Source organism: Dunckerocampus dactyliophorus, chromosome 3, assembly GCF_027744805.1.
Source record: "Dunckerocampus dactyliophorus isolate RoL2022-P2 chromosome 3, RoL_Ddac_1.1, whole genome shotgun sequence".
Taxonomy (NCBI): domain Eukaryota; kingdom Metazoa; phylum Chordata; class Actinopteri; order Syngnathiformes; family Syngnathidae; genus Dunckerocampus; species Dunckerocampus dactyliophorus.
In genome coordinates, this window is record NC_072821.1 from 1860001 (window position 1) to 1985000 (window position 125000).

The 125000-nt window shown below is 43.8% G+C and overlaps 4 protein-coding genes and 1 long non-coding RNA gene across 7 annotated transcripts; 3 read left to right on the top strand and 2 right to left on the bottom strand.

Annotated features, from left to right (window-relative positions):
* The first annotated feature begins 18233 nt into the window (after nt 1-18233).
* LOC129178874 (cytochrome P450 1A1) lies at nt 18234-22019 on the top strand. The gene is made up of 7 exons (XM_054771521.1): nt 18234-18377; nt 18924-19785; nt 20500-20626; nt 20700-20789; nt 20873-20996; nt 21077-21163; nt 21240-22019. The coding sequence occupies exons 2-7, from the start codon at nt 18946-18948 to the stop codon at nt 21532-21534; spliced, it is 1563 nt and encodes a 520-aa protein (XP_054627496.1). The 5' UTR covers nt 18234-18377; nt 18924-18945; the 3' UTR covers nt 21535-22019.
* A 404-nt stretch (nt 22020-22423) lies between these two features.
* LOC129178710 (uncharacterized) lies at nt 22424-27882 on the top strand. 2 transcript variants are annotated; one of them, XR_008569830.1, is made up of 3 exons: nt 22424-22511; nt 25036-25114; nt 27295-27882. It is a non-coding gene; the product is annotated as an uncharacterized LOC129178710 (long non-coding RNA). The 2 variants fall into 2 exon arrangements; XR_008569831.1 differs by having other exon boundaries at nt 22428-22511; nt 24971-25114.
* Nucleotides 27883-54274: 26392 nt separating this feature from the next.
* LOC129178722 (C-type isolectin Sp-CL4-like) lies at nt 54275-55295 on the bottom strand. Of its 2 annotated transcripts, XM_054771213.1 has the most exons (6): nt 55270-55295; nt 55120-55208; nt 54906-55045; nt 54699-54830; nt 54510-54627; nt 54275-54435 (listed from the first exon to the last, which is right to left on the bottom strand). In XM_054771213.1, exons 2-6 carry the CDS (start codon nt 55187-55189, stop codon nt 54368-54370), a joined length of 528 nt encoding a protein of 175 aa, XP_054627188.1. In that variant the 5' UTR covers nt 55190-55208; nt 55270-55295; the 3' UTR covers nt 54275-54367. The 2 variants fall into 2 exon arrangements, with proteins under 2 accessions (XP_054627188.1, XP_054627189.1); XM_054771214.1 differs by lacking the exon at nt 55270-55295 and having other exon boundaries at nt 55120-55261.
* Nucleotides 55296-59469: 4174 nt separating this feature from the next.
* On the bottom strand, nt 59470-60490 carry LOC129178739 (C-type isolectin Sp-CL4-like). The gene is made up of 6 exons (XM_054771256.1): nt 60465-60490; nt 60315-60403; nt 60101-60240; nt 59894-60025; nt 59705-59822; nt 59470-59630 (listed from the first exon to the last, which is right to left on the bottom strand). The coding sequence occupies exons 2-6, from the start codon at nt 60382-60384 to the stop codon at nt 59563-59565; spliced, it is 528 nt and encodes a 175-aa protein (XP_054627231.1). The 5' UTR covers nt 60385-60403; nt 60465-60490; the 3' UTR covers nt 59470-59562.
* An 8656-nt stretch (nt 60491-69146) lies between these two features.
* Nucleotides 69147-109154, top strand: csk (C-terminal Src kinase). Its single transcript, XM_054769793.1, has 13 exons — nt 69147-69415; nt 95586-95669; nt 97821-97934; nt 98017-98129; nt 99885-100104; nt 104245-104338; nt 104663-104728; nt 104798-104897; nt 105006-105096; nt 105194-105267; nt 105347-105542; nt 105627-105713; nt 107968-109154. Exons 2-13 carry the CDS (start codon nt 95655-95657, stop codon nt 108148-108150), a joined length of 1353 nt encoding a protein of 450 aa, XP_054625768.1. The 5' UTR covers nt 69147-69415; nt 95586-95654; the 3' UTR covers nt 108151-109154.
* Nucleotides 109155-125000: the final 15846 nt, after the last annotated feature.

Sequence of the window (125000 nt, forward strand, 5' to 3'; positions counted from 1 at the left end):
TTAGCGTGCGTGCTAAAATGAAAGGTTGTCATTTCCATAGCGTGAGCCTGGTATGTTGTTGCGTGCGTGCAAGCAAACATGCGAGCGCGGGGGGGGGCGTTCACCAGGTGTGGAGTGTGTCTTCAGTGCAGGGTGGGCGGGGAATCCGGCAGGAAACTTTGTTTGGTTTTTTCCTTCCCCTCCTTATAAAAGTCTTTGACGGACAGTTGAAAGGCTTTTTTTGATTTATGATCATCCGTCGACGTCAGTCCGCCGTTTTCATCTTGCGCGCGTTTCCTCGCCGGCTTGGGCCGTAAAAGCCTGGAGGGGGAAAGCCTGCTCAAGGATGCGGACGCTGGCAGACCACCAGGCGATAACGCTTATTTGCTGAAGAAATGACCACACACAGACACACACACACACACACTCACACACACACTCACACACACACACACACACACACACACACACACTCACACGCACACACACGCACCCACACACTCACACACACACACACACACGCACGCACACTTCGTAGAAGTCAAAGTATTAGGAAAAGATGGCGTGCTTTTGTACCTGCAAACCACATCAATATCATTCATCAAAGAAATGTCATTAGGTTGCAAGTGTAGCTACAAAAGTGGTTCATCAGCTCCGGTGTTGCATTCAGGTGCATCAAACGGTGTTGGGTATTATGCCTCAAATAAACGCTCAGCTTTGGGTTGGTGAGACCAAAAGAAGAGTGTTTTAAGCGTCTTATTTGACAGATTTGATCACACTGACCCGAATATAAGACAACCCTGAATTTAAGACGCCCCAAGACTTTTGCAAAAATGGTCTTATCGTCATATCATATCATATCATATCATGTCATGTCATATGTCATATCATGTCATATCATGTCATATCATGTCATGTCATATCATGTCATATCATGTCATGTCATATGTCATATCATGTCATATCATGTCATATCATGTCATGTCATATCATGTCATATCATAGCATATCATATCATGTCATATCATGTCATATCATATCATACCATATCATGTCATGTCATATCATGTCATGTCATATCATGTCATATCATATCATGTCATATCATGTCATATCATGTCATGTCATGTCATGTCATATATCATGTCATATCATGTCATGTCATATCATTTCATGTCATGTCATGTCATGTCATATGTCATATCTTATCTTATCATATCATGTCATATCATATCATGTCATGTCATATCATGTCATATCTTATCTTATCATATCATGTCATGTCATGTCATATCATGTCATGTCATGTCATATCATGTCATATCATGTCATGTCATATATCATATCATGTCATGTCATATATCATGTCATATCATGTCATATCATGTCATGCCATATCATGTCATATCATGTCATATCATGTCATGTCATATCATATCATATCATGTCATGTCATATATCATGTCATATCATGTCATATCATGTCATGTCATATCATGTCATATCATGTCATATCATAGCATATCATATCATGTCATATCATGTCATATCATATCATACCATATCATGTCATGTCATATCATGTCATGTCATATCATGTCATATCATATCATGTCATATCATGTCATATCATGTCATGTCATGTCATGTCATATATCATGTCATATCATGTCATGTCATATCATTTCATGTCATGTCATGTCATGTCATATGTCATATCTTATCTTATCATGTCATGTCATATCATATCATGTCATGTCATATCATGTCATATCTTATCTTATCATATCATATCATGTCATGTCATGTCATATCATGTCATGTCATGTCATATATCATGTCATATCATGTCATGTCATATATCATATCATGTCATGTCATATATCATGTCATATCATGTCATATCATGTCATGCCATATCATGTCATATCATGTCATATCATGTCATGTCATATGTCATATCATGTCATATCATGTCATATCATGTCATGTCATATCATGTCATATCATGTCATATCATAGCATATCATATCATGTCATATCATGTCATATCATATCATACCATATCATGTCATGTCATATCATGTCATGTCATATCATGTCATATCATATCATGTCATATAATGTCATATCATGTCATGTCATGTCATATATCATATCATACCATATCATGTCATATCATGTCATATCATGTCATGTCATGTCATATATCATGTCATATCATGTCATGTCATATCATATCATGTCATGTCATATCATGTCATATCTTATCTTATCATATCATATCATGTCATGTCATGTCATATCCTTTCATGTCATGTCATATCATGTCATATCATGTCATATCATGTCATGTCATATCATGTCATATCATGTCATATCATGTCATATCATGTCATGTCATATCATTTCATGTCATGTCATGTCATATCATGTCATATCTTATCATATCATATCATGTCATATCTTATCTTATCATATCATATCATATCATGTCATGTCATATCATATCATGTCATGTCATATCATGTCATATCTTATCATATCATATCATGTCATGTCATATCCTTTCATGTCATGTCATATCATGTCATGTCATGTCATGCCATATCATGTCATATCATGTCATATCATGTCATGTCATATGTCATATCATGTCATATCATGTCATATCATGTCATATCATGTCATGTCATGTCATATATCATATCATGTCATGTCATATCATATCATATCATGTCATGTCATATATCATGTCATATCATGTCATATCATGTCATGCCATATCATGTCATATCATGTCATATGTCATATCATGTCATATCATGTCATATCATGTCATGTCATATCATGTCATATCTTATCTTATCATATCATATCATGTCATATCATATATCAGATTATATCATATCATGTCATATCATATCAGATCAGATCATATCATATCATGTCATATTATATCATATATCATGTCATGTCATATCATTTCATGTCATGTCATGTCATATCATGTCATATCTTATCTTATCATATCATATCATATCATGTCATATCATATCATGTCATGTCATATCATGTCATATCTTATCTTATTATATCATATCATGTCATGTCATGTCATATCCTTTCATGTCATGTCATATCATGTCATATCATGTCATATCATGTCATGTCATATCATGTCATATCATGTCATATCATGTCATGTCATATCATTTCATGTCATGTCATGTCATGTCATATCATGTCATATCTTATCATATCATATCATGTCATGTCATATCATATCATGTCATGTCATATCATGTCATATCTTATCATATCATATCATGTCATGTCATATCCTTTCATGTCATGTCATATCATGTCATATCATGTCATATCATGTCATGTCATGTCATGCCATATCATGTCATATCATGTCATATCATGTCATGTCATATATCATGTCATATCATGTCATGTCATATCATATCATATCATGTCATGTCATATATCATGTCATATCATGTCATATCATGTCATGCCATATCATGTCATATCATGTCATATCATGTCATGTCATATCATATCATATCATGTCATGTCATATATCATGTCATATCATGTCATATCATGTCATGCCATATCATGTCATATCATGTCATATCATGTCATGTCATATGTCATATCATGTCATATCATGTCATGTCATATGTCATATCATGTCATATCATGTCATGTCATATCATGTCATATCTTATCATATCATATCATATCATGTCATATTATATCATATCATATCATGTCATATCATATCATATCATGTCATATTATATCATATCACATCAGATCATATCATATCATGTCATACCTTATCATATCATGTCATGTCATATCATATCAGATCAGATCAGATCATATAATATCATATATCATATCATGTCATATCAGATCATATCATCATATCACGTCACGTCACGTCACGTCACGTCACGTCACGTCACGTCATGTCAGTTGTCGGATGACTCTGCTTCATGTCACCGGTGTGTGAGTGACGGGAGGAAAAGCTCCGAGTCGCTCGAGGATACGTCACGTGGTGCCCCCTGCTGGTTTGCGTTTATAAATCTCTAAATCCTGAAAATAAGACGAGCTGTCTTTGTTTGAGTCGATACGGTAGCTTCCCAAGCACTATTGCAGCATTTTAAACGGCTTTCAAACGTGCAACTGGAAAGGACTCAGTCAGAGTAACACACATCATAGAACACATGTAGTCTAAAACCACACGGACCATTTTGCCCAAACCGGCAGGGAGGGAAGATAAGCGGCGCAGGCCCGTCACCTTACCCTCACGTGACCGTGCAAACGCAAAAATGGGAGCATTTGACATCCTTGTTGCTGCCAGCGGTGTCAGCCTCGCTCATCCAATCAATGACGTAAGTTTGTCTCACGGGTGCTCTTATTCACAAAAAGAGCCTTTTCGTTCATGCGGCACGTGCGAAGCTCGGTGCGTCTGTCAGCGACTGCAGGCGGGAGACCTTACAGGCACTTAGCAGAGCTGTCAGGACGGTGGCGCTGCAATGTTTATTACTAAGTACTAACTTGCTGCGTACGGTGCTTTCTCCTTTGCATACTTTGGAATTTGAAAAACACCCCAAACGACGTCTGCAGCGGCGCCGTAGCCAGTGACTTTCCGTGCGCGACAAAGCACCAGCCCCTCTTCTAACACGCGTGAACGACGTGGAATCTGATGGCCGACGCATCGAGTAGCCGATGACATCACCTTTCTTTCGTTTCGCTTTCGCCGTCTTCGTCAACAGTGTTTGCGCCAGCTACAGAATGAAGAAGGCGGGAAGTTCACGTCTTGACCCGCTGGGCTAGCGATGATCCAATTTCATCCCGTTTGACAGTGTGACTGGAAGGACAGTCATCGCATGGACGGATTCAACACATGCCAACTCCACACACAAACGCCCAGCGGAGGCTCCAACTCAGATGCCTGCATGGCAGACACGCTAACCTCAGTTGCCACCCAGTTTTACAAACTTGTCCCTTCCAAAGTTAGATTTTTGTCACTTTTGGCCCATTTTCGACAGCCCTGATGTCCGGCATTTGCAGGTGTACCTAATGTTGTGCCTCGTGAGTGTGTGAGCACCTCTAGAGGATGGGCGTGGTATCACAGGACTAAACGTGCACCGGGGGGTCACATGGAGGCTGCGTACACTCAGCGTGCGTCGTTAGCGGCTCTGCAGAGACGAGGTGTTCACGGTAGCACGCTGAGCTTGTCTGTCAGTTTCAAAACTCCCTTCAAATTCAAAGGCGCAGCGCCGAGTCCCGAGGCCAAGTTGCGGCACATAAGCATTTTTTGGCGCAGAGATGGCACGATGGGGATTGCGCTTCAATTATACCTGGAATGTCAGAACTGGCAGGGGGTCAAATCACAGCAACGGCAGAACGTGGACGTTGTTGTGCGAGGCGATGGAGAGAAACGTTACTAACAAGCGGTGAACGTTGTGTGGACTCCTTGTTAGATGAGGGGTGTCGGTGTCGGTGGACGATGCCCGACAGCAATCACAGTTTATCTCCGGCTGGCTACGCCCTTCATCATCAAACACACACACGAGTTTACACCTGCGGCACACACACACACACACACACACACACACATGCACGCCAGCAAGTATTGCGACATAGTGTGAAGTGTATTTTTGCCAGTCATGGCCACCATGTTTCATCTCCTGCAGGCGAACAAGCTGCTGGATTAGCACGCATGCAAACACCTCACACACACACACACACACACACACACACAGCATGTAATGATTGTAGGCCGACCAATCGTTGACGTTCCGGGTCAGGTGTTTTGGCACAAGCGCATACGTCAGTCATCTGGAGAAAAACCCTCTAAAAAGCTGGGAGCTTCAGTCTCTCTTCTTCTGGTCAGGAGGCCACAGGAAGATGTTTCATACCAGCATCCTGTCATGGGATTCTACGCCATCCACTGGTGTGTAAGTCTTATTCCTTCTCGTAAGTGGAGATGAAGAAACGCGTAAGGGGAGCTGAAGTCTCATTAACAAAGTGCTCTTTGAGACCTCTGCTAGCTTGCGGGAAATTTCATCTCCAACAAATGCCAAAGATGTATTTATAGTTTTTTTTTAAAACCCGAACTCAATCACAAGAAGCAAAACGAGGTGATGGCGCTCAATAAAAGAGGTCACTTTTCAAGCAGGTTTAATCCATAAAAACGGCCACGAGGTGGCAGAAGTGCAATTGATAAGGCCTCGGCATGCATCCTTTGCACGTGTCAACACGCTCGACAGCAAGGAGGAAGTGTGAGAACGCGGAGGAGTGTCGTGTTCAGAAGGTTACGCGTTGAAGGGAAATTTTAACCCATGCACACACGCGCATGCACATGCACGCGTGCACACACACACGTTTTAGTTCCAAATGTGAAACTTGTAAATAGTTCAGGGTGAGGTTTGTTTGTAAATAAATTGTTATTTTGATGTAAAACAAGCTTTTTCTTGTGTTGTTTATTTTGTGGTGTAGTTGTTTGCATAGTTGAGCTCTCACAAAAGCAAAAGATATTAGCGTCAAAGTGAAAGTCATGCTTGAAATGTATCTTTTCACTAAAAGCTGTTCTTTCCCTTTTTAGTTGGGAACTGATATTTTCGTGAAACTTACCTTTGTTCTACTGCTGATTACTAAAGAACGGAAAAAGGTAGAAAGAATGTTGTTTCTTCTGATGAAAGACAAGAGTGTGATCTTTCCTTGGGTAGGTTCCACGCTTACACAGCCACAGGACACCATATGCCGTGTGCCTTGGAAAATCAGTCAAAATGGTCCAAAATGGCCGCCACTGAAAAATGTCAGGGATTGAATGAGTTCATGACAAGCGATTGACATGTGGAGTGACCGACCACCGGCACTGAGTGTCATCATTAAGACGTAAACCGTGTTTGTAGACGCTGATCGCTTGGAGACGGAGTCACATGATTGGCGGCTCACATCCTGATTGATACGTGGTATCGACGGCAGGTAGACTGACCAGTTTTTGCCTGAAGATGGAGCCACATGACCGAGCACTGGTGACATAATTGGCATGTAGATGAGATAGAGTCACATGATTGCTAGCGTACATCGCTACATAAAGTATGCTATACACCGCTCCCTCGCTACATCGCTACATAAAGTATGCTATACAGAGCCTTAGCCTTATTGGCTAAGGGAGACGTAGCCCATTGGCAATCAATCCTCTTAGTGCCGTTTCCTGTTGTGGTTAATAGTCTGGCAAACTAGCTAACTCCGTGAGCTGCTTGCTAACAACAATTGCCAATAAACAATAGAAGAAGAAGAAGCTAACCGGCTAAATGACTCTTCGGTTCAAGGAGGAGGAGGAGGAGGAGGACAATCTATATGTTTTAAAAGGATGCAAAAAGGATGCAGCCGAAGGGCGCCAGGATGAGGCACGGTCGGAGGAGTGAAATACGCCGGAGTGACTTAATAATTCCTTGTGTCCAACCTAGCAGGCGGATCATTAAAATTCAAAGGAAATTTGAACTTTGAGAGTGTTTGAACACGAGAGAAATGTGCTAAAACGTTAGAAGTGTATAAAGTGAGGGCTTTCACAGCCTGAAAACATAAAGAATCAGGTTGGCTACTTTGCGGATTTCACTTATTGCGGGCTTTTTGGGAAACGAGGGAAGACTGTTTAAGGAGACCCGTCAGTGAAATGGCAAAGAAGGTTCATTTGTCTTTCTTTGATTGTCGACAGACAAAAGAGGGTCGCGTCCCCGTTGATCCAAGCTCAAAGCCTCGCATGACTTTTCTCTTTTTTTTCCCGCCCAACTTGGCGTGCTGTCTAAAAAAACGAGCGCTGATTGTTTTGATAGAAAAGGGTGACCGATACGTCCCTTTGCTCTTTCTGTACACAACCTCCCGACCCTTGGCTCTGTCAGAGCAAACACAGTCTGCACGCAATGCACAATGATTAACACAGATTCTCTATTCAGGGAGGGATCACCAGCCCACAAAGACGGCGCACAAGACTTGACAACGGACGCTCGGGTCTGTCTTTTTTGTGCGTGTGTGTTTTGCCTCCCTGCTGTGTCAACATGAGAGTCGCATGAACGACACGTTCTTGTTCTAGAATGCGACGTCTGTGAACGTGTGACCACAACGTGGACAATAACGTCTGATTCGCCTTCCTCTCAAGGTCGTTGTCTCGCGCCGGAGCACCAAACTACACTAAAGTGATCCAGCAAATGATTTGTCAGCTGGTTTGTATTCATGTTTGTTTTCATTCACGAGTAGGAAGTTGTGTTGCGTTGGCAGGCAAATAAATCATTGATGATGAAATTAGACTTTGAGATGTTTGGGATTATGTGAATAAAGCATATTTGAGTTGTCAATCCAAAACAAATAGAAATCTAAATCAATATTGTGGCGCATTACTTGTTTTTAAACTTCAGCGCTTATTTATTTATTTATTTCAGTATATTCTCATTTGGAATGATAGTAATAGAGTAATTGAGTATTTAACTACGATTACAATGGCATTCATCATTCACAGGAAAGAATTGTGAACAGAAGCTGTTTATTTTCATTTGCATGTTTTTCTTTTCTTTTATTGTGTGTTCCTCCTCCAGTGACTCCTGGGAAATTGGAGCAGAGTGAGACCTCTCGGCAGAGGTCATTCTGTGGGCAAATCCACAGACTATAGGCGTGTGTGCGTGTGTATGTGTGCGTGTGTGTGTGTGTGTGTGTGTGTGTGTGCGTGTGTGTGTGTGTGCGTGTGTATGCAGGGGGGGCAGAAGAGGTTGATTTGTGTCACGCATGACTAAAAGTGCATGCGGTAGATCATCACACGGTAGAACGCGCTGGTGTACGCTCAATAGAAAGACAAGTCCTGTGATTGGATGGGATATCCCAAAGCTTTTAAGGAATGACGACGCTGCCCCAATGACTGCAAATGAGCGCTAGCGTCTATCAAATGTTGCCTTTTCCGTGCATCCGGTGGAGAAAAGCAGCAAAGCATGATGGGAGAGGCCTATTTTCATTCATGGCATCTTCTGGCAGACGCAGCTCACTCAACATTTCTTAAGTCACGTCGCCGTTGAGAAGTTGCACGACCCCCCCCAAAATAGGGACGATTTCTCTTTTTACACCTTTTCATGGGCAAAATGTCTTTTTGCAATCAGTTCAATGTTTGTTTTCCTTGGTAGCGTTGCTGCTGCTGGTTCTGTGCAAGATCGATGAATGAGGCTGCAAGTATTCCGCTTGGAGACGACTGTGTTGTTTTTGTCAGGGTGGCGCCAGACGCATAATTAGGGTCGCGACCCCCTTCCCGCAATGGTCCCTGACGCGTCCTCCGGGCTTTTAATGCATCCTTGCATAGTAAGCGTGAAAAAAGTCTCGTTTTAACGTCGGTGTTGTTGATTACGTCTTCTTTGCTCAACTGCAAGCAGAAATGCGACCGCTGAGCTCCTGCGTGAGTATTTCATGCGGCGCTTCGTGGGACCGACGAGCAGCAACTAAAGAAACAAAACCTCGAGAAACACAGAGCGGCATGACCTTCAGATGACCTCCCTCCCCCATACATGTGAACAATAGCAGGAAGTAGCAGCCTCTAATGAATGTCATTGCTGTGTGTGTGTGTGTGTGTGTGTGTGTGTGTGTGTGTGTGTGTGTGTGCGTGTGTGTGTTTACTCTTTGACTGTGCTAACATGACTGCTGTGAAACATGACGTGAGCAACTTCATCATGCGCTTTCTAGTAGAGTCGTCCCTCATTTATCACAGGTAGTTGGCTCCAGACGTGGCCGCGAGACAGGAATCAATGTTAATAAACGGAGTATTTCCATAGAAAACCTGTTTGTGGCACGTTGTGAGCCCTACAGGCGAGAAATAACAAGCCTAGCGTCTCCTTTACGCTGGTATTGTTCTTTGTTCACGCCACATTGCGCAACTCTTCCGCTGCAGGGACTCCAGACAGCTGCTAAAAGCAGTGAGCTAACGAGCTAACCAGCTAGCCTCAAATTTATTTCTCCTAAACTTAAGAAGCCGAAAAGTTACCACGGGCACACGGAATGTATTCATCTGTTCTTGTCCCGGGCTAAGCAGCAAATTTCGTGCTTCTGCCCTCGCGAGCCCCTCAGTTGTACATGTCTTTTGTATTAAATGGGGGTGTCACAACACACCCGGTTCAGGAGGCGAGATGAGACACGAGATTGGGTGTACGAGAGCGTTAGGCCGCACGTGTACGTTTGACAAGGTCAGATGCTGCGTGAGACGTGCTGTCTTAGTGGCTTGGGTGTCAAAAATGGACATTTTTCCAGGCGTGTCCATTGCGACTGGGATTTACTGTACTGTAATGTAATGTAATGTACTGTAATCTTCTGTAATATAATGTAATGTACTGTAATGTACTGTACTGTAATGTAATGTACTGTAATGTAATATAATGTAATGTACTGTAATGTACTGTAATGTAATGTAATGTACTGTAATGTAATATAATGTAATGTACTGTAATGTACTGTAATGTAATGTAATGTACTGTAATGTACTGTAATGTACTGTAATGTAATATAATGTAATGTAATGTACTGTAATGTAATGTAATGTACTGTAATGTACTGTAATGTAATATAATGTAATGTAATGTAATGTACTGTAATGTAATATAATGTAATGTACTGTACTGTAATGTACTGTAATGTACTGTAATGTAATGTAATGTACTGTAATCTTCTGTAATATAATGTAATGTAATGTAATGTACTGTAATGTACTGTAATGTAATGTAATGTAGTGTAATGTACTGTACTGTAATGTAATGTAATGTACTGTAATCTTCTGTAATATAATGTAATGTAATGTAATGTACTGTAATGTAATGTAATGTAATGTAATGTAGTGTAATGTACTGTACTGTAATGTAATGTAATGTACTGTAATCTTCTGTAATATAATGTAATGTAATGTAATGTACTGTAATGTAATGTAATGTAATGTAATGTAGTGTAATGTACTGTAATGTAATATAATGTAATGTACTGTAATGTAATGTAATGTACTGTAATGTAATATAATGTAATGTACTGTAATGTAATGTAATGTAATGTACTGTACTGTAATGTACTGTAATGTAATATAATGTAATTTACTGTACTGTAATGTACTGTAATGTACTGTAATGTAATATAATGTAATGTACTGTAATGTAATATAATGTAATGTACTGTAATGTAATGTAATGTACTGTAATGTAATGTAATGTAATGTAATGTAGTGTAATGTACTGTAATGTAATGTAATGTAATGTAGTGTAATGTACTGTACTGTAATGTAATGTAATGTACTGTAATCTTCTGTAATATAATGTAATGTAATGTAATGTACTGTAATGTACTGTAATGTAATGTAATGTAGTGTAATGTACTGTACTGTAATGTAATGTAATGTACTGTAATCTTCTGTAATATAATGTAATGTAATGTAATGTACTGTAATGTAATGTAATGTAATGTAATGTAGTGTAATGTACTGTACTGTAATGTAATGTAATGTACTGTAATCTTCTGTAATATAATGTAATGTAATGTAATGTACTGTAATGTAATGTAATGTAATGTAATGTAGTGTAATGTACTGTAATGTAATATAATGTAATGTACTGTAATGTAATGTAATGTACTGTAATGTAATATAATGTAATGTACTGTAATGTAATGTAATGTAATGTACTGTACTGTAATGTACTGTAATGTAATATAATGTAATTTACTGTACTGTAATGTACTGTAATGTACTGTAATGTACTGTAATGTAATATAATGTAATGTACTGTAATGTAATATAATGTAATGTACTGTACTGTAATGTAATGTAATGTACTGTAATGTAATATAATGTAATGTACTGTACTGTAATGTAATGTAATGTACTGTAATGTACTGTAATGTACTGTAATGTAATGTAATGTACTGTAATGTAATATAATGTAATGTACTGTACTGTAATGTAATGTAATGTACTGTAATGTACTGTAATGTACTGTAATGTAATGTAATGTACTGTAATGTAATATAATGTAATGTACTGTACTGTAATGTACTGTAATGTACTGTAATGTACTGTAATGTAATGTAATGTACTGTAATGTAATATAATGTAATGTACTGTACTGTAATGTACTGTAATGTACTGTAATGTAATATAATGTAATGTACTGTAGGCCACCTGAAACACGAGCGCTGTTAAACGTTTGCGCTGTCAAAGGAACATCGACGCTGCAACGCTGTTGCTGTCGCGGTTATCAGTTCGTGATAACAACAACAAACAAGCGCTGAACGACGCCTCCCAAAGCCGGCATGAATGAGTACCTGATCGTAAAAGAGTTTATAAAAATATCCTGGTATTTTTTATGCTTTGCTCCTTCCCGCCCTCCTCGCCTTCTTCCACCCACTCAGGTGGCAGAAGGATGGATGACATCCTTCCCTCACGCAACAACCTGAGCGCCACGCAAACACCAGCTTGTGTGAATGAGAAGAAGGGAGGTGTGTGTGTGTGGGAGGGGGGGCCATTAGCTCAGTTACTAATCTGCTATTTGTGCCTGGTCAGGAAGGGAAGGTGATCCAGTAGCCGCAGCCCCCCCAGTGACACAAGTACGTTCCCAGTGGTGTTTGTGTTGCGTTCAGGGTTGCGTGTGAAGCGAGCTGCTCGCATGTGACCCCTGCTGACCCCTGGTTGCCGCTCCTGTCGTGACCCCACCCGGAAGAAAAGGCCCATGCAATTATATTACAAATACATACTTTTAAAATGTATTATATTACAAATAAATACTTTTAAAATGTATTATATTATAAATATATACTTTTAAAATGTATTATATTACAAATAAATACTTTTAAAATGTATTATATTACAAATACATACTTTTAAAATGTATTATATTACAAATAGATACTATTTAAAATGTATTATATTACAAATACATACTTTTTTTTTCAATGTATTTTTAATAAATGGAATAACTAAATGATGTAAAAGTAAATGATGCACAAGTCTATTATTAGTACTTGGTACTTTCGTAAAAGCAGTAAGATGTACTGTGTTCATTGTAAGCGTTTGTGTAGTTGTGTTTTTGAGTATGCATTAAAAAAGCATTTACATTTTTCATTCATCAGAAACATATCAGGATCTTTCCTTCAAAATAAAGGGTATTTTTTTCCAGAAAGAAACTCGTTTTTAAAAGATATGTTTTTGAAAGAACCTTCATATGTTCTTTGAAAAAACTCAAGCATTTCTGAGAGAACAAAGTTGTGTATTTTCAAGAAATACATAATATATGTGCAGTACATGCAGTACACGCAGTACATGCAGTATACATTGAAGGAAAAAGTCTCAGCCTTTATTCTTGATAGTGTACTACTTTATTCCCTTCGTACGATTACTATTTTCAAACCAGCACATTCGCTCTCGGTACTTCTCGTCTTTTGACAAACCTTCTCGGCGTGGGAGACGTTCCCAAGCGAGCGAGACTGAATGACGTTCCCGATGAGCTGCTGATGCGATGAAAGCGTCTCAAAAAGAAACCACGTCGGTGTTGTTTCTCGCCATCTTCCTTCCTGGTGCCGTCATGTGACTCAGGAAGTCGCTCCAGGCCTGAGTGCATTCCAGCGCTTCATCCTGTGTGTCCTGATGCTAACCTCTGCTAACCTACAGCAGCACGGTCGCCGCTCCACTCACTTCCTGGACGATCATGTGATCTAACAAGCTTCCTGCACTCGAGCCTTCTGGCGTAGAGCCGCAACAATGCAGGAATACACTGTTTCTCTCCGTGGGGGCAACTAGCACGGGTTCTCCCTTGGCCAATCGTATGCTGTAAAAAAAAATAATTAAAAAAAGCATGCGAAATTGCACAAAAAAAAATCATCAAAACAGCGAGGCCGCAAAAGGAGAACCGCGATGTAGCGAGGGAGCACTGTACCGCTTTTCTACATTGCCTTTACAATTCTATGGTTATCGTCGCATTTCCCCTTTATTGCGGTGGCGGCGGCATCAGCCAAGTGCTGCAAAAGTGGCCCAAGCGCTTTTCTCGTAACGGGACTTTTGACCTCGCAGCGTTCATACTTTTTACGATACGTGGATTACGTAGCATAACAGTTGTCTAGCGATATTACGAGGATGTGATACGTTACGTAATAGTCATCATTGTCGGAAGAGTCTGACCCTAGCGCCTCGCAACGTTCCTGCTTCTTTCTCCCGTAAAGTTACGCAACGTATATGACGTAGTATCGCAGTTTTCTGGCGATATTACGACGGTGCACCACTTTTCTACGTCACATTGAGCTCTATGGTTATCGTCGCATTTTGTCTATTTTGCAGTGCCGGCATCACAAAAAAAGCCAAAAAAACATGCGACAGAAGTAATCTAAGCTTTTTTTCTCCAACTTGTTTTTCCGTAACATGACTTCCTACTTCATCCTCCTTTTTCTCGGAACGCTACGATACGATGCCTACTTTATATTACGCAGCGATGTTTTTATGTCCCATTTCCAGTTCTATGGTTATCGTGGCATTTTCCCTATTTTGCTGCGGTGGCCTCACAAATAAAGCGAAAGCAAAAGTTGCCGACGACTTCATGCGCGGCTACGGTTCAAGCGACAAAGTCTTGTGCGTCTTTAGAGACAAAGTTTGCCCCAAAATGGTGTTCGAACTGTGAATTGAGTGCCGGACTTTTTCGAGGCGTGTGTGGCTGCTGCTCCCAACCCTGCAGCTTCTTGACGCTGCGAGTCCAGCATAGACAGCACTTTGTTATTGCGTCTTTATTTCAGGCTTTCCTTTGTTGGCTTTGTTCAGATGGACGCGAGATGAGAGAAAGTGACAGCTTGACGAGGAGAACTAATCCTAATTTCGCACTGCGCAGGTCTTGCAGGCACGGTGCGTGACTGGCGGAGGCAGAGGACGACCAGTTCGACTTGTTTTTTTTTTTTAAGTCCACTTTTCGTAACTTGTTTTTGCGCTGTGCCGCTGCAGGATTGTGCTCGCCTGCCACGCTCGGCTCCTGCAAGAGTGGCACATTGCATGACTCCAAAGCCGCCAGATCCTCGCCTGTGTGCGGGCAGCTGCTAATAAGTGACGCCTTCGTGCAGGAACAAACACAAGACGTGGTGCCCTCCTTTGTTCTGCAACTTTAAGACCCTTGTGTCTTTTCCAGCGGCTGCCGCCTTCGCGTGACTTGACCAAGCAGATTTAGGATTGTCCGCAAGTCCGAGACCCTCCCCTCCTCTGGACCCAGCCTCCGCTTCTCACGCAAGCTGCTCGCACCCGCAGACGCACCGAGCCTCCACTGACACGACCAGTGGGCCAGCCAGGACCACCGCCAACTGTTGACCACAGTAGAACATGCTGATATTGTTAATTATGGTGATATCACATGATATAAAGTATTATACAGCTCCCCATCGACATCAGTATCCATTTGTAGACAACATGAATCAATATCACAGCACATTCGATGGCGGTACAATTAGTCCCACGTGATATACTGCACCTGTACTCACGTCCTCACTACAGGATCTTTGCAATTCATCCCAAAAACAGCAGAGTGATCCTGTCATATCAAGGATCTTTGACAAGCGTTTTTTGCCACAGGTCACCAAAAACAGCACATTGCGCCTGTCGTATAGAGGATCTTTGACGATGATAAAACTACTGCTTGTGTTTCCAGTATGTACAGTATAAGCTGCTGTGTATCGTGTGTATACGTTTACTTAGTGTGGCGCTAAAGTAACACAGTTTGGCTCACGTATGAGGCAGCAGTATTATGCTGGTACAAAAACAAGACCGAATGTGATGAAAATGCGTCGTGATAATGTGGGACTGACACACAGTAAGCCTGTACGAAAGCTACGCTGTCCTGTACGGAAGGGTACTCGAGGAGATTCCCGTGTTTTTATGTACTGTCCCAATCGTGGCACCAAATGAGCCAGCAAGAGTTTGTTCACTCTGTGCACCTTTTAAACACGAGCATTAATCATTAACAACGTCATCAAAGCGATACGTTTCTCTCTCACGCGCATCTCAGCAGGGGTCAACCTGACCAAGACGTCGTTTCTTCTCTTCGCTGGACCACTTCGAGCATCATTCTTCTGGCAATACACATTTCCAGCTTTCTCCTCCTGACGTGACCACTTGAATGTCATAAGATCAGGTTTTCACCCAAACACACGTTCCCCTTTTATTCCCCCAGCATGATGACCATCATCCTGCCCGTCACGTTGGCGCTTTATCTCATCACGTTACACGTTAATCTTGTAATACTATCAGTTATCTCTCCTAACAGTGTTTTGCTAGTAGCGTTACAACTTTTTTCTTCTGACATCTCAATTTGTTGGCCTAACTCATTTTGTCTTGTAGCATCACGACTGTAATCTGGCAACATTCCGGCTTCATGTGTCATATTCCAACCCTTCCTGGAACATGATGACCACCACTTCCGGACCTTACGAATTCAAGCTCGTAGCGTGGCAGCTTTTGTTTCGTAACCTCACAACTTTTTTCTTGTAACATTGCAACCTTTTTCTTGTAACCTTCCGACCTTTTTCTCCTAACATGACAACTTTTTTCTTGTAACATTATAACTTTTTTCTCATAATATTACAAGATTTTTCTCGCAACGTGACAAACTTTTTCTCGTAACAATATAACTTTTTTCTCATAAACTTCCGACCTTTTTCTCATAACATGACAACTTTTTTCTCGTAGCATTACAACTTTTTTCTCGTACATTATAATATTTTTCCTGTAACATTACAACTTTTTTCTTGTAACATGACAACATTTTTTGCGTGACATTGCAACTTTTTTCATGTGACATGACAACTTTTCTTTCCGTAAAAGTGCAACTTTTTTGACGTGACACGATATCTTTTTTTCTTGTAGCATTGTGACTTTAATCTGGTAACGTTCCGATTTACTACGTGTAATATTCCAACCCGTCTTGTACCAGTGTACCACAGTTTGAATTGTGAATGAAATCTCATAACATTACAAATGAAATCTCATAATATCGTAACGTGACAAATTAAATCCGAACATGACAACTTTTTTAGAACCTGCTAACCTCACGACTTGAGATGTGTGACACGTCTTGTAACATCATCGCCACCATCCTGTAACATAAGGAATTCCATCTCGGAACATTACAAATTAAATGTCTTTTTTCATAAAACATTTTTCTCGTCATTGTGACTTTGTGTGCGTCACGTTACACCTCTTTTTTGGGAACATCATGACATGACCCTGGTAGTAATCTGACGTAATGTAATGTACAGGATGTAACGTGACCATCATTTTGCAACACTTTTTTCTTGCAACATTACAACTTCATCTTGTAACTTTAACCTTGGGTTTAGGTTGATACTTTTTTGCTTCTGAGGATTTTTATTATCGCCTCTTAACTTTACAACTTTTTGTATGTTTGGGGAAAATACACTGACATGTCATATGAAATCAAAAGAATAAAAATAGTATTCTTATTAGTAGTAGTACATCAGATAGCACGGCGGTTACTGTGAATGTTTCCCTAAGGAAAGAGGGGAAAAAAAGTTGTATTGAACTCGTCTACCCTTACAGTTGCATGCTCACAGCCCCCACCCCCGCCCGCCCCCAGCATGGTTACCTCAAAGGGGAAGTGAGGGTTTGATCACTGCGCTCTCACGCAACTGGTCAATGTTTAACTCCCGCTAACAGGTACAAGCACGCAATGGCATTCGACTGCTTTATCAGGACTTAAAGCTGCCTGGGTGGTAGATGTTGTCACCCAGATTCCTCCGGTGGACTCCACGTGCATGATTGGACCGTGGACACCCCCTGCCCAAAGCCAAAATTGCCGTCAAAAGATATTGGGGTTATTTTTGCATGAAGAAACACAAGTTGGCAGTGAAAATAGCCGAGTCGGTCATTGGTGATGTGCACATTTACCGTTTGAAGCACGTCCACTTAAGAGCGTAATAATGTAATCATAGCGGCCCTCGCGCTGCACACATCAAAGTGCGTCAAGCACACTTACAAGGTGTTATCACAGCGGCTGGAAATGAGACCCGGCCAACGACTGGCCATTACGGCTTTATCAACAGCATAAAACGCCCTTAAAGGCCATAAAAACTTTGTGGCAGACCGCTTCTGCGTACTGTTAGTGAGTGTTTCAAAACGCACACACACCTTTTCAGTGCACGAGGCTTCATTCATGGCAAACAGAGAAGGTGGGGGGAGGGAGGGAGGGCGATTACATCATGGGCTCCAGCCAATCAAGTTGAGGAGCACGCTATAAAGCAAGAGCCCTTTCTCTCTTTTGGGGACACAAGGAGCGTAAAGTTGCACTCAGCTTGGCGAAATTTTGACGTCTTTGCAGGTAAGCGCACTTTCTACACAGAAGGCTGGTTTTTATTATTACTTTTTAACTATCATAGCTTCTCCGTCTTGATACGTTTTGCACAAGGCATCACTTTGCATACAAGGTATCGCCATGTGACACCCCGTGGAGTTGTCAGCTCACTCTCACTCTCCTGCTGCACAGAAAAAAGGGAACATTTGTCAAAACGTGCACCCCTGCTGTGATGCGTGTGCTGTTATTTTTCTGACAAATACAACAAACGGTGGCATCGTTATTAAACCCTAAAGTTTAGTAGTTGTATGCATCTTCACGGGACGGACAAGCACATGTCTGTAAAACCCCAGCAAGATTGGTTGAAAAGCACGGCCGGCATCCAGCAAAGCGTCTTTGCAGGGCACCTCCGGGACTTAGCAGCTAATTTCCCATAAGTCATCGGCCATTTGTCATTTTGCACAATGCATCGGTTTGCACGCCTGAAAGCAACGGAAGTCGCTGCTTTACACTCCGCAGCAGCTCGCCAGCATGTTGCGCAACCGTCTCATGTTCCGCCTCTTTCATTCCCAGGTGCTGCGGAAGCCAGGAAATCATGGTGCTAATGACGATGCCCTTTTTCGGACCCGTGTCCGTATCGGAGAGCTTAGTGGCGGTGACGACGCTATGCCTGGTCTACCTGATGCTCAAGTCTTTCCGCAACGTCATTCCTGAGGGCCTCATGCGTCTCCCCGGTCCCAGGCCCCTTCCCATCATCGGGAACATGCTGGAGATGGGCAGCAGGCCCTACCTGAGTCTCACCGCCATGAGCAAACGATACGGACCCGTGTTCCAGATCCAGATCGGCATGCGTCCCGTGGTGGTGCTGAGCGGCAGCGAAACGGTCCGACAGGCTCTCGTCAAGCAGGGCGAGGACTTCGCCGGCAGGCCCGACCTGTACAGCTTCCGCTTCATCAACGACGGCAAGAGTCTCTCCTTCAGCACAGACCAGGCTGGCGTCTGGCGGGCTCGCCGGAAGCTGGCCTACAGCGCCCTCCGCTCCTTCGCCACGCTGGACGGCACCACGCCGGAGTACTCGTGCATGCTGGAGGAGCACATCTGCAAAGAGGGCGAGTATCTGATCAAACGACTCAACAGCGTCATGAAGACCGACGGCGGCTTCGACCCCTTCCGCCACATCGTGGTCTCGGTGGCCAACGTCATCTGCGGCATGTGCTTCGGCCGCCGCTACGACCACGACGACCAGGAGCTCGTCAGCCTGGTGTACCTCAGCGACGAGTTCGGCAAAGTGGTGGGCAGCGGCAACCCCGCCGACTTCATCCCGGCGCTCCAGTTCCTGCCGAGCGCGACGATGAGGAAGTTTGTCAGCCTCAACAACCGCTTCAACGACTTCGTGCAGAAGATTGTCAGCGACCACTATACCACCTTTAACAAGGTACGGTCATATGATTCTTCTCCTGACCCGCTGCACAAAAATGGGTGAAAATGAGTCAAAGCATGCACCCCTACTGTGTTTCCTGTGCTATTATTTTTCTGACAAATGCACCACATGGTGGCGCTGATATTAAACCCCAACCTTTGATTAACTGCTATTAAATACTCTCTATAACCCCCCCGATCCGTAACGTTAGGATGTTTTGCCGAATCACTGCAAAATTTGGTACACAACTTTAGAAGTCGGGCAAGAACATGTGAGCAAAATTTGAGCACACTGGTTGAAAAACATGGCCGCCATCAAACAAAACGTCCGACCTCCGGGACTTAGCAACTACTTGGCTGTAAGTCATTGACCATTTGTCTAATGATGAATAACTTTCGGGTGTTTTGCGGAATCACTGCAAAATTCGGTACGCACCTTTAGATGACGGACAAGCATGTGTGAGAAAAATTTGAGCAACATTGGTTGAAAAACATGGCCGCCATCAAGCAAAACGTTCGACCTCAAGGACTTGGCAAGAAATTGGCCGTGAGTTATTGACCATTTGTCTAATGATGATCAAATTTGGAGGATATCTGTTTTACACGTATCCTAGCATGTTTTCCGAACCATTTTGACCACAAATGTCATTGACAGTCATATGAGAAAACCGGATTGCCTTCTGCTCCTTTTCAACCATCCATTTTGTCGTGTTTATCGATCCTCGTTCAGGACAACATCCGAGACATCACCGACTCCCTCATCGATCACTGCGAGGACAGGAAGCTGGACGAGAACTCCAACATCCAGGTGTCGGATGGGAAGATCGTCGGGATCGTCAACGACCTCTTCGGAGCAGGTGAGTTGTAATTTGTGGAAAACCTCCTGGAGATGACTTGTGACTGAACAAAGCATGCTGGATTCTCTTTCAGGCTTTGACACCGTCTCAACCGCCCTGTCCTGGGCAGTCATGTACTTGGTGGCTTATCCAGAGCTCCAGGAACGACTTCATCAGGAACTCAGTGAGTACCGGTCAGGATTCAGTTGAGGAATTCCCCGCCGCACCCCCACCCGCCTTCTACTCACATCACCTTGTCATTTCCAGAGAACAAAGTGGGACTTCACCGCACTCCTCTTTTATCCGACAAAAGCAGCCTGCCCCTCCTGGAGGCCTTCATCCTGGAGATCTTTCGTCACTCTTCATTTGTGCCCTTCACCATCCCCCACTGGTGAGCTTCATGCGGCTGCAGGTGTGTGATGCTATCACGAGGGTTGGACGTGTGATTAATGACCTTCAATGTCCGTCCAGCACCACAAAGGATACATCTTTGAACGGCTTCTTCATTCCTAAAGACACCTGTGTCTTCATCAATCAGTGGCAGATCAACCACGACCTGTAAGTAAAGTTGTGCTTATTTTACCAAAGAGCTTATTTGCGATATGAACCATGACCGTGTCTTCTCTCCATTCAGCGACCTATGGAAGGATCCGTCGTCCTTCGACCCGGACCGCTTCCTGAGCGCCGATGGCACGGAGCTCAACAAGGTGGACGGGGAGAAGGTGATGATCTTCAGTTTGGGCAAGCGCCGCTGCATCGGCCAGGTCATCGCGCAGCAGGAGGTCTTCCTCTTCTTGGCCATCTTGGTGCAGAAGCTGCAGTTCCACGCCGTACCCGGGGAAGCTGTGGACATGACGCCCGAGTACGGCCTCACCATGAAGCACAAGCGCTGTCAAGTGAGGGCCGCCATGCGACAACACGACGAGTGAAGATGAAGTTTTTAAACGTGTAACGCTGTAAGGCTGCATAGGTCAGGGTCAAGGCGATGCACTCAGAATGTAAGGCCAGGGACGCTGAATTTAAGCCACGACGTTGTCTCCCATTTGTGGTTTTGGGTCCTTGAGATCCTCTGTCGGAGATGCCTTTGCATCCCAGAATGTGCAAACCACAAGGAGATGACTTCTTTGGCTTTGCGTTTAATTAAGCCTCTGCCACCTGCATCTTCTCCTGTGAATGCAATAGATATGGACTTTTATGTATCTGAAACCCATGTCATGTCAACCATGTCACACGGAAGCTATGTTTGTATCCCAAAATGTGATTTGTATCAAGCTGTTTGTCATTTTTTTAAGTAATTGTATGTGCCTAATATTTGTACATAGTTGAGGGGAAATTGCTGCTGTGTGTGTGTGTGTGTGTGTGTGTGTGTGTGTGTGTGTGTGTGTGTGTGTGTGTGTTGCGTGTGTGCTTGTTTTTCCAGGATACCAAAACAGTGATTTTTGTTGTTGTTGTTTATTTGTAACCCAACAGTAAGCTAGACAATTTTACATTTCTTTTTGTAATAATGTATCTATGATGGTGTGTGTAAAACACACAAATACAATAAAATCTGCTATAATATCAAATGAAATGTTTCTTCATTTAAAAATAATAATATAATGAGTAATATTTATTCATACATAATCTAAATATAGAAACATATAATATAAATATATATATATATATAAAATAATAAAACTCATATTATGTATGTTTGATGTGTAAATATAATGGCTAATAATGATAAAATAAACGAAAGTCGCCTTACACGAGTGACGTCACGGAACCTGCGATCATAACAAACGCACGTGGCACTCGTGGAGGAAGTGACGTCGTGAACCAACCCGGACATACCAACACATGCGGAAACATGGCTGGTTGCGACTTCATTACCGGCAATTCATAAATGTCACATAAAAACGTCAAGGTAACAGTTCGTATAATTACATTTGAATGAAGTCGGTCTCAGACAAGCTATTAAATCATTTTAAACGGCAGCTTGGACATCCAAAAAACATGAGTAGCGACAGCGGAGCTAACTAGGCTAATCTACGCTAAGCTAGGTCGCATACGTTTCATCCATGAGTGGCCACTCCTACTCATGATGCTGTGCACGGTATTTTGTTGCTTTCTTAAGGAATGTTTTTACCCCTGATGGCTTCTGTAGTATCATATGTACTGCATGCTGCATATTGAGTCTCACAATAACGAAAATTACATATTTTTATTTTGAACACTGTACAAACCGCATACTGACATTTAAAAAGATGTCAACAACTTCTCTATTTTCCTTCCTTCACCGCTGCTTAAGCTATATCCACCATTTATTTATGAACTGTCAAAGTGTTTACTCCAGTGTCTACTTTTTACTCATTCATCCTTAATATCTTTACCCTTTCTAAATGGTACATATTACTCATTACTCATTACTCATATTACATTTTAACGTATTTCCTCGTGTTCCTGCACATTGCACAAAATGCTGTGTACTATCAGTTTTTTTTTATTTTTATGCTAATATTTGCTTATTAGTGTTTAATTATTTCAACATCTTTTCTTTATTTTGCTTCATCACTGCATCTATGCATTGCCACTCATTCTCTATGACATGGAGAGGACTAAATAATATCTGCTTCTTCCCTCGCCTTTTAGGACATGTTGAGTTGTGAAAATGTCACCGCTTAAGTAACTAGAAAGCACTCGGAGAGCGCAGACCTCCACCAAGCGCTGTCGTTCCGCCCATATTGTGATTTACACCATAAATATCAGTCCTACATTTGTTTATCCACATATTTGGATCCCTTGACCGTGAAAACATACCATTAGCAATTGGAGTCGTAATGATATCAATATTAGTTCAGTAGTTATTCACAAAATTAAGACTAAAGAGATGATCATCGACCCAAGAACAAGGGAAAAGGAGCCGCATAGACCCCTGTTTATTGATGAGACTGAGGTGGAGAGGGTGAAAACCTTCAAGTTCCTTGGCACACACATCAGCGAGGACCTCACCTGGTCTCACAACACCCAACAAATTCTGAAGAAGTCCCAAAGGAGACTGTACTTCCTGAGAAGACTGAGGAAATTTGGCATGTCCACCACAATCCTGAGTTGCTTCTACAGATGCACTATGGAAAGTGTCCTTACCGCCTCCATCACTGTTTGGTACGGTAACTGTACAACACGTGATAGGAAGGCACCCCAGCGGGTGATCAAGACCTCACAGAACATTGTTGGGGCAGCCCTCCCCTCACTGCAAGACATTTATACATCTAGAGTCCTACGCAGAACACACAACCTCATCAAGGACAGCACACATCCACAACACTCATTATTCACACTCCTACCGTCAGGCAGACGCTACAGGAGTTTGAAGTCCAGGACCACAAGGCTGGCAAACAGCTTTTACCCACAGGCCATCAGGCTTATCAACGAAGCACTCGCACACGCCGCACGCAACACACGCACACACTCATAGCACTTTATTTCTTTATTTCTTTATTTATTTGTATTATTTGCTTGTATTAATGTCTCTTCTGTTGTTGTTGCTTAATTTATTGGTATTTATGTTTATGTGTTTATGTTTCTTATGTTCTTATTCTTTCTTGTGTTTCCTTTCTTTTCGTGGGAGAATGAACAGAATAAGATTTTCATTGCATGGTATAACTGCTGTTTTACCATGCACATGACAATAAAACTCTTGAATCTTGAATCTTGAAAAATGGCATTTTCCGTAATGGCGGTTTTCTTGTGGGTCTAGCGCCATAGCTGTCTAAGATCCAACAAATCCAGATTCCACAGTGTCCTGGCGATATCTAATGGTGTTTGTTGCGCATTTATAGCTTCATGTGTTGTCTTCCTAGGATGAAAATTCCAAAAGGTCCCCTATTTTTTCATATTCTGGATCACAGTATCTGCAATTATTCCATTATCTGGATCAGTCTTTGATATTTTGTATACAACCTGTTGGAAACTTGACCTCTATTTTTTCCCCAAGTGCTCTGACCATTTTTTGTTTTTTGTGGAGTTATATGCACAAATGGCGAAAATGGTCCTATCTCGCAATGTTAAAGAATCCTTGAAAAAAAATTCCTGGCTCCAGACTGTCATCTGGATCGCCCCCAAAATGTAATCAGTTCTACCATATCCCATTTTCGACAGTTCCTAAAAATTTCATCCACAAACATAACATATCTTTTGCTTTGTTTAGCTCTTGTGTAGGTTTTGTTTTTCACAACATCCATTGAAAATAGACATGTTGCATACGTTTGTCAACGTCTTTCGGTGTAACCTGCATACGTGCTAACTGAGTGTCCCTTTCTGCGACGTGCACGCTCGTTTCCAAAAACAGATGTGTGGTGATTAATGTTGTGTCTTGTGCTGCAGCGATAGGAAGCAGGGAGCAGCAGGGGCCGCACACTGTTTGGCCAATGTTGTGTCTATCATCGCAGGGCTGCTGAGGTTATCCGGGACGTCGTCCGGTGGTCGGCACGTGGGGGTCAGCGGCTCACCTCGTGAGGTTGCGTGCAGGTAAGAAAGTGTGGGGATGTTTCTTCTCGCAGGTTGTCTCACAAGACGTTTCGCCTCCATTCAGTGCCCTGAGATTATAACTGCAATATTTAGAGAAAATGCAGCCAAGATTTTTTTTAGACGACTACATAGATGACTAGATACGACAGTATTAGGGCCACTTTGGAAAAGAATCAGAGATTTCAAGAATGAAGTCATAAATTACGAGAAATAAGTTGAAAATGTAGGAGAAAAAAAGTCGTAATATTATGAGAGTTGTAAATTTACGAGAAAAACAGTCGTACATTTACGGAGAATAAAGTCATAAATGTACGACAAAAAAGTCACAAATTTACGAGAATAAGGTTGTAAATGTACGCAAAAAAGTAATAAATTTCAAAGAAAAAAAGTCATATTATTACGAGAATAAAGTCGTACAGTTAGGAGAAAAAAGGTCTTAAATTTATGAGAAAAAAATCATAAATTTACAAGAATAAAGTTGTAAATTTACGAGAAAAAGTCATACATTTTTCAAGAATAAGGTTGTGAATGTACGAGACAAAAGTTGTACATTTATAAGAAAAAAAGTCGTAAATTTCTGTGAAAGAAGTCATAAATTTATGAGAATAAAGTCGGAAATTGACGATAAAAAAGTCATAAGTTTACAAGAATAAAGTTGTAAATGTGCAAGAAAAAAGTCTTAATTTTTTGTTGTAAATGCACGAGAAAAAGTCATAAATTTACGAGAATAAAGTTGTAAATGTAGGAGAAAAAAAGTCATAACTTTACGAGAAAAATGTTGTAATATAATGAGAATAAAGTCGTAAATTTACAAGAGAAAAGTCGTAAATTTACGAGAATAAAGTTGTAAATGTGAATATCGTAATATTACGAAAAAATTGTAAATGTTAATAACGTAATATTAATACTTTTTTTCTAAAATGTATGATTTTTTCTCGTACATTTCCGAAAAAAAGTCGTATACAAAGTGGTAATGTGAGGTGTGACGGTGTCATCCGTGTCAGAGGGAAAAAAGAGCACAGCTCTTCAGGAAGGAAGGAAACTTTCCTCTTGCTTCAGGCAAGCTTTTATTTATAACCTGGCAGCTTTTAAGACTTTTTAAGACTTTTTGTTCTGGTAAATTTACGACTTTATTCTCGAAATCCCAGATTATTTTAATGCTCCGTGGTGACAGGCACGTAATGACAAACGGATGTGCCAGATGCGTCGTCGTGCTGCAGGTGTAAGTAAATCCATTGTGAAAATGACGTGCACGTGCTCCATGGCCCAGTATGCAAATTAGACGAGGACGTCGGGTGTTATATGATGTTAGATGTTACACATGATGCAAAGCTTGGAGCTGTAAATCAATGAAGACGTCGTCGGAGGGCCCGGCGTAGCGTGGTTGTCCATTATCTGGTACGTCCGTCCGCGTTCATCCGTCATAGAGCTAGCTTGCAGCACCACATTTGTTTTCCCGCAACAGCAGACTCTGTTGTGTTTTTTGCCGATTCATTGTGAAACTGGATTTCACCAACCAGCACGGGAACTTATCGACAGGGATTTATTTTTAGGCCTGGTTGAGCTCATCCTGCAGATGATGTACGTAATAGAAGGAAACGTGACACGTCGTCATTTCTTACATTACACAATGACTCGGCACGGCGCTTTTTGACGGAGAAGCGAGCGCGAAAATAGCATTTCCATAGCGTGCGCGGTGTTCCCGGCCAAGGACGTAACTGAAGTTGTTCTTGTAGCCGAAGGGAAAGAACAAAGTGGCTGGAAAGCTGCCAGTGTCAAACAATGTAAAGCCAATTCATTCTACCAGTTTGACTCGCTATTATTTTTCTTTCTGTTTTCACTGCAAAAACACCTGATGACAGACTTAAGGGCAGACGTGTCTGAAGCTTGTATAAAACATTTCATGACCTGATGAAGAAGATTAAGCCGGCTCAGACCTTACTTTTAAGGACCGGTAAGCCACTTGTGCAGGACGAGCAGTAATAATAACTGCCTTACAAGTAGGCCTGCCACCATAATCAATAAATCAACTAGAAAAGCACTCGGAGAGCGCAGACCTCCGCCAGGCGCCATTGTTGCCCCCCTATTATTGTGATTGACACCATAAATAAACAGAGGACCACCCATGTTGTTGTTTCACACGAAGACATGATGAGTTTTGTTTTTGCTCTTGTCTTTAGGGGGTGTCTGACATTGGGCTTGAATACAGGAATTACCATCGCCAGCTAGCGGCCCAGCATGCACGCGACGGCGCTTTCGGTCAACATGTTGCTCGGCCTTCCCCGAGTAGATAAGCATTTCCAAGAGTCAGCAGGAAGTGTGTGGTGCACATCTCATCGGTTAAACGCAGTTCACTTTCACACGCAAGATCTGCAAACAATGGAGGGTTGGGGGTCGAAGGTCACGAGAGTTGCCCGCTAATATTTTAAGGGATGCTCTTGTTGTTGCTAAAAATGACCTGCAGGATTTTCATGCACATAGTAGGATTGTCCATTTGTCCGCGCCATTGCTTTGAAGGGATTCTGTAGGGCAGGGGTGTACAAACGTTTTCCAGCGAGGGTTGCATGCGCAAGTATTGAAGGGTGGGGGGAGCACTTTGCTACATTTTATACATTAAAGATGTAATGTAATGTAACGAATGTAATGTATATGTAATATGCTAAGCTATCTGAAGAAAACAGCTTCGTTTTGTGCTTCTAGGTGACAACGCTACTGAGTGCAATATCGACTGATATACTGGACAATATGCCGAGGGCCAATAAAAACAGGCTGCAGGACACAAATGGTCAGGTCAAATGCCCCTGAAGTAGTTCAGTTCAGAATTTGACCATTTCCTGGAGAAAATATGCATTTTGTGTACCAAATGGTCCATTCTGGATTTGTGTTTTGCTTTTTTTTTTTTTAATTTTGGCCTTATATGCATCACCGTCATCTGACCTCACCAAACCTTCCCTTTTTGCTTTTTCTTTGGCTTTTTTAAAACGGCATTTACAGTGGTGCCTCGGTTAACGTTGTTAATCCATTCCAGAAGGGCGACTCAAACCAAAACGGACTCTGACCAAAGCAAATTTTCCCAATAGAAAATCATGTAAATCCAGCTCATCCGTTTCAGACACCCAAAAATGTTAACACAAAACACATTTTAAAGACAATAGTTATATTTTGGACGCTAAACATGCGGGCGAGCGCAAGCCAAGGCAAAATTTTACCACAAATTTTAGATGTTAACCGGAAAACGTGCTAACCGGGGCGGATGTTAACCAAGGTACTACTGTATTCCAGAAGAAGGAAGCGCCTTAACAAGGTTTGTTGAAGTGTAGCATACAGGAAGCTTGTAGCATCTTGTAGCATCGGACGCAACCTTGAATATTCATCATTAAACCTGTATTATTTTTGTACTTCTTAATATTAACGGGGGTTAACTTATTTTTACACTTAGTATTAATGCAGTATTAATCCTGCATTTCAAAATGTATGATATATATGAAAATAAAGTCTGAATTTTCCATATTTAGGGAAAACAAACCTAGATTTCAAGGCTTAAGTTGTAAATATATGAAAATAATTCCTAATTTTAAATTCTAGATTTTGAGATCAAAAGTAAAAATATATGAGAATAAAGTCGTAATTTTGCCATATTTCGGGGGAACAAAGTCCAAGGTGTCTGGATTAAAGTCGTACATTTGTGAGAATGAAGTTGTAATTTTGCTCCCAAAGATTTCAAAATTAAGAGTCCCAAATCTCAGAGAATGAAGTCGGAATTTTGCCACATTTTGGGGAAAAGAAAATCCTAGACATTGAGATGAAAGTTGTAAATCCAAGAGAATGAAATCGTAATTGTGAAACATTTGGGAATAAGGAGGTAATGGCATTTGTCCAACGTGCCAATACCACTCAGCTCTTTGGACACCCTTGCTGCACGTAGGCTAAGTCTTTATTTTGCGTCCTGTTGCTGTGTGTCGGTTTAGATGCTCCGGCATGACACCAAAAGGCACCCGCCCCCTGAAAATTCCCATAGCGTGCTAGCGACTCGTACCAAAGTTCCCCTTGACAATACGTGTGTGACTAAGATCAATAAACATTCCCCCTCCTCTCTCTGCTCCTCAAGAGAAGGTTACGCCGAGCTCGTGTCCTCCTCCTCTCCTAATATACATTCCCTCCTGCCCAGCACAGGAAACCAGACCCCCCCACCCCTCCACCCTCCCAAGACAGGAAGCCGTGTGGTCCCAGAGTGCTCGGAAAAGGCCGGCGTGATATCAATTGTGGAAGCAATGTTTATCCTCTTGAGTTTTTTTATTTTAATCTCCAGCTCTCAGGCGTGTGGCCGGGGGGCCGGGGGGCCAACGTGCCGAGTGGCCCGGGCGGGGCGGTCGCCTTCACACGCGATGCCATGCTCTCGACAAGACCCCCGCCTGCCTTGCCCGCCCCTCCTTCGGGCCACAAACGAGGGAAATTAGGGTGGGCCCTCTCCAGCTGCTGGACTTGAGGAATGTTCTTGAATGATATCTGCCATTGATCTGTGTGGGAGAACGGGATGGCAATTCTCCAGAGGTCAAGCGAGGGACTGGCCTCCAAACGGTGATGTGAATTCCATGAGGGCCAACCCCCCCGCAAGTAGGGCCCTTTCCCCGTTAACGGAATGGCGTAATTGGCCAATAAAAACGGAATTCACTGTAAAACGCGGAATCTTGCAGAAAGTGACATAATGTGAATGAAATGATGTCATCGTGAGGATAAGGAACGTTCGCGGTGTGGGGAAGTATTTCCCTGGCGGACCGCTCACCCAGACACTAACCCGCACCCTCCCGAACTAAACACACCCAAACAGCGGCTGAAAAACACCGGCGAGAGTTGGCGAAAAACCTCGGAGCGTGCATGGAAGCTACAACAACGCGTTCATGCCTCTTTCACGTTTTCTTGCACTAGCGGCAAAAACAGGGGATGATGCAACTCTCCACTAATGCATTTCACTTCAGAGCAACCTTAAGCCGTAAAAACGGCCACAAGGTGGCAGAAGTGCCTTTGATGAGAGCCCGGCAGGGATCACGTGGACGCACAAATCACACATGACAGGAAGGAGGAAGTGAGAGAGCGTGGAGGCGTGCAGCCTGCAGAAGGTTACGCCTTGTACGGAAATAGGCACGCACACACACGCACACAGATTACAGTTCCAAATGTAATAACTGGAAATAATAATATAATATATAAAATATTATAATATAATAATAAAATAATCATGGTGTTGTAAAAACTACAGTATTTTGTGTTGTGGTATAGTTGTTTAGATATTTCAGCAGTCACAAAAGCAAAAAAAAAATGGTGTCCACGTGAACGTTATGCTTGAGATGTATCTTTTCACAAAAAGATGGTTTTCTTCCTTTTTTAGTCAGGAACTGAAATTTTCCTGAAACTTACCTATGTTCTACTGCTGATTACTAAAGAACGGACAAAGATAGACACAAACTCTATGTAGGGCTGGGCGATGTATTGATATTTTTAAAATATTGATATTTATTTGCAGCAAAAAGAAGCATATCCTTCATATCGATATAGACTGGATTTGATGCGAGGTCTCATGTTTTAAAATGGCGCCGCCCAAGTGGCAGTTAGTTACAGCAGCTCTGTATTTTGCTTGGTGTTTTTAGTGTTTGAAAGTGCTTTATTCGTACTTTCTTATTGTTTTTGTGCCATACCGACCCCTTAGGCTGTTCGTCTCGTTACGTCTGTAGCTTGCCTCTTGCTTGTTGCGGGAGACGCATTCATTCACGGCTCCATTGTTTACACGCGGGGGCAGCTGTTAGCTGTGAGCCACCGGGGATCCCCGCCGAGATACGGAGGAGTAGAGCGCCGACAGCGGAAAAGACATAAACCAGCATAAACCCCGGCGCTAACCCGGCTGCTGAGGGGCTACCGTGAGTGCAGCCTGGCTACAATTGAAGATTATATTTCACCTTTTCTACATTTATTTTTAAGAGAAAGGACTACTTTATTTCAGCGGCTATTTTTCCATACCATTTTTGACATTTGAATAAAAGAAGTTGGTACGCATATTTGGATTTGACTTTGTCTAACGTCACCTTGTGGAAAAAATACGGGGGTATCAAGCGTATATCAATATTCCACCTAAATATACGGGGATATGTCCGCATCGCCGGCCCTAGCCGGTACTCAGGGGTTGTCTTTTGAAATATGGCTGGGGTTGAAGGAGTTCATGAATGTACACTGCTCAAAAAAATGAGAGGAACACTTGGAAAACACATCAGATCTAAACTGGGGGAAAAATGATGTTGAATATGTTTCCTGATAATAAGTGGGTGATGTATTAGTAACAAAATGATGCCACATCATTTGATAGAAATGAAAATGATCACCCTATAGAGGGGGGAAATCAAAGACACCCCAAAAATGAAAGGGAAAAAATGATGCAGCACACTGGTCCATTTAGCTAAAATGTCATTGTAGCAACTCAAAATGATTCTCAGTAGTTTGTGTGGCCCCCACGTGCTTGTACGCATGCCTGACAACGTGGGGGCATGCTCCTAATGACACTACGGATGGTGTCCTGGGGGATCTCCTCCCAGATCTGGACCAGGGCATCACTGCGGTACCTGGACGCATGGAGGAGATTCCAGGAGACAGGTAGTTACTCCAGGAGAGCTGAATGTCTGGAGATGCCGTGGAGAACGTTATGCTGCCTGCAACATCATTCAGCATGACCGCTTTGGTGGTGGGTCAGTGATGGTCTGGGGAGGCATATCCCTGGAAGGACGCACAGACCTCTACAGGTTAGATAACGGCACCCTGACTGCTATTAGGTATCGGGATGAAATCCTTGGACCCATTGTCAGAACCTACGCTGGTGCAGTGGGACCTGGGTTCCTCCTGGTCCACGACAATGCCCGACCTCATGTGGCTAGTGTATGCAGGTAGTTCCTGGAGGATGAAGGAATTGATACCATTGACTGGCCCCCACGTTCACGGTCCATCCGGCGCCGCCAGGTAGCTCCTCAGATTGTCCAGGAGCTCATTGATGCCCCGGTCCAGATCTGGGAGGAGATCCCCCAGGACACCATCCGTAGTCTCATTAGGAGCATGCCCCCACGTTGTCAGGCATGCGTACAAGCACGTGGGGGCCACACAAACTACTGAGAATCATTTTGAGTTGCTACAATGACATTTTAGCAAAATGGACCAGTGTGCTGCATCATTTTTTCACTTTCATTTTTGGGGTGTCTTTGATTTCCCCCCTCTATAGGGTGATCATTTTCATTTCTATCAAATGATGTGGCATCATTTTGTTACTAATACATCACCCACTTATTATCAGGAAACATATTCAACATCATTTTTCCCTAGTTTAGATCTGATGTGTTTTCCAAGTGTTCCTCTCATTTTTTTGAGCAGTGTATTTAGGGAAAAAAAAGGTGATAGAGTGAAGCCGTGAAATTGGAAGCGCTACGTGGCGAGAGACGACCGTGTCATGAGAGCCACGTATGCCAAAATCCATTTTTTTATGCCAAAAGTCACCTTTTTTTCGAATTTCGGATACAAATCTAAACGTTAAATATGTGATTATTGTTTCATTTTCATGACGTTTAAAGAGGAAAAGAGGCATCTGTTTTGGTAACGTTCCAGTGCGCAGCGCGGGCCATGTGTGAAGGGTGTTTAGGATTGTCATTGTGTCGCGCGTGTTTGTTTGGGCTTTGTCTAAACTTCATCAGGCTGTTTGACTTGGACGGCCGCCCGCTTCCTTCACGTGTGTCGATCCCCAGCGTGACAAAACATTTCCGAGCTAATAATGACATTGTTGCTGGCGGTAATAAAGACGCTCGCCGCTCTGTTCACACAGGTGAGTGTGCCAACTCGCCACCCAAGCCCTTCCTTCCCACACTCGTCTGAGTTTACAGGCAGATCTGGGTCACCAATAAATAAACACATCAATAAATAAAATCACTGCTTACGACACAAAGAACACCTGTAGTGGTTTTTAGTTTTGCTGGTAGTTTTTGCCTTTGCGTGAGCCTCCAGCGTCTCGCGTGAGAGTCCAGACGTTTTTAGCTGTCACAGTGACAGGAGCGTGCGACTTTACCTCCCCGAGCCCTGGTTAGCGTGAGAGCTACGGGCTGAAGGCCAGGTTTTTCCAGTTTTTCTTTTTTTTCTTCTCACTCTATTTTGTGTTTTTTTGTTTTGTTTTGTTTGTGTGCTTACATTTATGTAAACTTTACTGAGCTGGCCACTAAAAAGAAGTGAATGAACTCCCGTGGAACATTGAAAACAAGTTGGGATGAATGTTTGGATATCATTTATTTCATCGAGTACCGTAGTTACCCTGCAATTTATTTACTGAATACTACATATGCCTTTGTCTTTCCCTTTTTTTTTTTTTTTTACTAATAATAATGAGTAGTAGGGCCACAAAAAAATAAGAATCGTAAATTTCGAGAATAAAGTCATAAATTTACGAGAATAAAGTTGTTTATTTACAAGAGAATAAAGTCCTACATTCACAAGAAGAAAAGTCTGAATATTACCCGAATAAAGTCGTAAATTTACAAGAAGGGTCGTAAATGTACGAGAATAATGTCGGAAACTTGTGAGAATTGTTGTACATTTATAAGAATAAAGTCGTAAATGTACGAGAACAGTCGTAAATTTCCGAGAATTAAGTTGGAAATTTATGAGGAAAAAAAAGTCCTAAATTTATGAGAATAAAGTCGTACATTTACAAGAAAAAAAGTCGGAGTATTACCAGAATAAAGTCGTAAGTTTACAAGAAAAAATGGTCGTAAATTTACGTGAATAATGCCATAAATTTCTGAGAACTGTCGTACATTTAAGAGAAAAAAGTCTTACATTTACGTGCATAAAGTCATAAATGTACAAGAGAAAGGGTCATAAATTTACAAGAATAATGTTGTAAGCTTATGAGAATAGTCGTACATTTATGAGAATAAAGTCATAAATGTAGGAGAATTAAGTTGTAAATTTATGAGGAAAAAAAGTCCTAAATTTACGAGAATGATGTCGTACATTTACGAGAATGAAGTTGTACATTTACAAGACTAATGTTGTAAATTTACGTGAATAAAGTCCTACATTGACAAGAAAAAAGTCATACATTTACGTGAATTCGTAAGTATTACGGGAGTCGTAAATTTACAAGAAAAAGGGTCGTAAATTTACGAGAATAATGTCTTAAACTGATGAGAATAGTCATACATTGGTGAGAATAAAGTCGTAAATGTACGAGAATAAAGTCGTACATTTCCGAGAATGAAGTTGTACATTTATGAGGAAAAAAAGTCCTAAATTTACGAGAATGCTGTTGCAAATTTACGAGAATAAAGCTGTAGATTTACAAGAAAAAAGCTTGTAAATTTCCGAGAATAATGTTGTAAACTTATGAGAATAAAGTCGTACATTTACGAGAATGAAGTGTTAATATTACGTGCCAGAGGGAAAATAGAGCACAGCTCTTCAGGAAGGAAGGAAACTCTTCTCTTGCTTCAGGCAAGCTTTTATTTATAACGTGGCAGCAAAACAGAGTGGTTGCATGGCTAGCCCTTCTCACTTCCACCTTCCTTAACCCGCCCCCTCCACATGCCCAAGGCCAACGGTCACACACTGTAAGTCCCCCCTTTTCATAGCTGTCTCAGACAATGCCTGTAACATAAAGTTACAATTTTTTTCTCGTACATTTCCAACTTTATTCTCGTAATATTAGGATTTTTTTTTCCTCGAGCGAGGGAGCCATAATGGAAGCGTGATATTGCGAGGGACGAGTGCACCACGAGTGCAATGAGCTGGGTGTAGTCTTTATGTGAAGAGCATGTGCATTAATCTTCCCTCGCGCTGCGTCCGGTACTTCACATCAGAGCACTTGCATGGCAGGTGAGAATGTTCAAATGTGATGATTAAAATTGGGATGAAATTGTCATCCTTGAGCGGTTCTGCTGTATGTGTTGCTGTAGCCAAATGCTGACGCTCTGTATTCCACACCATGACAGCACCAACATGGGCTATGACGGTGGGCCAGGCGTGTTACTCTTTAGCACAGCGGGCGGACTTTTGACTCCCACAGCTTTAAGAAGCCGCGCCGTTACGTAAGCAGCCAATGCAGACACACGATAAGTAGCTGGCACGTCGCAGGTCCAAGGTTTGCATGGTGCTTTGTCGTCGGGAGGCCAAGAGGTGGCAAGTGGGCGATGGAACGCTGTTGTGTAACCTGCCATTTTTTTTTTTGCCGCCACCACGAGGTGTTTTTTTTTTTTGCACTATTGAACTTTTTTTATGCTTGGAGGTGTCTTTGGGGGTCCTTATCACGTTGGAAAACTGCCATGCGGCCCATTTTGTGCCTCACAATGTGACAGTACGTGATGAAAGCCATCTGTCTCCCCAACTCAGTCAATCCCAGGCGTTTTTCAAAAGGCAACCCGTTCACTACCGGCCGTTCTAGACCATTTGGACTGATCTTCCAAGGCACACAGAATAATGCGTTCTATGGCTGTCAGCATGGAACCTACCAAAAGAAAGGTTAGACTGGCGTCTTTCATCAGAAAGACTACTACCTTTTTCATTTCTTTAGTAATCAGCAGCAGAGCATGCAGTAGGTACGTTTCAGGAAAATATCACAAAAGCAGCTTTTTGTGAAAACATACATTTCAAGCATTACTTTCACTTTTTTCACCAATATTTTCTGCTTTTGTGACAGCCGAAATAGCTAGACAACTACACCGCAACATAAACAACACAAAAAAGGGGTTGTTTTACAGCCAAATATTCATTAATTGACAAATATGAACCATGAGCTGTTTACAGTTTTCACATTTGGAACTGAACTGTGCGTGTGCGTGTGTGTGTGCGTGTGCATGTGCGTGCAAGCATGTGCATGCGGCACAATTTCCCTACAGCGCGTGACCTTCTGCACGCCACACTCCTCCACGTTCTTCCGCTTCCTCCTTGCTGCCACGCATGTTTTTTCCATTCAAATTCACATGCCGAGCTCTTATGCAACGCACTCCTGCCACCTTGTGGCTTAAAACCGCTGTGAGAGTGACATCCACTAGTGCTCGCTTTCTCATCTTTGGTATTGAAAGACTTAATGAACCGCAGCTCCCCCAGAGCCGGCAGCACTCGTGCGGTACCGGCCCATGACGCTGCTACCACCGACGCGCTTGACTGTGAAAACACTGGAAAAGAAAGTCTCTGGTTTTGTGGCGATTGAAAAGTGAAGTGGCCGAGCTCGAGGAACAAGTTGCTCAGGAAGATAGTGCATGAAATGCTGCATGCGGCTGCGCCTCATTCAGCTCAAGGATGGAAAGGAAGGGGGTTGCATTACATGTTGGATTGTTTCCCCTCAACGGACCGCAGCTCCCGGGTGCCAGCAGCACTCATGCACTATCTTGCTACTCACTGGTGTTGCCAGCTAGTTTGACCAGAAAGTCTGTGTGTTGTTGATCCATCGCTGCTCTCAGGTACATCCAAGCTTACTTTCGACAGTATCGTCCCTTGACAAGCTATACTGTGACACGGGGGTGTCCCACGTACTGGAAAATGTAAGGATGCAATGGCCGCTTGAATATTTTGCAAAGCAATGCTAAAAAGTAACAAAAAAAAAAACAGCGTCTCAGGTTTGTGATATACAGTCGTGGAAAAAGAAGATGCACGTTATTGAGAACGGAAGAGGACATATGTCGAGAAAAATGGGCGAAAACCAAGGAAAAGACTTTTAAACTGTGACGTTTTGTTTGGATTGGAAATTGTGAAATCCAGCGCCCCTTCGTGTTTCGAGTGTTAAAACGTTGAAAAAGGAACAATTAAGGCTGATTTTTCCATTTTTTCTGCTGTTTTGTTTATTTTTTTCAGTTGACTTGTTAAATATATTTTTACAATGTGCTGCGGGCCAATAAAAAAGGCTAATGGCCCCCGGGACACGCCTGCTGTGGTGGAATGATTGCTGAAATGTTTGGCGACTTTTGCGAGATGCTCGTCACGTTCAGAGCATCCATGACGCGTTTCAGGCACAATGTTCAGGCTTTTACACTGAAAAGAAAACGCAGGGCTTTTTCTATTCGTGTGCTGCGTCTGCTGTCTGATTATGCGGCGCTCCTCATGGCTGGCGCCTTCTTCCTCGCGTCTCGCACTCTGTAGTTAGCACGCCACCTTGCATAAACAGCCCTCGGACGCAGCAACTCGCCACGCTCACGTCCAGCCGGGATCTCTGCCAGTAAACGCGTACACGGACCAAAAGAGTCTCTGTGAGGGTTTGCTCGTGCAGCTTGTTTCTACACCCCGCCCAAGTTCGGTATCAAGCTCGCAGCCTGCTGGTTGGCTTATTTCCTGTTTGTGTTCCCGCCACCAAGCTGCCAAGAAGCTGGATGGAGCCAAGCATGTTCATCATGTGTTTGTTTGTGGCTTGCTTTCAGTTGGGCTTTTGCACCCGTGGATGACGTCACAAAGTAAAGCAAACAACAAAATAACAACAACAAGCATTTGTCATGTGAATGAATTGAAAGATGTGCGGCTGCCACATTGGAAGGAAAAAAGACACTCTTGATCAATATTATGAGAAAAATCACCAGAAAAAAAATAAATAAAACAAAATAAAATATATAATTTGCATCAAAAATGTGTTTAAAAAAGTACATTTTATGTGCGGGTATCAGAGGTGTCAGGAGATGTAAATAAATGAATAAATGAAGTCATGAGTTAAACACACAATGCACGGCAGTGAAGCGTTGCCATGTGCGTGCTCGTCTGTCGGAAGAGGGTTCACTCTGTGCATGAGAGCTGTTCCACGAAAGGAGTGAGCCCTTTTGTCGGTCTCGGTGGGTGGAGGCGGGGCCGGCAGCGCACACATACAGAGTGCAGAAGAGTGCAACGTAGTAGAAGTTAAATGAGTAGATTGCAATTTATATCCTCACGTGTTTCTTTCGTTATGCTTTATTAACACTAATTCAAGATTCAAGATTCAAGAGTTTTATTGTCATGTACATAGTAAAACAGCAGTTATACCATGCAATGAAAATCTTATTCTGTTCATTCTCCCAAGAAAAGAAAGGAAACACAAGAAAGAATAAGAACATAAGAAACATAAACACATAAACATAAATACCAATAAATTAAGCAACAACAACAGAAGAGACATGAATACAAGCAAATAATACAAATAAATAAATAAATAAAGTGCTATGAGTGTGTGCGTGTGTTGCGTGCGGCGTGTGTGAGTGCTTCGTTGAGAAGCCTGATGGCCTGTGGGTAAAAGCTGTTTGCCAGCCTTGTGGTCCTGGACTTCAAACTCCTGTAGCGTCTGCCTGACGGTAGGAGTGTGAATAATGAGTGTTGTGGATGTGTGCTGTCCTTGATGAGGTTGTGTGTTCTGCGTAGGACTCTAGTTTTATAAATGTCTTGCAGTGAGGGGAGGACTGCCCCAACAATGTTCTGTGAGGTCTTGATCACCCGCTGGAGTGCCTTCCTAATGTGTGTTGTACAGTTACCGTACCAAACAGTGATGGAGGCGGTAAGGACACTTTCCATAGTGCATCTGTAGAAGCAACTCAGGATTGTGGTGGACATGCCAAATTTCCTCAGTCTTCTCAGGAAGTACAGTCTCCTTTGGGACTTCTTCATAATTTGTTGGGTGTTGTGAGACCAGGTGAGGTCCTCGCTGATGTGTGTGCCAAGGAACTTGAAGGTTTTCACCCTCTCCACCTCAGTCTCATCAATAAACAGGGGTCTATGCGGCTCCTTTTCCCTTGTTCTTGGGTCAATGATCATCTCTTTAGTCTTATCTGTATTGAGAAGGAGATTGTTATCACGACACCAAGCTATGAGGTCCGCCACCTCTCTTCTGTATGATGTTTCAACACCACCAGTGATCAGGCCGATGACTGTAGTGTCATCCGCAAATTTAATGATGCTGGTGTTGTTCTGGGAGGCCACGCAATCGTAGGTGAAGAGCGTGTAGAGGAGTGGACTCAGCACACACCCCTGTGGGGTCCCAGTGCTCACCATTCTTGAGCTGGATGTGCGATTGTGGACTCTGACTGACTGGGGTCTGCCTGTTAGAAAGTTAAACACCCAGTTACAGAGGGAGGGAGACAGGCCAAGTGTGAGGAGCTTATTTGTGAGTTTGTGGGGGCTGACTGTATTAAAAGCAGAGCTATAGTCTATAAATAGCATTCTGACGTATGTGTCCTGGCCCTGTAGGTGAGAAAGGGCTGTGTGGATGGCAGTGTTGACTGCATCATCCGTGGACCGGTTCTGGCGATATGCAAACTGTAGAGGGTCCACAGTTGCCGCCGCGATGCTCTTTTTGATGTGGGTCATGACTATTCTTTCAAAGCACTTCATAACAATAGGAGTGAGTGCTATAGGGCGATAGTCATTCAAGCAGGTCACGTTGCTCTTCTTGGGTACGGGCACTATGGTGGTGGACTTAGAGCAGGTCGGTACAGATGCTTGTGCAAGCGACAGGTTAAATATGTCAGCAAGCACATCAGCTAGCTCTGATGAGCAAACCCGAAGTGCACGTCCTGAGATGTTGTCTGGGCCTGCTGCTTTTCGTGGGTTTGTTTTGTTCAGAACCCTGCGCACATCAGCTGATGTCACCATGAGAGGTGCGTCCTGTGTGCTCCCCAAGTCCAGCCACCCTCTCTGCTCATCAGGAGTTTGGGTGTCAAAGCGGGCATAGAACTCATTTAGCTCATCAGGAAGTGTGGTATGGCTGGACGTGGCTACGCTACTCCGCTGTCGATAGTCTGTGATGTCCTGGAGCCCCGCCCACATGCGCCGGGGGTCTGAGGTGGAATAGTAGCCCTCCAGCTTCTGTCTGTACTGTCTTTTGGCCTCTCGTATGGACCTCCTCAGGTCATATCTGGCCTTTTTGTAGTCATCAGCGGTGCCCATGACAAATGCAGTCGAACGAGCACGTAGCTTAGCCCTTACATCACAGTTCATCCACTGTTTTTGGTTAGGGTATTTTCTGTAATACTTGGTGGTGGTAACAGTCTCTATACATGTGCTAATGTAGCCAGTAACAGCAGAAGCATATTCATCCAAATCAACAGTACAATCTTCCCTCCCCGCTGCAGTTTTAAACACATCCCAGTTTGTGCAGCCAAAGCAGTCCTGAAGTACTTGATCAGTTTCTTCATTCCACACTTTAACTGCTGTACTTACAGGGGGAGCTTGTTTAAGAAGTTGTCTGTATGTTGGATAAAGGAATATGGAGATGTGGTCAGCCTTTCCAAAGTGGGGTCTTGGAACAGCCTTCAAAGCACCTTTCATGTTGCAGTAGACTTGGTCCAGGATGTTATTTTCCCTCGTGGGAAAGCTCACATGCTGGTAATATTTAGGGAGGACAGTCCTGAGGTTACAGTGGTTGAAATCGCCAGATATCATGAATACAGCGTCTGGGTGTTTGGTCTCGTGTTTATCAATGATGTCATGCAGGAGGCCTAGTGCATTAGCAGTGTTAGCTCGTGGTGGGATGTAAACAGCAGTTAAATACACAGCGCTAAACTCACGAGGCAAATAAAAAGGTCTGCATTTCACCATCAGCAGCTCAATGTCCTGCGAGCAGTGCTTTTCCATCGTCTGTACGTCTGTGCACCACCGTTTGTTTACGTAAACACAGACGCCGCCACCTCTGTGTTTACCAGACGCTAAAGTCCGATCTCCCCGGTAAGCAGCAAATGATTCCAACTGGATCGCCGAGTCCGGTATATCCTCCGTCAGCCAGGTTTCTGTGAAGGTGAGCACACAGCATTCCCTGATCTCACGTTGAGCTGTAATCCTTGCTCGTAGTTCGTCCATCTTGTTTTCAAGAGAGCGGACGTTGGCTAGCAGCAAGCTTGGTAGCGGTGGCCTCGTCGCTCTAGCTTTTAGCCTAGCATGCAGGCCGGCTCGCTTGCCTCGTTTACGCCTCGGATGCTTTGCTCGCCGGGTATTCAGTTCACCAGGCCCGCAGGCTAAATGAGAGTTCATGGTGAACCCTGCCGATGTTCAAAAGTGTCTCTCTGTTGTAATGTACTGCGTGAGTGTGTTGAATGTCCAAAATGAACAATAAAATAGCAAAAAATAGAAAAACACGGGAGAGTGTCACAGAGACGTCTGCCACGGAGGGCGCCATCTCATGTTAAAATCTCGACTCCTTCTCGTGCATCGTCCCGTGACCCTCCTGGCAGGTACACATTTTTCATGGGAATGTTGATTTGTTATTGATTGTTGTTGATTGTTATATAGTGTTGTTGTTTTAGTTTCCGTGTTAAATGACATTTTTAGACTGTGCTGCGGGCCGATAAAATCATAGCCGTGGGCCGCAAATGGCTCCCGGGCCGCACTTTGGACACCCCTGCCGTAAGGCAACGGGGTCAAGCCCTGGACGAGTACCAGCGCCCTGCGTGATGTTGACGCGATTGTCTCGTGTCGCGTGATCACGTGCGCGCCCGTCGGGGGGCCCCGCGTCAGGGTGACTGGTGGGGGAGGGTGCGCATGCTGCACGAGTGTGATGTGTGCACGGCAAGGCGAGGCCGTCAGGGTCCGTAGGGGGCCATTAAGGACTTAACTGGCTCCCGGCGGCTTTATTTATCAAAGAGATCCCGAGCCGTGCGGTTAGCGCAGCTTGACTTTCATTAGCCTGCTGGTGTGCTACTGGCAGGAGAGCACAGGGGATTAGCGCGGCCTCCGCTTCGCACACAGGCGCAGTGCTGTCATTCATGGGACACGCAGGGGCGCGCAGGGGCCCCCACAAACCAAAGAAGTCTTCCTCAAACTCACAATAGCATGGAGCTTTTGAGGAAACACTCGATGAGAACGCACGTCCAAACAACGTCCTGTACGTCTTGTAATGAGGGCATCGTCCTTCTACGCCAGCAGCGGGTGTACATCGTTCCCACTGGGCCGCGCCTCGCTAGGTAGCAGGGTTACACATAACCTTGCAAAAGTTCACTGGGGGGCATTTAGTTGGCTAGTGGCGATGATTACGCAAGAGCATGACGACTATCAAGCCACAAACGTTGCTGGGTTAGTTAGCGGGATGACACAACAATACATCGCTCATATTGGGAAAGCCCTCGGAGGGCGCAGACCTGTGCCCGTATTGGGATTTACAGCATAAATATTAGTTGTGCGTTTATTTTATCCACAAATTTAGATTCCCTGACCGTGAAAACACCCCATTAGCAACGGGAGTCGTAATGATATCAATATTAGTTCAGTGGTGATTCACAAAAATAGCATTTCCGTAATGGTGGTTTTCTTGTGGGTCTAGCGCCAGAGCTGTTGAAGATCCAACCAATCCACATTCCACCGTGTCTTGGCGATATCTAATGGTGTTTGTTGCTATCTGTTGTCTTGCTATCATGAACATTCCAACGGCACCCTGCTGTTTGGCATATTCTGGATCACAGTATCCGCAATCATTCCATTTTCTTGGATCAATCTTTGAATTTTTGTACAACCTTGTTGGAAACGTGTTTGGTATTTATTTTTCACCAAGTGCTCTGACCATTTTTTGTGGCGTTATGTGCACAAATGCCGAAAACGGTTCTATCTCAGTGTTAAAGAATTCTTGAAAAAAAGAATCCTGGATCCAGACGGTGATTCGGATCTGCCCCAAAATGTACGCAGGTCTTCCATATCCCGTATCCGACAATTCCTGAGCATTTCATCCAAATCCATTCAGAACTCTTCAAGTTGTTGGGAACACAAAGAAACAAACTAAAACATAACCTCCTTGGCAGAGGTCATGAGAATAAAATATCTAAGTACGCCACTACAGTACATAAAATGCATGTTAGGATGGAAATCGTCACACTTATTAGCGCAAGTACACCAAAGCTGCAGCAGAGACACTTCGTAAAAGTTGTGGTTTTAGCGTTAGTTAGCAGGACTGCGCAAAAATGACTCTAAAACTCTAAAACTGGATGAAAGTTGTGGTTTCATGGTTTGGTACCAAGATTATGCAAAACTTCATCAAAGTTATCGGAAGTTAGTAGAGCTATGCAGCAATTGTGCAAAAACTACAGCAATAAAACTGCAAAAGTTGTGTTTTTATTGTTCGTGGGACGACACAAAAACAACTTCAATAAAACTTCATAAACATGTTTTTGCTGTTAGCAAGATTACGCAATAAATACAATGCTAAAACTTCATAAAAGTTGTGTTTTTATTGTAAATTAGCAAGATTAAGCAAAAACTACAGTAATAGAACTTCATACAAGTTGTGTTTGTATTATTAGGTCGATTATGCAAAAACTGCAGCGATAAAATGTTACAAAGGTGTGTTTTTACCGCAAAAGCTATAGCAAAAAAACATAATAAAAGTGGTGTTTTTATTGTGAGCAAGATTACACAAAAAATACAGTGATAAAAGTTCACTCAAGTTGTGTTTTTATTGTTACTTAGCAGGATTACGCTAAATGACGTCATAAAAGTTGCATTTATCATCACCAGTTAGCAGCGCTACGCAAAAACTACAGCAATAACCTTTTACAAAGTTGTTTTTGTTACCATTAGTTAGCAGGACTACACAACTACAGCGCTAAAACTTCGTGAAAGTTGTCTTTTTATTGTTTGTTAGCGGGATTAAGCAACAACTGCAGCAGTAAAACAGGCATGTACAAAAGGCGCAAGTATAAAACGTAAAGTTGTGTTGTGAGTTACCTGGCTAGCTAGCTACTTAGTTAGATAACTTTTGCAAAAATGCTGCCATAAAATGGAATAAAAAGTATTCTGATTGCCGTTAGTTAGCAGGCCTACCCAAAACTTCCGTAACTCTAAAACGACATGAACTTAATTTGACAGCTAGTTAGTTTAGTTTGTTAGCATGTCTGTAAAAAACAACGTTCCTATAAAACTACAGTACATAAAAGACCCGTTCAGCTAACAATGTGGTGGCGATGGGGCCAAGTGGGGCAGCGACCCAGCATTTCCAGCAGATGGAGCCAGAGAGGTGGCGGTTGCTACTTTCCTTGTCGTGCACATGGGGGTGATTTTTCCATGACTGGGATTGTTTGACCCTGGCGGAGGTCTCGCTGCCTTATCGCGTCTCCATGAAAGAATGCCAGACTAAAGAGAACCAAATTGGGGTCAGTATCGTGAGGCGGTTCTCTCATCAAATCCCTGAAGTGCTGCTTGGACCTTTGGGGGGGACCGGGTTGATCCCTCCCTGTTTTGGCAGCTGGGGTCGGGGATCTACCGTAAGTCATGTATGAGCTGCTTAGCTCTCTGACACGCGAGCGTTAGCAAACAAGCCTTATTTGGCTATTTGTGGCGGTACAAGATGAGTCGTGTTGGGGCAGCGCAGGTTAGCATCTTAGCATCCTGGCCGTGCCGTGACCGAGCAGACGGATCAGCGGCGGACGCTCGGAACTCGACCGTGATCCGTTCCAGCGGGCTGACTGACCTTTGATCCGATGTTGATTTCTACCCCAACGTCAACGTCCACGGTAAATTGAAGAGCAGAGCACCGCTGTCATATAAAGGATCTTTGACCAGCGTTTGGGCAGTAGGTCCTTTCTGACTGCACAGCTCTTCCTGTGTGGAGGATCTTTGACTAGCATTTTTGCAGTCGATCCTTAACAACAGCAGGGCGCTCCTGTCACCTGAAGGGGATTTAGTTTGTGTTTTTGCAGCAGGTCCTTAAAAACTGCAGAGCTTTCCTGTCACACAGAGGATCTTCAACTTGTGGTTTTACCATCCATCCTTAAACGTTTCTTCATAAAAACCCACTTCCCACTTGGGAACGGGCGTCTCAAGCGGCCTGCCTGGTGTTTGGCACGTTTTGCAGACCTGCTGATGTCCCATCGTTGAGCAGACGGCACAGACCAACGGGGGGGAGTGCAGGGTGTCCTCCGGGACGGGAACAAGAGGAGGAAAGGGCTTTCCAAATAGGACCCTTGCAGGTGGAGGTGTGTGCCACCTTCTCATGTCGGAGGTCAGGTTTCCATGCAAGGAGCGCAGCGTGAAGGTCATGATGGCGTCTTTGCTCTCGTCTGCACTTTCACTCTCGTTCTGGAACTTTCAGCCGCCCAAAGATGGACCACACACCCACTCAACAAAGCTGTAGCGTTCAGTAAGACTTGCCAACCTTAATGCCGCAGTTATTCCCAACAAGTGTACTGCACAATGCAGTAGCCACACAACCAATATTGTAATAGTGGGAAGGAGGAAACTGCTCAGCCTGCTTGATGAGTTCATTGTAAACAACAGTGCAGCAAGTGTAACACGCATGGCTTTCACCCCCAAGAGCTGAGAAGCAACGTTTTAAAGCGCACACAGAGGTAGATAGAGCTACTCGATGCTGACCGCTCATGATACTTCAAATGTAGCTTCTGCCGTCTTCTGAAGTTAATTTGAAAAACTACATCAGGAAGTTGCCTACAACGACAACTGTTAAGTATTTTGCACAGCACAGCAGCCTCACAACCGATGTTGTAATAGCGATAAGGAGCAAACTCCTCAGCCCGCATTAACAGCGCTGGTGAGTTCATTGTAAACAACAGCAGAGCAAGTGTAACACGCACGACTTTCGCACCAACAGCTGAGAAGCCACATTTGAAAGCACATGCAGAGGTAGATAAAGCTGCTGGATGCTGACCGCTCATGAAACTCACACACATCTTGTCATCTTGTGGTGTTCATTTGTGGTGTAAAAAAAACAACTACATCAGGAAGTTGCCTACAGCTACAGCTGTTCACAGCTATAATGCAAAACACAGCAGCTACACAACCAATGTTGTAAAGAGCAAACTGCTCAGCCAGCATGAATAGTGCTGCTGAGTTCATTGTAAACAACAGTACGGCGAGTGGAACATGCATGACTTTCACACCAACATCTGAGTAGTGCTGCCAACATATTAAAGCGCATGCAGAGCTAGATAAAGCTGCTGGATGCCGACCGCCCATGATGCGTCAAATACAAGCGTGCTTTGTCGCGGCTGAATAAAGTCTGTTTTTTTACACATTTTCGCGCACTTTCTCACACAAGTGCATCGCAAACAAACACCAAAAAAAACCTGCACTGCAACTTGCATTGGATTTTGGGGGGAACACCAGCGAAAAAGGGCGGCGAGATGCTGGTGGGACTGCTTCATTGCCGACAATGTCCGAAAATGTGCTCTGCATGTGAGTTTAGTGTGCAAATGAAGCGCAGCAGCCACAAACTTAACGGCAGCCAATGTCCTGGAGGGACAGGTGTGCGTGGTTTTAGGTCATCGTGTCGTCCCCCGGTTAACCCCCCCACCAGGAGACCTCACCCACAGCGCACACCGTGCGCCATGACGTGAAGGCGTTTTCCTTCTTCCTCCCTCCAAGGTGATGTCAACCTTCACGCCAGCAAGTGGACAATGTCCACAGGCAGACCACATCAGCAAACATGAGGACACACGTGCGGCTTCATAAAAGCACAAATGTTCACTGTGGAACTGATCTGAGCGCCTGATGGACCCACGTGATCGTGTCAGAGCATCATAGGCTAATGTTGCCCTCTAGTGGATAAACCTTGCAATAAACCCTTCAGGCAGACCTCACGCCATCCACGGGATCTGCGAGGGACCTCCTAAAAGCGATGCTTCCACTGCTTTGAGATGGTGCGTATGGAGGGTGTGACCTCCCTAACTTTACACTGGTATCACATTCAACACACATTCAACCGAGATCCAAAACTGGATCGTCTCTCGCCTAATAGAACATCCATCCTGCGCCAGCGGGGGCCAAATCTTCCACATGGATGAGATCAGGTCAAAGCTTTGGAGTGACTAACATTTTTGCAGCAGATGCCTAAAACTAGCAGGGCGCTCTTGTCACACGGAGGATCTTTGACTTGCGTTTTTGTGGGAGGTTCTTAGAAATGGCGGCGCCCTCTTGCCACATAGTGCGCAGGGGTCAAACTCCAGGGTTCGGCCGCCATGTCACTTTATGCAAAGCATTTTATGAAAGCCTCGAAATAATGCAAGTCAAAAGCACACTTACTTGCATATTATGTAAAACAATATTTCTATATATATACAGGTATATATATTGTCGTTTTCGTACTAATATTCATTTTGTCTTTACCTTTTTAAGCTTTATTTTTCATGATTTTACTTTTATACTCTTGTAAAGTTATGTTTATATTTTTCTATGTATGCTGTATGCTGTCATTTTATATATCTTTTTACTTAAAATAAATCTATTTAAATAAGTACAAATCGTAATATTTAAAACATATTCTTACAATAATTTAATAAACATTTACAATCGATAATAAAATAATATATTCAAGTAAAAGCTAAATTAATATTACTAACGAAATCATATATTTTTTAAACCAAAAAGACAACCTTTCTTGCTAAATGTGTTTGTCGTCAATATTGACAGAAAACCTTTTATTGTTTTTCTTGTCAAATCCAATTTAAAATGACTGTTTTGTATTAGTTATTCATGAAAACGACTTTCTCAAATAGAATTATAAAAAGTGGCCCTCCGAGGACAACCATAACTGCGATGTGTTTGACGCCCTTTGACTGGCGTGTTTGCAGCAGGTCCTTAAAAACTGAGTGCCACTGTCACTATAGAGGATCTTTGACTAGCGATTCTTCAGGAGGTCCTTAAAAACAACACAGCGCTCCTGTAACGTAGAGGATCCGACTCACCATTTAGCAGCGGGTCCTTAAAAACAGAACAGTGCTTTGATCATATTGAGGATCTTTGACTATCAAATTTTGCAGCGAGTCCTTAAAAACAACACAGCGCTACTCTAAAATAGAGGATCTTTGACGAGCGATTTTGCAGCAGGTCCTTAAAGACGGAACACTTCTGTCATATAAAGGATCTTTGACCAGCCTTTTGGCAACAGCTCCTTCAAAACACAGGAGCGCTCTCGTCACGAGCATGATTGTTACCTATCGTTATCGTAGTTCTAACGTGTTATTGGTCTCCTGGTACTACGTTAGCTATTACGCACCCAGTTCCCGGATGTTGACTAGCCCTGCCCTGCAACCACCAATCAGCCAATTCAATCACAACCATCGCACAAAGATCGATCATAGCACTGCAGCCATTTGGAATGTCTTCCGGTGGACGGAAGAAGAGACGAGCGACGAGGAAGACCTCTGGTGTTGACAGAAACATTGTGAGAGCTGTCATGAAAGACCCTAAAAGCAACATCAGCAACAACCTGCGTAGAAGACTTCATGAAGAAAAGTACAAAGGCTGCACCGGAAGACACAAACCAGGCTGGGATTTGCCAAAAAGTACAAAGGAAACCTTCAAAAAGTCATCAGTCCATAAAACATTTGTCTCCCGATTGTTTGTGTGATGCGTGTCAAACATAAAATAAATGTCAACTTTATAGATTATTATTTGCAGCGACATTGATTTGATTCATTTTATGAACGTATGCGTTGGGTGCCCTTTTGTCTGGTTTGAGCACCTGCCACCCAAAATGCGCGTGCACGTGCCGGAACAACGTATGAACTGTAATCCAGACCTGACCGTTCATTTACGTGACGGGTATTGGCCGTGGATGATCGTATCGGAATTGGCAGCATGAAACCCTGCCCGCAGCATCCCTAGCAAAGACGCTATTTAGAAGGTCGTGGACAGCTTCTCTATGAAAATGTTGCATTCATGAACATTGTTACCGCGGTCGAAACAAATGAAACGCAATAAACGATAGATGACTATGTGCCGCATAGCTCCATGCTCATTTCCACCGGAGGTCCCGTGAACGTACTTATTTAACGCAGGGTTTCCCTGAGGATTTTCTGAAGCGGTGGTGGTGGGCTGCATGACTGTGTTGTGCCGCTGCTCCGTCTGACAAAAGCATTTTTTTAATGACATATTTATTGATGAACGTAAATTAACCGTCTTCCGGCAACCGGCAGAACATGAACATGAACATGAACATGAACGGAGTGTGCAAAACTGTCCGTTTCATGGCAAAGTCGCTGAGAGCACTTAAAGTGAGAGTGTCAAATGTTGAGCCTCTTTTTGTGACCGGACCTGTTTAGCCCAACAGTACTATGTTGTACAAAAGTACAACATTTTGTACTATTTGACACAAAGCTACATTGAATTGGATGCCTGTTTTAGAGTACAACGAATACATGGGAAAAGAATTGTTCAATATTTTGTTCAAAATAACACAATTAGCAAAATAACCATTTCAGTATTTTTGTTCTAGAAATCTATCCTGTATAAAAAGTATCAATTGAGAGTCCAGGCTTATGCTAGCACAGGTGGATCCTACTGTACTTGCAGCACTATTAAGACTATTATTTGTATTTTATGTGACTGCCAACATTTAAATTGCACGTTATTTACAAAGCACATCTCCACTCAGGGGGTGTGCAGCAAACGTGGCTCAACAAACCCAGGCTTTGTGCTCCAGATGCACCTCGACAAAACCAAACATCTGTTGCCGCCAATGGAGCGAGGCGGCACCGCTGACAGAATCATGCTGAGTGTGTAACAGGCAAGTTAACACTGGTTTATCATACTAACTATACCCGACTAGTAGCGGCTAGCGTGCCGCCCACACTGGATGTGAATGTTTCTATTTTTGTGGCGTTGTTTAGGTTGTTTACAAACTAAAGAATAGATTCAACATTCAAGAGTTTTACGATCATGTGCACAGTAAAACTGGTAGTTCTGCTATGCAAAGAAATTCTTATTCTCTTCATTCTCCCAGAAAAGAAAGAAAATGTAATGATGCTGGTGTTGTTCTGGGAGGCCACGCAATCGTAGGTGAAGAGCGTGTAGAGGAGTGGACTCAGCACACACCCCTGTGGGGTCCCAGTGCTCACCATTCTTGAGCTGGATGTGCGATTGTGGACTCTGACTGACTGGGGTCTGCCTGTTAGAAAGTTAAACACCCAGTTACAGAGGGAGGGAGACAGGCCAAGTGTGAGGAGCTTATTTGTGAGTTTGTGGGGGCTGACTGTATTAAAAGCAGAGCTATAGTCTATAAATAGCATTCTGACGTATGTGTCCTGGCCCTGTAGGTGAGAAAGGGCTGTGTGGATGGCAGTGTTGACTGCATCATCCGTGGACCGGTTCTGGCGATATGCAAACTGTAGAGGGTCCACAGTTGCCGCCGGGATGCTCTTTTTGATGTGGGTCATGACTATTCTTTTTTTTTTTTTTTTTTTTTTTTTTTTTCCCCCCTGTCCTGTCCAGCCTTTAAAGCAGATAGAATTGTATACCTAAATGCCGTCAAGTGCTCAACAGATTTACTCTGCCAGAGAGAAGTGTGATATACACTTCCCCTGTCATACAAAATTTATTCGACCTTGATGCTTGTTATAAAGCAAATTTGGAGCGCCCGGACCGGAGCAGGAGGGGACAGAGAAGAAGAGAAAAGGAAAGGGGGGGGGGGGTGGGGGGGGGGGGGGCGAGAGGGGACAAAAACAAAAAAAAGAGAGACAAGAGACAAGGACAACAGCAGCAACAACAACAATTGTGACAGAACAACAGAAACATACCGAACGACATCAGCAAATAAATGTCCGTGACAACTATAAAGACGAACAAGGATAAAGGACAAATCAATATCAACAACCACAATGACAAAGCTGTCAATGACAATCAGACATAATAGCAGTCATGAAATGATGACCTATGACAGTGGTCATGACTATTCTTACAAAGCACTTCATAACAATAGGAGTGAGTGCTATAGGGCGATAGTCATTCAAGCAGGTCACGTTGCTCTTCTTGGGTACGGGCACTATGGTGGTGGACTTAGAGCAGGTCGGTACAGATGCTTGTGCAAGCGACAGGTTAAATATGTCAGCAAGCACATCAGCTAGCTCTGATGAGCAAACCCGAAGTGCACGTCCTGAGATGTTGTCTGGGCCTGCTGCTTTTCGTGGGTTTGTTTTGTTCAGAACCCTGCGCACATCAGCTGATGTCACCATGAGAGGTGAGTCCTGTGTGCTCCCCAGGTTCAGCCACCCTCTCTGCTCATCAGGAGTTTGGGTGTCAAAGCGGGCATAGAACTCGTTCAGCTCATCTGGAAGTGTGGTTTGGCTGGACGTGGCTACGCTACTCTGCTGTCGATAGTCTGTGATGTCCTGGAGCCCCGCCCACATGCGCCGGGGGTCTGAGGTGGAATAGTAGCCCTCCAGCTTCTGTCTGTACTGTCTTTTGGCCTCTCGTATGGACCTCCTCAGGTCATATCTGGCCTTTTTGTAGTCATCAGCGGTGCCCATGACAAATGCAGTCGAACGAGCACGTAGCTTAGCCCTTACATCACAGTTCATCCACTGTTTTTGGTTAGGGTATTTTCTGTAATACTTGGTGGTGGTAACAGTCTCTATGCATGTGCTAATGTAGCCAGTAACAGCAAATGCATATTCATCCAAATCAACAGTACAATCTTCCCTCCCCGCTGCAGTTTTAAACACATCCCAGTTTGTGCAGCCAAAGCAGTCCTGAAGTACTTGATCAGTTTCTTCATTCCACACTTTAACTGCTGTACGTACAGGGGGAGCTTTTTTAAGAAGTTGTCTGTATGTTGGATAAAGGAATATGGAGATGTGGTCGGCCTTTCCAAAGTGGGGTCTTGGAACAGCCTTCAAAGCACCTTTCATGTTGCAGTAGACTTGGTCCAGGATGTTATTTTCCCTTGTGGGAAAGCTCACATGCTGGTAATATTTGGGGAGGACAGTCCTGAGGTTACAGTGGTTGAAATCGCCAGATATAATAAATACAGCGTCTGGGTGTTTGGTCTCGTGTTTATCAATGATGTCATGCAGGAGGCCTAGTGCATTAGCAGTGTTAGCTCGTGGTGGGATGTAAACAGCAGTTAAATACACAGCGCTAAACTCACGAGGCAAATAAAAAGGTCTGCATTTCACCATCAGCAGCTCAATGTCCTGCGAGCAGTGCTTTTCCATCGTCTGTACGTCTGTGCACCACCGTTTGTTTACGTAAACACAGACGCCGCCACTTCTGTGTTTACCAGACGCTAAAGTCCGATCTCCCCGGTAAGCAGCAAATGATTCCAACTGGATCGCCGAGTCCGGTATATCCTCCGTCAGCCAGGTTTCTGTGAAGGTGAGCACACAGCATTCCCTGATCTCACGTTGAGCTGTAATCCTTGCTCGTAGTTCGTCCATCTTGTTTTCGAGGGAGCGGACGTTGGCGAGCAGCAGGCTTGGTCGCGGTGGCCTAGTCGCTCTAGCTTTTAGCCTAGCATGCAGGCCGGCTCGCTTGCCTCGTTTACGCCTCGGATGCTTTGCTTGCCGGGTATTCAGCTCACCGGACCCGCAGGCTGCTGCGTTCTCCCGGCGCAGAAGAAAGGCAAAGTCTGAGAGGCTAAATGAAAGTTCATGGTGAACCCTGCCGATGTTCAAAAGTGTCTCTCTGTTGTAATGTACTGCGTGAGTGTGTTGAATGTCCAAAATGAACAATAAAATAGCAAAAAATAGAAAAACACGGAAGAGTGTCACAGAGACGTCTGCCACGGAGGGCGCCATCTTCCCGGAGCTTCCTGGTATCGGAGGTATGATTATTTTGGTATCGATCTGCGCGTCACTAGCTGTCACTCTAGCTCGACTTGCCGCCAACTACACTGTCACTACATGATCAGTACCGGAAACACGATCGGTTCTGCACATGCGCGAGACCTACGTCACTTCCTCTATTTGCAAATATTTCTCACAGCGCTTCTGCGACGTCACATGCTGTGGTATATCTGATTATTTTTTACTTTTATGAACAGAAATGGTCCTTGAAGTTCAAATCAAAAAATAAAAACAATTGTATCACACCAATAACAGAGGTCGATTTTGCCAGCCCTGCCACCTGGGTGTCCCTTGTTTACTTTTCAGGGAGTTGGCAACCCTGTGCCCTGCCATTGGCTGGCGACCAGTCCGCCCGAAGTCAGCTGGGATAGGCTCCAGCATGCCCCCGCGGCCCTGGTAAGGATAAGCGGCATAGAAAACGGAAGGATGGATGGAGTTGACAACCCAAGATGGGTTCCAGTATTGTTCGATTCCTAGTGTGTATGGAATGGTTCAAAACAGACCCATGTATTGTTGCACTCCTCGTATACACCGAATGTCTGTACTTTCCATAGCTACAGGTTGCCGCCTTTACCGGAGATGTGTTGTTTTCAATCTGCCACCACCGTCTTCAGCCTCACCTCAAGCTTTCGAGACGCTTACAGGACAGCATTTGCATTTTGCTCGCATTAACATGGCGGAACTTTTTTTTTCATTGATAAATTTGATCAGGCAAACTACTGTCTGATTTGTCCACCTGCGGCCATCAGGTGTGTCCTAATGCATTGCTTATTCAATCAGTAAACAGCACTGAATGTCTACATTCAGTATCAAATTGGTTAGGATAGGTTTTGCCTGTGCAGACTGCATTTAGAGGTGAAAACAACATGAAAACCAGAGAGCTAGCTATGAGTCTAAACAAGCAATTGTGACTCTGAGAGAAAGATTCAGCATGACAGAGTCTGTCAACCACTGACGAATTTTGATGATTAACGCCACGGTGCTTTTACACAGTCGGACGCTGAGCGTCTCCTGACGTCATTGGGGAAGCGTAGAGTGGATTGTTCCACTGTGCGAAACTGGACGGTCATTGGATAAATGCTGGGCTATGTCCTGCCCATCGGACACTCAGCGTCTCTGGGGGGTTTATGGGGCAGTGGGCTGGCCCGGACGCTCAGCTTCTGCATGACGATTGGATGATGTGTCGGAGGAGGAATCAATTTTTGATTGACAGGGAAATGATCTTGAATCAGCGATCTTGAAGTATAAACCTTCACCGGAGCATTTTCCAAGTTTTTCCTTCCGTTTTTCACCCCTCCTTGAATGACCAGCACCTGCCACTGTGCTCTACTGAGCTTCTGCACCCGTAAACGTTTTTCTCATTTTCCAGCGTGTCTGTGAGCATCGTGCATGGAATGGTCGCGTAATCAGATGGCGCTGTGGGTGGGACGATGCTGGAGACCGAGAACAGCAGACAGAGATGCTCGGCTGCATCAGAGCCACAATAACCCCGTTTTAAATTGATCTCTTATTGGCTGTCGGATAAAATACATTTTAAAAAAAAAACAGATGACGGTATGTGTCAGAATCTTATAATCGGCGGATCACCAGTTGAGGTGGATGCACGATAAACAAATAAAACCAGAAGCAGGAACAAATTGATGCTTGAAGTTTATTGCAATGACTGTAAAAGCCTGTTTGTGCTCACGAGGAGACAAACTGAGCGGCCGCTCTTGTTGACTCTTGGAGATGCAAACAATCACACTCTAACCTGACACGCCACACCAGCTGTTTCAGTACAGCGGACGTCATCCCACAGGCCCCAGGCTGGACAAGGACAGGAGACAACATTCAGTGTCAGGCTGAGACAGACGTCCAGCGAGATGTTTAGTTGAACTTACTGTCACTGTTTATCCACACGCAGCCCTCTTGGCCGTTAGCGTTGTTGGGCTGACCTTCGGCCCATGCAGCATAGGTCACTTCTTTACCTTCATCAATCCGGTAGTATTTTTTACCATCCTGAAACAAAGACATCCATTGTGATCTCTTCATCCGCTTACCACCATCATCGTCATTGGCTGCTTACTTACTCTTAAAACACCCAACCAGTAGTGGATTCGCTGCGGGGACGCCTGTTTCATCATACACAGCAGCTTCTTTTGCTCCTCGGCATTTTTCAGTACTACCAAATAACTGCGAAAGCGCCAACTCCCACACTCCGCCTGATAGGTGGACAATGAAGAAGTTTACAACTAGAAGGCGTTAATGGCTGCTGATTGTGTTTGCTGATGTTTCACCAGTGCGCCTTGAAAATCCTTTTCCGTGGTTGATATCTTGACACAGGTGTAGTCATTCAGTTGGTAAGCGCCAGGTATACTTAAACGACATGGTTCCGGCACGTTGTTGGCACACATGGTTGTCAACTCTTCATCGGTGTCTGTGACACACAAACACTGTCAGTCTTTGTCTGCCGCTCGTCAGAATCAGTATCGCTGACGTTTTGCTTCTTACAAGATTGAGCAATGGCAGACGCGACCATCAGCGCCCCCATCAGGAGGACAGTCGTCACAGCAGAAGGCATGGCTCAGGATGAGTCTGACCTGGGAACAGCACATCACTCATTTTTCTGATCAACCTCTGCCATGTTTCTCTTCTACTCACCGGAGATGTGTCCTGTTCAATCTGGCTCCACCGTCTTCAGCCTCACCTCAAGATCTGGGCTCTTAAATACCTTCAATGACGCCTGCAGGCCAGCATTTGCAGACTGGTCACATTAACGTGGCGGCACCTTTTTTTCTGTGGTAAATTTGATCAGGCAAATACCTGTCTGATTTGTCTGCTTGGAAAATAACATATCCTACCTGCGGCCATCTGGTGTGTCCTATCGCATTGCTTATTCACTCAGTAAATAGCACTGAATGTCTACACTCAGTATCAAATTGGTTAGGATAGTTTTTGCGGATTGCATTTCGAGGTGAAAACAACGTGAAAACCTTGTGAATCTGACAGAAGAAGATTCAGCACGAGGAAGTCAATCACTGACCAGCCATTGGCTGTCTCAGTTGGAATACTTTTGTCAGTACGCTTTGATAAGTATACTGTGTTCACTGCGCACTTAGTTGCTGAGGGTGTGAATTTTGACAGTGTAGTGCTGTCCCACATCCATTACTGTTAGTGCACACTTACCAGAAATGCCGATTGCAATATTTACCTTGTTTTTTATTGTATTGTATTGTATTTTGTATTTGTATTTGTACTTTATTTATCCCACAGCGGGGAAATTCACTTGTTACAGCAGCAAGCAAGATACGCAAGTAAAGAATACATAGTGACTACAACATGGTTCAGGTGGTGCAGGTGTTGTAGAGCCTGACAGCGGTCGGTATGAAGGACCTGCGGAACCTCTCCTTCTTACACCGTGGGTGTAACAGTCTGCTGCTGAAGGAGCTGCTAAGGGAAACCACAGTGTCATGTAGCGGGTGAGAGGTGTTGTCCATGATGGATGTCAGCTTAGCCAACATCCTTCTCTCCCCCACTTCCTCCACGGAGTCCAGAGGACCGTCCAGGACAGAGCTCGCTCTCCTGATCAGTCTATTGATCCTGCTCCTGTCCCTGTCCGTGCTGCCCCCTCTCCAGCAGCCCACAGCATAGAAGATGGCTGAGGCCACCACAGAGTCATAAAAGGTCCGTAAAAGAGTCCTGCACACACCAAAGGACCTCAGTCTCCTCAGCAGGTGGAGGCGACTCTGGTTCTTCTTGTCGAGGGCCTTATCCTCTCCTTTTTAATTGTGAATTGCAACCACTTGAGTTCGGCTCTCCTCTTCTGTGACGTCTGAGGTCTCAATCTCGCAGGACCATATTTTGTGGCCCCCTTTCCAGTGTAGACATTTACACTCCTGATCAAAATCTTAAAACCAGTTGAAAAATTGCGAGAATTTGCATTTTGCACATTTGAACCTTAATGAGGTTTTAAGTAGAGCTACAACATGCAAAAGCAAGAAGGGGGAGTGAGACAAAAAACATTTGGAATTTGTAATTTAAAGAAAACAAACAAAAAAATGCAATAGGTTGTTTATCAGCTGATCAAAAGTTTAAGACCACAGGTGATAAAAGCCAAAATCTGCTCCAAATGTTGATTTAGTGTCAGGCATTCACACTGTCATGCCCTCGTGATGGTAAAGCTAAGAAGCTTTCTCTTTTCCAACGTGGTGGGATTGTGGAGCTGCATAAGCTGCAGCGTGCCATGGCTGCTGAGGTTGGGAGCAGTAAATCGGTCATTCTACATTGTTTGGAAGATCCTGAGCATTATGGAACAAAAAAGTCAAGTGGTAGACCCAAAAAAATCACACCTGCGCTGAGCCGGAGGATCCGATTGGCTGTCATCAAGACACAGGGCGGTCTTCCACCCACATGAAGGTCCTTACTGGTGCAGACTGCAGGGCAATAACCATCAGACGGTATCTGCGGGAAAAGGCTTTAAAAACAAAAAAAGAAATTCAAAGACCTGGTCTCCTTCAACGCCACAAAAGTGCCCGTTTAGACTTTGCCAGGGAGCATCAAACATGGGACATTGAAAGGTGGAAAAAGTTTTATTCTCTGATGAGAAAAAATGTAACCTTGACGGTCCAGATGGCTTCCAACGTTACTGGCATGACAAGGAGATCCCACCTGAGATGTTTGTAAAAACGTCCATCAGTTCCAGACAGTTGATGCCGTTGGTGAAGCCATCTTCACCACTTGGAGCAATGTTCCCACGAGCCTCCTGGAAACACTGGCATCAAGCATGCCCAAAGCCATCTATGAAGTGATGAACAAGAACGGTGGAGCTCCTCATTACTGAGTCCTACTGACAACATTTTTTGTTCTGGTTTGGAGAGTCTTTTTGTTATTTTTTGAGCGATGGTCTTAAACATTTCATCAGCTGATAAACAACCTATTTCAGTTTAATTGTTGTTTTCGGTAAATTACTTTTTCTAAGTGCTTTTTGTCTCACCCCCCCTTCTTGCTTTTGCATGTTGTAGCTCTACTTAAAACCTCATTAAGATCCAAATGTGCAAAATGCAAATTCTAGCAATTTTTCAACTGGTCTTAAGATTTGGATCAGGAGTGTACATGACCTCAAATGACTGAAGTATCAAAGTATTGATAGTTTCATTTGACAATCAATCTTAGAGCATAAAGCTCTGGTATCGGAGGTATGATTATTTTGGTATCGATCTGCGCGTCACTAGCTGTCACTCTAGCTCGACTTGCCGCCAACTACACTGTCACTACACGATCAGTACCGGAAACACGATCGGTTCTGCACATGCGCGAGACCTACGTCACTTCCTCTATTTGCAAATATTTCTCACAGCGCTTCTGCGACGTCACATGCTGTGGTATATCTGATTATTTTTTACTTTTATGAACAGAAATGGTCCTTGAAGTTCAAATCAAAAAATAAAAACAATTGTATCACACCAATAACAGAGGTCGATTTTGCCAGCCCTGCCACCTGGGTGTCCCTTGTTTACTTTTCAGGGAGTTGGCAACCCTGTGCCCTGCCATTGGCTGGCGACCAGTCCGCCCGAAGTCAGCTGGGATAGGCTCCAGCATGCCCCCGCGCCCCTGGTAAGGATAAGCGGCATAGAAAAAGGAAGGATGGATGGAGTTGACAACTTAAGATGGGTTCCAGTATTGTTCGATTCCTAGTGTGTATGGAATGGTTCAAAACAGACCCATGTATTGTTGCACTCCTCGTATACACCGAATGTCTGTACTTTCCATAGCTACAGGTTGCCGCCTTTACCGGAGATGTGTTGTTTTCAATCTGCCACCACCGTCTTCAGCCTCACCTCAAGCTTTCGAGACGCTTACAGGACAGCATTTGCATTTTGCTCACATTAACATGGCGGAACTTTTTTTTTCATTGATAAATTTGATCAGGCAAACTACTGTCTGATTTGTCCACCTGCGGCCATCAGGTGTGTCCTAATGCATTGCTTATTCAATCAGTAAACAGCACTGAATGTCTACATTCAGTATCAAATTGGTTAGGATAGGTTTTGCCTGTGCAGACTGCATTTAGAGGTGAAAACAACATGAAAACCAGAGAGCTAGCTATGAGTCTAAACAAGCAATTGTGACTCTGAGAGAAAGATTCAGCATGACAGAGTCTGTCAACCACTGACGAATTTTGATGATTAACGCCACGGTGCTTTTACACAGTCGGACGCTGAGCGTCTCCTGACGTCATTGGGGAAGCGTAGAGTGGATTGTTCCACTGTGCGAAACTGGACGGTCATTGGATAAATGCTGGGCTATGTCCTGCCCATCGGACACTCAGCGTCTCTGGGGGGTTTATGGGGCAGTGGGCTGGCCCGGACGCTCAGCTTCTGCATGACGATTGGATGATGTGTCGGAGGAGGAATCAATTTTTGATTGACAGGGAAATGATCTTGAATCAGCGATCTTGAAGTATAAACCTTCACCGGAGCATTTTCCAAGTTTTTCCTTCCGTTTTTCACCCCTCCTTGAATGACCAGCACCTGCCACTGTGCTCTACTGAGCTTCTGCACCCGTAAACGTTTTTCTCATTTTCCAGCGTGTCTGTGAGCATCGTGCATGGAATGGTCGCGTAATCAGATGGCGCTGTGGGTGGGACGATGCTGGAGACCGAGAACAGCAGACAGAGATGCTCGGCTGCATCAGAGCCACAATAACCCCGTTTTAAATTGATCTCTTATTGGCTGTCGGATAAAATACATTTAAAAAAAAAACAGATGACGGTATGTGTCAGAATCTTATAATCGGCGGATCACCAGTTGAGATGGATGCACGATAAACAAATAAAACCAGAAGCAGGAACAAATTGATGCTTGAAGTTTATTGCAATGACTGTAAAAGCCTGTTTGTGCTCACGAGGAGACAAACTGAGCGGCCGCTCTTGTTGACTCTTGGAGATGCAAACAATCACACTCGAACTTGACACGCCACACCAGCTGTTTCAGTACAGCGGACGTCATCCCACAGGCCCCAGGCTGGACAAGGACAGGAGACAACATTCAGTGTCAGGCTGAGACAGACGTCCAGCGAGATGTTTAGTTGAACTTACTGTCACTGTTTATCCACACGCAGCCCTCTTGGCCGTTAGCGTTGTTGGGCTGACCTTCGGCCCATACAGCATAGGTCACTTCTCCACTTGCATCAGTCCAGAAGAATCTGTTACCATCCTGAAACAAAGACATCCATTGTGATCTCTTCATCCGCTTACCACCATCATCGTCATTGGCTGCTTACTTACTCTTCTAACACCCAACCAGTAGTGGATTCGCTGCGGGGACGCCTGTTTCATCATACACAGCAGCTTCTTTTGCTCCTCGTCATTTTTCACTACTACAAATTGACCGCGAAAGCGCCAACTCTTACACTCCGCCTGATAGGTGGACAATGAAGAAGTTTACAACTAGAAGGCGTTAATGGCTGCTGATTGTGTTTGCTGATGTTTCACCCGTGCGCCTTCAAAATCCTTTTCCGTGGTTGATATCTTGACACAGGTGTTTCGATTCAGGTGGTAAGCGCCAGGTATCCTTAAACGACATGGTTCCAGCACGATGTTGGCACACATGGTTGTCAACTCTTCATCGGTGTCTGTGACACACAAACACTGTCAGTCTTTGTCTGCCGCTCGTCAGAATCAGTATCGCTGACGTTTTGCTTCTTACAAGATTGAGCAATGGCAGACGCGACCATCAGCGCCCCCATCAGGAGGACAGTCGTCACAGCAGAAGGCATAGCTCAGGATGAGTCTGACCTGGGAACAGCACATCACTCATTTTTCTGATCAACCTCTGCCATGTTTCTCTTCTACTCACCAGAGATGTGTCCTTTTCAATCTGGCTCCACCGTCTTCAGCCTCACCTCAAGATCTGGGCTCTTAAATACCTTCAATGACGCCTGCAGGCCAGCATTTGCAGACTGGTCACATTAATGTGGCGGCACCTTTTTTTCTGTGGTAAATTTGATCAGGCAAATACCTGTCTGATTTGTCTGCTTGGAAAATAACATATCCTACCTGCGGCCATCTGGTGTGTCCTATTGCATTGCTTATTCACTCAGTAAATAGCACTGAATGTCTACACTCAGTATCAAATTGGTTAGGATAGTTTTTGCGGATTGCATTTCGAGGTGAAAACAACATGAAAACCTTCTGAATCTGACAGAAGAAGATTCAGCACGAGGAAGTCCGTCAATCACTGACCAGCCATTGGCTGTCTCAGTTGGAATACTTTTGTCAGTATGCTTTGATAAGTATACTGTGTTCACTGCGCACTTAGTTGCTGAGGGTGTGAATTTTGACAGTGTAGTGCTGTCCCACATCCATTACTGTTAGTGCACACTTACCAGAAATGCCGATTGCAATATTTACCTTCTTCTTTATTGTATTGTATTGTATTTTGTATTTGTATTTGTACTTTATTTATCCCACAGCGGGGAAATTCACTTGTTACAGCAGCAAGCAAGATACGCAAGTAAAGAATACATAGTGACTACAACATGGTTCAGGTGGTACAGGTGTTGTAGAGCCTGACAGCGGTCGGTATGAAGGACCTGCGGAACCTCTCCTTCTTACACCGTGGGTGTAACAGTCTGCTGCTGAAGGAGCTGCTAAGGGAACCCACAGTGTCATGTAGGGGGTGAGAGGTGTTGTCCATGATGGATGTCAGCTTAGCCAACATCCTTCTCTCCCCCACTTCCTCCACGGAGTCCAGAGGACCGTCCAGGACAGAGCTCGCTCTCCTGATCAGTCTATTGATCCTGCTCCTGTCCCTGTCCGTGCTGCCCCCTCTCCAGCAGCAGACAGCATAGAAGATGGCTGAGGCCACCACAGAGTCATAAAAGGTCCGTAAAAGAGTCCTGCACACACCAAAGGACCTCAGTCTCCTCAGCAGGTGGAGGCGACTCTGGTTCTTCTTGTCGAGGGCCTTATCCTCTCCTTTTTAATTGTGAATTGCAACCACTTGAGTTCGGCTCTCCTCTTCTGTGACGTCTGAGGTCTCAGTCTCGCAGGACCATATTTTGTGGCCCCCTTTCCAGTGTAGACATTTACACTCCTGATCAAAATCTTAAAACCAGTTGAAAAATTGCGAGAATTTGCATTTTGCACATTTGAACCTTAATGAGGTTTTAAGTAGAGCTACAACATGCAAAAGCAAGAAGGGGGAGTGAGACAAAAAACATTTGGAATTTGTAATTTAAAGAAAACAAACAAAAAAATGCAATAGGTTGTTTATCAGCTGATCAAAAGTTTAAGACCACAGGTGATAAAAGCCAAAATGTGCTCCAAATGTTGATTTAGTGTCAGGCATTCACACTGTCATGCCCTCGTGATGGTAAAGCTAAGAAGCTTTCTCTTTTTCAACGTGGTGGGATTGTGGAGCTGCATAAGCAAGGCCTCTCGCAGCGTGCCATGGCTGCTGAGGTTGGGAGCAGTAAATCGGTCATTCTACATTGTTTGGAAGATCCTGAGCATTATGGAACAAAAAAGTCAAGTGGTAGACCCAAAAAAATCACACCTGCGCTGAGCCGGAGGATCCGATTGGCTGTCCATCAAGACACAGGGCGGTCTTCCACCCACATGAAGGTCCTTACTGGTGCAGACTGCAGGGCAATAACCATCAGACGGTATCTGCGGGAAAAGGCTTTAAAAAACAAAAAAGAAATTCAAAGACCTGGTCTCCTTCAACGCCACAAAAGTGCCCGTTTAGATTTTGCCAGGGAGCATCAAACATGGGACATTGAAAGGTGGAAAAAGTTTGATTCTCTGATGAGAAAAAATGTAACCTTGACGGTCCAGATGGCTTCCAACGTTACTGGCATGACAAGGAGATACCACCTGAGATGTTTCTACCCGGCACAGTGGAGGGGGGGTCCATCATCTGGGGTGCTTTTTCATTCAGTGGAGCACCGGAGGCTGGATTACCGGGGAGATCGGACTTTAGCGTCTGGTAAACACAGAGGTGGCGGCGTCTGTGTTTACGTAAACAAACGGTGGTGCACAGACGTACAGACGATGGAAAAGCACTGCTCGCAGGACATTGAGCTGTTGATGGTGAAATGCAGACCTTTTTATTTGCCTCGTGAGTTTAGCGCTGTGTATTTAACTGCTGTTTACATCCCACCACGAGCTAACACTGCTAATGCACTAGGCCTCCTGCATGACATCATTGATAAACACGAGACCAAACACCCAGACGCTGTATTTATTATATCTGGCGATTTCAACCACTGTAACCTCAGGACTGTCCTCCCCAAATATTACCAGCATGTGAGCTTTCCCACAAGGGAAAATAACATCCTGGACCAAGTCTACAGCAACATGAAAGGTGCTTTGAAGGCTGTTCCAAGACCCCATTTTCGAAAGGCCGACCACATCTCCATATTCCTTTATCCAACATACAGACAACTTCTTAAAAAAGCTCCCCCTGTAAGTACAGCAGTTAAAGTGTGGAATGAAGAAACTGATCAAGTACTTCAGGACTGCTTTGGCTGCACAAACTGGGATGTGTTTAGAACTGCAGCGGTCAACGTGAGCTGAACGAGTTCTATGCCCGCTTTGACACAGAACTCGTTCAGCTCATCTGGAAGTGTGGTTTGGCTTCTCAAAGATGGCGCCCTCCGTGGCAGACGTCTCTGTGACACTCTCCCGTGTTTTTCTATTTTTTGCTATTTTATTGTTCATTTTGGACATTCAACACACTCACGCAGTACATTACAACAGAGAGACACTTTTGAACATCGGCAGGGTTCACCATGAACTTTCATTTAGCCTCTCAGACTTTGCCTTTCTTCTGCGCCGGGAGAACGCAGCAGCCTGCGGGTCCGGTGAGCTGAATACCCGGCGAGCAAAGCATCCGAGGCGTAAACTAGAGCGACTAGGCCACCTCCATCACTGTTTGGTACGGTAACTGTACAACACGTGATAGGAAGGCACTCCAGCGGGTGATCAAGACCTCACAGAACATTGTTGGGGCAGCCCTCCCCTCACTGCAAGACATTTATAAATCTAGAGTCCTACGAAGAACACACAACCTCATCAAGGACAGCACACATCCACAACACTCATTATTCACACTCCTACCGTCAGGCAGACGCTACAGGAGTTTGAAGTCCAGGACCACAAGGCTGGCAAACAGCTTTTACCCACAGGCCATCAGGCAGGTATAACTGCTGTTTTACTATGCACATGACAATAAAACTCTCTTGAATCTTGAATCTTGAATCTTGAATCTTGAATCTTGAATCTTGAGCTTCAGGTGGTGCGGGGTCGTCAAACGGCGGACGCTTACGTGCAGATGTTGCAGCGGGCATCCCTCATGACCGAGGGCCCTCGTCTGTGTGGTAACAGCTGGGTTCTTCAACAGGACAACGCTGCAGGTCACAATGCTGGCTTGACCAAGGACTTCTTCAGGGAGAATAACATCACCCTTTAGGACCATCCTGCATGTTCCCCTCATATAAATCCCATAGAGAACATTTGGGGATGGATGGCAAGGGAAGTTTGTAAAAATGTCCATCAGTTCCAGACAGTTGATGCCCTTGGTGAAGCCATCTTCACCACTTGGAGCAATGTTCCCACTAGCCTCCTGGAAACACTGGCATCAAGCATGCCCAAAGCCATTTTGGAAGTGATGAACAAGAATGCTGGAGCTCCTCATTATTGAGTCCTCCTGAGAGCATTTTTTGTTATTTTTTGAGCGATGGTCTTCAACTTTTGATCAGCTGATAAACAGCCTATTTCAGTTTAATTGTTGTTTTCGGTAAATTACTTTTTCTAAGTGCTTTTTGTCTCACCCCCCCCCCTTCTTGCTTTTGCATGTTGTAGCTCTACTTAAAACCTCATTAAGATCCAAATGTGCAAAATGCAAATTCTAGCAATTTTTCAACTGGTCTTAAGATTTTGATCAGGAGTGTACATGACCTCAAATGACTGAAGTATCAAAGTATTGATAGTTTCATTTGACAATCAATCTTAGAGCATAAAGCTCTGGTTCAAGATCCAAGATTCAAGAGAGTTTTACTGTCATGTGCATGGTAAAACAGCAGTTATACCATGCAATGAAAATCTTATTCTGTTCATTCTCCCAAGAAAAGAAAGGAAACACAAGAAAAAGAATAAGAACATAAGAAACATAAACACATAAACATAAATACCAATAAATCAAGCAACAACAACAGAAGAGACATGAATACAAATAAATAAATAAATAAATAAATAAATAAATAAATAAAGTGCTATGAGTTTGTGCGTGTGTTGCGTGCGGTGTGTGTGAGTGCTTCATTGAGAAGCCTGATGGCCTGTGGGTAAAAGCTGTTTGCCAGCCCTGTAGCGTCTGCCTGACGGTAGGAGTGTGAATAATGAGTGTTGTGGATGTGTGCTGTCCTGGATGAGGTTGTGTGTTCTGCGTAGGACTCTAGATTTATAAATGTCTTGCAGTGAGGGGAGGGCTGCCCCAACAATGTTCTGTGAGGTCTTGATCACCCGCTGGAGTGCCTTCCTATCACGTGTTGTACAGTTACCGTACCAAACAGTGATGGAGGCGGTAAGGACACTTTCCATAGTGCATCTGTAGAAGCAACTCAGGATTGTGGTGGACATGCCAGATTTCCTCAGTCTTCTCAGGAAGTACAGTCTCCTTTGGGACTTCTTCATAATTTGTTGGGTGTTGTGAGACAAGGTGAGGTCCTCGCTGATGTGTGTGCCAAGGAACTTGAAGGTTTTCACCCTCTCCACCTCAGTCTCATCAATAAACAGGGGTCTATGCGGCTCCTTTTCCCTTGTTCTTGGGTCGATGATCATCTCTTTAGTCTTATCTGTATTGAGAAGGAGATTGTTATCACGACACCAAGCTATGAGGTCCGCCACCTCTCTTCTGTATGATGTTTCAACACCACCAGTGATCAGTCCGATGACTGTAGTGTCATCCGCAAATTTAATGATGCTGGTGTTGTTCTGGGAGGCCACGCAATCGTAGGTGAAGAGCGTGTAGAGGAGCGGACTCAGCACACACCCCTGTGGGGTCCCAGTGCTCACAATTCTTGAGCTGGATGTGCGGTTGTGGACTCTGACTGACTGGGGCCTGCCTGTGAGAAAGTTAAACACCCAGTTACAGAGGGAGGGTGACAGGCCAAGTGTGAGGAGCTTATCTGTGAGTTTGTGGGGGCTGACTGTATTAAAAGCAGAGCTATAGTCTATAAATAGCATTCTGACATATGTGTCCTGGCCCTGTAGGTGAGAAAGGGAATAAAGCTGCCATGTTTGGAAAATTAGCTTGTGGGCAAAAAAAAAGTTTGAATTGTGGGAAAGAAAGACAGAAGAAATGAAATCAAACTAATTTAATGAGAATGAAGTCAAAGTAGGGAGAGCAAAAAGTTGCATTCTAATGAGAAAGGAGCTGCAATTTCAGAAAAAAATGAGGAAAGATGTTATTTTAGTAGAACAGAAAAAATGATTTTTTTTTAAGTCGTAATATGAAAAACCACAAAACATTTGTGAGTGGAAACGTAGGTTGGATAATACTGCAGTAAGAACCTTTACAAAGATAATTTAAGACTATTAGGAAAGTGGCAAAAGAGGAAAGAGCAAAGGCCTGTGTTCCTCCTGATAGTAGACTTTTTCACCTACTCTACATCCCAAAGCTTTTCCTTGAAATACACCGCTCCAAAAAATAAAGGCAACACTAAAATAACACATCCTAGATCTGAATTCATGAAATATTCTTATTGTCTTTACATAATTGAATGTGCTGGCAACAAAATCACACAAAAATAATCAAAGGAATTTGGATGTATTAACCCACGGAGGTCTGGGGTTGGGGTCACGCTCGAAACGGAAGTGGAAAAACACACCACCTGTTGTCTCTTCCATTTGCTCAACACGTCGTGAAAATGAGTGTCCATCTGTGTTGCTTCCCAAGTGGACAGCTTGAATAATGCCGCAGCACTTTTGACTGCGTGTGAAATGAGTGTTCTTTTCTTTTTTTTTTTGAGCAGTGTACATCACCTCTTTCTAAGTGGCCCTTGCATTTTCACCGTTTTGGTTCGCTGTGTAATATTCAACTGGCCGGATGTATCGAATATTTTCCCAGAATGTTTTGCTGCATGTAACGTTACTTTGGGTCAAAAATAAGAAAAGGTTGTTTGCTGTTTATTGATATTCTAACTGCACACTACAGCTTCTGTCTTTCTGAATGCTGTTGTACTCGCACGTTTACTCATACTCAAAGAAAAAAGCTGCATTTTGACATGAAGAACCGAGTGCAGGGTTTGTCTATATACAGTATACAGTGTGTATATACACTAGGTCCCCAACTTACGAACACACGACTAGCGAACATTCGCGGATACGAACACAAGCTGATGGTCTATATTTTATTTTATTTTATTTTGCCTTGTAGTCGCTCCATCAGTATTTATACTGCTACTGTACATGCTTGACCAGTAGAGGGCACTGTGACACTGCTAATGGGACCAACAGCTGCTGGGGAGAGAAAGCTAAATGGAAAGCTACATTGTAGCTGTATGATACAACCTGGACAGAGCGTGTGATTAAAGTTTATGAAGAGTTAATAGGCCTGCTTATATCTACACCACCCACAGAACACTACCTCTTTTGGAAGAGTCTAACCACCACCACCATTTGTCCTTCTTTTCAATAACTCCTCCTCCAACTCCTCCACAACGACGTATGCTCGACCACTCCTCTTCAAAGGTAAATAACATTTATCATTACGTATTATTATATCACTTTTATTATTGTTTTTTTCATGAATTATCCTGGTTTAATATTACTACTGCATCCGAACTCATATTTACATACATACACATATACTGTATCTGTATACACATACATGTAGTACCTATATTATTGGTAATACTACCTTTTCCCCACTTAAGAACAATTCAACGTAAGAACGGTCGTCTGGAACCAATTGTGTTCGTTAGTTGGGGACCTAGTGTATACTGTAGCTCCCTGTGTGAGGTGTGGGGGTCAGTGCAGGGTTTGTCTATATATACTGTGTGGTGTGTGTGTGTGTGGCTCCCTGTCTGAGGTGTGTGGGTCAAAAGGTTGCAGCTCTAGACCGGAACCAGTACCTCGATTGTGGTGAACAATGCCAGTTGAAGAACGGGGAGTTCTGCAGCTGAATCTAATACAACAGTCACATTTATTGCAAATGTTGATCCGAAATCAGAAGACAGGAACTCGATGTCAAGCTAGCGGGAGGGTATGCAAGCTGTGTGCCAACAATAGACATTTTTATGGGTGTCCCAAATACTTGCAGATGTTCACCATTTGCTGGTAGCCTTTGCACGTACGTCAGCCATTATGCACACAATTGAATAGCCCCGCCCGACAAGCAACATGGGAGCAATGCTGGTAGCCTCATTGGGCGTTCTTTAGCTTTTAGCCAAGAGCAGGTCATCCTTTGGGCTGATCGTCCAGGAAATGAAATCAGCACTCCTCTCCACTTTCCACTTTCCACACTTCCGTCCTCACAGTTCCACGCCTCTTGACAAATGTTTTGTTTACAGAGGTGTGTATTGATGGGGCCTTTTCGTGACAAAAATCAGTGACCTCTGACCCCCTGTGACCCCACTTTCGGACTGCATTTGTTAAATAACATTTTTTGTTTTTACCAGAGGACAGAAATAGCACACTTTTGCATTAAAACATTAACCAAAAGTCAGCCTTGTGTGCTTTTCAGGAACTGTTTGGCTTCTCTTGCAGTAAAGATTTTTAAAAAAATATGCAACTATCAAGGAAAAAACAGATTAATTGGCTGTAAAAGCTAGAAATTCTGTAGAAATAAAGATTGTAATGTGTAAAAGACCACTGAATAGCACATTTCATAGTGCCCCTGTTCAAGAACGCTATCAAAAAACAATGTCAAAGCCCATTTTTCATTGATACTGTCAGAGACGTATTCATTTTACATTTTTCACTGCCTATGTAAACTGTCACCAAAATGCTAATTAATCATAGTTTGGGGAAGAAAGACAATGAATTTCATCATGCGGTTGTGTAAGTATATAATTATTGTTCTGTCATAGACTTTCTACAGTATCTGAAGAGTTCGAGTGTTTTAATGTGCTTAAATGTGATTTATCTGAAAATATCAAGTGTTATAATTACTTATTAAACTTAATTTCTGTGTGAAGACAGGTTATGATGGCAGTTACAGGCAATACCATTTTTGTCCACAACATGCAAGAGGTGTGGCGTTTGGCGCTGTTCCAACAACGGCAAAAAAGGTTGACAGTTTTGATAGGCGAGAAGAAAACAATGGCGAGGTGGATTTAGCTAAACAGTAACCCTAATAAGTAAACGTAATTTGTCCATTCGTACGTGTTAGGTTGATGTTAACGTCATAAGACATAAGACATAAGCAAAAAGCAAGTAACAAGTCCACCATCAGTTGATTGTGTCACCTGTTGGCCGCCATGTTGGCCGCTGGGTTGTGCTCGCAGACCGTTAAGTAGGCTCCCGCTAGTCTTTATGCGCATGCGCCTTGTAGGACGGCGCGGAGACCATTTCCTCTAAAGCGACAGAGGCCTCTTCGCCGCACAAACAAACACTCGTAGTATGATAGCCAGGGACATAGACTAGCGTGTGAAGTCAAAGAAGTAAGCCGTGTTTTGGGATTGTCGAGGAAATCATCAAACGCCAAACCCGGATGCCGCCCGCAGGAGTCACCCCAATGGGCAGCCATCGCTAATTTGTCGCAGCCTCTGGTCAACACCGCAGCGGGATCCTTTTTCTGGGAGGGTGAGTTACTGGTTTTGTTTCTTGGTGTCGTCCTAGCATTGAAGGCTACATTATAGAACCGCGCTTTATATTCTGCTTCCATTTGACTTGCATTTCACTGCAAGTGTGATTAAAGTGCATTATTTTGTACTAGCTGCATGTTGCTAGCCAGTGGGTAGAGCGTTACCGTTAGCCGCTAGCCAACACACAATACAAACGCATTAGCGGACACTATTACACTCTACACAACATGGGTAGTTTTGTAACACAAAGCCACGTAAAACTCTAGAAAAACTTGGACAGTTAATGCTGACCAATGTTACTGCTAGTTTGAACGCCAAAACATCCAGCCAGCTGCCCCCTGATTCCATAATCGGACACATTGCTAGCGGAAAAGGCTTTGTAGTCCTGACCCTGCATTCTGACAGGACATTTGTTGCTAGGGTTTGCTTCATTTCACAAAAGCCATGCGGTTAAGGAATGCAAATGCCAAACTCTATTTTTATATGCACTGACTGGAAGCATCTGAATAGTCACCGTGTTTGGATTTGAATCTGCAGCCCACAGTTTGCATTTTAAGGGATCAGACAACATAAAGCATATCAAGGATATTCAAATAAGTTGTTTAGGGTGGGGGACACATTTTGTGCAGTATTTATGACACTGCTGCAAAAAATGCAAGTCAGAAATCTTATCACAGCAGTGCTCTGCTTCTCTAAATATGAGCTTGTTGCTGTTTTTAAGAACCTGCTGCAAAATCGCAGTTCCCTGATCCTCTGACGGGAGCGTGCTGGTATTTCGTGAATTTGCTGCAAAAATGTCACTCGAGTTTTAAAATCGGGGAGGCAGATCTGACGTCATTCTCGGGCCAGATTTGGCCCGGAGGCCGCCAATTGAATAGCCCTGGTGTATACTCGAGTGCACTAGTTGATCAACAAGCAGCTTTGTTTTCCTGCATATGGCTTAAGGGCGTGCATCAATAATAGCCACCTCAGGTTTTGAGAGTTAGTGTAAAAAAATAGAAATAAAAATCATGTTTTATGAAGTAGGCCAGCTGCTCTTCTCCCACTTCCTTTCTCATATGCTTTTCAAGTCAAGTGATGAAACGTACATACCTTTGCAAGCTGCAGCATGACCAGTGAGCACGCCTTCTCAAGTCTTTCTATTTAGCGTTTGCAGCTTTTTGCACAATACAACAAACGCGCATGATGCACGCCGTTCCGATCCCTAAACGCAATTTAATAACCCTACAAAGGCAACAGCGTTAAAACACCCTAAACAGTAACTTGGATATAAGTGAACAACAACAGTGACCTGGAAATATAGCCTTCACGCTGGAATTCCGACTGTTTCAAAGCGCTTTGCGTGGGAACACGCCATTCTGTGTGTCTGTCGCTTTAATGCTAATGAGCAGCGTTTGGCCACGCCTTTAGGGTATCTTATTGTGGATATGTGAGCACATGATATTTTATTTTTAAGAACAGGAAGCGTAGCAGTGGTGTGTAATAATAGCGGATGGCCATTGACAAATGAGTCATGATCTACAGGGGTTGCCACCCTCAGCTTTGTTTGCCTGTGGTTGCTATGGTGACGTGTTTAGGCAGCAAATGCATTATGCTGGCGATCATATTCGGGTTAAGGTGATTGCTTACTTTTTCTGAGCGCTTCTGATGTCCAAGTAAACAAAGCCACTGATCTCTTGTAGCGAGGTGGGCGTGTCAGGCTTTGGCAAACGCACACACACCTGCAAACCAGAGCAAGTCAGGAATTTGAATGTGTGCAGGCTGACCCGCTGCTGTTGTGCTACGCCAGAATGTCTTCATACGCTGATTGCAGGGTCGGCACATTGCGCCTAGTTGTCAGTTCCTCGATCTGAGAAGTCGAGACTCATCTTAGTATGACGGTGACAGAAGAATGCCCTGGCCAGTGTAGACATGATTGATGTTCCATGAGCGTGGCCTCATCCCTCAATGCATTCGAAAGTGGAAATATGCATCGCAGGAACGCAATCTTTATTCATATCGCTTTGACGGCTTCGATTGGAGCTTCACTTCCCGCTGCTTTGCGGCGCACAGACCTCATTGGCATGCAGAGCGGAGCCCGAGACGCGTTTCTGCAAATGCAGCGCATCCACTCGCCGTCCGTCATGTCACCTTTCTGCCGGGTCTGCATGGACACCTTCCTTGTGGAAGCGGGTGTTTTGACAGCAGTGCCGACATGGTGAAATGCGACTGATACCGCTGTAGTACACATGCCAGGCCAGTAGTTGGCGATGGCACTTTGCAAAGACAAACCAAAACTACATGAAAATCGCCAGGAAATTTTAGCACACGTGTGCAAAATGTGAGATTGGTTGTAAAGCATGGCCGCCATCAAGCAAAAATGTTTTTGGCAACTAATTGCCTGTAAGTTGTTGACCATTTTGGTCATGGTTGTAAAACTTAGTGGTAGCGTGTCTTTCAGAGCATTTTGCACATTGAGGCCTAAAAATGGAAATGGTTTTAATCTTGCGAGCTCTTGTGACACTCCTATTATTTAGTAGTGTGTACTTAGTCCCTGTCCACACGGGAACGTTCTTTGGATTTTAACATTTTTTTTGGCAGGTTGAAAAAAAGTCTGTGCCAGATTCGTAAATAGTTGCATCCAGACAGGAACGTGAAAATGATGTCATACACGAGGCACACCTACATGTGGCGCTGTGAATATATGCGCGGACGGAACCATGTGACACACCAAACCATCGAAGAAGAAAGAACCGCATACGTCCGTCGTCTTCAGCTTTTCGAAGCTCGTGGAGTAACATGCGAGTCATTTTGGGAGTACAAGACAAGAAAATCCTGGGAGAATGTCGACTGCGGTGAGTCATGACACTGGACATTTCCAGACATGTTGGCTTGTCGTCAAAGCATAGGCGGGGCGGTGACGCCGTCGTTTTTAAATTGTAGCGGATTTGTCAGCCCATACGGAAACAGCGAGCCGGAGTTTTCAGATGTTCCAACTCTGGAGGCCGTTTATTTCAAAAAGTACCGCTTCAGATCACCCAGAACGCCGTTCCTGTGTCGATGAGCGGCTGAAATGATAAAAAATACTTTGCAGTTTTGACCTGAAAACGTGTCCGTGTGGCTAGCCCACTAGTAGTTGGGAAGGTATGTTTGGTAAAACTCAACTTTCTCACGTTTTGGGGGCGTTTTGGACGGAGTTGGTTGTTTGGGGAGGCTGAAGGTTCTTGTTTTTGTTGTTGGTTTGTATGCGCAATGGGGTTGGTGGTCTTGAACGTCCCCGGTTTTGTGCCACCGCCTGGGATTTTTGCACTCGGCTACAACGTCTTTTTTTTTTTTGTTTGTTTGTTTGTTTTGTTTTGGGTTTTTTTGGACGTCCACGTGGCTCCTGTTGGCACACGCTGCTGTGGTTATCACGTGGGCTCTATCCAGGCACTGCTGGATAGAAGTGCTGTAGTCCAGAGTGGACTGCTTGTATCGGAGTGTGCCGATATCAGGTTTTACACACGGGCAGTATAATCTGATACTTACATGATTAAGTTACTACATTATTTATATTAAACATATCAATTTTGGGAAATAACAGTCTCTTTCTAATTGTGGCCTGCTTCCACTAAACGCCTGGTCCTCTCTGAGGTTTGGGTAAATAAACGCCCCAGCTGCAGTTACTGTGTTTATGGTGCCACCTCCCCCATTCTCTCAAAGACCAGCAACGACTCAAACCGGGAAAGGGCGAGCTTTTCATTTGTTTCAACAAACCACCATGACGTCCCTCGCTTCTCATTGCGAGCGGCCCTCTATTGAAGTCACACCGGCCGATGGCGGGATGGAAGGCAGGCGACTAATCAAGTAACAGTCAAGAATTACGCCGACTCGCCACTTCTGAAGGCCGACTCCCCAAAGCTGCTTGGAGCCGAGCTTGGCCAGGCTTAGGTGCCTAGCAGGGGGGTAATGGATCCTCCGCGGGTGCACGCCGACCGTCTCATCGCCCATTTGAAGCCCATCCAAAAGTCTGCTGACCTCAACACAAAGAGCGAGCGTGTAGTTGGCCTGTTCTCTGTAACGCCGCGTCTTTAATCAGCGAGTGCAGTGCCAGCGCGCAGAGCAGGGATTTATCATGGTTAGCAAAGGACGACCCAGACGATGGGAGGCAAACCCTGCACACTTATTTATTTGTTTATTCACTTTATGGCTGCCTGACGTGGAGCGCTAACTACCCCGCCTTGCGTCATGGATGTACCGCGTGTACCTTGTGATTTATATACTAGTGGTTGAGGGCATCGTGCCCCCATTTATTGAAGACGGATGATATACTGGAGATGAAAACAGCAGGTTTTACCTCCGCTGAGGGATTTTTAATTGATGTTTATTGGTTTAGTAACAAATTATTCAAAGGCCGCGCAATCGAGCACAACTTTTTACAAGTCCTTATCCTATTTGAACAAAATGTGTTGGGTGTGTGCAGCGCCAGAGGCTGTTCTACAAAGTAGGGATGGGGCCCGTCCCATCCAGTATCTGGTTCTGTTACTAGCGTAATCTGCGTGCCGGAAATTGCAGATATTGCATGCCGACCCATGAGCCACGTCTGTGCTTTTAGTGTTGTCGTCAGCTCACGTAGCCAAAAGGTGATTGGAGAAGGTGCTGTAGGTGTCTCCACACACGACTGCAGCCGTGCTCCTTGTTTATTTTTAGTCTTTGTCTTTTGGCAAAAAACGTTCCTGTTTTGGTCACATTTTAGTCATTTCTGTATGTGATAGCAGTCAAGGAAAACTCAAAAAGGTTTTAGTCGATGAAAACTAAAAATGTTTTATTCTAGTTTTTGTAAAAATAAATGTAGTCCATATCAATAATGAAGGGATAGGATTACTCTCTCTGTATACAGAGTACACGTGTAAAAGTCTACAGGTGAATATCTTTTATAAAAAAAAAAAAAAAAAAAAAAATACACAATACACAATAGGCAGAAATGTTGTGCATTTGAGATGTCTGATGCCAGGGGTGCCCCACCACTGGGCCGGGAAATGCACTTTTAAATGATACATTTGTAAATAACTACATCCAATGTTATGTAAATGCGTATGCATTTTGAAAATATGGGCCATTTTATTCAAAAAGAATACAGAATCCCATCGGTTTTTGCATATTTATGTTGTTGTGAGCGGTGATGAACATGGACAGTCCTGTCACATGTTACCTTTTTGACAAGGTTGTAAACTAGCTAGATCCAAATTGAATTCTGAATTCAAAGTGATTTCTGGAAATCCTGTGCTTGCATTTTATTTATTTATTATTATTTTTAAACATTTGCGTACAGCAGATAAACGGACAATTTCCACACTTCACTGTCACAATGTCTTCAGCTGATCGATGTCCGAGCGAGCCTCCCCCGCTGCCCGTTTTGAGGAGATCCTGCTCTCCACCCTCCCCATCACCCAGTAGAATGGCGTCTTTGTCGCGGCCATCTTGCATGGAAACTCTGCAAGGCCTCTCCATCTGTGCAGCGTCTGGTCAGTCCCCCTTGAAGGACGCGAGGGCTCCTTCTCCCACGCCGGATGCACACATGCGAGTCTTTCACTACGCTCGCTTCCCCGAGGGAGCCGTGACTCGTGTGTTCAGTTATTAAAGTTATCAACAGAGGACCATTTTGCTCCATGTGGTTCAGTAGCGCTGGTTCCTACGCTAGACCATCTTCCTCTTGACATTCTTGGTCCTATTAAGAGAAGAGAGCGATCTTCTGTGATTTGTAGTGATGCGTCAACCTTAAAAGCGACATGTTATCGTATTTTTCACAACTTTTAAATGAGTCTGAGGTCCCACAATAGGCTCCTGGATCGATAAGAAGCATCCGTCGACTGCAGAGACATCCACCCGGTATTGTAAGACCCGCAACCGGTTGACAGTGCGTCTCTTAAACAAGGCGAGAGCCTGGGCTCCCTGGCGAAAGGACCTTCACGCATGCTCTGGATTTTACCATGACTGAAGACCAGAATGAATGTAAATAGTTGCAGCGCGTGCATTATAGCGATCTCATTTATCTTATGTAATATGTACAACAAAGACAGGAACAACATCAAATTAAAAGCACTAAATGAATACAGACCCACCATCCACCGCTACGAGCTTGGAGTTTGTTTGTCCAGAGGTCAGATTGGCTGTTTGATGTGTTGATGTGTGCTAGAGTGAATTAACTTGAGGTTGTGGACAGAAACAAATACGCACTTTAGCACTCAATAAGGCCGTCAAGTCTTACCTTTTATGCGTTCCCACATAGTATCAGCATTTGGCACCAAATATGAGGTGAACGAAAAGCGGGAAAATGACAGTATAGTAGTCAGCGTGGGAGAAAGTTAGATGGTGTGTTCAAGGACCGTCAAACAACGTGGGACAGGTTGCTGCTCGCAACAAAAATGCAAAACTCTGGGATTTCTAGCCGTATCCATCCACCCATCTATCCATTTTCTATGCCGCTCATCCTCATTGGGTCGCGGGGGGAGTGCTGGAGCCTATCCCGGCTGACTTTGGGCGAGAAGTGGGGTAGACCCTGGACGGGTCGCCAGTCAATCGCACTTTCTAGCTAAATTATGGTCCATATTTCCAGAATGGATATTTCTTTATTTGCATTTTTGAATAGGTATTTTAAGGTTGTTTTTTTATTTTATTTTTTTAATCATTGCACCTGACAGTTTCTTACAGCGTGCTTGGGGATCTATCTTTTCCACATTTGACAATACTGTTAGGATGCCCTTTTTATGGAATTGGCTTCATTATTTTATTTCTAATGTAAGGTTAATGTCTACGTTAGCAAACGTAACCGTAGAATCATATCGTATCGTACTGTATCGAATTTTTAAAATATAATTTTTGAATCGTATCGTAACCAGTGTACCGAGATGCGTATCGAATCGTCTACCACAAGGAAATGTACAGCCCGAATTTCCTGTAGCTTTAATGCTAATGAGTTGTCGCCTTAACGTGCACTGTATCCATTTTCTACATACACTGTAGCTCACACAGGATACAAACGTTTTGAGGCACAGTGCCGGGATTACAGTCATTTGAACAGCAACAACATGCTAGGTTAGCCCATTCGCTGAAGGAGAAACAAAATTAATTGGCAGAGCTTCATTTTAAGAGGTGTAGCAAAGCCTGTCCATTGTGAAGTGGTGGATGCATACACGGGGTGGGCTCATCTCGCTGGGGGAGGGTCAGAGGTGGTATCGTGTCCATAAAGGTTTCTCCCATCATGCAAACAAGCGAGTGAAATGATAGCTTTTTCTCATGTGTGTTGGTCATACTCGGGTTCTAGGGAGACATATAACTGTTAAGAACATCACTGATAGGAGACCTTTTCAAAAGCACACTTAGTTGTGATGTTGAGTTCTTTGTTCTTGATATTTTGGCTATTTCTGAAAGGATCAATTTAGGAGCTATTCTCGTCAGCGTTGAAGCCACCTGATGATTTCCCAGAGTTGCTGCTGTGGAAAAGCACCTCGTAGATGCTTCCTCATCTTCCGCTAGCAAGCCACCCTGCCTTCGTCTCTGCGTGTGTTTCACTTTGATGACCACTAATAAACAGAGGGAGCATTTTCAGAAGGGGGAAGCGACCTCCTTTGTGTGAATTCATGCTGAAGAGGCCCCGAGCATCCTTCTCACCAATTCAGTGCCGTCCAATGACAAGATGTTGTTCACTGTTCACTGAGCGTAGTTGCTCAAAGGTCAACAGCCATGAAAGTAGAACTAGTAGAACTATTGTGCAGTGCTTCCAGGTCGGATGATGGGTGTAGCACCATTTATTTGGCCTTAGATGTACTCTATACGGTACCACAAGTTACTTGTCCTTGTAAGAACTGGCTTTGGTTTCACCATGCCGTTCGCTGCCGTCCCAGCGCAGTCTTTTGTGGCCTGTAGACACGCCTAAGCTTTATTTAAGGAAACGAGCTAGCTGCTGGTTGGTGTTAGCACTGATTTGTTTTGAAAGCAGCACTAATGCAGTTGCTTTCACACATTCATAATTCATCCTCTTGTCCACCCGGACTCGAGGGTTTCACCTTCAGTGCCTCGGATCCATTTAAAAGCTACTTATATACCGCAAATGGGGGGCCTTTCCTGGCTACCATCAGCCAGACCTTGATGTGGACCATGAGCTGAGTGCTGGAGGCAAATAAAGCCTTGTCACCATTACCCACAAGAATCCTTTGTGAGTCTGCCTGGAATGCAACAACCATTGTGGAAATGCGGGCATTGCCCAACATATGCTGGCACTTGCATAGTATGGATGCCTACTTGGTGTAGCTGGTGTTCATTAGGGGAGTCACGAGATCTTGCGAGATGCTGTTTGGAGAAAACCTGTCTCACGGGAAGAGGGCAGCCAGACCTCTATCAGACTGTGAGCTGTGGCATCGCTACAGTGAATGGTAATACACGTAATATGGAAGTGGCAGTGCTCGAGGCACTGAAGAGGTTTTGCGCACGCTATAAACCTTTCAATGTAATCCCTGAACTACTGTAGGCGTTCCCAGCGTCACTCGCTTGTGGCGTCCAAGCAGAAGCTGTTGTAATTCTACATTTGATCAAAGTTACTTAACATTTGTCAGATCAAAACATGATTGCTGCATATGACGTCTGTCAAAACACGTGATAGTAGAGTCTAATTAGGAAATTCACTACTTCCCACTTCACCACTCAAAGCACCATGGGAACTGTAGTTCTTTTAGCGTTAACATAAAATGTTAATGTACTGCATTCTGCAAAATATTTTACATGTCTTGCATAACTACACATCAACATAAACAATTAATAGTAGCAGCAGCTACAACTACCATCGTTATTTTAATTCTCAACAGCATACCATGTACTGTCTTGACTACAGAAGCCGCAGAGCCAGACACTGATTGGTTAAAATGTATCAAGATTGTTGGGTTAAATATCGTCATATCGCTCCTAATAGCACCGATAGGGTTTAGCACAGTTTTGTGTCTAAAGCAAGCAGCAAGTCATGCACTGTCTTGAATTAAAACAACAAAACAAAACATCCCTGTCATGCGGTGAGAAGAGGGCACAGTGTCTTCAAGAAAAAGCGACAAAGGTAAATGTTTGTGTGCAAAGCTCCAACCATAACCGTCATAAAGCTGCCGATGTTCCAGGCAGTGCTCTCCCAGCTAATTAGGCTACATTTCTAAATGTAGCCTATAAAAGTAACTACTGGCCTCATTAGCTTCATCTCAGGGGGGTTTCACTATTGTAGCATTGAAAACTTTTTCTCTTTCATCTCTCACATTTTTTTACTATTATTATTATTATTTTTTAGGACGTCTCTTATTGTATTATATGTATTTTTGTCGGTGAGTGTCCTGTTTTTTGTTAATTCGCACAAGGACGACTTGCACCCGAGGTGCAACAGCTACTCGTTCACAAAACGTAATAGTTAGTGGCTCTCAGACGGGGGTGTCCAAACTTTATCCACCAAGGAAAATCAAAGGATGCAGGGACCCCTTTTGATATTTGACATTTGTAAACCCACACGTGTAGATATGCTATGAAGTTTCATATATACAGTATACATGCATAAACAAAGCATAATATCACCTTTTTGTCCTTACATTTTTTTACATTACATTTTTTTCCCCATACATTTTTAGTAATTTTTGTATTTAAAACTTTTTTTTATTATTTTTTTTTTTTAATATTTCAACTTTTTTTCCCTCATATTATGATGCTATCCCAAAATATTTTGACTGTGTGACCTAATGGCACATGTATTCTTTGTTTTTTGTTTTTTTTCATGATATTACAACTTTTGAAAAAAATAACGTCCTTTTGTTGTGTGAAATTTCAGCTTCTAAAATGTCTTCCTCATAATATGACTTTATTCTGGGGAAAATTACTTTCTCTCGTAAGATTACCACTTTTATCTGTTATTAGTGAAACTTCACTCTCATAATATTTTGACACGATTCTCACAAAATGGCGTTTGCTGTTTTTAGTTTTCTTGCTGAAGACAACCTCTTGAAGGCACACAGGATACTGTGTTTCATGGCTAAATAAACATGGAACAAACACCTACCAAAGGAAAGATTAGACTCCCGTCTTTCATCAGGAAAAAACTGTTTGTTTCTACCTTTTTCTGTTCTTTGGTAATCAGCAGTAGAAAGAACATGGGTACGTTTCAGTTCCCGACTAGAAAAAGGAGAGCGAGAACCAGCGTTTTGTGAAGATGCATAACTTTCACTTTGACGCAAACATGTATTTCTTTTGTGACAGCTCACATATCTAAACACCTACACTACACTTTTATGTGACAAACGACATAAAAAAGGGGCCGTTTTACATCAAAATAACAATTTACAAATATAACACCATGAACTATTTACAGTTTTCACATTTGGAACTGAACTACGTGTGCGTGCGTGTATGTTAAAATTCCTCGACAATGTGTAACCTTCTGCACGCGACACTCCTCCACGCTCTCTCGCATCCTCCTTCCTGTCAAATGCATTTCTGCCACCTTGTGGCCATTTTTATGGCTTAAATTGCTCTCAAAGTGACATGCATTAGTGGAGAGTAGATCTCCACCTCTTTTTGCCTCTCACGCAAAAAAAAACTCCATAAGACATATAAATATGTTGTTGGAATCGGGCATTTGGGTTTAAAAACGTATAAATATGTCTTTGGTATTGAATGAGTGCAATAATTGTATTTTTACAATGTGCAGGACACTTTGGACACCCCCGTTCTGCTAAAAAGCCTGTTGCCGTCATAGATGGTGAATAGATTCACTTCCTGGATGCACAAAACCTTTTACTATCTTCACCGTCTTCGTGTATGCATGCGCCCCCATGCTGTTTCATTTCCTCTTTGTGTGTGCAAGTACTGTATGTCTGCGAGGGCCCCACACTGAGCGCTAATGCTCGTCTGCGGTTGGGGGTGAATAATTTACAGCGCTGGCACACCTCCACGCAAGCTCCATTATTCCTGGCTGGCACCGGATCCGACACATGACCGCCGATAATATCCGGGGTCGGCAGATGCCAACATGTCGGCCAGTCACCATCTCTGCCTTTTTAAAACCTCTCAACCTCCAAGGTTACCTTTTTTAGCTGCGCTCCTGTAGTTTAAAAGTAACCCGGGTAATGACTTCCTGTCTGGTTGCCCCGATTGTCAACAACTTAATCATGTGTTGCTATGGAGTCCCTCAATTTGCCTTAAAAAAACAACACATGACTTAAAAAAGTGACAAGCTGTCAGCAGTCTCCACACATGGCAATTACTCGGAAGATAAGAACGCCGACAGCAGCACAAGTGGAATGTTGGATATGGAATGTAATGTTTGGAGCGTACTTTCTACTGCACTAGCTACTGTGATGCTGATCTCAGTGTAAAATATCACTTTGGGTTGGGCAGTTTAGACCTTAGCATGTATCACGATATGACGATATCATTCAATTCAGCTTGTATAAAGTAAAAAGCTCTGAACCTTAATCCATGTAATTAAATACATTTATCTCTATTGTAAAACACATTTCATTGCGTAGTAAACTACCTGTTTTACTGTGCATATGACAGTAAAACTCTCTTGAATTTATTGATTTATTGGTAACAAACTGTGCATTTAGTGTCTACCAAACTAAGCGTTTTGGATTTTTGACTCCGTCTCGTGCTTCTTGACGCTTCATACTCAACTGTGTGTTTGGCCGTCTATACGGAAACACCAAGCCAGCGTTTTCAGATATTCCCACTCAGGAAGCTGTTTAAAAAAAAAAAAATGTGAATGACCGACTGAAATGATGAAATACTTAGCTTGACTCCTCCACTGCAAACTAATACACGACTATAAAACGGATTTATATTTCTGACTTCAACCCAAAAATACGCTACTTGGGGCGGACACTAACCGAGGTTCCACTGTACTTTTATTTTTGGAACATTTTTTCCTGACGTTTGTGGTACATTGCTTACATGCTCTAATTGTAGCCGTGGCGTTTACCTTAACCGCAAAGATTACAGGGCTTTTGCTGAAAACAGGCGATAACTGCAGAGAGGCTCTTGCTCGTTTTTCTGTAAATAATGTAAAAAGTCAAATGTACATCTCTTTAACTGCATGGTTCATTTCTGAACAACTATGATGCACAACACAGCAGCAGAACCAGTGTTGTAATAGCGGTACAGAGCAAACTGCTCAGCCAGCATTCTTAGCGCTAAAGTGTTCATTGTAAACAGTACAGCAAGAGTAACATGCTGAGTAGTAGGGGTGTCTTCGACGAAGGGTTTTTGTAGTCCATCACACATTAGATACTTTATTGATCTCAGAGAGTGCGCATAAAATCGGACCAACAGGGCCTGAAAAACCACAAATTACCAAACTCTCAGTTGGCATCCTAATTCCTTGTATTAAAATTCACAGTCGGGATATAACATGAAGCTGGCGTCACAGCTTTACCTGTTTTAAATGATATGCCATGTTGGTTGTGGTCATGTGATATGGAAGAAGCTGGTGACAAGTTCCACCTCACTTTCTGGAGTCATCTTTAACCTTTTAAAAATACTTCCACACTGATCTTTTTTTTTTTTTTTTTTTTTTTTAAGTCGCCATTATGAGCCCATAAGTCCGACGTTGACGCTCTTCCTCGCGTTCAAAGCTAGTGCTCGCCTCATCTCCTTTGGCTTGTGTCTCTGAAGTGGGTGACTTTATTCATGGGTGGTAAATACGTCTTCTGTTAAACACGCACGTCATTTTCAGTTCTTCAACACAAATTTGTTTTTTTTTGTACCAACATAGGTTATTTATAACAAAAACTTAATTGTAAAAATGTATGCTCATCAGCAGCCATAGCCAGCCCCTAATATCCATCACATGACATTTTTTATATGATTCGACTATTGACACCTCTACTGAGTAACCATACCAACATTTTAAAGTGCATGCGGAGATAGATAGAGCTGCTGAATGCTGACCACTCATGATACTTCAAATGGAGCTGCAACTAAAAAGTACGGATGATACGATCTTCATGATCGGGATTGGCTGCCCATCTGCTGTGTTTTGAAGATCGGATAAAATCAGCTTCTGCTGCGAGATTGGGCCGATCCGGTTGCCGTATAACATCCGTAACTCTGGGCCACACTCCAACATGGTAGGTGCGGTAATGCGCCTCAAAGCTGGTTGCCACTCGACTGCCGCCACCCACAAGAAGAGGAAAACGCAACACTGCCACGCAGACATGCCATGGTGAAGTTAGTTTCACATTTGACGTTGGATATCCGGCTCCGTAGCTGCAGCGGTATTTGCCCCTCACTGTGCCCGGACTGCTGTGTCATGGTACGGGGAGCTCGCACTGGAAGTGCCGCTGTAACTGCTGGTTGTTTATACTGTTACGGTGGGGAAAAGAAAAAAAACATGTCAAATGATTAGTCGTACCCTAAAGTATTTTGCATGCCCATTTTTTCCAATTTTATCTTTTATTGGATGGACTTTTATTGGATTAGGGACCTGAGTCACAGAGGATTGCAACAAAAGCCAATTAATATTGTTGGTCATGCTGTGTCATAAAAAGGTCAATTCAGCAATACTTTGGTTGCATTATTTTTAATGCTTTGAAGAGCTGTTTTCATATCCTCATTCAATTCCACAAATTCATGTTTGTCGCAAACGCTTATTTAAAAAAAAACAACCACCAAAAAACAAGTGGAATAGGTCATCCCTACTAAAAACTACCTTGTATTGTTTTTGTTGACCCAGTGCTAATTGGAGACCCCGGCGGTTATCGGAGGCTTGATAAAGGAAGGATGCTTTATGAGATACTGTGGTGTTGAGAGATAATCAGTTGAATCTCTCTTCTGAGCCAAATATGATTCCATCCTCCCTCCCTTGATAAATGAATTCCTTCTTCATATCGGTTTCATTTTTGCCAAAGTGCCTCTTTTCTTGTGGGTGTTTCTCCATGGTGTCAGTGAATGCATCTTTTTATTAATGAGATCGGGAGCTGACATATTGTACCCGCACCCTGCAGTGTCTGCCGCTAATGACATTCTTTGTCTCTCCGTACATGCGCTTTGCCTTCCTCGTCGTCCCTCCGGCCTCAATAGGAGGCTTGTCATGTGTTGCCACCAAAGAGCAGCAGCTCACCACCACCCCACACGCTCCTTCCCCTCCTCACACATTCTCCGTCACCTCCAAGACGCTCGCAGCTACGACTGAGTGTCTTTTTGAAGGGAATGAATCCATCCAGCCATGTTTGCGTTTGCATCCATGTGGCCCATATTTGAGCCCACAAGGTGAAGTTTCCAGGCACATACAGTATACACTCAACGCTCTGCCAGGCAGATGAAGTCCCCATACTTTCGTAGATTTCAGCAATTGGCAATAAGGCTGGGGTCCCACAATAGTGTACTGGAAGTGGGTCTAAAAAGTATCCCTGATGCTGGGATTTGGAATGTTTTTAAAAGAGCTGTTTTGTGTCTGTAGCTTTCATGCTAATGAGCTGTGCTTGTCCACCAGTGTGTCTCACGTTAGCAGTGGTGCAGTACGTCATTGGATAATGTTGCTCAGTATTTTTCTAACCTTTTATTGCTCCAGAATCCTCAGCAAACGACCGTATCCATGCTTGTGGTTAACGAAGATGTAGTTGCAGAAGCAATTGCAGTCATTTTATTAACGTAAGCAATTTTTTAAGACACCCTTATTCTATTACTACTATTGCAGGTGTGCCGCTCTTACTTTGAAGGCCAGTGTGTGTTGAAAATGTATTTTGGCAGTTGCTAAGTGAGCTAGCTAGCTAGCTGTGTGCCTTTTGCAGCCGTGGCCGTCGTTCTTCCATTTCTCACGCACAAAGTCAGCGGGCACGGGCATCCTAAAACGCTCAGTTATGTTGCCTAAAACACAACTTTGGCACACACATGCTAAACTATGCTAACCCTGCTAGTTGACACTGGCCATTGCTGTACAGGAGCTCATGCTTGGTGAAGAGTGTTTTTGCGGACTTACTTAAGGAGAGGGCTGGTTAGTGTTTGTGAGAACATGAGTGGTCCGCTGGGACGTATTTGCCCGCACAAACGTTCCTTCTCCTCGCAGCGACAGCTTTTCAATCACTACATGTCAATATCTGCGAGATCCACGCGTTTAACAGTAGGTTGTTTTTTTTATTGGCCAATTCCGCGATTCTTTTCATGCGGAAATTATAGGGTGCTACTGCCGAATAATAAGCTGACCGGATGTGGATGCGTTCTGCACATGCGCAGAACCGATTGTGTTGTCACAATTATTCAATTGACCATTTTAAAAGCTGCAACTTCTAGAGCAAACGTTTGAGCGCCTTTTCTCTCAAAGTGGAGCAAACAAGTGAGGAGATGATAGATTTTTCTCAGCTTTAGTGCTCATAAACAGGCTCTGGGGACACTTGCTACTGTTGGAACATCATTACGACATCCATGCTGCATAATAGAGGACCTTTTAAAGGCCAACATGGGGACATTACCATCACAAAAAAAACGTGTACAGTCCTTGAAACGACACCCAGGAGTGCAGGAATAGAACTGGGGAATCCTCCTAGGAAGGAAAAAAGAAATCCAACCCAGGCAGGCAATCACAGCAGACAGACTCTTTAATTTAATTCAACGTCTCCATAATGTATGCGCTGATAAAAGCGAGCACAGCCTGCTCCGCCTGCGTGGATTGGGAGGATATAAATAGCTGGAGCTGGAGGAGCAGCTCGAACAATAAGCGGCCACCATCACCCAGCATCACCCTTCCTCCCCCACTCCCCCCCTCTGCAGCCCACCCGCCCCCCCAAGAAAAATGGCAGGCCCTTTCGGCCGCCTCTTCCTTTCTTTCTTGCACTTCCTGCCTCCCCGCTTTTGTTGTCAGGAATCAGCGGCCAGCCCGAGCCTGACGTCACGCCGCCTGTCCGCCCACTTGTCTGCTTGTCCATTTGTCTCTCTTCTCTGTCACGCTGCTTTATTTTTCATTCACACAGATAAAAATAGGAGTCGACGGCTCGGGATTAGACACACGCACACGCACACACACACACACAAACACACACACACACACCATTCCTTTTGCTCTGCACAACAGAAAGGATGTAAGCTTTTTCCTGTTCCTTGTTCCTGGGGTGTGTTTGCTGTTGCGTCACCATTTGACTCCCTATACGACGTACAGCCATCTGACCTGCAGATGCAGTTGAGGTCAGAAGCTTGCACACATCATGGACACGAGGGTCGTATTGATTTAGGGTTCTCAGTGAGTTCTTTTTCCAGGTTGGTAGGATAAGACAGCGTATATCTTAAATGGTTTTTAAAGCCACAAAAGGAGCACAAGTTTGAATTTATTTGAAATTTCTTCTGATTGGCACCTGGCCAAAATGTGTCCGTTTTGGTCCAATTTATTTTGAACGTCACTGCACCTGGTTTGGACGACGGGCGTAAAATGTGACGCATGTCAATGTTTCTGTGCCTGGCGTCATCATTTTGCTGGATTATGTGATTGAAATGGTAGTAAAAGGCACTTTGAGTGGCGTTCCGTGACTTTGGAGGCTCTATGTACGGTTAGAAGCAAATATGATTCTTTGATATGCTGCTCGTCACTCCCGACAGGCAGATTCCCGCGGCATCTGCAGCGATGCGGACTCTACATCGGTCCATTGTGGTGAAGGTGGATCTAAGTTCCTACCCTCACCTATGGTCATGAACTTTGGGTAGGGACCGAAAGGACAAGGTCACAGGTACAAAAGCGGCCAAAATGAGTGTTCTCCGTAGGGTGGATGAGGGCTCTCCCTTAGAGATAAGGTGAGAATCACTGTCATCCGGGAGAAACTCAGAGTGGAACCACTGCTCCTCTGCATTGACAGGCCACTTCCAACCGGTAGGCGGCCTCGGGGAAGACCTCGAACACGTTGGAGAGACCATGTCTCTCAACTGGCCTGGGAACGCCTCGGGATCCGCTGGAAGGAGCTGGACGAAGTAGCCGAAGAGAGGGAAGTCTGGGTTTCCCTGCTTAGGCTGCTGCCCCCGCCACTCGACCTCAGATAAGCGGAGTAAGATGGATGGATGGATGGATGGATGGATGGATGGATGGATGGATGCATGCATGCATGCATGCATGCGTGCCACTCTGCCTCACTGAACTCGTGAAGAAAACAAAAGTTGTTTGCGTGGCTGTACATCACATTCCATGCCCGATATGTGGGTAAGTGTGCTATCATGTCGCAGTCAGGGAAATAAGCTTCTTGTTTCAAGACAGTGCATGATATGCTGCCTGCTGCTGTGCCTGTCTTAACTCAGGAGAAAGAGGGATGATGTGGCGTGCTTGGTTCTAAAGAGCTCAAATACTTCTTCACCTGTGTTTGATGTAAGACTCGAAGAAAGTACTGATTCAGTGCGATGCAACATCATTAACTGTGCCCTAAATGCCCTCCCCCACGCTGGTGCAGCCGTGTCAGGCAGCGTTTTTCCAAACAGAATGAGTATTTTTGTGAAAAAGGCTGCAAGATGAGTGATTTTTTTTTTTTTAAAGGAAGCTGCCCGGAAATGTTTCATGTTTGATGTGGCAGATGGCAACTGCACAGTTGTAACAGCTAAGCCACATCTCACCGGGCTCCTCCCACGCTTCATTATTTACATCCCTTGCTGCTCCCTCACATCGCTGCCCCGCTGGAGGTCTGGGCGGCCTGCTTCTGTGCACCTGTTTACACCGACAAGACCCCCTCGCCTCACTTGTCCGTTTTTCTCTCAGCCATTTCCCATTCCCCAGTGATGGTCAGCAACATCGATTATTTTTTTTGTACAATGCCACATAAAAAAAGTTCTTTGGGAGGCGAAAAAAATCCCTGTTACAAAAATTGCCGTAAATTATAATCAATAGCGTCACATTGTAGAACATAGTAAAATGCGGGAAATTTTGCTACATGCTTTGAATGGGGAAAAAGTTGACCATCTGGTAAACAAGTATGCAAATTTAAATCCATCAGAATCGTAAAGAATTTATTTTAAATGTCATTTTTTTAATGATTGGGACTTTTTTTTGGTCATAAGGAACAAGTTTTTGCGTGAAAACTAGCCTGGCCATTTTTAGGCTAATTTGAAACAGACTAAATGAGTCAAATAAAAATGACTGGGGCTAAATATCCCTAATATCATCTCCTAATAGTTAAAATGTTCTGGCTAGTTGACTGTAGAGAATCTTTACATTTGCATGCTTTACCACATTCTACCTCCCCGGCTGCCATCTTACTACTTCTTAAGTTGTTCAACTCTGTAATGGACCGTGTACACTGAATCCCTGGAGGCTGTTTCAAGTGTTTGCATGTGTGCAAACTCCGAGATGAACTCGTTAGAATGTGGCAGTCAAAGGTGGAGGTCACTAATGGCCTGCTGCTTGTGGTACGTTGATGTTGCATCCGCTCCAGACCGCTTGTTTGCCGCTTTAAGCGTAATGACACGGGATTTCACAGGAATGTTGTTTACCGGTGATGTGCATAATGGTGTTCTTTGTGGAGTGAAGTGGCAGCTGTTGTTTAATTGAGACGTTAATCAATTGAATTCCCCTCTGGACAAAGTATGACTTTCTTAATAAACAGGCAAGAATCTGGGCCACTCAGCAGGAAGCCTCAGGCCTCTCTCCAATCTATCCCTTGCTTTTTTTTTTATCCTGCGCGCCCCCTTGTTTTGTTTCCACCTTGGTGATCTTCGGTGGCTGCGTGCGGTGTGGAAAAGGCACCGTATAAATAAATGCGCTTCGCGTCGCCCGGGATGCCTGAGGTTTTTGTCACTCTCGTTTTAGAAGCGGACAATAACATTCTCGGGCCTCTCTGGTGATTTCTCTTTTTTTTTTTAGCTTTTACTTGTGCATAAAAAGCTGACAGAAAATGTAAAAACAACTCAGTCATGGTAACAAGCCTGGTTCAAACCCCATTGATTGAAAACATTCAAATTAATTTAAAAAAAAAAGCTTTTATGCCAATTAGTATGCTCAGAATTATTTCTCAGAATAAGAAAAAGAACAAGTGTGACCACAACCTTGAACATCAGCATGGTCTCACAGCCGTGCCGCAAATGCATTTTAGTAATATTTACGTCAGCACTGCAGCAGTTAATCCATTACCCGATTAATCGACAACTGTTTTGGTGATGGATTAATCGTGATTTTTCTTTGAATATGTAAATATCCTCTGATTCCAGCCTATCAAATGTGATTTTTTTTTTTGTTCCCCCCCTTTCGTCATCCCTGAAAGCAGACCTATTCTCTTTTGTGTTTTAGCCAAAACAAGATTCACACACATCAGCTTTTGACTTTGGAAACCAGTGATGGGCATTTTGGCCTCTCTTCTGATATGTTGCGGACCCACCCGCTAACTGTAGGTGTTTTCTTCACATCAATGTGGAATGAACCCGTTACTCCATTGGTTGAAACAATGAGCTTCAGATTAATCAACTCGGAGAAAGGATCATGATCACCTCTCACCCGCTACATGACACTGTGGGTTCCCTTAGCAGCTCCTTCAGCAGCAGACTGTTACACCCACGGTGTAAGAAGGAGAGGTTCCGCAGGTCCTTCATACCGACCGCTGTCAGGCTCTACAACACCTGCACCACCTGAACCATGTTGTAGTCAATATGCATTCTTTACACTGTACTCTTTACTTGCGTATCTTGCTTGCTGCTGTAACAAGTGACTTTCCCTGCTGTGGGATAAATAAAGTACAAATACAAATACAAATGATTGTATTTTTGTGTGCATTTATGTTTGACTGAAGCTATTTCGATGTTTTTATTATTGAACTTTTATTTGAACGGAATATTCAAGCATCAACCTGGTGTTTGTGCATTTATTTGCTCTGTCAGTTTTAATCTTCTCTTTCTGAATAAAGACCTGGAAATTAAAAATGTGTTGTTTTTTTTTAAAATCTGATTCGATTAATTGAAAAAATAATCAACCGGTTAATTGGTTATTAAAATTGTCAGTTGCTGCCCTAATTCACATGCACACTAGCTCCTCCTGTAATGATGACAGACGACCATCTGTTGTCGCAGCTCTGCATGTCACACTCGGGCTATGTCGTACGCTCGCCGAGAAGAATGCAACAGTGAAAGGATTTCAACATTTTTTGCCAAACACAGAAAGTGACATAAGACCTTAAGCCAAAGTGGTTAGAGAGGAGACAATAAGAGAGCACAGAGCCAGGAAGGATGTTCTTTGTTGGTTTCTGTCAGGTTCTCCAATTTGTCTTGTGCAGGTGCAGCGCATCAGTGTCAGACATACGGCATGCAGTCCCGTCATCAATCCGGGGGTTTGCTTCAGTGTCTCAATACAAGGCGCTGTAGTGCACACCGTCAGATGTGTGACGCAGCATAGGACAACATTGTACCGCATATTTGCAAGCACTTTATTAGCGGAGGGAAAGGCTTCTTGAGACGTCATCTGTACTTCTGTGAAGAAGGTGTCGGACATTTGATGCTAACGAGCCAGTATCAGAGTCGGGAGCTAAGGGAGCGACACTTCCCTTTTATCGGAGGTGTTAATAGCAGGAGAGGATTATACCACTACTCCGCCCAGGCTTAGTGTAAGGAACAAATAGAAGGAGGGTGTTGGCACACCAATTCCGCCCACTCTTACTGTATTTAAGGCCTAGGCTACCAGCACTTGTTAGTTCGCTGACGAAGCTCTTCGGATGAGGAGCGAAACGTCCGACACCTTCTTCACAGAAGTACAGATGAGGTCTCAAGAAGCCTTTCCTTCGATGGACAACTCCTGTACGACTGAGAGCCTACACAGACCCCTTTATTAGCGGAGGTTGTTGCATCACACCGTGCTTTGCCGTGACGATGTCACAGCCCCACCCCCTGTTGCGCAGAGACCAAATTAGAAGTGGGGAAGTGGAGGAGGAAGTGATTTTCATTCATGACTGCCATATGTGGTAGTCCGAGTGATGGCTCATACAAAGCTGCAGTGCTGACACTAACTATGAGCTGTGTTTGTCCAACAGAGTGTGTGTCTGTTGTGCACTTCATCTGCTAATTGATGCCATATACTGTGTAGCATACAGCAACGTAACCTTAAAGACTGGAACAGGAGGATACAACACGAGCGTAGCTATGTAAGCTACAGTGCTAACATTAACACTCACATTTTAACAGCAACATCATGCTAGGTTAGCATTTGCTGAGGAAACTCACTTACAGCTGCCATGTCTGTTGCTGAGTGACTGACCGTAGGGGTGTCACGAGACGAGACAATACACGAGATCGGGTCCATGAGAATGAAATGAGATTTTAACATTACTTTTGAGAAAAGTACAATCAAAGAAAATATGACAGTATATTGCAATCTACTCACTTCATTTCTACTGTTACCTTGCATTGCTCCTCACTAGGCTACACTCTTCTGCATTGCGTGTGTATGCTAGCGGCCCCACCTCCACCCACCGAGATCAAGACTGTATGACTGACAAAGGGCCTCAGTATGTTCATGCCAATGTTCAATGGAAGAAACGCGCCAAGGTGCTGAAACCAATGCACAGAGTGAATCCTCTCCTTGCCTGTTTGGGGGCGGGAGACGAGGGAAACAGACACGCATGCACATGGCAATCGAGTTCATTTTCATTTATTGTGTGATTAATTAATTTGTCGTTCCAGGCCTAGTGCCCACGAGACATCTTGTCACGTTTTAACCTTGTGAGATCTTGTGACCCTTCTAACTGACAGAATTGGCAGAGTTCTATTTTAAGCTGTGTAGTGAAGCCTTTTGGCTGACAAAGCTGTCCTTTGCAAAGGGGTTGCTGGAAATCCAGGGCTGGGCTCATCTAGCTCGGTGCAGAGGAGCACAGACAAAGCAACCGTATGACTGACACGAGGTCTCATACTGTTTGACGTTGTTCTATGAACCAATACACAGGGTGAACCCCTCTTCCTGCCCATTTGGAGGCGTGAGATGAGGAAAACAAATATGGAGGCCGGCAATCCAGGTCACTTTAATTTATCATGTGTTTTATTTTTTTAAATTTTTTTACCACCTGACAGTTTTTGTTGGAACGAGAAATCTTGTCACGTTCTCAAGATCTTGTGACACGCCTACCTTTTACCGATGCCAACTGCCTGCTCATGTCACATAACTTCCTGTGTGTATTCTTCTATACTCGCCTTCTTCTCTTATTGAGGATGATCGCTCTACTGAAACAAGTTGCAATGGAAGGCTTTAGGTTTGACTTTCGCTGGCTCTACTCTTGTACAGTGTATGTAGGCCCTAAAAGACATTCGAGCAGTTGACTCATCTGGCCAACAACTGCTGCATTCTGGTAGTGTGGGCAGTTTCCAGCGCAGGTATGCAAAGATGGTAGCGTTGCAGTACAGTTGCTGACACCCATGCGTCTTTCAGACGTCGTTTAGAGATGAGCCGAGGTGACGTGCACTTTCGGAACAAAGGTGCAGCATCTTCGTGAACTCTGGGGGGGCCCTGTGCTGGGACTTAAAAACATGTCCTTGTGAAGTTGTTTTGGCAAATGCGTGGATTTCATTCATTTCAGTGTGTCAGTGTAGGAATTATTCAGCCACGCAGTGCCTCTTGTAGCACGTCTGTTTAAAGGCCTGACAGTCCTATATGAGTCATGTCAAAATATTACAACACCATGGGGTGTTCTGATCTTTTCCCGACTGGAAAATAACATTTGTGGTGCCCCCTACGGGTTGTAGTGAAATGCTTTCAAAGACTGTTCCGTACAGTACATGTGTAGCTCCATACATTGGAACATGATTTCCAGACTTGAATTAAGACAAAGACGACTCCTAAGTTGCATCAGGCAATAAACGCGTCATGAGGTGGCGGGGTAGCCCCACATAAGCCGCATTGGACTATGTGTTGCATTTACTATCATCAGAGCCACTTTTTACATTTATTGTGTCATGGCACCGCTCCTAACATTAAAGTGAGGAGAGAGGGCAACGTTTACACCAACAAGGAGACAAACTAAAGCTAAAAATAAAATAAATCATTAAAAAAAAAAGGATGTGGACACAATACCTGTTTATTAAATGTCAATGTTCTGGAAGAAGACACTTCATTTTTGTGGTAACAAATGATTGAAAATAGACTGAAAATCACACGTGCGTGTTCAGTTGTAGTAATTATTCGTTTTAATAACGATTCGATTCGTATCGTGATTCGTGGTTGCCGATATGATTCATGTGTTTTACTTCAATTCAGTAACTTTTAGTCGATTCAGTAACTTTTTAGCCAAAAATTAAACCAGTGTGACTGTTTCCTAGACTCCTGTTGTTTTTTGTAAGGGAATCAGGTATGAATTAATTCTGGATATAAAGAAACAAGTTAACAACAATTAATGGCAAAAGCGTTCATTTTATTTGACTAAAGTACAACAACATGTCTTCAGTTTGAATTAACAGAAGCTTTACTTGCTACTGCAGGAGGTGCCTGGACAGTCAGTCTTGTGTGAAATCCCGTGGCGCCTTAGTAGGTGCTTGGAGAGATTTGCCGTGTTGCCATGATCATTTAGAACAGGGGTCTCAAACTTAATTTACCTGAGGGCCGCTGAAGGGAGGGGCTGGGTGGGGCTGTTACCGCATGAAGTATTGGGAATAGGGCTGGGAATCTCAGGGCTCACGATAACGATGATATCTCGATACAGTGATCGGGTAAACCAAAAAAAATACATTTCATAGTTTATATTTCACTGCTTTGAGCTGGGATAGGTTCCAGCCTACCCGTGAACCTAATCAAGACAAGCGATAGAAAATGGGTGGAATTTTTCCAGCATATTTTAACCAGAATACAAGCAGCAATGGTGCAAAAAAAATGGGGCTGTTTTTAGTGCAACTTAAGCGTAAACAGGATTTTAGTTGAGGTGTCTGAAAAGCAGTAAAGCTATTTTAAACTCACAAAACACAATATCTCATGTCTCTCAAGTAGGTCAACTCTATAAAGTAGAAGCACGTCAAAAATAAATATTTTTCATAACATTTACTCTACTGTTCCATGTCTAGTAGCAGGCTGCAAAATATGACCCAGAAAGTTTGACACCCCTGATTTAGAAGATCTCTCTGTTGGCCAAAGCCAAAGTGTCTCCACACACTGGACCACAGCGGTGGTGCAATTATGTCTCGCTCGCCGGCTGGTCCTCTGCCATCCGCCATGCTACGTTTTGTTGTCCGCTGGCACGTGGCGATGACGTCACAGACAGGCAGACTGAGTCGAATAACGTTTAACGTCTTTATCATTAAAAGTATAAATAAAGCCTGCCGTGCTTAAATCCAATGCTTTGTTTCCTAGTATCGATGCAATCGATTACCCTTTAAAAGATGTTAAATCGATATTTCGTCTGGAATGGCAACTTAACGAACACTGATCGATGTAGTTGGATCATAGGAATATAAATTGATACATCGATGGAGTATGCTTTCTAAAATCCATTTCTCAATCCACATAGGTATCATGTCATTATGGTTGCACATTACTTACAGACACAAAAGCATATTAGAAAGTGTTCCGTAACGAATATCGTCTGGTTTGCCCTGCATCATTCAATTTGTGTGTCTGCAAAAACCAACCACCACCTCGTATTTTGTTGACAAATGTTCACCCTTTTGCATGCAGTGTTTCCGATTGGACGAGCTGTACCATTCTCACGTTTTCTTGTGTTTGTTTGTGACTTGATGCTTCACTCCCAAGTTCAAAGACTTCATTGTGCAGCTTTGGCGGACAGGCTGATAAAGAGTGATCAGTGCACGTCTCCATCACGCCCTCGGATACATTTAGAGACTATAAGAGCTCCTCGTCTGTGGTGTTTGGGAGCCTACTTGTTTGTTGCAATTTCCCGCTGTACTATTAGCATCTATGCTTATGTGTAATATTTTCATACGCATGTGTAAGGACCATTCTGTGAAGTGAACCGTGACGTGTTTCTGCAGTCTCGGCGTCCCCCTTCAAGAAAGGGTTGCTTTCACTCGCAGCCTTCTTCCCCGAGTAGCACTTGTCTAAGTGGAGACGTGATGTGAGCAAGCAGCGTGATGCTGAAGTGCTCCAATAGCTCTCCTCCAGAGCGTGAGACTGATAAGAATAGCCCACACTTGTCCCTCCTCGCCGGGCTTGCAATGCGGCTGCAAGTGGACGACTCGAGAAGGGGAGAGGGGTTTGAGTAATGCAGGAGCCCTCTTGGTTAGTGCACAATACGCAGTAATTGTCTCCGTTGCACCTGCAATTTTCTTGTAAGTCGTCTCGCAAGTAGGCTACTTCCTGTGTCGACACAGGATGTGGCGGCGGGCGCTGTGATGCTCGTGGCGAACAGCACAAGTCTCTGCAAGGAGGACGCATCATGCCCGCACTCTTTTTATTTTTATTTTTTTATTTTTTTTATTTTATTTTATTTTTTATTTTTTTATTTTTCTCTTCCGCACTCTTTTTAAAACGGTGCGGTACTCTCTCATATATTGGCCCCTCCCCATTGATACCGAACACTGGAAAATATGAGTTGGCCACTTCCTCCTTCACGCTCGACTCTCAACTTCCTGTTCTACAAGCTGGTCGGAAGCGAGATGCTTTGAGTTTGGTTTGGTTTTATGGCAATTTCTTTTCAAATGGGGGGAGTTCTGGCAGTGAATTAACAATTAAAGTGCGCATGACACCAAAAAAAGTTTGTCAAAAAACTAAAAGTACTCGCTTAAAAAAACATTTGTCATACACCTGTCATAGATGAACAACTATGAAGGATGAAACTAAGTGGTGATTCTGACACGCCCCCCAGCATGTTTTCTGAGGCGACGCCATCTTGGTTGTGACGTCACTGACAGATGGCGATGGCGCTCTCTGAGTGCTTGTCTATTTATTGTATTATTTTCTTTATAATATTTTGGGTCAGCAGTAGCCCAGACCCAGGGGCATTGCCGGTTGGAATCCAACTGCAAACTTAACAATGTGCTTAAGCTTTGAAAAGTATGAATTTCGAATTTGGTGATGTAAAAAGTAATTGAGAAGTGCATAGAACGTGTCTGCAAAGGATCCAGGCTGACTATGTGGAAATGGAATGCACTGGGGGCTGGTAGACACATGCACGTTTGTTTTCACCTCCAGACCAGACAAGTGAAATGTTCCGATTTGATGAAATAATACGATGAGGTTCATTTTAAGGTGTTTGACAGCAGCGTGTTGTCCCGTGATTAACTGTGTCCATCTCCCCGTTGTGTTTATGTCACAGCTCTGATGGTACGAACTGAACAGTGAGCGCTACCTGCCTGAGGACACCTGCTCCCCAAATCCTCTCATCATGTCTGGGATCCACGTAAGTCAACGTTACATTGCACTTGGATCTGTAGAGTGGTCAGTGCACAGCTTGTATAGTGTGTGTACTCTCTTATCCTGTGGTATACTGTACACCGGTGGTTCCACACTCCAAAAACATGCACGTTAGGTTGATTGGAGACTCTAAATTGTCCATAGGTATGAATGTCAGTGTGAATGGTTGTTTGTCTATATGCGCTCTGCAATTAGCTGGCGACCAGTTCAGGGTGTACCCCACCTCTCGCCCCAAGTCAGCTGGGATAGACTCCGGCATACTCCAACCCGAGTGAGGACAAGCGGCATAGAAGATGGGATGGATGGATGGAATTTTATCATAATTCCGTGTGAAAAATGTGTATTTTGCACGGTCACGTTTTGTTGACATGTCACATGTGTGCTCATAAATAAGTTATCATCCTACACATCTTTTATTCCAGTCTGTTGGCATCCTTCCATTGCAATGGCTTGAATTTGAGCTTTTTTGTCCCCTCACGATGGCTTTGGTTTAAGTCTGCTTATTCATTTAATACCAAATTGAAGGGGAAAGTTTAACAATCACGATAAGGCAGCATCCCAAGTACAAAAATACATACAGCCAACGATAAAGCCTCATGTTCGGTGAACCCCCACTCACCGTGACGGGTTTCTACCGCTGCGCCGTGCAGGGATTGGAACGCCTTTTATATGAAATCTGTTAACCCTTTAAGCGCCAAAGTCGCAAAATTGCGTCAAGCAACATTGCTGAAGCCGTTTCTGCAAATGTGGTGCCTCGTGTAGTGAATACTTGTCAGGTTCAAACTCCTGTGACACTTGTAAAACACAGCAAAATTACAGAAGAGACAAGACAACAAGCGTATCTTTTTACTTGCGAGGAGAACGGAGGAACGTACCAGAGTTGCCTTCCCAAACCGCTCTGAATACGCTCTCTGAAAACCTCTCTTTATTTTCTATTGGGCGTTCCCTAGTTACAGGAGAGTTCAGCTTCTCAAGGAAGGGGCCTACTACAGCTGGACTCTGTGTCTTTGTTTGGCTATGTGTGTGTGTGTTGTTATCATGCATGTGTTTAAATCACTTTTCTAACATCACAGGATAAGACCAGGAGCAGAAGTGTAGCTTGGCCATGAGCAACTCCTGAGCAACAAAACTCCTTCATGTCTCTGAGTCACACAAGACTGGTCTTTTGTTCTTCTCACGGGGCCTGCTTGCTCCTTTCTGTGCACAAGGGTACAGTAATACAACACGCAATAGTATTTCTACAAAAATGGGTGATAACTTATATACACGTATATACATTTCTCTAACAATACTTCACACCAGGAGATGGCGAACATCTCTAACTGCAATCTGAGCAACATTTGTGGGCTTTTCTATGCAAAGTTTTGGAGACTTTGAAGCCCCTTGTGCGCGCGGAGCGCATCCGCTCGCCATGACAGTCCACACGCAGCACACTTGAGCCGATGCTTTGCTGAACCGTGTTCGGGTTGGCAGGAGGGTAAGTGGTGGCTTGTCAAAAAACACTGAGAGCAAGGGCGGTAGCGGGAATGTAAGATAAAAAATGCGGAAATAGCGGCATACGCAGTATGATCCGTGGGACACTCCTCTGCAAAAAATCGACTGCTAATAGATAGATATGACCTGAGAATACGATGACCTGCATGAATGGTAATGTTCACAGTCACAAGAGATAGATACTTTATATCTAGCTATGTAGTAGTAATAGCCGTGGAGGCAGCAGTGGTGTTCAAGATCCCGCTGTAAATGCCGATGATGATGGCTGGGTTTGCTTGAGACATAAGGAAGGGTGGATCAGACATTTGGATAAGCCGGTATCGTGGAGACAGGGATCTGACATCATCATCATCTGTCATCATATGCACATTAGATCAGTAAATGTACTCCCATCACAAACTTTGGGTTGCACTGATGATTTGTCTCATTTGCAGTGTGCTGTACCTGTGAGCATGTTCAAGCTACAACCTTTTGAAATATTGTCAAAACTGCTCACTCGTAATTGTCATTTTTATTCACATACCCCCATGACTTTGGGAACCTCGGCTATTCAACGTGTGTGCAGATAGTGCCTGTAAGGTTATGCTGGCTGGTGCACGATTTGGGAAAAAGTTTGTATTGATTCCACCTTCCTCCCACCCAGGCGCCGTGGTCGACCGGCACCGAATGTGTCGCCAAGTATAACTTCCAGACGGCCAACGAACAGGACCTGCCCTTCTGTAAAGGAGACGTGCTGACCATCATTGGAGTCACCAGGGTAAATGGAACGGAATGACCCCGCCCATAAGCAAGGACATGAAGATGTGTCTGTTAAATGTTTGTTTGCCTTTTTTTAACAGGATCCCAACTGGTACAAAGCAAAGAACATTGTGGGCAGGGAGGGCACCATTCCAGCAAATTATGTCCAGAAGAGGGAAGGAGTCAAGTCCGGAGGGAAACTCAGTCTCATGCCGTAAGTTCCCTGAACCCCGTGGCGGTCTTCCACTTTTGAGACCCACTCTCAGTCTCCAGAACAAAATGGTCACACACACAAAATACAACAGCATCAGTCAGGCAAGCAGAGGGCGGGGGGGGGGGACGTGTTTCTAAAAGAGGAACTTGCAACGAGAAATGCATGCAAATAAGATGAGGCAGGAAAGGACGCACAATAACAACAGTCGACTATTTTGACTTTGTGCTACGGCTCCATGCCAGACACAGTGTCCCGCTTTTGCCCGTCCATAAAACCACCCGATCCATAACTCCAAAGCTGCGGTCCAATCGGGACCTCCGGTTATGTGACCCTGATCATACTCCCGAAAGGAAATCAATGTAGAGCACAGCGGGAATATGCAGCCATCAGACGGCGCACCCTTTGCTCCCAACTGCCAGCTTTGAACTCTGGTCATTGGGTCATCCGGCTCTGGCATGTTGTTATGTAACTAACATTACTAATCAATTTCCTGCAGTCTAGTAAATGTGTTTTACTCTTTTTTTTTATTGTTAAAAAAACATCTTCAAAAGTGCTCATCTCATGAATTTTGATTGGCCTAAATATGTCGCCTCCAGCGGCTATTCTTAAAGCTCCAATCACCGCTTCAACAATACAGTATAAATATAATACAGAATATGTGACGACCAGTTGTTGCTCAAGGGGGGCCGTGTGCAAACTTGTTGATCCGTTTATGAATTAGCAACAGATGTTTTTCGGAGGCCGCTCCCTCTCTGTTGGGGTTACATAATTGGTTCAGCTGTGGTCTTCTGTCCCCACTCTGACCCAATGATACCCTACAGGGAACAGTGTCAATCAGCTGGCTGCCCGCCCCTCTCTGCCGCCCCCAAGTGGCGGCACAAAAGGAAAGCTGCAGTTTAATGGATACCAGTGTTGTCACTGCCATTCAATTTCAAGCTAGGTCACAGATAACCGATATATTTTATTATGTACCTCAAACTCAAGTCGTCTCAGTTGCTCATTTGTGTTTTCTGTGCCCCTGGGATTATTGTTCGTTAAGGAGCCTCCCGTCCGCCGGTAGAAGCAGCCCGCTTGTGCTTCTGATCTAATCAACTCAAACCGCATTAAGCTGCTTTGCCACAGAGCCCTCTGCTGTCTGTGGAGGCGGAGGTCGAAGATGAGGGCGGACGGATGGACGTGTGGATAGATGAAGGCAGCCACTGCAAATGGGCTAAATCAATTAGTGCAATTGAATCGCCACTGGTTCACCAGCCGAGACTCCGACATACAGCGGACTCTCTTTGGGGTTAAGACTGCTTTTTGCTCCGGCGAGTGACACGGATCAATGAGGTAATCCACACAGCGCACTGCGATGGTGGACAGAGCCCCGAAAGAGTAGCCTGACTTTTGTCTGTGGAACTTAGCACGTTATGTAATACCCTTTGCAGCTGAGTCCATTTATCAGTTGGCCAGCAGAACCAAAAATACAACAAACTATGAGAGGCTGAAAGCTCCAATTTGTTTATATCTCACAGCAATGTTTCCCATAGGAAACAATGAAAACACAACTGCTCTGTTGATGGTTTATTATGGAACTCCATCACTGGGTTTTGCTACTATCACAATTTTTTGTTCTTTTTTTTAATTTATTTTTTTCAGCCTAGGCAAGTGCATGAACCCACCCCATTAACGGTGTGTGTTGGTTTTATATGAAGATTTTAAAGTCTGTTGACACGCCCCTCACTGTCTCCTCTCATTCCTCCTGACTTGCACCAGCTGGTTCCACGGGAAGATCACCCGGGAGCAGGCGGAGCGGCTCCTCTACCCTCCGGAGATGGGCCTGTTCCTGGTGAGGGAGAGCACCAACTACCCCGGCGACTACACCCTGTGCGTCAGCTGCGATGGCAAGGTGGAGCACTACCGCATCATCTACCACAATGGCAAGCTCACCATCGACGAGGAGGAGTACTTTGACAACCTCATGCAGCTGGTTGAGGTGGGCTAAGACAAAAATAAGTGGTTTAATCATCCCGGAAACGTGCTGTCGTAATTCAAGTGCGAGTGTGTTGAAGACCAGTAACCTCATGGTGCTGATGGAAGCGCATCCTGCCCTCAAACTGCAGCTGTGTTGAGTGAGAGACTGTAAAAGTTTGGCTTTCTTCGGTTTTTCCACATCAAGAGTTTAGGAAAATGTGCTTTTCAAGTTGATTTTAAAAAGATGTGTGCAAGGGGAATGATATCATCCTAATCTTAATAGACTGCAAGCTGTTTGTGTACACCAAAATGTCCTCTGCAGACAGTTCTTGTTAGCGAAAAGGTCTGAATGACACTTCATTAGGGACATCTGCACAGTCAAATGACATGCGGTAGAAGAGCTGGATCAAGAATCCTGCCTTTACAACGATGGAATAATGCTCAGTTGGCAATGGTGCAGAGCTGCTTTCATGTTGCTGAAGAAAAGAGCATCATAACGCCGCCTCTGTTGTGTGCTCAACCTTTGGGACAATTTCCAGTGGCTCACTGGTGTGCGTGTGTGTGAGTGACGGGAAGAAAAGCTCTGAAAATCTCTGTCAGACTTGTTTTGGAGGGGAAATGTACAGTACAGTCTTATCTTTGGGTCAGTACGTAGGGATGGGGGCAATCCAATCCAGCATCAGGACCATCCTCCGATACCGGTGCAATTCATGCATCTGACGTTTTACCTATACCACTAGTGGAGATTCACGATCCATGAGCTCGAGGAATATCAGCAAACGTAGTCAAAATAGTATGAGTAGACGTCGCTGTCTCCACACGCGTGCTGCGTTCACGACCACACAAAACTCTCAAACTCTTTAACACTACACAAAACTTCCAGGTCGCTACAATATCATAATGTAGCAACCCAGAGCTTATATACAATCTTGTAAGTTTGGTGTCGTGCGTGTGTGCACAGCGATGCATGTCAGGAAACGGTAACGTTGGCTGATATTCTTCTAGCTCCGTTTGCTGATATTCCTTTGCTCCGGTTGCATGTTAGAACAATATTCTTACGGTATTTTGAATATTCTTATGCAGCGTTCCAAACTTTTTCTGATTGCATTCAGGAAAAAAAACGCAGCTGCTACTGAAGCGTCGCCTTATTCGCATCACGTCACATTTATCACAAAAGAAGCCACGTTGACTCCAACAGCGGCCGCTGGCGTGGACAGTGCAGAGGTGCTGAAAGGAGGTTGAAAGCCAACAAGCCTGCTGAAGCATCACTCACCACGTTTGTGTCGTCGGTGTACATCACGTCATTTACATTACAGGAAAAAACGGAGCCAAACTTACCACAATGTTCCGCAGGACTACGAGGATTGCTTTGTCTCTCGGCGCAAGTTTGTCGTGTTCCCCTTTTTCCTCGTCACTACTTTCAAGTGAATGTGCTCGCCTTGTTTCTTCTCTTTAAAACCAAAATATATTCCCACACTGCGAACATTGCTTTCGCCTTGGAAACCATCCCTTCTGTGCATTCATTCATGTTAGGCTACTTTGTTGCTAGCACCTAGTAGCCCCGCCTCCACAAAGAGGCTGAATGAGAGGACAGGAGGGTTCCCTCTCTCCGTTCATTCCACTATAGAACCAATGCGCACAGACAGATGCGGAGTGAAGCCTCGTCATCCAGCGTGTGTGGCACAGAGCAAGGATCGTTCGATTAATCGATTATTATTAATCGAGCTATTATTGTGACAGGCCGAAATCTAAATGAACGGATTCATTAGCATGCTTGCATAACTACGCAAACACAACAAGACCCACATCAAGTGTGCCTGCGAGGGTTTTGCCTAAACATCTCACTTTCTTCAAAGTCCGTCTGGTGTGTTATCAGAGCACCGGAAGGCAGAGTCATGCAGACTTTCATCCTGTTGGATAACGACAACTGTGGGCACTGACTGACTGGAGCTTATTGCGCTTTTAATTGGGCCGGCGTGGACGCAGAGAACTGTGTGTCCGTGTGTCTGCTCCATGGTTTGCGTGTTTCGTCATTCACAGCCTCCAGGCTTGTGTTTCTGCCTCTCTCGTAAACCTGGCATCCTCCTCATCTTTTTGTTATGCATCTCTACAGTTGGCCGTCTACCTTCTCCCTCCCCTGCCACCCTCTCTAGTCTATCTATAGCCGCTCCCTGCCCGCATTTCCCTGCGTCTTCCCTCTTCGCCGCCTTCGCCTACCAGAGGATTCCTTGCATTCTTGTGTGTGTTTTCCGGTCCAGCCAGCCCCGCTCCCTTTGGCCTGTCGCAGCAGGCTCCATATAGACTCCCACTGTGATGTCATACATGCCAACCCATGGGCCAACTGTGCTTGGTTTACATTGCTTTGAACCCTTGTTCCCAAATTATACATGACTTCTTCATGCGTCCAGACAGCCTAACATAGACACAGCATCCCCACGTTCAAGTCTTACATAATGCATTGGTAGCCCTTCTCAAGCCAGTCACAGTGCTGCGTGGGAACTTCCTTTACCACATCGCCCCCTGGTGGTTGTTATCGTAACTGCACCCTGTGCCCGATTCGTCATGCTGCAGTTGAAGTCGTATTTTGCCCTCCAGTGCCTCCATGTGAGTTCAGAATCTGTCTGTCGCCAACATCTCACACTCACCGCTTCCCAAAATAAGTCCTCCTCGCACAGCCTTCACCCGGTGGCCGACACACGCACACACACACACACACACACCCACACACACACACACACACTGGCATGCTACATCCTGTCGCCATCCAGCAGAGGTTCCTCTTTTCCTTTCTATGTGACCTTTTACTTGTCATCGCATAACCGTCACCTCACTCTTTCATGCTCTGACTGCTCTGCAGTGGACCTGCAACAATGATGATGTCACCGATGGCCAATGACAAGCATGCATCTCGGAGTTGCATGCCAAGTGGTTATTGTTGCCGTTGGTCAAATGAAATGAAATGAAAAGAGCAGGTAAAAAAATAATTTTAAAAAATCACCTAATAGATGCTTGTTATTGGACAATGACAGGTTGTACTAAAAAATTATTGGTACATACACATAATACATTTTATTTAAGAACACACAACACAAGAACATTACATAAAATAAAACATTAACAAAAGTAAAAATATATCTAAAGATGAAAATAAATGTGCAGGGAAAAGTGAGCAATAAATGAGTTTTTAGCTGGGATCTGCAAAGCTAACACTTTTGTTTTTAAACCCAAAAACCACTGAAAGCACGTGTAGTTTGCGTTTCATACTCTCATAGTTTGAAGGAGTGAAACTGCAAAAAAGGTCCCTTGGGAAACCTCTGAAGCACAAAGGATGTGACACCATCCTTAAGCACTTGAAACACAAAAAGATGAGAGCGTCTCATCCTGAAAGGAGGCAACCGTCATTTATCTGCTCTCGGTTTTGATGTTGCTCCCGCTCACAGCGCCTGTTGCAGGTTCTCCTCTGCGGGAACCGGAAACATCAGACGTACTTCAGAAGTCTTATTTTTGTATTTAGGAGCTCTCCCACAAATGTTTACACGCTAAGCGCTATTGATGTATTTGCAGATTCAACCTACAGTGATTCACGTTTCAGTGCAGTTTTTAATCTACGTGATTCCTTTGCTTGGTGTAATCAGCAGGTCCTGGACCAGAACTGAAACCGGTTTAAGAATGGGTGTGGACAAAGCATTTATAGTTAGGCGAATATAGCCCCATAAAGTTGTATGACTCCCCCATCAGCAGTGGACTACATCAACTGTGACTTGCGGATATCGTTGATGAGGGCCGTAGTTCCGTTGTGGAGCACATGCACAGCAGTGGACAGGCGACGGCGCGCAGTGATATGACGGGAGAGTAACGCTGAGCGATTGGGAGGTCTGATTTTTTTTTTTTTCAAGGAGGCATTTTTGTGAGGCAAATGTATTGTTCTTTTTCAACGCATATTGTTTTGAGAAGCCAAGCTCTTTACTTAAGTGGCCCCGCCAGGCAGGCAGCGTATAAAGTCCTTGTACGTGAGGGATTTACCACCTGACACTGACAGCTAACTACTTGTGTTCCTGTGTGGAAATGGCTTACATCTTTGTGCGAGATTCTGTTACGAAGAAAACAATAATGACTTGAAGTGTATAATCGAACGTTAAAGGTCATTTGTCTCTTCTTGCAGCATTACACCAAAGACGCAGATGGCCTCTGCACCAGCCTCATTAAACCCAAGCTGATGGAGGGCACCGTGGCGGCGCAGGACGAGTTCTCCAGGAGTAAGGACACTGTGGGCTCATTAAACTGATCCGTTGTGGGGGGGGGGCGTCACTGTGCATTTCCCCATCGTAAACATTAAGTCGGACAAAAGCGGTAATCGCGTTTAACGCCACAGGGCTCCTCTTATCTGTCTGACTGCTGAGCAGCAGCAAGGTCAGAGCTAAGCTGCTAACCCCCCCACTTGTCATTCCAACCTCCATCTAGTTCAACATCAGACCTGTCGATGGGTACTGATACTATTCTACTAGCATGTACTATGGAATTTGTGCACTAGATTAAACCAAACAGTACTTGTGCATCACTCACGTCTGGTCTTCCCGCAGGCGGCTGGGCCTTGAACAGGAAGGAGCTGAAACTCCTGCAGACCATCGGCAAAGGAGAGTTTGGAGGTCAGAATCACGTTAATAAAAGTAATCACTGTGTCCAGCTGATCCCCTCCTCTTTTGGGTCCTCTTTAGATGTCATGGTGGGAGACTACAGGGGGACCAAAGTGGCAGTCAAGTGTATCAAGAACGACGCCACAGCACAGGCTTTCATCGCAGAGGCCTCCGTCATGACGTAAGCAGCATCGTCAAGTCGGTGTTCTTTCAGGATGCATGTGACGAATCGTTTGTTGAGATGTTCACGGACGCTTTGGAGCTGAAGCTTCTGTGTGGATGGATGCAGGCAACTGAGACACAACAACTTGGTGCAGTTGCTGGGAGTCATCGTGGAGGAGAGGGGAAGCCTCTACATTGTCACAGAATACATGGCCAAGGTACCAATGAAATGGTTTCACACCCTGCAGCTGTCAGAGACTTGGCAGCTCACGGAGTTTCAAAGTCAAATGCCGTGTTTCCTCCACTGTGTCACAGGGTAGCCTGGTGGACTACCTGCGCTCCCGAGGACGGACGGTGCTGGGTGGGGACTGCTTACTAAAGTTCTCACTGTGAGTGGTGGTCTTCCTCTCCTGTCGATTACTAAATGCTGTCCTAACACATGCATGAAACACATCCTCCCCCCTCCAGTGACGTGTGCGAGGCCATGGAGTACCTGGAGGCCAACAACTTCGTCCACAGAGACCTGGCGGCTCGCAACGTGCTGGTGTCTGACGACAACATCGCCAAGGTCAGCGACTTCGGCCTCACGAAGGAGGCGTCTTCCATACAGGACACCGCCAAGCTGCCTGTCAAGTGGACCTCACCTGAAGCTCTCAGGGAGAAGGTGAGAGAGGAGGGACGTTTGGTCAGAGTCCCTTAGCTAGCTCAGCTTAGTCTGATGCTCTCTTGCATCACTGCCTCTCCACAGAGGTTTTCCACCAAGTCGGACGTCTGGAGTTACGGAATTTTACTGTGGGAGATCTACTCCTTCGGCCGCGTGCCTTACCCTCGAATTGTGAGTACCTGAACACCACACAGGGCAAATGAAGATGACCATTATTCACAGCTATTTATAGCACCCAGTACACACACACACTTCCTTGTTTACAGATTTCTTTGTAAGTGCGGGATTGCGCACAAAAAACTAACTTGATCAGGCAAACACATCACTCATGTGACTGAAGTAGTGAATTATTGTAACTCCTCTGCATTTTTGCCAGGGTCTCGGAATAAAAGGACACAGAGCTTTAGTACAAAGAAAGGCCTTCTCTCAAGTAGTCAAATGATGCAAATAAGCCCCCATTACTCTCAGCAGTTAAGTAAATAAGCATGAAGGATAAACCTCCTTCCTAATGGACATGCTGCCACCTCTGCCCCGCCCCTAGACGAGCCTACCCCGTGTGTACGACAACCACTTTGTAACAAAGCAGGCTTTTCTACACATCTTAAAATCAAGCCTGGTACTTTAACTCTCTGTCAGTCAGCTTCACGCGTGAGAGCTGTAAATTTGGTCATTTTGTTTTTCTTCAGCAAACAGACTAACCTAAAATGATGTTAAAATCTGAGTGTGATGTTAGCACAAGGGTGTCCAAGTCTAAACGCAGCACAGTCTAAAAACGTAATTTAACACTTTAAAGAAAACAGCAGCAGCAAAAATGGGAAAATTGATCAAAAGTCATAATTTCACAAGAATAAAGTAATAGAAAAAGTAATAGATTTTAGTAGCATAACGTTGAAATATTCAAAAAAGTTTGTTTTTTTTAAAGACAAAAACAATGAATAAAGTTGTAATTTTTGGAAACTTAGGTTGGGGGAAAATTCATAACATCGGAATAAAGTCAAAATATTAGAAGAAAATGTATACAAGAAGAAAGTTGAAATGTTTGGAAAATTATACAAAAAAATTGACAGCAGAAATTTGACCAGAGTAAAGTCAAAATATTAAAGTTTTCTAATGAGAAAAAAGTTGCAATTTTATGAGAATAAACTTGTAAAATGAGGAAAATAATCGTTTTAGTAAGAATGTTGAAATAAAGAAAAATACATTATTGTTTTAAAAGATATAAAGTTATAATTACAACAAAATTTACAAGAGGAAAGCTGAAATGGGAAAAACATTTTATGGGGAAATAAGAAAAAAGTCAATCGATTGAAGAACAAAAGTTGCAACTTTACAAGAATAAAATTGTATTATTATGGAAAAAATGCAATTTTTAGTAGCATTTCACCTACAGTATATTACAAAAGTGTAATGCAGTATTTTCTTGAGCTACATACACTGTGGCTTGTTAGCATATCTCTGTGCGTTGCCCTTGCATCCTTTCACTTTTCACTATGTGGCCCTCGCTGGAAAAAGTTTGGACACCCCTGTGTTAGCACCTTAGCTCCTTAGCTCACATAGCTATGCTAGTGTTGCTAACTGCTAGTTTGTGTCCTCCTGCCCCACTCTTTATGTTATGTTGCTGTACGTGATACATGGCATCTGCTGCGTTGTACACACGCAGCGTTACCGTGTACGTGTAAAAGGTGCTTCTTGGAGACGCGCCCTTCACCTCCAGTATATATTAGGGATGCTCCGATCAGGGTGTTGTGCAGCCAGTACCGATACCGATCATCCATAAGTGAAATTGGCCGATACTGATAGCGATCACATACTGTAGATGAAGTGTAAATGTATAAATGAGACTCCCTGATGCCCGCGGGCACCGTGTTGGTGACCCCTGGGCTGTATGATATGAAAGGGGAACCATAAAATTTAGACAAAAACACATTTGACTTACTTGTTCCAAACCACTGGTGAAATTTAGAGGATCAGGCGCCTTCTTTAAGGAGACTTTGGATGTGAGATCAGCTTGATGGCCCTCCAGCACGACCCCCCCAGGCAGTCCAACCACTTTTCAGGCTATCCGTGGGCGCTACATTAGCCGCTGCCCGACAGATGATACCACCACTCTTCCAATAAACTATTGTGGCACCTCTGAGACTCATTTAAAATTTGTGAAAACTATTTCAATTACTTTTACAACAAAATGTTGTCACCTCCACCAGCGGGTGGCAGCATTCATCACTACAGTGAACGGACGGGCCGCCACAGCAAGTCAATCACATGAATGGTTTTGGCTTAGTTTTTACCCCGGGTGCCCTTCCTGTCGCAGCCTCGGCCGGGAGTGGACCCCCGTGTGCAGTAACACCACAGCTGATGCTATCTTTTACACCTGAGTCACGCTGTCTTGTTTGTGCGCGCCCACCTTCCCCTTCCTCCCTCCCAGCCGCTGAAAGAGGTGGTGCCCCGGGTGGAGAAGGGCTACAAGATGGATGCCCCCGACGGCTGCCCGCCGGTGGTGTACGACCTGATGAAGCAGTGCTGGACCTTGGACCCGGCGGTGCGGCCGTCCTTTCGCATGCTTAGGGAGAAGCTGCAGCATATCAGAGCCAAGGAGCTCTACCTGTGAGGCGGCGGCAAGGGGATGGTGGGGGGAGGGAGGGGGGAGGATGCAGCCCACACCACAAGACAAACAAACAAGGGACCACAGTGACACTTCCTCTCCAGCCTGTGGGACTGCCTCCCCCTGCTTCCTTCCCCTTTTAAGGAGCGTTTTCCTGTTTGTGTTGTAAAGCTTTGGCCATGTTTCCTTGTCTTCTCCTCCTCCTCCTCCTCCTCCTCCTCCCTCCCCTACTTCCACCACCACCACCACCACCCCTCCTCTGTTGAACACGGCATTAACTGGAGGGGAGGCTGGCCTTTTCCTCCACGTTTGTCAGGTGCTTGCTCTCCTGTTCCTTCATTCCCACCCTGCCCAACCCCCCTGCCGCCTGCATGCCACCACCATCGTTCCCCCCGCCCCCCTCCCTCTCTGCTGGGCGTGGTGTCGGGTGTGGGGCCTTCGCTCTGTGCCAAAGTGCCTCCAGACGTCCCTCCAGCACTTCTTCTTGGACTCCTGTGGTCTTTTTTTTTTTTTTTTGTTATGACTTCATCTTTTTTTTAATTGCTTTCTTCTTTTCAGGGAGGTTATCAAACCGTTTTTTTAGTGCCGTCTCCCCCATTTTTTGTGTCTGCAAAGATAGTAAACTTTTTTTTTTAGGGGAGGGGGGGACAGTATCACGTTTGTCCTCCAGCCAAGACTTATACTGGGAGGAACCATGGGGGGGTGACAGTATAACAGGAAGGGGAGGAGGAGACCCTGAACATGGTGGTTTCATCATACGTGGGCTTGTTTTTTTATATCAAATATATTTAAAGGATTAAAAAAAAGACAAACTGACTGGGGCAGAGAATTTACAAAACAAAAAGGGAGGGGGGGGGGGTGTATCCGTGAGTGTCCGGCGTTCGGAATGTTGAGCGGGAACGTCGCGGTTGTTCGGTGCATGCTGTGTGTGAGAGGCCTTCCATTCAACTGTCAGTGCTTTCAATGTTCATTGTTTTATTATGCTATCATGAATAAATCATTCCATCTGACTAGAGAGCCAGCGCACACAGTCCTTCTACGTCTCCTGAAACCTCACAGAATTTTATATAAATATTAGGGCTGTTAATTGATTGAAATATTGATCGAGATTAATTGCATTTCTTCATAGTTAACTCATAATTAATCACAAATAGAAATGTTTTTCTTTATAAGTGTACCTTTTTTGAAAGATCGTTTTGAAGTTTTTAAACATGTTTTCAACATGAGACTGGATCATATGTTTGCTTCATGCAAATTCTTGTTTATTAAACATTGTTTTGTTTTTTTTAAACAGCTCAACACAAAATGGACCTCCGTGTATAAAAAACAAACAAAGTACAAGTAGACATCAGTCGGGTAAACTGTCCATCACTCACCTAGCGTTGCCTTCAGGCAAGTCCATCCATCTTCTATGCCGCTTATCCTCACTAGGGTGGCGGTATGCTGGAGCCTATCCCAGCCGACCTCGGGCGAGAGGCGGGTACACCCTGGACGGGTCACCAGCCAATGGCAGGGCACATATCGACACATTCATACCTATGGATGATTTAGAGTCGCCAATTAACCTAACATGCATGTTTTTGGAATGTGGGAGGAAATCGGAGTACCCGAAGAGAAACCCACACACGCACGGGGAGAACATGCAAACTCCACACAGAAATGCCCAAGGGAGAATCAAACCCAGGTCTTCCCATCTCCTTCTTCAGGCAAATCATCTCACAAAATATAACTGTGACTAACATTACAAATGAAAACCGGGTGTTACAAAAAGTCTCATACAGTGGTGGTTTTCCTGATTTTGTCACACTTAAATGTTTCAGATCATCACACAAATGTAAATATTAGTCAATGACAACATGAAACTTTCTTTTTAAGGGAGAAAAAAAATCCAAACCTACATGCCCCCTGTTAAAACTTAACTGAGATGAATTGACATCTGTCAGTGTAAAAAAAAGGTTTGGGACTTCAGCAAACCACAGTGAGAGCCATTATCTACAAATGGCCAAAACATGGAACAGTGGTGAACCTTCCCACGAGGGGCCGGCTAACCAAAATGACCCCAAGACCGCAGCGACGACTCATCCGAGAGGTCACAAAAGACCCCACAACAACATCCAAAGAACTGCAGGCCTCAGTTAAGGTCAGTGTTCATGACTCACCATAAGAAAGACACTGGGCAAAAACGGCCTGCATGCCAGAGTTCCAAGACCAAAACCACTGCTGAACAAAAACAACATTAAGGCATCTGAATTTAGCCAGAAAACATCTTGTTGATCCCCAACACCTTTGGGAAAATATTCTGTGGTCTGAGGAGACAAAAGTTGAACTTTTTGGAAGGTGTGCGTCCCATTACATCTGGCATAAAAGTAAAAAGAACATCATAGCAACAGTAAGAAGATATAGTGGTGGTAGTGTGATGGTCTGGGTCTGTTTTGCTGCTTCAGGACCTGGAAGGCCTGCTGTGATCAATGGAAGCATGAATTCTGCTGAAGGAGTATTCCCGGCCATCTGTTGGTGACCTCAAGCTGAAACCAACAATGATCCAAACCAAACGCTTGATTGCAGTTGTTGCTGCTAAGGGGGGCCCAACCAGCATCCTTTTGATTTTTCGGTACACAGCCTTTGGTGGAAAAAGTTTGGACACCCCTATCCTAAAATGCGAGTTATCAGTGTCATTGTACGTAAGCGTTTGATCGCCTGGAGATGCTGCTTTCATTCCCATCAGCCTCTGCAGCAGCGACAGCCATAAACCACAGGAGGGTTACATAACCTTGGAAGCGCCCACGGCTGCGACCGTCCTGACCCGGTCACGTGACGCCAGCTCCAGCCCACCGCCCTGATCCGGCTGCATGTGTCTCACCAATAAGCCACACGCTCCTGCCAAGCATGACGGTGCCCTCACTGAAGACCAGACGGCCCACAACGCCTTTTGGAAACCCAACTGGGGGCTTGAAGGTGACCGCTTTCCTTTTAATGGCTGATTTTCTTGATGGGCAATGAAACTCAACCTTTGACCCTAGAGGATGCCAGATACAAGAAGTGGCCACTGGGACCAGAAGTGAAATTTCTTTTTAAAAAGTCAGTTGAACTTTTGCTATGGCTTTTGCCCGTAGGCTCAAACATCCTGACTAGCAACATCATTTTGGTCCACACACTGAACTGGTACCTTATTGTTCAGTCATTTGTCAGTGGCTTTTGTTTTTTCCCCAGAAACAGTTTTTTTGTTCTTGCTGTTTCTCATATTTTTCACTGAACAGCAACTATAAGTTTCTTCTTTTTTTGCTTTAATTCAAAAGTGAATTCAAACATAACATCATTGCTGCTCAGTACAATGCAAGCACCTCCAAAGTAAAAATGAAAATGACTAATTTACCCCAAAAAACAACAAAATATACTTAGCTTTCTCTGATAAGGAGCTACCGGTTGAACTTTCATTCATTGAAAATATAATCACACATTTGTTTAAAAAAAAAAAAAAAGAAAGAAAGAACACGTTTGAAAAACGCTATTGAAACATAAGGTTTATTATTAATGAGAAATTACATTTGATTGGCTGTTTTTGGACATTTAGCTCATGCCAGTAAAGATCGGGTATTTCCAAAGTTTTTATGTAAAAGGAAAAGAAAAAAAAGAAAAGAAAAAATTGGTGCATGCGTTCTATTGGCAAAGGCTGACTTTCCCGTATCCCCTTGTTTTTTAACACCAAAAATAATGATTTAAAAATAGATTTACATCCTAAAGTCTGTGTTTAGGTTTTAAGCATTCTAAAAAGAACACGCTAGTAATCCTCATAACTGGGCTGTCCAAACTTTGTTTCTACCAAGGCCCACAGGCCCACATAGAGATTTTCAATGAAAGAATACAGGCGCCGCGCCACTGTGATGATATTCATTTCAATGCAATTCAACTTTAACTGAGTTTTTGCGTTTGAATGTTGTGAATTTTTTTTAACATGATTTTATGCTGAAAATGTCAAACATTTGTAAGCAAAATAAAATGATTTTAAATTCCATTTATTAAAATATGGAGTTTAGAAATGAAGTTTGCTCAAATAGTGTTTTAAAACATTCAGTGCAAATGTGATGTTTGACATTGTACGCGTACCGTACATCTCGGGGAAATTGGGACCAAATGAATCGACTGGGTCTCGGAGCCAGCCAATCAGGTAAAAAGAGCACAGTCATGTGACACAGGTCTTACACAACCCTGTGTGTGATTTTTGAAATATTGATATGCACTGAATTTTTTTTTACTCAATTTTTATCAACTGAAATTTAAAAATTAATACATTTTTATAAATTTTGCTTATGAATTTTTATTTAAATTTTTTTGCATATTTATTTCCTTTCAAACATTTGAAAGGCAAAAAATTCCGTTACAGTGTTCCCTCGCTCTGTCGTGGTTCACCTTTTGTGAACTGGCTATTTGGCTATTTTTTAAATGTATTTTTGTTAACAGTGTATGAACGCTGTTGCAGGCTGGCCCTTTAAGAAGAATCGCTTTGAGTGTTGTAGTTTTGTGCCTTTGCAGGAGGCGGCGGTGTCGCTCTATTCTCTCTCTTCGATCTGCACCGCCCATTGTCTTCTGCGTCCTGATTGGCTGTAGACCACTGTCACTCAATCTCCTTCGTGCCGTCTCCTGTTGTGGTCATGGCCATAGAAAGATAGACGTCAACGTCGCCGCCATATTGGATGGGTCAAAGCTGCGCTGTCAATGAATGCAAGACAATGTACTCCTTTCTACAAAGACATGTCATTGAATTCCTCTCGTTTATACATTCACACACGCTAATATCCTTGCTTTATGAAAGTCAGGACACTGACTTGTATTCATTTACAGCGCAGCCTTGACACATCCAATATGGCGGCAACGTTGACGTACGGCTCCGCGCTCGATGCGGTATCTATCTCTATCCATGGTCACGGCTACCAAACCAGCTAACCGTGCGAAAATAGGAAAATAGGACGACAGGAGCAGTATGTTTTAAGAAGGAAACAACAGTATGGGGCACGGTCAGAGGAGTGAAATAAGCATGAGTCGCTTCATGATTTCTAATTTCTTCTTTTGTGTCCGACCTACTAGTGTGATCATTAAAATTCAAACGAAATTTGAACTTGGAGTGTTTAAAATGTGAGAAAATGTTCATGCCTGTCTGAGAAAAGTGTGTATAGAGTGTCTGGTGGGGGCTTTTACAGCCTGAAAACATACTGAATCATTGGAAAATACTGCGGATTTGACTTAATGTGGGCTATTTTGGGGAACCCGTCTCCCGTGATAAACGAGGAAACGCTGTACGTAAATGTCCTGATGAATGTGACTTATTGGGCCACTGAAAGGCAATTATAATTGTAGATGAGACATTGCATTTTTTAAAGTTGTTAATTTGCTAAATATTTCCTGAATATGCAAGTAGAGGCCTATACTTTTTCTTTCTTTAAAAAAAAAAACAACAAAAAATAGGTGTGGCCCTAAACTGCCTTGATAATGTTCTTTTAATTGTAACAAATATTACGGGGGCTGCAGATGTCCCCTGGCCCAGACTGACGCACACACACCTGCCTCACAATACATCACAATGATTTGATCACCATTCCACTCTACAATCGTCATGTTTCTTTCAAGCTGTAACTTACCATTTCTGCCACCAGGGGGAACCAGCACACTCCCAATGTGGCTTTTCTAGCGCGTGCATCAGAATGCACGAGGACCATGCAGAAGATGTCCTGTGGAATGTATTGTGGTCCTCTACCACTGCCTGATTCTCTCCAACATGGTTGCTTTTGTGCTGTGGTTCCCTCAAAGACGCAGGAAGAGGGCGTGTGAATGATCACTTTCGGGTACGTCCGGTGAAACTGGATCATTTGACGGTGTCTCTCGGGCACGGCAGTTGGGAATCTGCTGCGTGCTCGTCTGTTCCTCGTCATCCCCGAGCGCGAGGTGTTAAAAAGGCATCAAGTTGCTTCTCTGTGACGTGAGCCGGCCGTTGGCGCTCTGCAGTAATCCTGCCGAGCAGCGGCTCAGGAGGATGTCTGCTAATCAGCTTTTAGTCACAACTAAGTTGTGCACCTGAGCTACAACTGACAGCAGCCGCAAATTAGCCAATCCCTCTTGTAATTAATCTGATTTACTCCTCTATCGTATTTATTTTTTTAGGAAACAGCTGCAGGCCACACACACACACGTAATGTTTGCATGATGGAGTCCTGCGTGACCAATGCTGGGCTTGACTCGCTTTGACGCTGTTGCCGGGTTACCGACTCACTAGTAGGCCCTCATCACTCAGCATTAATCACTTCACTTTTTTTTAACCACCATCCAGATTTGTGATGACACAGAATTCCTCATGCTTTGTTTTTTTCCCCCGAGGAAGCCGTAGGATATGGATGTTGATTGAGAGGGAGCAGGGGTAACAAGGTGTTTATATTTGGGAGTTCACCGGCAGGTTGACCTTGAAGTAGAAGAGAAGTCAGGATGGGAGTACAGGAGGTAGCACAGATGGACATTGACGACAGGGGGCGCCGTTGGGAGACTGCTTTCAAGGCATCTGTCAGTGTGCGGGTAGCGTCTGTGTTCATGTTCCAAGTAGGAACCTATAACGCAAATTGCGAGGGGGAATGTTTTCGGGGAGACACAGCGTACTTTGCGGATTAATGACAAAATACCGAGCTTCCACGGTATGTGTTAAAAGACTCTTAGTAGCGACAACACAAAGCGGCAGCGGGTTTGGAAGCCCCGAAAAAGGTACACCTCCATCGTCCAAGTGGAACTCGTCGGCCGGCTGAGCTGCACGTGAACTCTGCTATGACGTAACTTCCTCCTCGGGCTGGGCTGACATGTTGGCTTTGACTTTGGCAAATATCACGGGTCCTCCGAGTCGCGCAGAACATGTTTTCCGCGCCGCTTGTCAGCATGAATTTGCATTTACTGCTCGACATTTCACCTCCGCGCGCGCGCACAAACACACACAGCCCGCTCCTGGCACGCTGCTTGCCAAGGAGGGGGAGGGAGGGTGAAGTGCCCGGCGGCCCTTCGGAGAGCAGCCATGTTGTGTCCTCCAACCTCCAACGTCCTCGTGTTGTCATGTGAAGTGCAGAAGACACTGCTCGGCTTACCACGTGACGCTGAATGTTGCTTTTAAGGTGGCTCTCGACAGGCTGAAGCATGATTTAAACTCCCCCAGGGCGAGCGGGATATTGTTTTGTTGGTTACGCTAAAATTACAAAATGGCTTTCCACAAACTTCAGTCGTGGGAAATAGGAAGTAGTGATACTTCCAATACCAGCTGTTCATGTTCAGGTATTAGTGATGGAAATTTCGGCTCTTTTTAGAGAGCCGGCTCTTTTGGATCGGTTCACTAAAAACAGCCGTTGGCTTTCGGCTCCCAAGTGGCTCCTCCAATTTTTTTTGTCTTAAATTCATTTATTACCACATTATGTGTATTGTGAAAAATGAATTTGTTATGTAAAAATACACGATCCAAATGTTTAGTATTTAATTGGATTTCTTTTAACCTCAATGAGCAGCTACTAAAATATATTTTAATGTTATATTTTAAATAAAATACAAAAACAAAGACCTCAGAGTCAAAATAGGTCAAATCTGTTCATGCAAATTTCTCACAAACGAATCGGCTCTAAGAGCACCACAGCGTGTGTTTAATGTTAGCTATTTAATGTTGGCTATTTGAAGAAAGAGCATGTGTCAGAACTGCTGAGTCGCACTTTAGCCACGATAGGCTTAAACAAGCTGCCTAATGGAACCACGTCAGAACTGACAAGACTTCCTTTGGCCACGCAAATCTAACAAATCAACTCATTCAAGCTTTTTTGGCTATCTAGAGAAGCGCTATATGAAACCAATGTGTTATTTGTCGTTTTAGTGGAAGCGGGTAACAGCATGCGTATTACATTAGTCATGCTAAGCTAAAACCTAACAACAGCCCCCGCTAGGCTAAAACCAGCCAGCAAATGTAACCAGCAGCTAACAGCCTGCATCAAGACCGCTCCTGTAAGTTTTATGCTAGCCACACTTAACTGGCTACTTTGAATTGCTTAGCAGTTACAGGTTGTAATTAGCGCAAATAAGCTCAGACCTACATTAGCAATGTGATTCTAACAACACGCTAACACATGAACAAACTAATGTATTATTATTAAATGGAACGACTTAACAGCTTGTTTCAAGACTGCTAAGTGTTAGCTTATTGTAGCTGTCAGAACTGCTTAGCTACTCCTGACGTGTCGGTCACAAACTAAACGGCTCTGAAATGAAAGACAGGAGCCGGCTCGTGTCGTTGGGAGCCAATTAAGAGCCGATTAGGTTTTTTTCCCTCTTTTTTTCTGTTAAAGACGATTGTCATTGGTCGGGACGTGTGGCGGCGTCTCTGTGTTCACGCTGAGCAGCAGGAGGGGCAGGGTTAAACACGCTGTGGTGCTCTGAGAGCCGATTCGTTTGTGAGAAATTAGCATGAAGAGATTTGACCGAATTTGTCTACTGAGGTTGGTCTTTGTATTTTATTTATAATATAACATTCTAATATATTTTTGTAGCTGCTCATTGAGGTTTGATATCACATATTTTTTACATTAGTAATTCAATTCACAAAATGACCTGAACCATTTTGTATTCACTATGTCACTATGCATTCTTTACTTGTGTATCTTGCTTGCTGCTGTAACAGGTGAATTTCCCTGCTGTGGGATTAATAAAGTACTACTACTACTACTACTACTAAATACGAGGAGCCACTCGGGAGCCGAAAGAGCGAGCTCTGTTTAGTGAGCCGCGCCGAAATTTCCATCGCTGTTAGCTACACAAATCTAGAAACATGAAAGTAACAATAGACGTCTAGAGAAGTGTTTTGTTATTACTGTATGTAAATGTAAGACGCTAACCTGTGTCAAGCATTCCGTTAGCCATGCTATGCTAAAGCTGCTAGCTGCTAAAGTGTGTCGTTACAGCACTACATAATGGTTATCGCTAACCACAGAAATGTGTGCCATCAAATGTAGTTGATTTGAATTCTACTGGAACAGTGCATCACCTGCATCAACGTATACGCCAACCAAACGCCAGCATGCGAGCTCTGTGCAAAGACGGCGTAGAGCCTGCGGTCTCTATTTTAGCTACAAGCCATCGCAGCCTGTCTGGCGCGATCTGCGCACCAACTGGCTGCAGTTGACAAAAATCACCTGGCAGGATTTATTTTTTTATTGTCTGAAGTTTCCCCACTCGGGGTGGCTTGGCTGCCGTCAGGAGACGCCGGTGCGCAAACTTTGTTGGCTGCCGACGAGCACGCTCAGATCCGCGTGAGTCGCAACGTGACACTTGACGTGCTCGACGTCCGACTCTCTCTCGCTCTCTGCTCGTGGCTTTTGAACAGACGAGCAGCGTGGCGGCGGCTGGCCGGCCGCCTGAGCAGATGACGAGGATGTCTTTGTGCTCCTTCCATAGGAGGAAGCGCTCCACTTGGCAGCTGCGCTGGCTTATAAATGAGCAAACAGGAAGTGTCGATTGGCTCTCAAACGACTTCCGAGCAGCTCTTAGGATGCTCCTTTCAAGGCCGTGCGGCGGATTAGCGGTTGGCGCTGATGACTCACAGCAAGAAGGCTGTAGGTTTGAGGCTCGACCGAGGCTTTTCTTGCTATCTCGTCAGTGAAACCAAGCGATGAACTCAGGCCGCCTTCTTTCCGAGGTGACCCAGCAAAAAGCAAACTCGTACGTCACGTTCACCCGGAACGTTTACCGAAATAACTTGGAGTACCACGATGTAAGTATTAGGGCTGCCACTGAGGGACAGTAAGATCAGCTTGAGGTTGGAGAATAAAGTCGTAAATTTACGAGACCAAACGGGAAGAAACTCGTCATATTCCGAGAAAGTGCTAAGATCACGTGTCAGAGGGGAAACTAGAGCATATAGCTCTATTTTCCCTCGCTTCAGGCTAGCATAACACAGCAGATTAGCACGTCTAGCCCTCCACCCCATGTGGCGCTCACGCTTCCGCCTTCAATAGATCTCCCCGCCTCCCCTCCACATGCCCAAGGCCAAAACCTGTCGAAAACCTGTCAGGTTAGTTGAAGACTAAACGATCTTGGTTTGAAAAAGGAAATGCTGTTGTAGGCCTGTGATTTTCGCTGGTGATTCCGAAAATTTGTGTTGGGTTCAGTGAAGCCGTTTTAGTTTTGAAATGTCTACATTTTCCTGAGGCTTTTGGGGTTGTTTTTTTTACTTGAAATTTTTTTGAATCATTTGTTGAAAATTATCGCTGATGTTTCCGAAAACATAAACGTTACAATCATGCAAGACTGAATTGTTTTTCGTTCATCGTAGGCTCTAATTTGCTCCGTTTATGGAAACGTGTCCAGTGCACGCTGGCTACGTCGCGGTTCACCTTTTGTGGATTAAGTGTAATTTTGCACGTGTTTTTTTTTTTTTTTTTTTTTTTTACAGCGTATGAACGTGCATGGTGTTCTTGTGGTGTATTAGAGCGATCCATCTGTGCTCTGTTGCATGTGTCTCTTACTGTAGTTACGACTGTTACCAGTAGGGGGGGTCGTACATGCTGAACGGAGGCAGAAGTTTGCGGCTGTAGGGCGCCTGGAGGTAACATGTTTGGCAGTACAATGCTATAGCTATTCATGCAAGAACTGAAGTCCTTTGGTTATGATCAAGAATAGCAGCTCTTAAATTCAACTCTTCTGAGCTACGCTTGGTGTCATCATCATATTTGTCCAAACAAACGTGCCTTCAGTTGTAGCAAGCATTCAAATGGATCAACAAACGGAAGGAACAAGGGCGGCCTAATCATTGTTCCCCGTGACCGTATCTCTCATGCTAGCACATTCCTTTCCTCCAGTGATGTCGTGATGTCTCTCTCTCTCTCTCTCTCTCTCTCTCTCTCTCTCTCTCTCTCTCTCTCTCTCTCTCTCTCTCTCTCTCTCTCTCTCTCTCTCTCTCTCTCTCTCTCTCTCTCTCTCTCTCTCTCTCTCTCTCTCTCTCTCTCTCTCTCTCTCTCTCTCTCTCTCTCTCTCTCTCTCTCTCTCTCTCTCTCTCTCTCTCTCTCGTTGACCCCAGCTCAGCGTCGATGACTCGGCGAGGACCCGCGGAACATAAACGCTTGTGACACATGAGGAGTTGCGGCCGAGCGCGAGTAATGTCGAGGTTCACGAAATGTCGCAGAGACTGCAGATACGGAAAAGTGCACACTCAAGCAGTTGTCACAACTGCACAGTCAACAATGTACTATTATTATTATGGTTATTATTATTATTATTACTACATGTGGGGTTGTATGTTTATTATTATTATTAATATTACTACATGTAGGGTTCTATGGTTATTAATATTATTATTACTACATGTGGGGTTCTATGGTTATTAATATTATTCTTATTACTACATGTGGGGTTCTATGGTTATTAATATTATTCTTATTACTACATGTGGGGTTCTATGGTTATTAATATTATTCTTATTACTACATGTGGGGTTCTATGGTTATTAATATTATTATTACTACATGTGGGGTTCTATGGTTATTAATATTATTCTTATTACTACATGTGGGGTTCTATGGTTATTAATATTATTATTACTACATGTGGGGTTCTATGGTTATTAATATTATTCTTATTACTACATGTGGGGTTCTATGGTTATTAATATTATTCTTATTACTACATGTGGGGTTCTATGGTTATTAATATTATTATTACTACATGTGGGGTTCTATGGTTATTAATATTATTCTTATTACCACATGTGGGGTTCTATGGTTAATATTATTCTTATTACTACATGTGGGGTTCTATGGTTATTAATATTATTATTACTACATGTGGGGTTCTATGGTTATTAATATTCTTATTACTACATGTGGGGTTCTATGGTTATTAATATTATTCTTATTACTACATGTGGGGTTCTATGGTTATTAATATTATTCTTATTACCACATGTGGGGTTCTATGGTTATTAATATTATTCTTATTACTACATGTGGGGTTCTATGGTTATTAATATTATTCTTATTACTACATGTGGGGTTCTATGGTTATTAATATTATTCTTATTACTACATGTGGGGTTCTATGGTTATTAATATTCTTATTACTACATGTGGGGTTCTATGGTTATTATTATTCTTATTACTACATGTGGGGTTCTATGGTTATTAATATTATTCTTATTACTACATGTGGGGTTCTATGGTTATTAATATTCTTATTACTACATGTGGGGTTCTATGGTTATTAATATTCTTATTACTACATGTGGGGTTCTATGGTTATTAATATTATTCTTATTACTACATGTGGGGTTCTATGGTTATTAATATTATTCTTATTACTACATGTGGGGTTCTATGGTTATTAATATTCTTATTACTACATGTGGGGTTCTATGGTTATTAATATTATTCTTATTACTACATGTGGGGTTCTATGGTTATTAATATTATTATTACTACATGTGGGGTTCTATGGTTATTAATATTATTCTTATTACTACATGTGGGGTTCTATGGTTATTAATATTATTACTACATGTGGGGTTCTATGGTTATTAATATTATTCTTATTACTACATGTGGGGTTCTATGGTTATTAATATTATTCTTATTACTACATGTGGGGTTCTATGGTTATTAATATTATTATTACTACATGTGGGGTTCTATGGTTATTAATATTCTTATTACTACATGTGGGGTTCTATGGTTATTAATATTATTCTTATTACTACATGTGGGGTTCTATGGTTATTAATATTATTCTTATTACTACATGTGGGGTTCTATGGTTATTAATATTATTCTTATTACTACATGTGGGGTTCTATGGTTATTAATATTATTCTTATTACCACATGTGGGGTTCTATGGTTATTAATATTATTACTACATGTGGGGTTCTATGGTTATTAATATTATTCTTATTACTACATGTGGGGTTCTATGGTTATTAATATTATTCTTATTACTACATGTGGGGTTCTATGGTTATTAATATTATTCTTATTACTACATGTGGGGTTCTATGGTATGCAAAAGTCATGTAGATGGAAGTCATCTGTTCCAGGGTTAAACCGCGTCCAACTTGACAAGGTTTTCAGCACAGGTGGAAAGCAACAAACGACATTGAGTTGTTTTTAATTCATTACGTAAAAATAAATTTTGTTCAAGTTTACTTTATAATTTCAAATAATAAAAAACATAACGTGATTTACTCAGTTACATAATGTAATTGAGTATTTTTTTATGTTTAAAAAAGTATTGTACTTTGCTGCATTTTTAATTCTCGGGGAGGGGGGGATGACTAAAATAGAAAAAAAGGCATTAAAAGAAGCCCTCAAAAGTTGGAGTTGTTTTGCAGCATCCCCACTGAAAGTTACTTCCTGGTACGTTTTCAAATTGGTTGCTTTTTATTTGCTTTACATTTTTGCCTGAGTAGAATATTTAGTGCTCCTTCCTCTTGGTTGGAAGTCAGTCTTAAAAGTGTAAAAAGAAGCCAACCGCTATTTATGGTCAAATCTAAAGTTCTTCAAGGAAAACAGCACTTTCTGGGGGGAATTCTTCCCATCAGCCGCGATCCTTACGTGACACGTGAACAGGCGTCTTTGCCGTTTTTCATACTGAAAAACCACGTGTGTGCGCGCGTGCGTTAACATTGCTCTACAAAGCGTGACCTTCTGCACGCTACACACGCGCTCTCACTTCCTCCTTCCCGTCGTGTGTGATTTGTCCGTCCACGTGATCCCTGCCGCGCTCTCATCAAATGCACTTCTGCCCCCTTGTGGCCATTTTAATGGCTTTAAATGTGCTCTGAAGTGAAGATCATCAGTGGAGAGTTGCGTCACCGCCTCTTCTTGCCTCTTGCGCAACAAACAAACGTAAAAGACGTGCAAATACGCTGTTGGGATCGGGCGCTTGGGATGAAACCGTATAAATACGTCTTTGGCCTTGAGTGAGTTGAAGATTTATCATTTAAAGTCAGACACACTCGGGGTGTTTTCATTTGTTTTGGCATTCGTCGAGTACAGGTGTGCAAGAGTAAAAATAAGCCATAAAACCACAAAACTCTGCATCGATAGCAAATGAGGGCACGCTTGGTGTGTGGCAAAAAAGCCAAAGAAAAAGCAAGACGTGCGTAGTAACCCTCGGACGCTCGCTGCATGGAACGCTTTAGAGGCGTACTTCGTAGAACACTTTGTCAGATTCCTTCCAGACTCTTTTCTTTGTGTTTGCAGTGAAAGAAAAATGCTGACGTGCTTTAGCGCCGTAGCGTGTGAGGGTTGTCTGTGCATGCGTGCATGCGTGCCGAGGATGAGCTGCATGCTGCATCATGTAAATACAGCGTGAAGTGTGAAGACAATTCCCCCCTGGGGGATTACTGCAGGGTGTACTTAAAACAAAAAGCAATCTGAAGTGGTACAAGCCACTGTAAAATTCACTTTTGAAGTAAAGCCATATTCCTGGAACGGAGACCCTGATACCTGGGGGGTCAGAAGCGCACACGCAGCGTGAGCTCGTAGCCTGGCGGCGGGGCACCAGGGCAGAGGGAGACCCAGATGAGCGCTGAGTGGAGCTAATGATGGCAGCCAGAAGTGGACATGCGGGGGTAACATCTGCACCGCGCTGACCGGAGCAGCACAGATGAACAAAGTGTGTGTGGGGGGGGGGCTCGAGCAGGGATGCAAAAAGGATGTTGTTGTTGTGATGTAACGGCCTCTCCCTCTACTGCAGGCGCCTTCATTAAGTTGATGCATCACAGCCACTCACATGTGCGCTAGCCTGTTAGCCGTTAGCACACATGTCTACATCCTATCGCTTTAACGGATCAGTGCTTCCGTGGCCCCTAATGGCCCCCGTTCTGGATCTTTATCCGCGAGCGGAGGATAGCAGCTATTAGCGTCGTGCTGCACTCTGCTTTTGTTGCGTAATCATGTGATTAATTGGGAAAATGGTCGCCCTCGTTACTTTCACAACGCTCACCAGACATCCACTGACAGAACTGCATCAAAACGGAAAAGATGGTAGCCCTCAGTCCTGAATGACAACCAGGATGGTTTCATTGCTGCTGTCAGCAAAAGGCTTCACAAACTAGCAGTTTTCTTTTGGTGCAACATGGAACATAGACTAACAATAATACAACAATAAGGGCATGCATATATATATACAGTCAAACTTGTCTATAGCAGCCACTAGAGGGAGTCTGCAAAAGTGGCCGCTATAGACAGGTGGCCTCTATAGACAGGTTGGCGTCCAGTTTGAATGTTGACCAGTAGAGGAAAAAAAAAAAACAAAAGAAAGGGAAAATAGTAATAATAATAATGGTGACCAGTAGAGGGCACTGCGGACTGCGGATAAAAGTTGTACAGCACTACTAGGCTTGTTATTATCATGGTTCATGGTTTTAATCCTGAACATGCATGAGTCAAACAGTAGCACATCACATAGTACAATTCACAATTTTGCATGTTCAAAAAGGAGTAGTAAGAAGCAAAGCTTATTTAATCCTACCCCTCATCAGTTTCACATCAGTTGCAATACATTTATTCACCTCTTGTTCTTCCAAGTGTACTTTGTAGGTCTACATGACAATGTAGTGCAATCATAGCCAAGGCTTTTACTTACTAAAAGGAAGCTAGAGGCTTAATAATAACTGATAGAATATATCCACGACCCACAGAACAAAGCTGTGCTAGTAATGTCTTACGCTTGTTTTTAATATTTTACTTTTTATACGGCAGAGTGTCATTACAGCTTTAGTTCATCAGGAAGTGACAGGAAGTGACGGTGGGCGTCCCGAGCAGGAGAGCTAGGCTCAGTGCTAGCTGTGAGTTTGGAGAGAGTTGGGAAGTGTGTTTATGTTGGCGTGGATGTAAAGTCCTGCAGTGTTCTCCGCTGTTAATAAAGCCATTAAAGTGCATCGGCGACGTGAGTCTCTCCTTCCCCACAACAAGCGGCATTACAGTATTGACCAGTGCACACCAGGAAATAAACGCTGTCATTTCTTACAGGCATTGGCTGGACAGCTATGTAGTGGGGCTTGTTTAACCTTTGCCTTGTGGGCAAGCAGGAAGGAGAGACGATGCTGAGAGATGTGTGTGTGTTCTGAGCTGCTGTCTGGTGGCCGCGTTCAATAAATAAAGTTGGCAGAAGCAACAGGAGAAGTTTCCTTCTTTGCTTCGGAGCTGAATAACACTGACAAGTTAACAGACTAGTAGCGAACGGAAAAGAAGACGGCTTTGTTTGTGTCGAATACAGAAGATGAGGACTTTGATGGATTTGTGGATGAGGATTGATGAAAAATAACCTGAGTACATTCTAAAATACTTCAATTAAGTACAACCCAACTCAGTTTTGCTCCCGCTGCCGCATGCATGCTAGCGTGTGTTTTTTTTTTTTATTGTAGCGTCGCTGGGAGCACGTCCTGTTCCCAGCATACTTTGCGGTAATGTTTTGGTGCAAATGCTCTTAAAGTTACATGTTTGACCAGGAAATAGCAAGCTCAAAAGAAGACGGCTTTTTTATGTGGAACAACTGACAGTTTGTGTGGATCTTGTGAATGATTGTGACTGAGCTAGGACTCAGTAATTAAAGTCTACACACGACAGCTTCATTGATTGAAAAACAAAACTTTTTCGTGCATGAAGCTTCTACTTGAGTTGGTAATTTGGCCGCTATATGCAGTCAGATATTGACCAAGGGAGACAAAATGGGTGGCCGCTGGCCGCGTTGGACAGGTGACTGCTATACACAGGGTCTATAACATGTAAATTTGCTGCGGGGGATTTTTCAGTGGCTGCTATAGGCAGGTGGCTGTTCTATACAGGTGGCCGCTAAGACAGGTTT

Bases quoted from the DNA above. Each gene is read 5' to 3' on its own strand.
- LOC129178874 (XM_054771521.1), top strand. From the start codon at position 18,946: ATGGTGCTAATGACGATGCCCTTTTTCGGACCCGTGTCCGTATCGGAG. The intron at 19,786-20,499 runs GTACGGTCATAT...ATCCTCGTTCAG, and splicing joins ACTATACCACCTTTAACAAG to GACAACATCCGAGACATCAC. The intron at 20,790-20,872 runs GTGAGTACCGGT...TGTCATTTCCAG, and splicing joins ACGACTTCATCAGGAACTCA to AGAACAAAGTGGGACTTCAC.
- LOC129178722 (XM_054771213.1), bottom strand. From the start codon at position 55,189: ATGCCTTCTGCTGTGACGACTGTCCTCCTGATGGGGGCGCTGATGGTC. The intron at 54,628-54,698 runs GTAAGTAAGCAG...TCTTTGTTTCAG, and splicing joins ACTGGTTGGGTGTTTTAAGA to GATGGTAAAAAATACTACCG. The intron at 54,436-54,509 runs GTAAGTTCAACT...GTCCTTGTCCAG, and splicing joins CGTGTGGATAAACAGTGACA to CCTGGGGCCTGTGGGATGAC.
- LOC129178739 (XM_054771256.1), bottom strand. From the start codon at position 60,384: ATGCCTTCTGCTGTGACGACTGTCCTCCTGATGGGGGCGCTGATGGTC. The intron at 60,241-60,314 runs GTAAGAAGCAAA...TGTGTGTCACAG, and splicing joins GTCTGCCATTGCTCAATCTT to ACACCGATGAAGAGTTGACA. The intron at 59,631-59,704 runs GTAAGTTCAACT...GTCCTTGTCCAG, and splicing joins CGTGTGGATAAACAGTGACA to CCTGGGGCCTGTGGGATGAC.
- csk (XM_054769793.1), top strand. The intron at 97,935-98,016 runs GTAAATGGAACG...TTTTTTTAACAG, and splicing joins CCATCATTGGAGTCACCAGG to GATCCCAACTGGTACAAAGC. The intron at 104,729-104,797 runs GTCAGAATCACG...GGTCCTCTTTAG, and splicing joins CGGCAAAGGAGAGTTTGGAG to ATGTCATGGTGGGAGACTAC.